We start from the raw sequence: 144,179 nt of genomic DNA, 5'->3' as shown, positions 1-144,179 counted from the left end.
GTGGCCGAGTGTTTAAGGCGATGGACTGCTAATCCATTGTGCTCTGCACGCGTGGGTTCGAATCCCATCCTCGTCGGTTGATGTCTTTAGCGTTCAAGAGAGCCAAGTGCGCCTGCCAAAGCACTTTGCAGCCAACTATAACGTCATCATACTAAAAATAGCTGTGGAAAAACCCCACCGGCAGGCGAGTGGCTGAGTGCCTAAGGCGATGGACTGCTAATCCTTTGTGCTCTGCGCGCTTATGGGTTCGAGTCCCATCCTTGGTGTTGAGTTTCACAGAGAGCCTAGTGAACAGGTCAAACGCAGGGGTGACGCTCATGGTGAGCTTTAGCTGAATTGCGTTTTAATTATAGCTGCAGAAAAAGCTCATGTTCATTTCTGAAAACATTGTTGAGGTCAGGATCAATACAAGAAGCCCCCTGGTGCATGGATATGACCATTAGAAATACAAAAACACGTTCTAAGGGAGGTCCAAATCCTGGATAAACCAGCCTTCTTCAAGCTCATGTTTTCGCCAGCACAGCAAAAGCAGCACGCAATAGAAACAAAAGCACAATTCTTTTTTCCAACAAGTCACGAAGCCTCCTAAGAGACCGACAAAAATTGCCAAGGCTGACTGTATTTCAAGTCATCCCAGCGGGGTATTGGGTAAAGTTTTCAACCAGCAAAGATCACGTCTCGGATGAGCCTCATAGACTACGATATTGCCTCTGCGAAAGAATGCCGGCGAAGGTAGCGACGTCTCCCGTGCTTTTATCTGGACATGGAACGACAGGGTGGTATCAAGCTTTAAACTGCCATGGAATCAGCCTTTTTTTAGCACTGACGGCTGCATGGTGAGTCTACGAAACAGGCGAGTGATATGCACAAAAAGGTTTATTCATTATTCTCTCTTCACTCAAAGAACAAAAATTGTGCTGCTTTCGTAATTTTGGGGGGAGAGACTTATGGGGATCCTGGTAGCAAGGGGGGGGGGGGGGGGAGTTATAATGCTCAATCTCCAAGAACATATTTGAGTTCGGGATCGATTTGACGAGCCCCCTACGAGGTTGGGTAGGATAATGAAGAGTGCAAGGACACTGCAAACATATTCTGAGGGAGGTCCAATGCAAGCTATGCTGCCATTTTCATGACCCAGGCGTTCTCTCTAGGTTCTTTCCAACAAAGAAGAAACATAAGCACATCTCCCTCTATCAACACGGTTGTGAGTCTCCTAACCCATAGAACCCAACGCTCCTTGCAGGTCAGTCGAAGGGTTACCTCTCTCATCAGCCCAACCTTTTACAACACATTGTGGTGAACTTTATCTCCGTCATGTTAATGAGAGCGGTTGAAAAGCACCAAAATACCGCTTCCGACAGCTGAAGCTGCGTGACGAGGTGGCCGAGTGGTTAAGGCGATGGACTGCTAATCCATTGTGCTCTGCACGCGTGGGTTCGAATCCCATCCTCGTCGTTTGATGTCTTTAGTGTTTCGAGAGAGCCAAGTGCGCATGGCAAAGCCGTTCAAAGTACCTCGCTGCCAACTTTTACGACATCATCCTTAAAATAGAAACACACCGCAGCCCAGCTTCGGGCAGACGTGCAGGCGAGTGATGAGGTGGCCGAGTGGTTAAGGCGATGGACTGCTAATCCATTGTGCTCCGCATGCGTGGGTTCGAATCCCATCCTCGTCGGTTGATGTCTTTAGCGTTCAAGAGAGCCAAGTGCGCCTGCCAAAGCACTTTGCAGCCAACTATAACGTCATCATACTAAAAATAGCTGTGGAAAAACCCCACCGGCAGGCGAGTGGCTGAGTGCCTAAGGCGATGGACTGCTAATCTGTTGTGCTCTGCGCGCTTATGGGTTCTAGTCCCATACTTGGTGTTGAGTTTCACAGACAGCCTAGTGAACAGGTCAACCGCAGGGGTGACGCTCATGGTGAGCTTTAGCTGAATTGCGTTTTAATTATAGCTGCAGAAAAAGCTCATGTTCATTTCTGAAAACATTGTTGAGGTCAGGATCAATACAAGAAGGCCCCTGGTGCATGGATATGACCATTAGAAATACAAAAACACGTTCTAAGGGAGGTCCAAATCCTGGATAAACCAGCCTTCTTCAAGCTCATGTTTTCGCCAGCACAGCAAAAGCAGCACGCAATAGAAACAAAAGCACAATTCTTTTTTCCAACAAGTCACGAAGCCTCCTAAGAGACCGACAAAAATTGCCAAGGCTGACTGTATTTCAAGTCATCCCAGCGGGGTATTGGGTAAAGTTTTCAACCAGCAAAGATCACGTCTCGGATGAGCCTCATAGACTACGATATTGCCTCTGCGAAAGAATGCCGGCGAAGGTAGCGACGTCTCCCGTGCTTTTATCTGGACATGGAACGACAGGGTGGTATCAAGCTTTAAACTGCCATGGAATCAGCCTTCTTTTTAGCACTGACGGCTGCATGGTGAGTCTACGAAACAGGCGAGTAATATGCACAAAAAGGTTTATTCATTATTCTCTCTTCACTCAAAGAACAAAAATTGCGCTGCTTTCGTAATTTTGGGGGGAGAGACTTATGGGGATCCTGGTAGCAAGGGGGGGGGGGAGTTATAATGCTCAATCTCCAAGAACATATTTGAGTTCGGGATCGATTCGACGAGCCCCCTACGAGGTTGGGTAGGATAATGAAGAGTGCAAGGACACTGCAAACATATTCTGAGGGAGGTCCAATGCAAGCTATGCTGCCATTTTCATGACCCAGGCGTTCTCTCTAGGTTCTTTCCAACAAAGAAGAAACATAAGCACATCTCCCTCTATCAACACGGTTGTGAGTCTCCTAACCCATAGAACCCAACGCTCCTTGCAGGTCAGTCGAAGGGTTACCTCTCTCATCAGCCCAACCTTTTACAACACACTGTGGTGAACTTTATCTCCGTCATGTTAATGAGAGCGGTTGAAAAGCACCAAAATACCGCTTCCGACAGCTGAAGCTGCGTGACGAGGTGGCCGAGTGGTTAAGGCGATGGACTGCTAATCCATTGTGCTCTGCACGCGTGGGTTCGAATCCCATCCTCGTCGTTTGATGTCTTTAGTGTTTCGAGAGAGCCAAGTGCGCATGGCAAAGCCGTTCAAAGTACCTCGCTGCCAACTTTTACGACATCATCCTTAAAATAGAAACACACCGCAGCCCAGCTTCGGGCAGACGTGCAGGCGAGTGACGAGGTGGCCGAGTGGTTAAGGCGATGGACTGCTAATCCATTGTGCTCCGCATGCGTGGGTTCGAATCCCATCCTCGTCGGTTGATGTCTTTAGCGTTCAAGAGAGCCAAGTGCGCCTGCCAAAGCACTTTGCAGCCAACTATAACGTCATCATACTAAAAATAGCTGTGGAAAAACCCCACCGGCAGGCGAGTGGCTGAGTGCCTAAGGCGATGGACTGCTAATCCGTTGTGCTCTGCGCGCTTATGGGTTCGAGTCCCATCCTTGGTGTTGAGTTTCACAGAGAGCCTAGTGAACAGGTCAACCGCAGGGGTGACGCTCATGGTGAGCTTTAGCTGAATTGCGTTTTAATTATAGCTGCAGAAAAAGCTCATGTTCATTTCTGAAAACATTGTTGAGGTCAGGATCAATACAAGAAGGCCCCTGGTGCATGGATATGACCATTAGAAATACAAAAACACGTTCTAAGGGAGGTCCAAATCCTGGATAAACCAGCCTTCTTCAAGCTCATGTTTTCGCCAGCACAGCAAAAGCAGCACGCAATAGAAACAAAAGCACAATTCTTTTTTCCAACAAGTCACGAAGCCTCCTAAGAGACCGACAAAAATTGCCAAGGCTGACTGTATTTCAAGTCATCCCAGCGGGATATTGGGTAAAGTTTTCAACCAGCAAAGATCACGTCTCGGATGAGCCTCATAGACTACGATATTGCCTCTGCGAAAGAATGCCGGCGAAGGTAGCGACGTCTCCCGTGCTTTTATCTGGACATGGAACGACAGGGTGGTATCAAGCTTTAAACTGCCATGTAATCAGCCTTTTTTTAGCACTGACGGCTGCATGGTGAGTCTACGAAACAGGCGAGTGATATGCACAAAAAGGTTTATTCATTATTCTCTCTTCACTCAAAGAACAAAAATTGCGCTGCTTTCGTAATTTTGGGGGGAGAGACTTATGGGGATCCTGGTAGCAAGGGGGGGGGGGAGTTATAATGCTCAATCTCCAAGAACATATTTGAGTTCGGGATCGATTCGACGAGCCCCCTACGAGGTTGGGTAGGATAATGAAGAGTGCAAGGACACTGCAAACATATTCTGAGGGAGGTCCAATGCAAGCTATGCTGCCATTTTCATGACCCAGGCGTTCTCTCTAGGTTCTTTCCAACAAAGAAGAAACATAAGCACATCTCCCTCTATCAACACGGTTGTGAGTCTCCTAACCCATAGAACCCAACACTCCTTGCAGGTCAGTCGAAGGGTTACCTCTCTCATCAGCCCAACCTTTTACAACACATTGTGGTGAACTTTATCTCCGTCATGTTAATGAGAGCGGTTGAAAAGCACAAAAATACCGCTTCCGACAGCTGAAGCTGCGTGACGAGGTGGCCGAGTGTTTAAGGCGATGGACTGCTAATCCATTGTGCTCTGCACGCGTGGGTTCGAATCCCATCCTCGTCGGTTGATGTCTTTAGCGTTCAAGAGAGCCAAGTGCGCCTGCCAAAGCACTTTGCAGCCAACTATAACGTCATCATACTAAAAATAGCTGTGGAAAAACCCCACCGGCAGGCGAGTGGCTGAGTGCCTAAGGCGATGGACTGCTAATCCTTTGTGCTCTGCGCGCTTATGGGTTCGAGTCCCATCCTTGGTGTTGAGTTTCACAGAGAGCCTAGTGAACAGGTCAAACGCAGGGGTGACGCTCATGGTGAGCTTTAGCTGAATTGCGTTTTAATTATAGCTGCAGAAAAAGCTCATGTTCATTTCTGAAAACATTGTTGAGGTCAGGATCAATACAAGAAGCCCCCTGGTGCATGGATATGACCATTAGAAATACAAAAACACGTTCTAAGGGAGGTCCAAATCCTGGATAAACCAGCCTTCTTCAAGCTCATGTTTTCGCCAGCACAGCAAAAGCAGCACGCAATAGAAACAAAAGCACAATTCTTTTTTCCAACAAGTCACGAAGCCTCCTAAGAGACCGACAAAAATTGCCAAGGCTGACTGTATTTCAAGTCATCCCAGCGGGATATTGGGTAAAGTTTTCAACCAGCAAAGATCACGTCTCGGATGAGCCTCATAGACTACGATATTGCCTCTGCGAAAGAATGCCGGCGAAGGTAGCGACGTCTCCCGTGCTTTTATCTGGACATGGAACGACAGGGTGGTATCAAGCTTTAAACTGCCATGTAATCAGCCTTTTTTTAGCACTGACGGCTGCATGGTGAGTCTACGAAACAGGCGAGTGATATGCACAAAAAGGTTTATTCATTATTCTCTCTTCACTCAAAGAACAAAAATTGCGCTGCTTTCGTAATTTTGGGGGGAGAGACTTATGGGGATCCTGGTAGCAAGGGGGGGGGGGAGTTATAATGCTCAATCTCCAAGAACATATTTGAGTTCGGGATCGATTCGACGAGCCCCCTACGAGGTTGGGTAGGATAATGAAGAGTGCAAGGACACTGCAAACATATTCTGAGGGAGGTCCAATGCAAGCTATGCTGCCATTTTCATGACCCAGGCGTTCTCTCTAGGTTCTTTCCAACAAAGAAGAAACATAAGCACATCTCCCTCTATCAACACGGTTGTGAGTCTCCTAACCCATAGAACCCAACACTCCTTGCAGGTCAGTCGAAGGGTTACCTCTCTCATCAGCCCAACCTTTTACAACACATTGTGGTGAACTTTATCTCCGTCATGTTAATGAGAGCGGTTGAAAAGCACCAAAATACCGCTTCCGACAGCTGAAGCTGCGTGACGAGGTGGCCGAGTGTTTAAGGCGATGGACTGCTAATCCATTGTGCTCTGCACGCGTGGGTTCGAATCCCATCCTCGTTGGTTGATGTCTTTAGCGTTCAAGAGAGCCAAGTGCGCCTGCCAAAGCACTTTGCAGCCAACTATAACGTCATCATACTAAAAATAGCTGTGGAAAAACCCCACCGGCAGGCGAGTGGCTGAGTGCCTAAGGCGATGGACTGCTAATCCTTTGTGCTCTGCGCGCTTATGGGTTCGAGTCCCATCCTTGGTGTTGAGTTTCACAGAGAGCCTAGTGAACAGGTCAAACGCAGGGGTGACGCTCATGGTGAGCTTTAGCTGAATTGCGTTTTAATTATAGCTGCAGAAAAAGCTCATGTTCATTTCTGAAAACATTGTTGAGGTCAGGATCAATACAAGAAGCCCCCTAGTGCATGGATATGACCATTAGAAATACAAAAACACGTTCTAAGGGAGGTCCAAATCCTGGATAAACCAGCCTTCTTCAAGCTCATGTTTTCGCCAGCACAGCAAAAGCAGCACGCAGTAGAAACAAAAGCACAATTCTTTTTTCCAACAAGTCACGAAGCCTCCTAAGAGACCGACAAAAATTGCCAAGGCTGACTGTATTTCAAGTCATCCCAGCGGGGTATTGGGTAAAGTTTTCAACCAGCAAAGATCACGTCTCGGATGAGCCTCATAGACTACGATATTGCCTCTGCGAAAGAATGCCGGCGAAGGTAGCGACGTCTCCCGTGCTTTTATCTGGACATGGAACGACAGGGTGGTATCAAGCTTTAAACTGCCATGGAATCAGCCTTTTTTTAGCACTGACGGCTGCATGGTGAGTCTACGAAACAGGCGAGTGATATGCACAAAAAGGTTTATTCATTATTCTCTCTTCACTCAAAGAACAAAAATTGTGCTGCTTTCGTAATTTTGGGGGGAGAGACTTATGGGGATCCTGGTAGCAAGGGGGGGGGGGGAGTTATAATGCTCAATCTCCAAGAACATATTTGAGTTCGGGATCGATTCGACGAGCCCCCTACGAGGTTGGGTAGGATAATGAAGAGTGCAAGGACACTGCAAACATATTCTGAGGGAGGTCCAATGCAAGCTATGCTGCCATTTTCATGACCCAGGCGTTCTCTCTAGGTTCTTTCCAACAAAGAAGAAACATAAGCACATCTCCCTCTATCAACACGGTTGTGAGTCTCCTAACCCATAGAACCCAACGCTCCTTGCAGGTCAGTCGAAGGGTTACCTCTCTCATCAGCCCAACCTTTTACAACACACTGTGGTGAACTTTATCTCCGTCATGTTAATGAGAGCGGTTGAAAAGCACCAAAATACCGCTTCCGACAGCTGAAGCTGCGTGACGAGGTGGCCGAGTGGTTAAGGCGATGGACTGCTAATCCATTGTGCTCTGCACGCGTGGGTTCGAATCCCATCCTCGTCGTTTGATGTCTTTAGTGTTTCGAGAGAGCCAAGTGCGCATGGCAAAGCCGTTCAAAGTACCTCGCTGCCAACTTTTACGACATCATCCTTAAAATAGAAACACACCGCAGCCCAGCTTCGGGCAGACGTGCAGGCGAGTGATGAGGTGGCCGAGTGGTTAAGGCGATGGACTGCTAATCCATTGTGCTCCGCATGCGTGGGTTCGAATCCCATCCTCGTCGGTTGATGTCTTTAGCGTTCAAGAGAGCCAAGTGCGCCTGCCAAAGCACTTTGCAGCCAACTATAACGTCATCATACTAAAAATAGCTGTGGAAAAACCCCACCGGCAGGCGAGTGGCTGAGTGCCTAAGGCGATGGACTGCTAATCCGTTGTGCTCTGCGCGCTTATGGGTTCGAGTCCCATCCTTGGTGTTGAGTTTCACAGAGAGCCTAGTGAACAGGTCAACCGCAGGGGTGACGCTCATGGTGAGCTTTAGCTGAATTGCGTTTTAATTATAGCTGCAGAAAAAGCTCATGTTCATTTCTGAAAACATTGTTGAGGTCAGGATCAATACAAGAAGGCCCCTGGTGCATGGATATGACCATTAGAAATACAAAAACACGTTCTAAGGGAGGTCCAAATCCTGGATAAACCAGCCTTCTTCAAGCTCATGTTTTCGCCAGCACAGCAAAAGCAGCACGCAATAGAAACAAAAGCACAATTCTTTTTTCCAACAAGTCACGAAGCCTCCTAAGAGACCGACAAAAATTGCCAAGGCTGACTGTATTTCAAGTCATCCCAGCGGGATATTGGGTAAAGTTTTCAACCAGCAAAGATCACGTCTCGGATGAGCCTCATAGACTACGATATTGCCTCTGCGAAAGAATGCCGGCGAAGGTAGCGACGTCTCCCGTGCTTTTATCTGGACATGGAACGACAGGGTGGTATCAAGCTTTAAACTGCCATGTAATCAGCCTTTTTTTAGCACTGACGGCTGCATGGTGAGTCTACGAAACAGGCGAGTGATATGCACAAAAAGGTTTATTCATTATTCTCTCTTCACTCAAAGAACAAAAATTGCGCTGCTTTCGTAATTTTGGGGGGAGAGACTTATGGGGATCCTGGTAGCAAGGGGGGGGGGAGTTATAATGCTCAATCTCCAAGAACATGTTTGAGTTCGGGATCGATTCGACGAGCCCCCTACGAGGTTGGGTAGGATAATGAAGAGTGCAAGGACACTGCAAACATATTCTGAGGGAGGTCCAATGCAAGCTATGCTGCCATTTTCATGACCCAGGCGTTCTCTCTAGGTTCTTTCCAACAAAGAAGAAACATAAGCACATCTCCCTCTATCAACACGGTTGTGAGTCTCCTAACCCATAGAACCCAACACTCCTTGCAGGTCAGTCGAAGGGTTACCTCTCTCATCAGCCCAACCTTTTACAACACATTGTGGTGAACTTTATCTCCGTCATGTTAATGAGAGCGGTTGAAAAGCACCAAAATACCGCTTCCGACAGCTGAAGCTGCGTGACGAGGTGGCCGAGTGTTTAAGGCGATGGACTGCTAATCCATTGTGCTCTGCACGCGTGGGTTCGAATCCCATCCTCGTCGTTTGATGTCTTTAGTGTTTCGAGAGAGCCAAGTGCGCATGGCAAAGCCGTTCAAAGTACCTCGCTGCCAACTTTTACGACATCATCCTTAAAATAGAAACACACCGCAGCCCAGCTTCGGGGAGACGTGCAGGCGAGTGACGAGGTGGCCGAGTGGTTAAGGCGATGGACTGCTAATCCATTGTGCTCCGCATGCGTGGGTTCGAATCCCATCCTCGTCGGTTGATGTCTTTAGCGTTCAAGAGAGCCAAGTGCGCCTGCCAAAGCACTTTGCAGCCAACTATAACGTCATCATACTAAAAATAGCTGTGGAAAAACCCCACCGGCAGGCGAGTGGCTGAGTGCCTAAGGCGATGGACTGCTAATCCTTTGTGCTCTGCGCGCTTATGGGTTCGAGTCCCATCCTTGGTGTTGAGTTTCACAGAGAGCCTAGTGAGCAGGTCAACCGCAGGGGTGACGCTCATGGTGAGCTTTAGCTGAATTGCGTTTTAATTATAGCTGCAGAAAAAGCTCATGTTCATTTCTGAAAACATTGTTGAGGTCAGGATCAATACAAGAAGCCCCCTGGTGCATGGATATGACCATTAGAAATACAAAAACACGTTCTAAGGGAGGTCCAAATCCTGGATAAACCAGCCTTCTTCAAGCTCATGTTTTCGCCAGCACAGCAAAAGCAGCACGCAATAGAAACAAAAGCACAATTCTTTTTTCCAACAAGTCACGAAGCCTCCTAAGAGACCGACAAAAATTGCCAAGGCTGACTGTATTTCAAGTCATCCCAGCGGGGTATTGGGTAAAGTTTTCAACCAGCAAAGATCACGTCTCGGATGAGCCTCATAGACTACGATATTGCCTCTGCGAAAGAATGCCGGCGAAGGTAGCGACGTCTCCCGTGCTTTTATCTGGACATGGAACGACAGGGTGGTATCAAGCTTTAAACTGCCATGGAATCAGCCTTTTTTTAGCACTGACGGCTGCATGGTGAGTCTACGAAACAGGCGAGTGATATGCACAAAAAGGTTTATTCATTATTCTCTCTTCACTCAAAGAACAAAAATTGCGCTGCTTTCGTAATTTTGGGGGGAGAGACTTATGGGGATCCTGGTAGCAAGGGGGGGGGGGAGTTATAATGCTCAATCTCCAAGAACATATTTGAGTTCGGGATCGATTCGACGAGCCCCCTACGAGGTTGGGTAGGATAATGAAGAGTGCAAGGACACTGCAAACATATTCTGAGGGAGGTCCAATGCAAGCTATGCTGCCATTTTCATGACCCAGGCGTTCTCTCTAGGTTCTTTCCAACAAAGAAGAAACATAAGCACATCTCCCTCTATCAACACGGTTGTGAGTCTCCTAACCCATAGAACCCAACGCTCCTTGCAGGTCAGTCGAAGGGTTACCTCTCTCATCAGCCCAACCTTTTACAACACACTGTGGTGAACTTTATCTCCGTCATGTTAATGAGAGCGGTTGAAAAGCACCAAAATACCGCTTCCGACAGCTGAAGCTGCGTGACGAGGTGGCCGAGTGGTTAAGGCGATGGACTGCTAATCCATTGTGCTCTGCACGCGTGGGTTCGAATCCCATCCTCGTCGTTTGATGTCTTTAGTGTTTCGAGAGAGCCAAGTGCGCATGGCAAAGCCGTTCAAAGTACCTCGCTGCCAACTTTTACGACATCATCCTTAAAATAGAAACACACCGCAGCCCAGCTTCGTGCAGGCGAGTGGCGACTGGGCCGAGTGGTTAAGGCGATGGACTGCTAATCCATTGTGCTCCGCACGCGTGGGTTCGAATCCCATCCTCGCCGCTTGATGTCTTTAGCGTTCAAGAGAGCCAAGTGCGCCTGCCAAAGCACTTTGCAGCCAACTATAACGTCATCATACTAAAAATAGCTGCGGAAAAACCCCACCGGCAGGCGAGTGGCTGAGTGCCTAAGGCGATGGACTGCTAATCCGTTGTGCTCTGCGTGCTTATGGGTTCTAGTCCCATCCTTGGTGTTGAGTTTCACAGACAGCCTAGTGAACAGGTCAACCGCAGGGGTGACGCTCATGGTGAGCTTTAGCTGAATTGCGTTTTAATTATAGCTGCAGAAAAAGCTCATGTTCATTTCTGAAAACATTGTTGAGGTCAGGATCAATACAAGAAGCCCCCTGGTGCATGGATATGACCATTAGAAATACAAAAACACGTTCTAAGAGAGGTCCAAATCCTGGATAAACCAGCCTTCTTCAAGCTCATGTTTTCGCCAGCACAGCAAAAGCAGCACGCAATAGAAACAAAAGCACAATTCTTTTTTCCAACAAGTCGCGAAGCCTCCTAAGAGACTGACAAAAATTGCCAAGGCTGACTGTATTTCAAGTCATCCCAGCGGGGTATTGGGTAAAGTTTTCAACCAGCAAAGATCACGTCTCGGATGAGCCTCATAGACTACGATATTGCATCTGCGAAAGAATGCCGGCGAAGGTAGCGACGTCTCCCGTGCTTTTATCTGGACATGGAACGACAGGGTGGTATCAAGCTTTAAACTGCCATGTAATCAGCCTTTTTTTAGCACTGACGGCTGCATGGTGAGTCTACGAAACAGGCGAGTGATATGCACAAAAAGGTTTATTCATTGTTCTCTCTTCACTCAAAGAACAAAAATTGCGCTGCTATCGTAATTTTGGGGGGAGAGACTTATGGGGATCCTGGTAGCAAGGGGGGGGGGGGGGGAGTTATAATGCTCAATCTCCAAGAACATATTTGATTTCGGGATCGATTCGACGAGCCCCCTACGAGGTTGGGTAGGATAATGAAGAGTGCAAGGACACTGCAAACATATTCTGAGGGAGGTCCAATGCAAGCTATGCTGCCATTTTCATGACCCAGGCGTTCTCTCTAGGTTCTTTCCAACAAAGAAGAAACATAAGCACATCTCCCTCTATCAACACGGTTGTGAGTCTCCTAACCCATAGAACCCAACGCTCCTTGCAGGTCAGTCGAAGGGTTACCTCTCTCATCAGCCCAACCTTTTACAACACATTGGGGTGAACTTTATCTCCGTCATGTTAATGAGAGCGGTTGAAAAGCACCAAAATACCGCTTCCGACAGCTGAAGCTGCGTGACGAGGTGGCCGAGTGGTTAAGGCGATGGACTGCTAATCCATTGTGCTCTGCACGCGTGGGTTAGAATCCCATCCTCGTCGTTTGATGTCTTTAGTGTTTCGAGAGAGCCAAGTGCGCATGGCAAAGCCGTTCAAAGTACCTCGCTGCCAACTTTAACGACATCATCCTTAAAATAGAAACACACCGCAGCCCAGCTTCGGGCAGACGTGCAGGCGAGTGACAAGGTGGCCGTACCCTCCACTAAATGGACTGCTCTCGAAGTCCTAACAAGTCCAAACAATGTCCTAACAAGTCCAAACAATGTCCTAACAAGTCCTAACAAGTCCAAACAATGTCCTAACAGTTCCTCACAACTCCTAACAGAATCCAAACAGAGTCCTAACAACGGGGCAAAAGAGCCAATCATATGCTTCCAACAGTTGCCGCTCCAAGGGGGGCAAAAGAGCCAATCCTATGCGTCGAAACGGGCCCCGTGCGCACAGTGTTCTCATTGGTTGACTGACGGACTCGGAGACAGTTCATCCTGAGGTAACTTTATTTACCGGCGGCGAATATCTCTTGACACTAAAAGTAAGTAGAACTTACTAAAATTATGTAAATCACCGAAGTGAAATCGTTAAAGTATGTTGTGTGTTTGTAAATACTTCTGCTGTGACAAACGTTGGATGTTTTTCGGTAAGTTTGATAAGACGGTCACAAACCTTAAGGGATAATGTAACGCTGATCGCTAGCAGCTAAGTTAAGTTATGTTAATTATTTTCTTTACTGAACGTTTTTAAGTGTCTTTTGCGTGTCTGTCTTGTGATGTGAAAACCGTAAACGCCTGAGGTGTTTTTGTGTGCTTTTTTAATAATCTAGTGACGTCAGCACGAAGACCCTATTTGAAGAGTACCGTTAGACCTATGAATTAACTTTCTGAGTAAAATAAATTGTGAAATTAATTACTGTTACCAATCAACACATTTGTCATATGATAGGGTAGGCTTTACTGTTCATTTGATATACATATATTGCTGAAATATTGAGAAATAAAGCCTTGCTTGTGGTGATCAGTAACGTTAGTTGAGTAGTATTTCCATCTGTTACGGTTTAATTTTGTTATTTTCCATATATTGTGCCTAATATCTGCAGAAATGACAAAAACTGGGAAACTGGATGCCTACTGGGCAGGTGTGATGTCCCTGTATGCCCAGGGAAAATACACATTTACAACTGGCAAAAGGCCAGGATCCAGGCGATGGAGGGCGGTAATGCTGCGGATTGCTGATTGTCCTCTGACCCCCCTGAAAGGTCAAACTACTGTCCACAAACTAGACATATTTGGGAAAAGGATCCCCTGCAAGTGTGGATACCACGAGGTAAACGATGCCATTGAATCATTAAACCTGTGATGTGATGAAAATATACTGGAAAATGTAATGGAAAATGTTTTCTCCTCAGTTCTACTGTTTGTTTCCAGTGTTTAACAGTGTGAGTATGTAATTATTAGTGGAAATGTACTTTAAATGTAAACCCACTTTTATTTTTCCCAGTCAGCAGAGAAGGCAGGGACAGCAGCATCCAGTGATAGTCAGCTGAGGGCTCCACAGGCCAGTGCTGCAACCCAGTTTGGGTTTTCCCAGTCAGCAGGGAAAGCAGCATCCAGTGCAGGTCAGCTGTGAGTTTACAGGCCAGTGCAGGTGCAACAGCTACAGGTTCTCAGGCCAGTGCAGGTGCAACAGCAACAGCTACAGGTTCTCAGGCCAGTGCAGGTGCAACAGCAACAGCTACAGGTTCTCATGCCAGTGCAGCAGCTGGGAAAGCAGGACCACAGACAGGTAAGGCTGGGAATCGATTCAGATGTTACAATTCGATTCAATTTCGATTCGCAAGCTCTCAATTCGATTCTTGATTAGTTTTTTTGATTTCGATTCTATTTTTGATTTCGATTCGACTCAATGAATATATATTTAACACAAATCCTATATTTATTTAAAAAAAAGAAAAGTGAACATTAGTTTACAAGTGGTTAATTAATAAAAAGAAATTAAAGGGATAGTTCACCCAAAAATGAAAATTCTGTCATCATTTACTCACCCTCAAGTTGTTCCAAACCTGTATGCGTTTCTTTGTTCTGCTGAACATAAAGGAAGATGTTTGTAATCAAACAGATCTCGGTCCCCATTGACTACCATAGTATATTTTTTTTTCCTACTATGGAAGTCAATGGGGACTGAGATCTGTTTAATTACAAACATTCTTCCAAATATCTTCCTTTTTGTTCAGCAGAACAAAGAAACTCATACAGGTTTGGAACAACTTGAGGGTGAGTAAATGATGACAGAATTTTCATTTTTGGGTGAACTATCCCTTTAAGAGCTACAAACCTGTATATTAAACTCTTTTTATTTTAGGTACACTTGGGTACATTAAAACCATTAAGAATCATATTTACCTGTGCACTTCCTGTCTAACAGGTAGGACATATGCAGAAATTGAATAAAGTTATCAAACAGTCTGTGCTGTATTAATTATAAATTATATATAGACTAATCCTTATTAAAGTTACAAAAGTTCTTTAGTCAAGAGCAGTGAGTGTTTTTTCTCTGTTCCCTTTGTTCTTTGATTAATTTTAATGAAAGATATAAATAGTGGCTACTGTGTACTGTCCATTTAATACCAGCCGCTGCTGTCAGAGACGCGGATCTCACACGCGCCTCATTCTCTCACGAGTCACAACTCTTCATGTTCATCATAAGACTACTCTTATGTTATGAAGATACTCGACAAAAAGACATTTTGTCATAATTTTGGAGGAATTGTGTGCTATTGTTCGCTCAAGCACAAAAGATAACTATTCTGGCCTGTTTTGTGCGCACGCACGATATCAGCGCGAGTCTTTCTGTGTGTCAGTCAGGACATTCACAGGGAGCAAGCTCTTTTTTGTCGTGTCGTGCATGAATGGTTTAAAAACGTTTGCATGAATAAGAGCAGGATGACAAAAATCAACAGATGCTGCATTAATTGCGTTAACAGCCCAAATTTGTTAATTTCATAAAAAATCGCAGGATTTTGCATCATATAATTGCTTATAGGCTTGACATCGGGATTGCGATATGATTAATCGTGCAGCACTAGTTGAGGTTATTTTATGATTAAGATAAAACAAACATAAAATCTCACATCATTAGCTATAAAATGGAGTTTGCAAGCCTATGAACAGTGGAGGAAACCTAATACTGGCTTTTGGGTAATGGATAAATAAATATGGAAAAAAAATCGATTTGTGGTGTTTGAGAATCGATTTTGAATCGACTACATTTTAAAAAACGATTAATTGAAAAATAATTTTTTTTGCTCAGCCCTACAGACAGGTGTAGGTCAGAAAACTCCAGCTCTGTGCAGGATGAGCGAGGGGAAGTCTATCACATGCTCGCTGTGTAGTCAGGAGGTGATGTGCGAGGACTTCACACAGCACCTGTCAGACTACCACACCCAGGAGCAGTGTGAGCAGTGTGGTGCAAAGGCCTGGGGGTCTTTTGGATTGTTACAGCACATAGAGGAATGTCACCTTTTGACCTGTCCAACAGACCTCCCAGATGTTGCTGCTCCTACCACTCCCATAGCCCAAGAAACGACACTGCAACCCAGTGACCCACCCGATGTTCCTGCCCCTGTTCCTGCTCCTCCCACAGCCCATGAGACGTCACTAGCACCACCACGACACCCACTCACTCTGCAGCCTCCTGAGGTAAACTGGGTGAATTTTCTACCCAAGCAGTTCACCAGAGTCATCCAGACAGCTGACCAGGAGTGGATCGCCCACATTTTATATGACAGTACTGGACAGCTGAAACAAAACCTTTCTCAGAACTGGTTTCATCCCCCTAGCCCCACCAAATCCATCTCACCTCCTGATCCACATAATTATTTCCGCCAGCGGATGTTCCTGTGGGCTCCGATGCGGATGTGGGGCATCCCTCTGAAATGCACCCAGTGCAATAGAAAGATGCACCATTCTGGCATTTACACTAAAGTCAGGGAGGTAATTGACATTGATTCAAAATATTACCTGGTGGGTGGAGACTATCCAAGGTGCAGCAAATGCATGATTCCCGTCTGCCCTTGGAGCATTGACATTTTAAAACAGCTCGATCCCTCCCACCGTTACAAATTCCCAGCTGTCCTCACAACCCATTTGGTGCTGGACAGGAGGTGTGTTGCGATGTTGCGCCCAAGAACATTAGGGAACAGCTCCAGCTATTTACAGCAAGCCTTGCAGGAGATACACAGTGAGGAGTGGGCTAGGCGGACCATCGACTACCTCACTGATTGTGAGGTCCACAAAAAGTCCTGTGTCCTCACCCAGTCTGAAGCTGTGTATCAGCCGCCACCACCCTTCAGTCCCCTGCCCCTGGCCCAGTGGTTTGAGACGGTTCATGCCAATGACATTCTAAATCACCTTGACGAGTTGAAGGGTGTGATCACTTCAACGCTTGGTAGAATCTTGAAACTGGACTCTACTAAGAAGGTAAATGTAAACATACTGTATGTAAACTTGATTTCATTCAGTTTGTTAGCATAGCTGATGATTTCTGAGACGTGTTTTTTTTTTTTATGTAGATCACAAAAAAACTTGCTGGTGGCATTGAGGGCACAGCCACATGGATGTCTAATATCGGCAATGAATTCGGGCAAGTGCTGAATTCTGTGCTGACCACTGGTGAGGGGGCTGGCCTTGATGAACTTTGTCAAGGCTTCGTCCAAAGGTACAGCGATGCTGATGAGCCACAGCCAGATGCCATATATGTGGACAGAGACTGCTGCAGTGAGACAGGTGCGTTGCCTTTTAATATGTGTTGTTATGTGTCTATTACATGTGCCTCTGGGGGCTGTTGCACAAAAGTAGAATGAATAAATTCAGGATGAGTGGAAAAGCGCAGCTTGACCTAGTGTGATCTGCTCATCGCGGCTTAATCGTTTGCACCTTTGCCGAGCCAGGATGAGAAGGTGAAGCTATGTCAAGCCAGGTGTAGATAGTTGGGATAAGTGCACGTTCACGGCTTTCTTAAATAGACCACGGCATCGATCCCAAATTTACTGATGCTAAAATGGAGAATACGCATTGTGTATTCTTTACACAGAGTGAGCAGCAGCTTCATATGGAATTATGACACATGTAAAAAAGAAACACGGCCGCTGTAATAAAACAGTGAGAGAAAGGTCGATCACGGACCGACTGAATGCATAATCCTAAAAATCTACATTTACTGACCACTGCTCTGAATTGAAACTGCCATACAATTCAAGAAGTTAGGCTAATTATTTGCACAAATGAGCTGTTGTACTGTATTTACTGTCTGTTTCTTATTGTTATAGGAGTGGGTCCAGTTCTCACTTGGTTTCGACCATGGACGTCACTGGTGAGACTGGATATTTTCCATTTTATGAGGCGGTTCACAAAGGGTCTTACGACGGAGCACCACCCACTGTTTGGCACGTTCTGCTCAAAGTTGTCCACTTGTATCTTTGAGTGGGACAAAGAGGACATTCACCGACTCAAAGAGGCCAAGAGGGCAGAGTTAAAAAAAAGCACCAGGGTCACATACCCACTGACTCTCAGGTTTTATCGAGCATCAAATCCAGTGAGCTGGTCAAGCACTGCCGCAGGAGAACCCGAGGGGTTGAGGAGACCCGCGTGCTAATCAAACAACTGCTGGACTCCATGTGGGACCTCACAGATACAAGTGGCTTGCATCTTATAAATCATGACAGCATGTCTGATGTGTGGGAGATACAGCAGAAGCACTTGCCCTGTATCCAAGATCCACCTGGTGTCCAGTTGTATACTAACACAGGATCAGGCCTGGAGAAGGGAGACAAAACGCTTGACGTCCTAAGATGTGGCAGAGGATCCTCCTCGCTCGAGAGCTTTCATCTGCACCAGTGTGGTTTCATCCCAGGCAAGCTGAAACACTCAATATTTGAAACATTTAGTTAATGAATGCTGTGTATTAAGTTGTCATAATATTCTTTTTTGTTGTTGTTGTCACCAATGCTTTTGTCTTGCCAGGGTGCAGATGTAATGCTCTACATACACAGATGTACTTGCTTGAGGGGTTATCCAGATGGAACCATAATAGGTCTCAGCAAGCTCTGAGTATGAGTGGTACATCACGTACAAAGATTTATGATGTACGTTTGATGTCCAGTGTGCACGTCCTGAGCAGCAGAGTCCTAGGAAGTGGACTTCTTCCAGAGTTTATACCCCCGGGGAAACCTACCGGTAAGATTCTATGGCAAAAAAAAAAAAAAGAAAACATGCTAGACAATATTCGATATTACCTGAAGGTTACACCTTTGTTCACTCACTCACTCACTCTACTTTAATCTTTTTTTGTTTTTTTCTTGTCTTTCTGTTGATTACTTATGGCAGGAGAGCGTATTGCTGTGGAATATTTGCTGGCGCAGTCTAACCGGGGAGATCTGCTGAGTGCACAGAAGGAAATTGGTGCCATTCCACCAGAGATGCTGGATGAAGCTCAGGAGGATGAATGTCCTGATGTGACAGTACCCCAGGTCACCGATATATATCTTCAGTCTTCATCTCAGGTAATGATGTGTTAACAATTTGATGATAAATCAAAACATTTTTACTGTAAACCTAGTTTGCAGAGGTTCATTTTTCTTGATTAGTGCTGTGTGATTGACTCGTTAAATCAACAATTCATTTGTGTAACATGAGCACAACAAACTTTATCAACCTCATTGTACCCCTCTCACTGTTTACACATAATTACTTAAGGAATCTACACTTGAAAGTGGTGTGTTCAGCAGTACCTCCAGCTCCCCGTTTGAGGACAGTGGGCCCATCACTTCAAGTCTGGTAAAGTGACTAATGTATTGACCATCAGAAATCATTGTTCCTTCACCTTTTCTTTTAAATTAGCTGTACAAGAATGGGTTTTGTTTTCATTTCATGTGACAGGATAGTCGGTGTGATCCTAGAGGAATTCCCGGATGGGAGACAGTCGATGCCTTGGCAGGGTATCTTGTCAGCCTCAATCGGACAATAACCGCTCTCTCAAACTCTGAGATAGTAGAGATATTAAGACTGTACTCCAGCCTGGATCCCATTGACAAGTCCCCAACCAAATACTCCATGAAAAGTAAGAAAAAGACCTTGTCAGGACCATGGAGAGCTTCTCGGAAACACAGTGGCTCTGCTCCAGGCCAGCAAGCAGCTGAGAGGTATCTGCCTCTGATATACAGTATATTTGTAATATTTGTGTGTGTGTGTGTGTGTGTGCGTATATATCTATCTACATAGACACAACATTCACGTGTATGTGTTTACAGTACATACACATAATGTGGCTTATGTCATCTTGTCACCTATTTTGCAGATTGTTCATGGTTCATGGCCAGGCTGCCCAAAGACCTGATCTTAACAGGATTTCTGAGTGTGTTGCACTCAGACTCTACAAAGAGTTCCGGGAAGCCAGAAATAGGCCAAAGGACAACAAAGGGAAAACATTTGCAATACCTCAGTCAATTGTCATGACTTACAGTCATATCAAACAGTTAATAGAGGACTGCAAAGACATACTGGACAACACCAACCTTTTACTTTTACTTTAACAACACCACAGTGTCTTCCTGGTTAGTTCATATTTACAGCTTCTTACATTAACTTCAATATGAAAACCTACTTGTTCATACAAGATAAATTCCACACAAATAACAACAAAAAAGTTCTATTCTGATTTTTATTTTTTCTAGGCTGCAGGATCGGCAGAAAAGAACCGACCGCGATTCGTTACTGCAAGGGGTGCAGCTTCCTCAGCAGGTCCATTTGGCAGAGGAATCGCTCCTGGAGGCCCGGGACCTACCATCCGAGCCTGTTCAACGCGCTAATACAGTTATGGAGTTCCAGGAACCAGAAAACCGTGAGGGTGAGGCAGTGATCCGTAAACGTCGCTGTGCCAGAGTGGTGTTTCCCACTGTGCACACAGACACTGGAGCTGGTGCCAGCTCAACCAATGCAGATCAGGACTGGCCGAGAGCACAGCACTGGCCTGGGGATGCTGTCTTCCCTGCTTCGTCGGACGTTGCCTACTGCCAGCAGGGTCAACACTCAGCTCCAGCATCTCACTCTCAGGGCTGGTCCCCTTACCTGCCGTCACCGTCACCTGCTCCAGCATCTCACTCTCAGGGCTGGAACACTTACCTGCCATCACCCGCTCCAGCGTCTCATTCTCAGGGCTGGTCCCCTTACCTGCCGTCACCGTCACCCGCTCCAGCGTCTCACTCTCAGGGCTGGTCCCCTTACCTGCCATCACCTGCTCCAGCGTCTCACTCTCAGGGCTGGAACACTTACCTGCCATCACCTGCTCCAGCGTCTCACTCTCAGGGCTGGAACACTTACCAGTTGCCACCAGCTTCTCACTCCCAGGGTGGCCATCATGATCAACCGCCACCAGCTCCAACACCTCAACCTCAAGGTGGGCTTCCTTACCAGCCAGCCCCAGCACCACTAGCTTCTCTTAATCGGTTCCGAGAATGGAGATTGCGAAAGGCAACCCTGGAGGATAAGGAGCGAGAGATAAGAGGTGATCCCCCCAAGAAGCGGAAAACCAAAGAAAGCTACCACTATCAGTGTAAAATATGTGGTCAGTCAAAGAGCAAACTTACTGGTCATACACAGTTACGGGGGAAATGGTATTGTCCTACATCTGGACAGACCATCACAGAGTGGAAGAGCTCATTATAAATACATATGTAGTGTATATAGTTGTTTTATAGTTGTTTTTATAATTGTGCTGCACTTTGATGTTCCATAACAAGCCCATACATTGTGTTATTTCTATTCAAAGTATTTGTGTTATCTTGTTATGTATATCTATGTTTACGTTAACACAGTTAACGGTTTATCAGAGTCGTTTGTGTTCTTTTAAAAAACAAACACACACATACATCTATTTATTGGAGATGTTTGTGTTATTTAAAAAAAAAAAAAAAAAAAAAAACACATACACCTTTTGGTGTTTGTGTTATTAAAAACAAAAACACAACTCTTGTGGTGTAACAGTAACACATTCATCCTTTGGGTGGAAGATCCAGGTGCAAATCCTGGCAGGAGTGTGCACCTTATTGGCCTAATCAGTATTTCATTAAAATTGAATTTAGAATATATTTTCCATTATAATAATTAATATTATTATTATTAATTATAAATACTAGTTTTATTGTTATTCATAATTTTATTATTATTCACATATAATGTATTATTCTATACATAGTATGTATATATAATGTCTAATATAATGCCATTTATAACTAAATGGTTACTTATTATTATTATTATTATTATTATTATTATTATTATTATTATTATTATTATTATTATTATTATTATATCTAGCTATTGAATTGTGTGAGTATGTATATATATAATGGCTAATATAATGGCATTTATAACTACATGGTTACTTATTATTATTATTATTATTAATTATAAATACTAGTTTTATTATTATTTATAATTTATCAAACTATTTGTAATGGTAGTAGGTGTTTATTATTAGCATTACATGTAGCTATTTAAATTTGTTTTTATTATAAAGTCATATAGATTTGAGTTTTTATTTGTGAAAGTGTTTAATTATTATTATTATTATTATTGCATGTAATGTGTATTATTATTATTATATTTAGCCATTGAATTGTGTATGTATATATATATATATATATATATATATATATATATATATATATATATATATATATATGTATACGTATATATAATGTATATTAAGATTAAACCATATGTGTGGTAGTAAGTGTATAATAAATAATTGTAGTTACATATATTTGTACGTGTATATTTGTTTTTAATTATTACATATAATATGTTACATTTGAGCTTTTGGAATAAACTATATTTGTGGAAAGTATGTGTTGTACACTTTTATTCTTTATTCTTTCACATTGTTTGTTATAGGGTAGGTAGGTAAAATAGGTCTAAATATTGACTTGTAAGTCATTTAAATATTTTTACATTTACGCATTTGGCAGACGCTTTATTATCCAAGGCGACTAATATTGCATTTAAGATACACATTTTACATTCGTATCAGTTATTGCTTTCCCTGGGAATCGAACCCATGATTTTGGCGTTCTTTCCTCTTCTTTCCCCCTCCTTTTCCTTCTTCCCTCCCCCCCCTTAGCAGTCCCTTTTGCCCCGTCTTTGGCCGAGTGGTTAAGGCGATGGACTGCTAATCCATTGTGCTCCGCACGCGTGGGTTCGAATCCCATCCTCGTCGCTTGATGTCTTTAGCGTTCAAGAGAGCCAAGTGCGCCTGCCAAAGCACTTTGCAGCCAACTATAACGTCATCATACTAAAAATAGCTGCGGAAAAACCCCACCGGCAGGCGAGTGGCTGAGTGCCTAAGGCGATGGACTGCTAATCCGTTGTGCTCTGCGCGCTTATGGGTTCGAGTCTCATCCTTGGAGTTGAGTTTCACAGAGAGCCTAGTGAACAGGTCAACCGCGGGGGTGCCGCTTATGGTGAGCTTTAGCTGAATTGCGTTTTAATTATAGCTACAGAAAAAGCTCATGTTCATTTCTGAAAACATTGTTGAGGTCAGGATCAATACAAGAAGCCCCCTGGTGCATGAATATGACCATTAGAAATACAAAAACACGTTCTAAGGGAGGTCCAAATCCTGGATAAACCAGCCTTCTTCAAGCTCATGTTTTTGCCAGCACAGCGAAAGCAGCACGCAATAGAAGCAAAAGCACAATTCTTTTTTCCAACAAGTCACGAAGCCTCCTAAGAGACTGACAAAAATTGCCAAAGATTTGAGGAATTCAAGAGGCACGGAACCTAGGAATAGCAAAACAATGGCAGAGAAAGAGCAATCAAAATTCACATTACCGGTATATGCAGTTAGCGAAGGCAAACAAGGCAAAAAAAGGAAGACAGTACTAGAAAAGGTAATGAAAAAAAAGTCTTTGGATAAACAAAGAAATAAAACGCGTGTCAATATCCTCGGACCCTAGTTGCACGGCCTCTTGCACGACCTCCTCTGCTTCGCCCTCGACCCCAAACCTGTCCTCGAGCTGACGATGCGGTACTTGTCTTTGGAGTGTAGTCCTCATCAGAGTCAACAATGCTTTCATCATGGAAACTCTTACATGCAGAACACCATATATGATATGAATCTTACACGAAATTCATCTTCATCACAGTGTAACTGATGGTAATGGAAAAACGTGTATCAATGCAACCTGTTTTTAGCTTTGCCTTATAGATATAACTAGCTCGTTAGCGAATCAAAAAAAATATATATTTTAAACTTTACCAATATCAATATGCTAGCTTGATAGTGAGTACTAAAATACATCTTATTTGTTTATATTCATAATGATAAAGTTAGATTTTTTTATTACATGTGATTCTGACATAATGTCACTACATGCACTGTGCTCCTTCCTCTCCGCTCGTCTCAGGTAAATAATGCGTGATGAGCTCAGCGGTCGGAGTCACGCGTTCATGTGTTTTGGGGGCGTGGCTTTGGAAGGAACCCAGAAGGGAGGGGGTGGAGTGAATGGAAATAATGAGCTGTCTTTAAAACAGTTGTGAGAGGTCGACAGACACTCAATTTTTATACTTTCTTTTTCAGAGTACTTACATTTTAATTATGTATTGATATATAAATAAAGTTTAAACAAATTTGGAAAATAAGTTTTTTTAGACAATTCCTACCTACCCTACCTTTAATCTTTTAATTAAAAGAAAGTTTAATTATGAAGCAACTCATTCATTGCTCCTAAAAACTAACATTCCTATGCAATTTTTATTAAAAATGATCAAGAAAAATTCACATTACCAGAGGTGAGATCAATGAATCACCATGACTGCTGGAACTTCCAAGGGTGTGTGTGCCTAAATTGATGTCTGCTGCATCACATATTGTGACATCCAGACACTCATCCTCCTGAACTTCAACCTGCATCTCTGGCATGGCGATTTCACGTTTCTCCAGTGGAGAAAGCAGGTCTCCTCTGTCAGACTGTGCCAGCAAGTACTCCACAGCTATACGCTCATCTGCCATAAAGATGCAATAAACATTTTGTAATAAGATCTATATATCAAGCTAAAGCAGTACAGTGCATGTGATGAATGTAGTGTTACTAACGAATAATCAATTTTGCGATTAACGCATGAAAAATGTAATTAAATTAAAAGCAAAAAAAATAAAATAAAAAAAAAATCACAAAGAAAAACTAAAACAAATACATTTCAACTTTACAAACTGACAAATCTTATAACTAGGAATGTGCACATTACAGCAACGATCAGTCATGAAAACGATGGTCTGATTGGTTAGCATTCAGGCAGCATGCAAAGCCTTTGAAAACACACAGTGATGCCTGGAATCACTATCGTAATAGAGTGTACAATGTTGAATCTTACCAGTGGGTTTCCCGGGAGGTTTGAATTCTGGCAGGAGTGCACATCCAAGGACTCTGTTGCTGAGGACATTCATGTGGGACATTAAATGTACATCATACATTTTAGTTAGTGATGTACCACTCATGTCCACAGCTGGATGAGCTCGGTTGATGTTCCATCTAGATGCACCCTCAAGCATGTACATCTGAGTATGTAGTGCATTACACCTCCACCCTGAAAGACAATTTCACATGATTAAAATACTATTATATAAACCCCCACGAAGAACTACCAAGTCTAAGAAAAAAAAAGTTTCTGTTCCAATTTTATGTCTTTAATCTTGTGGCAATGTTTCCCTTTGGAAAGGTTTGCCATTGAAAACCGCAATTAATGTTTTTCAAAGTGTTGTTTCGAAGTTAGAAATTCCAGTACTGTGGCAACACAATTTAAATATACGCATGATATTGTCTTATAATTTCAATTTACCTGGAATAAAAGTGCACTGGTGGCGATGGAACACCTCAGTACATCCAGAACCTTGTCACCCTTCTGTAAACCGGAGCCCAGTTTTGTGTGCAGTTGAACACCGGGTGGATCTTGGATGCAAGGTAAGTGTTTCTGCTGTACCTCCCACACACGTGTCATGCTCTCTGGATTGATGAGACTCAAACCAGTGGTGTCGTTCAGTTCCCACATATGGCTCGTTTCCACTGAGCAGTACGGTACGGTACGGGACAGTACGGTACGGTTCGGGTCTATTAACCATGATCTGGCTAGCGTTTCCACTGCCAACAGTACCCTTACTTGATAGGCGTGGTGTTTCGATCGACGTCATTTTCGTGCAAAGAAGAACATAGTAAACTACAATGGATGACATACAGCAGATCTTGTTCTTGCTCCTCGACATGTTTGTCACAAGAAGACAAGCGCCGACATTAGGCTTTTCTCAATATCAAGTACGCAAAGTTTGTACTTGCCATGTGCGACTCCTACATGCAAATGGTAGGCCTACAGCACATTCTTAAAAGCGTCACTCAGCTCGCTCTGCTACTCCGGTTATCTCTGTTACTCTGTATGTACATTTTAAGCAACAATAAAACGAAATATGTTATAAAACACCACTCTGCCTCTTTTCGTTTTCATTTAAATAAATTAAACATTATAGGGACACAAATGTGGTTCATGCGCAACGCATATTGATTATTCACTGCACGTTATTCATTATTCTATTTATAACAAAACAAAATTTAAAACACAACCCTAACGTTACCTCTTTTCGTAAAAAAAAAAAAAAAAAAAAAACATATTTCAGGCAATATGCATTTGTACAAATGTTGCAATAAACATCAGTGATAATCTTGTAATAAAAACCATATTTCTTTTTGTAAAATTTCAGTTTTATCAATAATAGCCAATATAAAAGTTTAAGTAAAAGGTACAAGAAGCTATACAATAAGAAATAAAGCAAACAATTCAGTCAAATATCCAAATGCAGCGCTCTAGTCTAACATTACAACAGTAAAGTTAAATACAAATAGCCTATAACGTTAATATGAAACTAAACTTAGCCCTCAGCCAAAACGATTGACAGGGAACGAATTATATATTCACGAGACCAAAGATCGCCCGTTAGGTCTACACAAGACAAATTATATCTCATGTTTAACCACTACCGTCAGCGGCGAATTAGCCGAGGAAAGGCTCATCCAGCCGGGAAACATGAGCGCCGAGCGCCCGCTGACCGCATGGATCTCACAACCGGGGGAAAAAAAAATCATCTTTATAAATAAACCACAGATTTGAGCTTTAAACAACTACATTCTCGCCTGAAAAACTCTTAAAATTACATTTCGTGATACAGTAACAGTAGTATTATATTAAACTGTATATTAAAAAATGGCGCTTCTTATGTTGTCATTCCCCTTGTAGCACGCGCAAGTGACGATTCCCTGTCACCCAATCAACGTCCCACAGTAAGTCTAGCTCCACCTTTTAGTACCGTTCCACTGTGCTAGGTACCCCAATGGAAGGGTACCTAAAAAGTGGTACGGTACGGTTCGGCATTTTGGTACCATTCACAACTTTTGATAGTGGAAACGCAAATAAATGCGTACCGTTCCGTACCGTACCGCTCAGTGGAAACGAGCCAATAGAGTCCAGCAGTCCTTGTATCAAGACACGAGTTTCTTCAACTCCGCGTGTCCTCCTCCTGCAGTGCTTGGCCAGCTCACTGGAGGTGATGCTTGACATGATTTGGGCCTCTGTTGAAATATGGCCCCCATGTCTTTTTTGCCTCTTTAAGACGAGAGATGTCCTCCTTGTCCCATTCAAATATACAGCTGGACAACTTGGAGCAGAAAGTGCCATACAGTGGATGGTGCTCCGTTGTAAGGCCAGCAGTGAACCGCCGCATGAAGTGGAAAACATCAAGTCGCACTGTGATCTTTCATGGTCGAAACCAGGTAAGAACTGGAGTCACGTCTACACCAATGAGAAACAAGGAGTGAATTTACACATTTTCTCAGATTTACATTTGCATCATTAAACAAATATAATAAATAATATAATATAATTGTATTTTTCACTCATTTTAATTTTAGAACCAACCTGTCTCGCTGCAGCAGTCCCGGTCAACATAAATGATGTTTTATTAACAAAGTTCGGGAGGAGCACGTTCAAATAATCAAGCAATCAATCAATCAACTCATCAAACAATTACAATGTCTACCCTATCAGCATGAGAGGAAGCATATATATATATTCACTCTGTCATCTCACCTAACTTCCTTGACAGTTTTCAGCATCCCTCCACCACCCCGACTCCTCACTCTTGGCTTGTTCTTTCACAGCCAGGAATACGGGGGGAGTACTCTGGGTTCGGGCCAAATACCGAGCCCAGAGCCCTCTCCTCGGACAGCACGCCAAATACGCATTTATTCTATCTGACTTATTTGTAAGTGTGAACTCGTGAAATCACAGCTGGCTCTGGCTCCCCAGCATCCTTGTATCGCTTTACGATGCCCTGACACAAGTCATCTATGCCAGCTCCCTCCCCAGTGGTTAGGACACAGTTCAGGACTTGGCCAAACTCATTTCCAACATTAGTCATCCATGTAGCAATGTCCGCAATGCAACCAGCAAGCTTTTTAGTTATCTATATAAATACACAAACATTACAATCGGGTAAAATCACTGAACATCAAGTTGAAGTTAAAATGCATTTGCCTCTTTTTATATACATTTACCTTTTTGGTAGAATCAAGCTTCAGGATGCTACCATATGTTGAGGTTACGACACCCTTCAGCTCATCAAGGTGACTCAGGATCTCATTGGCATGAACCGGATCTCCGAACTCCAAGGGCAGACAGGAATCATACACTTGCTGCAGCGAGGGTAGTCTGCTCCAACCAGGTAATATCTAGAGTCAACATCAATGACTTCCCTCACTTTAGTGTATATTCCTAAATGGTGCATCACTGTGTGCATTTCAGAGGAATACCTCAATACAATTCTCATTGGGGCCCACAGAAACATCCGCTGTCTGAAGTAGCTGTAAGGATCAGGAGGTAAAGTAGTAGGCTTGCTGGGACTTGGTGGATGAAACCAATTTTGAGAAAACTGCTGTTTTAGTCGTCCTGTGCTGTCAAACACTGCGCTATCCACTTCTGGTCTGCTGGCTTAATAACCCGACAAAACTGATTGGGGAGAAAACTCACCCAATTCACTTCTGGAGGCCTCAGGTTAACGTCCAGGGATGGTGTTTGAGGTGGATCCACAGATTCTCTGGCTCCAATACTAGTCAAATGATGATGACTTTCAATGTGGTGAAGAAGTGGGTTAGAAGCAGTGCAGGCACAGGACCAGCGAGCAGTGCAGTCTCAAGACCAGTGAGCAGTGCAGGCACAGGACCAGCGAGCAGTGCAGGACCAGCGAGAAGATAATTGATAGATATATGTCCTAGATTGGCAGTTTTATGCTTTTATATTCAATTGACGATTTATATACAAAAAGTACTTTAATTTAGTATCATTTGGAATAGATTTTTATGCAATTTGGGATATTTTTTTAATATATTTCAGACAGTTTATGTTTACTCTTTGTACAATATAAGAAATTACATAGTAATTATGCATTTATTAGTAATGTTTTTATTATTGCCTATTTATTTATTTATTTATTTAAAACTAGTTTAATCTATTTTACCAGATGCCACTGCCAAGTGAAAAAATTCTGACCCTGCAGCAAGAGCAGAGTACCTTGATAGGAGAAGAGTGAAACATTATTACAGTTTAAAATATCTGTTTTCTATGTGAATATATAGTAAACTGTAATTTATTCCTGTGATCAAAGCTGAATTTTCAGCATCTTTAATCCAGTTATGTGACCCTGGAACACAAAACCAGCCACATGGTTCAATTTTTTTAAAATTGAGATTTATACATATTATGCAAGCTGAATAAATAATCTTTCCATTGATGTATGATTTGTTAAGATAGAACAATATTTGGCCGATACAACAGAAAATCTGGAATCTGAGGGTGCAAAAAAATCGAAACATTGAGAAAATCATCTTTAAAGTTGTCCATTTATGTTCACGATATTGCTATATTCACTCACAAAAATAAATGTTTTATATATTTATGGTAGGACATTTACAAAATATGAAACATGATCTTTATTTAATATCCTAATGATTTTTGGAATATTCGATTAAAAATCAATAATTTTGACCCATACAATGTATTGTTGGCTATTGCCACAAATATACACTGTGCTACTTGTGACTGGTTTTGTGATCCAGTGATTTGCTGCTCAAGAAACATTTCTGATTATTATCAATGTTCATATTTTTTGTGGAAACTGTGATACATTTTATATGTCAGGATTATTTTATGAATAGAAAGTTTAAAAGAAAAGCATTTATTTGAAATAGAATCTTTCATAACATTATAGCCTAAATATCTTTACCATCATTTTTTATCAATTGAATGTGTCCTTGATTAATAAAAGTATTAATTACTTTAAAAAAAACTATTGACCTCAAATGTTACCTGTATACAATATTTTATAAAATAATTTATATCTATAACATCATTATTTGTTAGAAAAAAATTCTGTCAAGTTAAATGAAATGATGCACCACATGACATTCTTAAGGCTACGGACAATTCATCTAGATGAAGAATTTAAATTACTTAAATATTTTTTTTTATATATATAAATTTATGTGTACACAACATCCTTAATGTTTGAACAATTGCAACAGGTATTTTTTTTTTTTTTGTATTTTAAAATTGGCCTGTCGAAAATCCTTATACGTCATTAACCCTTATACAGTCTATGGTTAATACAAAACAAGTCACTACTCTGTATTTTAACATTAATCATCATAGTAATTATCATCATCATAGTAATTATCATCATTATTTATATTCCATATACTGTTAACTCAGGGTTCTCAAGTTTTATCAGGTTTTATCAAAAGGGAGTCCGGCTACGCTTTTGCAATGTGAATGGCCACCGCGATTTATATCACTATATCCAAACATTGCCTCTTAACTCTAAATAAGTGTTAAAAAAATGAATTAATAATAAAGATAGCTGCATTAAACATGTGCAACCAAATGGAGATACGTCACATAACGTTACTGCTTCTCTTTCATGTTATACAGTATGTTAATTAAACTGTACTCACATGCATAAAAATACAAAATCGTCTCGAAACTGCTTCCCTTTCACGTTATATTTTGATTAAACTGTATAAGTCTGCATCAAAATACAAAAACCGCCTCACGTTGCGTAGTGACGGGGTGGGTGACGAGTCGTTCGCGCGCTCGGTAGTCACGTGGCTATGTTTCGGCCAATGATTGTTTTGCCCCGTCCAGCCAATTGCTGTTTTGCCCGTTGAGTGCTGTTCGGAAATGTTAGGACGTAATTTAGAATTGTTAGGACTGCGTTAGGAATTGTTAGGACTTATTTTGATTGTGTTAGGACTTGTAACAAATGGTTAGGAATAGTTAGGCTGTCTGATCGCTGGAGGATACGGCCACCTCGTCACTCGCCTGCACGTCTGCCCGAAGCTGGGCTGCGGTGTGTTTCTATTTTAAGGATGATGTCGTTAAAGTTGGCAGCGAGGTACTTTGAACGGCTTTGCCATGCGCACTTGGCTCTCTCGAAACACTAAAGACATCAAACGACAAGGATGGGATTCCAACCCACGCGTGCAGAGCACAATGGAATAGCAGTCCATCACCTTAACCACTCGGCCACCTCGTCACGCAGCTTCAGCTGTCGGAAGTGGTATTTTGGTGCTTTTCAACCGCTCTCATTAACATGACGGAGATAAAGTTCACCACAATGTGTTGTAAAAGGTTGGGCTGATGAGAGAGGTAACCCTTCGACTGACCTGCAAGGAGCGTTGGGTTCTATGGGTTAGGAGACTCACAACCGTGTTGATAGAGGGAGATGTGCTTATGTTTCTTCTTTGTTGGAAAGAACCTAGAGAGAACGCCTGGGTCATGAAAATGGCAGCATAGCTTGCATTGGACCTCCCTCAGAATATGTTTGCAGTGTCCTTGCACTCTTCATTATCCTACCCAACCTCGTAGGGGGCTCGTCGAATCGATCCCGAACTCAAATATGTTCTTGGAGATTGAGCATTATAACCCCCCCCCCCCCCTGCTACCAGGATCCCCATAAGTCTCTCCCCCCAAAATTACGAAAGCAGCGCAATTTTTGTTCTTTGAGTGAAGAGAGAACAATGAATAAACCTTTTTGTGGTTTAAAAAAAAGGCTGATTACATGGCAGTTTAAAGCTTGATACCACCCTGTCGTTCCATGTCCAGATAAAAGCACGGGAGACGTCGCTACCTTCGCCGGCATTCTTTCGCAGAGGCAATATCGTAGTCTATGAGGCTCATCCGAGACGTGATCTTTGCTGGTTGAAAACTTTACCCAATACCCCGCTGGGATGACTTGAAATACAGTCAGCCTTGGCAATTTTTGTCGGTCTCTTAGGAGGCTTCGTGACTTGTTGGAAAAAAGAATTGTGCTTTTGTTTCTATTGCGTGCTGCTTTTGCTGTGCTGGCGAAAGCATGAGCTTGAAGAAGGCTGGTTTATCCAGGATTTGGACCTCCCTTAGAACGTGTTTTTGTATTTCTAATGGTCATATCCATGCACCAGGGGGCTTCTTGTATTGATCCTGACCTCAACAATGTTTTCAGAAATGAACATGAGCTTTTTCTGCAGCTATAATTAAAACGCAATTCAGCTAAAGCTCACCATGAGCTGCACCCCCACTGTTGACCTGTTCACTAGGCTCTCTGTGAAACTCAACACCAAGGATGGGACTCGAACCCATAAGCGCGCAGAGCACAACGGATTAGCAGTCCATCGCCTTAAGCACTCAGCCACTCGCCTGCCAGTTGGGTTTTTCCGCAGCTATTTTTAGTATGATGACGTTATAGTTGGCTGCAAAGTGCTTTGGCAGGCGCACTTGGCTCTCTTGAACGCTAAAGACATCAAGCGACGAGGAAGGGATTCGAACCCACGCGTGCGGAGCACAATGGATTAGCAGTCCATCGCCTTTACCACTAGGCCACCTCGTCACTCGCCTGCACGTCTGCCCGAAGCTGGGCTGCGGTGTGTTTCTATTTTAAGGATGATGTCGTTAAAGTTGGCAGCGAGGTAGTTTGAACGGCTTTGCCATGCGCACTTGGCTCTCTCGAAACACTAAAGACATCAAACGACAAGGATGGGATTCGAACCCACGCGTGCAGAGCACAATGGATTAGCAGTCCATCGCCTTAACCACTCGGCCACCTCGTCACGTATTTTGGTGCTTTTCAATCGCTCTCATTAACATGACGGAGATAAAGTTCACCACAATGTGTTGTAAAAGGTTGGGCTGATGAGAGAGGTAACCCTAAATATCGTAGTCTATGAGGCTCATCCGAGACGTGATCTTTGCTGGTTGAAAACTTTACCCAATACCCCGCTGGGATGACTTGAAATACAGTCAGCCTTGGCAATTTTTGTCGGTCTCTTAGGAGGCTTCGTGACTTGTTGGAAAAAAGAATTGTGCTTTTGTTTCTATTGCGTGCTGCTTTTGCTGTGCTGGCGAAAGCATGAGCTTGAAGAAGGCTGGTTTCACGAGTTCACATCTACATATAATTAATACAATAAGTTTATGCGTATTTGGCGTGTTGTCCGGGAGGAGGGCTCCGAGCTCGGAGTTAGGCCCAAACCCAAAGTACTCCCCCCAGTTGGTAAGCTTGTAGATGGAACTGATGGAACTGTAGATGGAAGTGTAGATGGAACTGGAAGTGAGGAGATGGGGTGGAGGAGGGATGCTGACAAACTTTCAATGAACAGAGATAGGTCTGCTGTGAATTTATACTCTGTCATTGAGTTGATTACTGATTAATCTCCAGCTGTGCATAATTTGGTTAATTATCTGAACCTGCTCCTCCCAAACTTTGTTAAATAAAACCTTATTTCACGAGTTCACATCTACATATAATTAATACAATAAGTTTATGCGTATTTGGCGTGCTGTCCGGGGGGAGGGCTCCGAGCTCGGAGTTAGGCCCGAACCCAAAGTACTCCCCCCATAAAAGCCAGGTGAGCGCAGGACAGCAATCGTAAAATGATGTGCAATTAATTCCCCCAAAAAGTGCAGGGCATGAGAAGGTATTTACTAAAACAACCTTGACTGTTCGACCGGGAGGGCTCTCGCGACATCCGACGGGAACTTGGATGCTCACGGCATCGGACGGATAAGCCCAATCGGCAGTTGAACTGTCAACTCGATGACGCAAGATTTTTACGAGCGTGATTTGAGAAAGAGTTTAGCCATTCAACTGGGAGGGCCCTCGCAGCGTCCGACGGGAACTTGGATGCTCACGGCATCGGATGGGTAGGCCTCGCCAGCGGAAGGGAGGGCGCCCGCTGGACTCTGTCGGGGGGCTCGACCGGCGCTTCGAAGGGGGCTGGGACACGGGAACAGAACCCTTGCGGCCCGACGAATGGGGAGCCCACACAGCGACATGAGCGCGGCCGTCCCACAACGACTAAGATGGGCAGACTCTCACTGCGATTCGAACGGGAGGGCTCGATCAGCGCTTCGGAAGGGGGACAGAGCCCGGCCCTTGAACGAGGAGCCGTTACGTGTGCGAACGGGGGAGCCTGCCATTGTTTGTAAAAAAAACACTGAATTGTAGATGTTTATTGTATCGAGCTTGAACGCAACGAACCAAGTGATACTGGAAGTGGGTTGGAACTTGGTACTGGTACTGAGAGTGACAATGGATGGAGTGATGGAAATGAATGATTTAATTAAGGCTTGGTGAGCTTTTTGATGTGGAAGCGGTTGGATCTGATGTAGGTTTTGAACGCTTCTGATGTGGGCCGAGTAGGGATTTGAACATTGAACGTTTAAACTGCAGTAAATCAAACGAGAGTGGTACGGTTGGATGGGGGTTGGCGGACTGAAAATATAAACGAAGTGACCTTTTTGCTCGATCAGTTTACTACTTGTTTGATGAAGAAAATATGGTTTCGATATCTACGATCTGTAAATCTGGGATTGAAGGACGGGTATTTGAGTCGACGTTAGATGTGATAGTCAATTTGGAGCGGTGGAGAAAAACCGAAGACAGCTAGGACAGACGTGCTTCCAGTGTGCAGATGGAGTTGGTGGAATGGCATGCGAGACAGAGTGTTGGAATACATTTGGTGAGTATGTCAATTGCAATAGATTGACTGGTATCCGGACGAGTGGGATAAGTTCTTGAACCTTTAATGAGCAGGGATGTTTGAGATTTATTTATGTGGAGGCGGGCTTACCGTAGACTAATTTATTGAAAACTGAATGCTGGTTAGATAGCTCTAGTAAGCTTTTTATGCTTCTGGCACCAATGTCCTGAATTTCTGGAAAGAGTAATGGGAGAGAGTCAGCAATTTGATTTTGTGCTCCTGGAACGTGTTTGGCAGTTATTACAAATTGATCAAGCGGAGTTCCAGATGAGGCATCTGAGGAGTGGCAATTAGCGCGGGTGAGTAAGAACGACCTTTGTTGATGCAGTGCATAGTTTAATTTGTCGCGATGGACCAGGATTCTGTTAGTTGACCACTTTCCCCCCTGGGAAAGCCGTGATGATGATTGGAAGGAGCTGTCAACGGCTTAAATCGAGGGGGAGAGAGAGATGTAATCGTAGAAAAAGGTTAAGCCATTCCACTGATTGGAGTAAGTGATCCATAAACTTAGGGCGAGGAGGTGCGTGATGAAAGGGCGGCCTTGCGGAATTATGTGTATAGCATGGTTTAGGTGGCCGAGCGGCGAGAATAATTCGCGTTTGGAATTATTTGGGCAGTCTATGGTGTTGGACGGAAGGACTGCCTCCATTGTTAGACTGATGCTTGCAGAGAAGAGAAAACATAGATGCATGCAGTGTCCACTGGGAGACCAATGCTCGCTGGACAGAGAAGAGAGAAAAATGGATGCATGCAGTGTCCGCTGGGAGACCAATGCTCGCTGGACAGAAGAGAAAACTTAGATGCATGTTACGGTACATCCTCTGGGAGACCGAAGCTCACTGGACGGAGAAAGGCTGTAGCAGAAGACGAGATTAGCCGGAGAAACAGTTCTCCTACTGGAGACACATCCCTGCTAGCAGTAGAGAAAATGAACTAGAGTAACGAATCCTATGGGAGCAAAGGAAACTTCACTGGTGTGGCAGTAGAGAATTAGCCAGAGAAACAGAGCTTGCGGGAGCATAGGAGAAATCACTACTGCGGCAGGGGAGAAAGTAGCTAGAGTAACAGAAATCCTGAGGGAGCAAAGGAACCTCATTGCTGTGGCAGTAGAGAATTAGCCGGAGAAACAGTTCCTGCAGGAGCAGAGGAGACATTGCTGCTGCGGCAGGGGAGAAAATAGCCAGTAACAGAAAAAACATGAGAGCGAAGGAAAACCTTACTGCTGTGGCAGTAGAGAATTAGCCGGAGAAACAAAGCTCTCTTGCGGGAGCAGGAGACAGCCTTGTTACAGTAGTAAAGAAAATTAGTCAGAGAAATAGAGTTCCTGCGGGAGCAGAGGAGACATCATTGCAGTGGCAGTAAACAAGATTAGCTAAAGAAACAGGGCTCCTGCGGGAGCAGAGGAGCCAGCCTTGTTACAGCAGTATAGAAAATTAGCCAGAAAAATAGAGTTCCTGCGGGAGCAGAGGAGACATCAGTGCTGTGGCAGTGGAGAGAAAATAGCCGGAGTAACAGAAACCTGTGGGAGCAGAGGAAACATCACTGCTGTGGCAGTGGAGAATTAGCCGGAGTAACAGAAACCTACGGGAGCAGAGGAAACATCACTGCTGTGGCAGTGGAGAATTAGCCGGAGTAACAGAAACCTACGGGAGCAGAGGAGACATCACTGCTGTGGGAGTGGAGAAAATAGCCGGAGTAACAGAAAACCTGTGGGAGCAGAGGAGGCATCACTGCTGTGGCAGTGGAGAAAATAGCCGGAGTAACAGAAAACCGGCGGGAGCAGAGGAGACATCACTGCTGTGGCAGTGGAGAAAATAGCCGGAGTAACAGAAAACTTGTGGGAGCAGAGGATACATCACTGCTGTAATGGTGGAGAAAATAGCCGGAGTAACAAAACCTGCGGGAGCAGAGGAGACATCACTGCTGAAGCAGTGGAGAATTAGCTGGAGAAACAGTTCCTGCAGGAGCAGAGGAGACATCACAGCTGTGGCAGGGGAGAAAAATAGCGAGAGAAACGGAAATCCTGTGGGAGCAGAGGAGACACTGCAGTGGCAGTAAACAAGATTAGCTAAGGGAACAGAGCTCCTGCGGGAGCAGAGGAGACATCACTGTTGCGGCAATGGAGAAAAAGCCGGAGTAAGATAAAACCTGTGGTAGCAGAAGAAAACATCACTGCTGCGGCAATGGAGCAAATAGCCAGAGTTACAGAGAACCTGTGGGAGCAGAGGAAACATCACTGCTGTGGCAGAGGAAAAAATAGCCAGACTCACATGAACCAGGAAATGAGCTCCTGCAGTGTGTGGATGAGCAAAGGGAGGAGGAGAGTGGGGCTTGGAGAGCCGATGGTCATCTTTTTGTGCGTTAATCTAAGACGCGATGAAGAGGAGGGTAGAGATGAAATCATTGCAGGATTATGCATTTCTGTTGTTTAAGTGACCGAGCACAGATATCAGTTTGCTTAGAACGATATTGACTGTCTGAGAGGTGGACGAGATCCGAAAGTCTTATTTATTTATTTATATACTGGAGATCAACTGTGTTCAAATTAATGGCCAGGATTCGATGAGGCTGAACCCATGGTTTTAACTTGCGTTTGGAATCCAGAGCTTAGCCAAACTGTGCAGGGCTGAAAGATCAATTATTGAACGTTTGATGATTAACAACGTCAAAGTACACTCTGATTTAGATAACGATTGTTCGTTTATCTGTTGCTGGTTTTTACGGCGACAGCTTACGTAAAAGACGAAGCTTTGCATAAATTTAGTTTAGGCACTTTGTGTTTGTTTAATTTTGTTTCATTTAAGGATCACTAAACTATTGGTGTGAAGCACATTGCTTGTAACCATGTATAAAAACATTTATGCTATAACTAAGTTGCTACGCGATTTATGCAGATGAATTGCAGGACATAGTTAACGATATAAGTTAGGTTAAAGATTCTGAGCGCATGCGTTCAGCACGTAATGCACGAGGCCGCGAGCTACTGTACTTGTGAGTTTTAGCCACAAGAAAGCAGCGCGTTAATGACAGAAAATAATTTGGACCGACACCATTTAAAACGTGTTCCCCTCGTTATAACTGAACAACTGAATGCAATGCGAAATTTAACCACGGAGCGGAGCGCTCGCTGAGTTCAGCCAACGGGGTTGAGAGCGTAGGCTGGCCGACCGGTACTGAATCTGCGACGCTGCTCTTTGGCCTAGAATCTGCGGTGCTGCGGCTTCGGCCTAGAGCTGCTGGAGAAGCCCGTTCTTTCGCATGAAGAGGGCGGCATTGCCCGAAACGCGAGCGTGGTGCTTTGCAAGCCTTATGACCATTCTCCATGGCAGGAAAAAACATTGCTTAATTGATCTGGTTTAGAAAAAATGCGGAAGAAGATCGCTGGTATCTCGCCTGTGGTGGCAAGGACCCGTTTATTTGGCTTGACGCCCGCAATATAACACCCGAGGATTCTGGCAAATATTCCAAAAGGACGGAAAATTCCTTCATCGGATGGGAGAGCTTGGTTCGGGAAGATAGGGCGCAGCCAAATGCTGACAAACTTTCAATGAACAGAGACAGGTCTGCTGTGAATTTATACTCTGTCATTGAGTTGATTACTGATTAATCTCCAGCTGTGCATAATTTGGTTAATTATCTGAACCTGCTCCTCCCGAACTTTGTTAAATAAAACCTCATTTATCCAGGATTTGGATCTCCCTTAGAACGTGTTTTTGTATTTCTAATGGTCATATCCATGCACCAGGGGGCTTCTTGTATTGATCCTGACCTCAACAATGTTTTCAGAAATGAACATGAGCTTTTTCTGCAGCTATAATTAAAACGCAATTCAGCTAAAGCTCGCCATGAGCGGCACCCCCGCAGTTGACCTGTTCACTAGGCTCTCTGTGAAACTCAACACCAAGGATGGGACTCGAACCCATAAGCGCACAGAGCACAACGGATTAGCAGTCCATCGCCTTAAGCACTCAGCCACTCGCCTGCCGGTGGGGTTTTTCCGCAGCTATTTTTAGTATGATGACGTTATAGTTGGCTGCAAAGTGCTTTGGCAGGCGCACTTGGCTCTCTTGAACGCTAAAGACATCAAGCGACGAGGATGGGATTCGAACCACTTGGCCACCTCGTCACTCGCCTGCACGTCTGCCCGAAGCTGGGCTGCGGTGTGTTTCTATTTTAAGGATGATGTCGTTAAAGTTGGCAGCGAGGTACTTTGAACGGCTTTGCCATGCGCACTTGGCTCTCTCGAAACACTAAAGACATCAAACGACGAGGATGGGATTCGAACCCACGTGTGCAGAGCACAATGGATTAGCAGTCCATCACCTTAACCACTCGGCCACCTCGTCACGCAGCTTCAGCTGTCGTAGGGGGCTCGTCGAATCGATCCCGAACTCAAATATGTTCTTGGAGATTGAGCGTTATAACCCCCCCCCCCCCCCTTGCTACCAGGATTTCCATAAGTCTCGCTACCATCGCCGGCATTCTTTCGCAGAGGCAATATCGTAGTCTATGAGAGTCATCCGAGACGTGAACATTTTGTATTAAAAACGCAGATATCTGAAGCCTTCTCCGTATCTGATAGAAGCTGATTCGAAAAGTTACCGTTAAATACGTGACGTGCATATGCGCGCCACACTTTGTGGCTCGCGCAGTAGTTGCCCATGGATACGCACATTCAGGTTTTTTTTTTCAAGTGAATAAAAGCTTCACCAATGTAAGTGACAAAAACAATCTGTTACTCTTATATTCCTCCCAAATTTTTCTAATTGTATTTAATGAACTTTTATAATATTTTTTGACAGAATTTGGTTGACCATTAGATGGCGCGCAGCTATTTCTGACAGATACTAGAGGTCCACAAAGGCTATGATTCTCACTATTTACAGAGACTCATGTTGGTGAGTGAAAAGTCTACTAGCTATTCTGTTTAATATTGTAGGATAATCAAATAAATAAAAATAACAATTTGTTCGGCACAAATATGGTAGGCCTATGTCTCGTTGCAACCTTAACGTTACATTGTTTAACAAAGTTTAAGAACCAGACAACAACAGAAGGACTAAAATGAAGAGGTATAAGCAGTACCTGGAGCCAGATACTACTTATCTGTTGCCAAGGACAACACAATTTAGATCAAACACTTATAGCTCCAACAATGACGCACCTGGACCATCTAACAATGAGCACCCTGAACTAGAGGACAGAAATAGTGTAAATGGCACTGAAGTACATAATGAAGAAGAAAGTGAGACAAACGAAGCAAGCGACGGAGAAGCAATGGAATTAGAGGAAGGAAACTGTGTAGATGGTGACAGTGAAACGGCAAGCGATGGGGAAGTCACTGAAGCCGATGAAAGTGATGAAGGCATTGATGTTGAGGAACATGATGGAGAAGAAAGCCAGTCATTTGCACATGATACTGGTCCAAAATTTGATGAAAATCTAAATGTCCTAGTATGCAGATTTCTCTCAATTACAAAGGCTGAACTCCTCCTGCTGCTCAAAACATTCACACTAAGGCACAATTTATCATTTGCTGCACTGCTTGACCTTTTGAAACTGATTAATTTTGTTTTCTCTAAAACAGTACTGCCAGCCAGTAAGCACATGCTTAGTAAGGTGTTCACACACTTCAGTCAGAGAACAGAACTTCATTTCCTTTTTACATTCTGTCAGTCATATCTTGCAAGTCATAAAAACAATAATCAGAGGAAACACTATGTGTGTTCACACTGTAACAAGACAAACAGTACCCAAGATCTGAAAAGCCAGAGTTACTTTGTAACTTTACCAGTTGATTTACAGGTTAAGTCATTCCTTGAAAATGACAACTTCAGAAATTCACTCAATTTGAGATTTACAAGAGCAACATCAGAGAACGTACTCGGGGACATTTATGATGGCGATATGTACAAAGAGCTCTCGCGCCCAGGTGGAATTCTGCACAATAAGGATAACCTTTCATATGTGTTCAATTCAGACGGAAGTCCCTTGTACAAAGCCTCAGGTACATCAATCTGGCCAATACAGCTGGCTATTAATGAAATTCCACCTGCCGAACGTAGAAAAAAACATGATACTTGCTGGTTTGTGGCATGGGAAAGGGGAACCAAGGATGGATATATTTCTTGACAAATTTGTAGAGCACGCAAAAAAAATGGTTGTAGATGGGGTAATGTGGTGGAACAAAATCACAAATTCATGGATAAAAAGTAAACTGGTAGGGTTATGCTGTTGTGTGGACTCTGTTGCTAGACCCTTGATGCAAAACCTCACTCAGTTTAATGGCTACTATGGTTGTGGGTTCTGTTACCATCCAGGAAAATATATCTGCGGAGCAGTCAGGTACCCTGTTGGTGAAGAGCAGCATGCTGACAGAAATGCATCAGAAATGATCCATGACATGGAGGAGGCTGTTAGAGGTGGACATTCTATCAGAGGGGTTAAGGGTCTATCACCATTGGTCAGTTTACCATATTTTGATGTGGTTAATGGATTTGTGCCAGATTATATGCATTGTGTTTTACTTGGTGTGACTAAACAATTGTCAAAGTTGTGGCTGGAGGAATATGGTAGCGAGTTCTACATTGGCTCTCCGGACAATCAACGTGTTATAAATGGACGCTTGTCTAAAATAAAACCCCCTCAGTATATTCGCAGACTCCCCAGGGATCTCAGTGAAAGAAAGTACTGGAAGGCTGCTGAGTGGAGAGCTTGGCTTGTTTTTTTATGCATTGCCTTGCTTGAAAAATATTCTCCCATCAAAATATCTTTGCCATTTTGCGCTATTAGTGCAAGCTGTATACCTGCTTCTGAGTGACAGCATTTCAAAAGATGATGTAAATTCAGCAGACCTACTACTCCTTGAGTTTGCATTTCGCTTTCAGATGCTGTATGGAGAAAAGTCTATGACATTTAATGTCCACTTACTACATTTGTCAGTGAGTGTAAAAAATTGGGGACCTCTTTGGGCGCATTCAGCCTTTAATTTTGAAAATGGCAATGGAAAGCTTGTAAGACTTGTTAAAAATGCCAGGGGAGCACCACTTCAAATTGTTAACAAGTTTATGAGTAAAACTCTTCCCATGTTAGCTAGCACAGACACAATCAGCGAGAGCGTACTCGAGTTTTGTAAAGATGTGACTGAAACAAGCATTCTGACTCAGTTGGTGATGTTTGTTTACTTGGCTCTGCTGCAGTTTTGACACTCAGTTTTGAGGAGGAAGTTGCTGTGAGGCAAATTGTTCAAAACATGCCTATCGGTATAGAGTGTAACGTTTACTGCCGACTAATAGTGAACACTGAGGTCATTCACTCCACAGATTACCTAAAACCAGTCAGGTCAAATGACAATGTAGTAGTCTTGAAGGATGGAACATTTGGCATTGTCAGCAAGATCTTAACTTTGAGAATTGAAGAGTCAGAGAGATGCATTGTGCTGATAAAATAAATATGTCCTGTTGATGTGCCCCTTTTGCAGAATGGAAGATCAAGGGTTTTTCTTCCTCACATTTTAGTATGCTCTTCTAATTTTGGTCAGTTACAGGCAGTTTCACCAACCGAAATAGTGAACAAATGCTTGCACATTAACTTCACCAAGGAAAAATACATCTGCATGTTTCCAAACACTATTGAAAGGGACATTTAATTTAATTGAAAATATAAATAAGATGCTCTATAACAGCACCACAAAATTACTGTAAAATGTTAGCTTACACATATGATAATGTGTCACATGTGTTATGATATTTTTTAAACAGTAAAACTTTACTAAACAGTAGCTAGGTGCAAAAACAATTATTTTACATAATTATAGTATGTTAGCATTTTATTTCAACTACAGTATTTTATTGCATTTTACCTATGGTATTTAGCATTTAAAGGTGCATATGTACTCTGTATTTTTTGTCTTAACTATGTATGAATTATATTTTTTAAATATCTGTTTATCTATTTAACTTAATATTTAAAATGGCATATTTACGCTGTATTGCTTTGCTCTGTATTTTTACCTAGTATGAATTATAATTATTTTTTACATTTGTTTCATTTTATGTTTAATTTTTTTAATATCTGTTTACATATTTAACTTAGTATTAAAAATGGCATATTCACTAGGCATTTGATCTGTATTTATTTTCATCTTACTTGTGTATGAATTATGATCATTTTTCATCATTCAACTGTTTCATTGTCTTTAATATAGCAATTTCACAAATTATTCAAAGCATATTTTACATTAAATGTACGGTGGCGAGAGCTCAACGCGCTGCAACTGAAGAAAACACATGCAAATTAGAAAAACACCAGAAAATTAAGAAAACTTCTTCATCAGTTTGACAACACACTGCAAATACTCACATTTCATAGACGTATTGCAGATGAGCAAACACTAACTAAAAATTACTCCCAGATGTAACACGCACATCAAATAGACATCACAGAGATGTACGTGTGCTATCAGAAATGGTTCCACCTGCTCATCCAGGTCCCTTTCCCTGCTGGTCCAAGCTGGTCCACCAGCTCATCCAGGTCCCCACCAGCTGGTCCACCAGCTCATCCAGGTCCCCACCAGCTTAGCCAAACTGGTCCACCAGCTCATCTGGTCCCTACCAGCTGGTCCAAGCTGGTCCACCAGCTCATCTAGGTCCCCAACAGCTGGTCCAAGCTGGTCCACCAGCTCATCCAGGTCCCCACCAGCTCATCCAGGTCCCCACCAGCTTAGCCAAACTGGTCCACCAGCTCATCTGGTCCCTACCAGCTGGTCCAAGCTGGTCCACCAGCTCATCTAGGTCCCCCACCAGCATGGACCAGCTAATGACCAGCTTGGACCAGCTAATGACCAGCTTGGACCAGCTAATGACCAGCTTGGACCAGCTAATGACCAGCTTGGACCAGCTAATGACCAGCATGGACCAGCTAATGACCAGCTTAGACCAGCTAATGACCAGCATGGACCAGCTAATGACCAGCTTGGACCAGCTAATAACCAGCTTGGACCAGCTACCAGCTTGAGCTGGTATTAGCTAGATTCTCCAGTAGGGGAGAGAAAAAGAAATGGAGAAAAAAGGAGGAAAACATACACTATATAAATTTTTATAAACTTATCTTCTCAATATTGTTTACACACATTTCTGCACTTATTGCAAGGTTTATTATCACTTTAATTTTCATGTCTCTTGCGGGGTTCGAACCTGTGCTGTGGCAATTTCGCTTGTATCTTCGCTTGTTCTCTAGTCTCGTAGTGGATTCTGGAAGTACACATGCAATGCATTTTGAGTAACGTAGTCATTTTTAACACAGGAACTCTTTTCCATATAAATCACCACAGTAATAACCCTGTGATTATGCAATTATGGACATAAATGCATTTAAAGCAAAGAGTGTTGGGTTTTGTGAATAAATGTAAAATGATTCTGCAAGTAATTCTGGCTTTAGTTTTAACAATCACATTCAATGGTCCTGGTATTCAAGAGGAAAATAAATAAAAACGTGAAGGCTGTTATTGGCTCAAATAAAATTATTAAACTTTATTGTAACAGACCGACAAACGACATAGAGACAGACAGAGAGACAGAGACAAACAACAGAGAGATAGACAGACAAATGACAGAGAGAGAGACAAGTAATGGTGACAGCAATTATACACTCTTCCTCCAGTCATCCAGGGTCAGTCCTGAGGCTGGACAGTACCACCGCCCCTTCAGCTGGGTGTGTCCAGTCCTTTTATTTTTGTCCTGGCCACACCCCTTGCAGGTGTAGTGGTACTTTTCCTTTGTCAGCCTCTTCCGTGGCGGTTCCCCCCTTGACACTAGCTCCTCATCCTCGTGGGCAGCTTTATTCAGCCTCCAGGCACGTTGCCTTGGCTGGGATGGAAGGCACTCTGGAGGAGCTTGCTGCAATGGAGGAGCATGGGTAAATGGAGGAGCATTTATTTACTTTTATCCCTCCTAAGCAGCCTACAAGACAAACATTCATTATTTTATACCTATCCTCCCTCTCTAAGGTTATTACATACTTTCTAACAAGCATCCAGGTGGAGGTTTTTCTTGAGGTTAAACCTTTATATACTGTCTTGACTGTATGGGAAAGGTAAATGAAATAGCACATACCATGAAGAGACTGTGGTGTTGTTAACCGGCACCAGAACCAGGTTCGTCTGGTCCAGGACAACCCTGCTGTCCTCCAGCAGCTGTTTGATGTGGCTGTAGACGCTGAAAATGGACTGAGGGATGGGCATGGTTTTCCCCTTTGTGTCCTTTGGCCTGTTGCGTGACTGCTCAAACTCTTTGGCAAGTCTGAGGCAAACACACTCACTGACCCTGTGTACTTCGGGGTCCTGGGCTGCTTGGCCGTGAGTCATGTATAGTCTGTGGGAGAGAAGGATGATATGATCTGGACTGTGAACAAGGATGTAAAGTGATGAAGAACCAAGTTACAATGTCAATAGGGATTGCAATAAAATAATTTACACTTAAAGCTCCAATATGTAATATTTTTTCACCACAAGAGGGCGCAGTTTCCAACAATTACAAAGGCGAAGCTTGATGACGCTATGAAGGAGGTGACGATGGGAGATTTTTAATGCGTTTTCACCATCTAGCGATGTATCTAAATGGAATTAATGAATCATGATCACGGATGAGGTAATTTATTAGTTTTTGTATTACATGTATGTCTGATCGTATTATTTTATGTCATCATAATTAATGAACTGCAAGGAACGTAGTGTGACAGAACATTCAGTGACAGAATGTACACTACAGGCATGTGGTATAATTCATATATATTAAAATCATCTTTACTGTAACTATTACGTTACTTGTACAATAAAAAAAAAATGATTTGCTTATCTGTCTATCAATACACTCGCGAAAGCAGAGTCTCTGAGAGGTGACATTTCTTTTCCGGGACGGACAGTTATTTAAAATCGGAATTTCTCTGAAATAAGAAATCTTTGGAGACTTTTGAGATATTGTAAGTACACAACTGGAGGAAATATATCACACTGTGCAAGTTATTTTCGGAAATTTTATTACAAAATTGTTACATATTGGAGCTTTAATAAATACTTTTCACAGTGACACGTGCTGTCTCTTAATCAATGATTTGTATTGGACCAAAATGATAGCAAATTGTGGTCAAGCACCTCTCTGCCGCCTGCTGTCCAGGAGCAGAGCCACTCGGCTTCCTGGGTGCTCTCCACGGTCCTCCTGACGCACATGCTTTTTTCTTAGCCTTCTGGGTGTACCTAAACGGTGAAAGAGACATCCATATGCTTCATTCATTCCATGGAATGTATGTTTAATTTTGGTGTACAAAATAATTACTATTTTGTACTTTGAAGGTTTCTTGTCCATGGCATGGAGAGCTGTGTACAGGTGGACTATGTCCGCCTCCTCCTTGGCTGACAAGGTGGTGATGGTACGATTCAAGCCAACTAGGTAGGCTGCAAGGGCATCAACTGCCTCCTACCCCACAACGCCCCTCGAGTCACATTGGCTGGTCTGAAAAGTGATAAGTGAGAAAAAGAAAAATCAAGCAAATAAATGTACACTCTTGTTTCTAATATGTGAGTAATGCTGATTTTACATTAATTTATCTTATTAAAATGTAACCACATTTACTTCAGTTAAATATTGTGTTTTTGAGTAAGGTGTTACAGAAAGTGTTATTGACCTCTGTGATGAGGGGTCCGGGTTCAGTGTCACCCGCCACAGCACTTGGGGGATCACCAGCCCCTATCTCAGCTGACTGGCAGACAATGTCAAGTATGTTGATGGTGTCATCTGGCTCATCCTCCTCCTCAAGCACCTGCGAGGGGATTTGCATGTCCTCTGCAAATGCATGTCCTCTGAGTAGGGGGGTGCCTAAGAAAAAGAGGAGGAGGGGATGTAATACTCTGGTCAACCAGTGTTGCTCTGAGATCTCTCTTACCAATAGGTTTTCCGGGTGGGGTGATCTCTGGCACCAGAGCACAACCATGGACGCGCTGGCTTAAGTTATTAAGGTGGGACATCAAGCGAACATCAAAGCTTCTTAGGGTTGAGGCCCCCTCCACATCTACTGCCTCCTTGGCCCGGCCCATGTTCCATCTTGATGCCCCCTCCAGCATGTACATTTGCATGTGTACAGCATTGCACCGCCAGCCTAAGAAACAAAATACTCTGCTTTTTATTGTTCATTATTATCAACCATTATTGTAAAGTGAATACATATGAATACCCGACAGTGGTAATTGTGTTATTTTGAATAATTACAAAACATAACAGAAAATAACATTTAAAAAAGACATACAATACAGTATGTCTTGATGCAAATGTACCTGGAATAAAAGCACACTGATGTCGGTGAAAACTCTCCAGGGAGGAGGACCCCCTACCACACCTAAGGATGTCCAGCTCTTTGCCGCCCTTCTGGAGTGTCCCCACCTTTGTGTACAGTGCAACACCTGCAGGGTCTTGGAGGCACTCCAGGTGCTTCTGCTGCACTTCCCACACGTGGCGCATGCTGTCATGGCTCACCAGACGCAGCCTTGTGGTGTCTGTCAGCTCCCACACTGATTCCAGCAGCCCTGAAATCATGCTCCGTATCTCCTCCACTCCACGCGTCCTCCTCCTGCAGTGTCTCTTCAGATCCCCTGGGCTGATGGTGGCCACGAGCTGTTCTTCAGTGGGAGCATGTCCGCTGTGGCTGCTCTTCCACTCCGCTCTCTTGGCCTCCTTCAGGCGTTGCACATCCTCCTGGTCCCATTCAAAAATGCAGGAGGAAAGCTTGGCACAAAAGGTGGCATAGAGAGGGTGGTGTTCTGTAGTGAGGCCGCAGTTAAAGCGTCTCATGAAATGGAAGCTGTCTAAGCACACTGCAGACTTCCATGGGTGAAAGAGCTTAGCCATTGAAGACACACCTGTGAAAAACAACCATTCATAATAACATAGACCACAACACCTGTACACCATGATTAAGTAAACTCCCAATTCCCTGTACCACTTCTCCCCCAAGTGGCATTTGTATTACATACATACATTTAATACGTGTGTGTGTGTGTGTGTGTGTGTGAGTGAGAGAGAGAGAGAGAGAGAGAGAGAGAGAGAGAGAGAGAGAGAGCAATTTTCACCCACCTGACTGGCTGCAGCAATCCCGGTTGACATAGATGACCTCAGGTTCAGCTTGGCCCACATTCTTGTACCGAGTGACGATGCCTTGGCACAACTCTTCCAACCCTGCACCTTCACCCGTCGTCAGAACAGAGTTCAACACCTGGCCAAACTCATTGCCGATGTTTGACATCCATGCAGCACTGTCCCCGATCCCGCCAGCCAGCTTTTTGGTGATCTGTAAAACAAACACAAGCATTAAGAAGTAAACCAATTTCCTGTTTTGTTGTAATTATACATGTTCTTTTTTATATACTTTTTTACTGTTGAAACCCTAACCTTCTTTGTTGAATCCATTTTAAGAATTCTACCTTAGGTAGAAGTGATCACACCCTTCATCTCATCCACATGGCTGAGGATGTCGTTGGAGTGGACCGTCTCGAACCATTGAGCAAGTGGAAGGGGCCTGAAGGGTGGTGGAGGAAGATATACAGCTGCAGAGGGGACGAAGGTAGCCATCTTCATGTGACGCTCACAGTCTGAGAGGTAGCGGATAGTCTGCCATGCCCACTCCTCGCTGTGCGCTTCCTCTATTGCAGACTGGAGGTAGGAACAACTGTTACCACTGGTCCTTGGCTTCAGGAAAGTCATATATTTCCTGTCCAGAGCCAGCTGTGTTGTGAGGACAGCGGGGAACAGGCTCCTGTGTGCCACATCCACCTGGGAGAGTATATCCTGGCTCCATGGGCAGACCGGCTGAGAGCACTTGCTGCAACGTGGATAGTCCCCTCCCACTAGGTAGTAGCGGCTATCTACATCAATCACCTCCCTGACCTTTCTGTAGATCCTGGAGCTGTTCATTTTACGGGAACATTATGGGCATTTTAAAGGAATCCCCCAAATCCTCATTGGTGCCTTGATGAACATCCTCTGCCGGTAGTACCACCCAGGCTCAGGAGGAGATGGTTTGGGCTCCAGTACAAAAAGAGGGCCATGCTACATGCAACTAAGAATCCTACACTACTAGTTTTCTCCAGAATTGTACAGATACATATTGTTCAATAAATAAATCCACATGCTACAGTGACTCATCATGACTTAAAATAGAATAATGAATAGAATAATGTTTATTCAGACATGTTAAAAGAAAACTAGAAAAAAGACAAAAAAAGCAAACATCTTTGAAAACATCAGGCATTACTGCAAAATCACTGAAGCCCACCAGAGGAAAAAACAAACAAACAAACAAACAAACCAGCAAACAATCAATTAGTAAATAATAGTAAATTTCACCTACCTTGTGGAACCCACAAGAGCACAGAAGGCTTCTCCCGAACAGATCCTTAGTAGAATGGCTCTGCAGGGGGCAAGCATAAATTTTCTCCAATGCCTTTTTAGCCACTCTCATTAACATGACATGATAAAGTTTACCATAATGTGTTGTAAAAGGTTGGGCTGATGAGAGAGGTAACCCTTCGACTGACCTGCAAGGAGCATTGGGCTCTGAGACTCACAATTATGTTGATAGCGGGAGATGTGCTTATCTTTCTTTTGTGTGCTGCTTCTGCTTTGGAAGGAACTTAGAGAATGCCGGAGTCAAGAAAAACGAAGGAAGGACCTGCTTTCTCAGGGATGTGTGGTCTCTGGATGTGACGCAGATGACTTAAGTGGCCTATCACCCTTGAGTGGTAGATACTATTACTTAAGCTAAAGCCCCCTCTACCAGGTACGCTTATGTTTTGAAGTGGAGTCTGTTCCTTGAGTGGTGTTTTTCCCAGCAGGAAGACCCCTGGAAATGCCGACTGGTATCTGTGCTTTCCTTCCTGCAGAAGAGGTTGGAGCAAAGTCTATCCCCTCCACCTTGAAAGTGTATATTGCCACCATTGCAGCACATCACAATGCTGTTGATGGTAGGTCACTGGGAATGCACAACCTTGTCATCAGGTTCCAGAGAGGCGCCAGGAGTTTAAATCTTCCTCATCCCCTCCTGGGACCTCTCTGTGGTCCTTTCTGGTCTTCAGAGAGCTCCCTTTGAGCAACTGGAGTCAGTTGAGCTTAAGATCCTGTCTCTAATGACAGTGTCAATGGATAGTGGACGCCATCGCCTTGGTGTACCAAAGCGAGCCGTGCCCCCTTGGAGTGAGGGCTCACTCCACTTTTACATTTTATAAGATTTTCAAAATGTGATAGACCACAAACATGAGGACAAAAAAATCCTAGATTTAACCGTTTTGCTCCTATAGTGTGTGGTGTGCCATGATGTGACAAAGATAGCACACCACACACAAACAGATTTTCAACCAGAGTCTCGACTGTGAACACAGGAAATCTCGCAAAATCTTGCGAGACCTCAGAATAAGCATGGCGGACGAAATGCAGGAAGAAATTGTGATGATAGTGTTTGGAAAGGTTTTACATGACATGTTGTATTAACATTCGTGCTGTTGCCAAATCAACAAGCTGATCCTCCATCTCTGCTGTCCACATCAATTTCACTTTGTGCTGTGCCATGACTGCGTTTGTTATGCTTCCGTCTTCCATCATCTCGCTTTCTGATTGGATATTGTTTAGTTTCACGTGATAATCTCCAGAGCGTGCACGCATCTGTCCTCGGGGTTCCCCCCACACATCAGGATTTCTGATGAATGAACGAATATTTACGATTCGCAATCAGGGCGGCTCCGACGTTCTTCCGATCAGGTTCGGACACTCTTAACACACCTCACACCAAGGGAAAATCTGATAAGATAATCTGTAGAACCATCAAGATAATCGGGACATAGCTAGGATTGTCGGAAGGGGGGAAATCGGCCCAAAATCAGCCCGATTATCTTTTGGTGTGTACCCACGATAACACCTTCACGAGATTCTACAATCTCTAGGTATAGCCGGTTTCTTCTCGTCTGTTGTGTACAGACAGGTAATCTGCGGAAAGGCCGGTTCTGTGTCTTGCTTGCAGTGCCATTCCTAGCGGGGTGATACGAGTGCCTACTTTGCTCTTCAGGTGAGTTCCCCACTCTTTCTGTCTTCCCCGCCGGTCAACCCTCATACTGGACAAGATGCTCCATATGTTGTGATTCCCTCTTTGTAATCCCAAATGTGTACTTTCCATTGCATGGTTTTCATGTCTGTAAACCAGTGTCTGATGTTACATTCTCCTTTGATTTCCAAAAAGTGTCATTAGAGACTGTTGTTATAGTATTTCCTTTGTTGTGCATATCTTTATACCAGCCACGCCTGACATCGATAGCCTGTACACTGCTTGGCGGCAGTAGCAAAATGGTTTAAAAAAATACCTAGACAGGGAGAGGCCAGAGGGGGTGATTTTGAGACTACAGGAGTTAAGCCTCACAAAGAACGATTTTGAATTTAACGTACAATATTACTTACATGTATAAGACGGCGGTGGGCAAAGGGTTTACTCCCACATATATATATATATATGCAAGGTACATAGGGAATTCGGAGACTGCTCTCTTGGCTGTGACAGTACAGGTAAGCAACACATGGAACTCAGAGATGGCCCTCATGGCCGTAACAGAACAGGCAGGGAGAACCTCCATGGCCATAATAGAGGCATGCACAGCCTCCGTGGCCATGAGAAACAAGCAGGGATGACCTCCGTGGCCATAACAGGGGACTTGGGGGCACAAGAGACTGCACTCCTGGGCGTGACTATACAGACTGAGAACTCAGGGGCGGCTTCTGTGGCCATGACAGAACAGGCAGCAACGGGCACCATGGCTGTGACAGAACAGGCGGGGGCTTTCTGTATGGCCGTGAAAAAATGGCAGGGACAACCTTCATGTCTGTGACAGAACAGTTCTGTCCCTCAGTTTTTGTTGTTGCAATTAGAGATGCACCGATACTAAATTTCTACGCCAATACCGATAGCCGATTATTCAGAATAACGGCCAATGCCGATAGTTTGATTTTTCTTAAGGAAAAAAAAACTCCCAAATAATACTGCATACTATACAGGGAACTCTCTCATTTGGTGCACTATAATATTAGAGGTTAAAATTAACAACTGAGCTATTTTATTCAACTGCTATTTATTTCCAGATATAATATTTACACTCAAATAAAAGCTGAAATGTATGTATACAACTCAGTTACACATAAGGTAGTTTTCATAAACCCTTCTTCATGGCAAATTTATTCAAACATACATATACAATTAACAGTAGATAACCTCTTCTCTGGTGTTTTTATAGTTAACTAAAGAACTGTGAACCAGGGATGTTCACAAGTCTTTCATCTGGAGTCCGTCAAGTCTGAAGTCTTTAAGCTGGAGTCCGAGTCAAGTCTAGAGTCTATTGTCACAACTCCGAGACGAGTCTCGAGTAATTTCATGCCTTACAAAAAAAAAAAAAAAAAACTAATAATAATAATAATCTCATACTCAAAAATCCTATTATTTGTATTATATAGACAAAATATATGATATTTCTTTTATCTGTTTTGTTTGTAATAAAGGTCCTAAGATTTAAGGGATAATGTAAATCCAGCTTGTTACTTTATAATCCATAACAATGTATAAAATAATCGTCCTGGCAACAAGACAAGTAGTTATTTTCGTTACAATCGCTAAATGGAGGCAAGATGGCGCCAGTCATAGTTTGTTGTACAGTAGTTTGTAATACAGTGGCATTGTTATTGACGACAGTCATTATCTGAAAATATCAAACCTCGGAATGTTTAATTCTTAATCCTTCTATCCCCTCTCTCTCATAGCCTTTAAACCGATATAGGTTTAAAGGCTAGATTTTATTTGTTAATGTTTTAACAGGCTTGCAAACCAAAGGAGCCATGCAGATACACCTCAGTATAATAATGTGACTAACCTTTGTGGATGCGATGTTTAATAAAATGTCATGTTGTCGTTCCGGTGTCATTAATTGTTTCCCACATTCTCTAACTCCTGTCTCTAACTCGAGTGCCCATCTCTGCTGTGAACACTGGTTAACTTTCCTGAGGTAAATGCAACATTAAGTGATATTGTTCTCAGGCAGTTTTATTTACGTCTTTCCGCGGTTGAAACACAGTTGGAGTGATTTACATGAGCCAAGATACAGATTTCAGTAAGTTGTACCGTATCTTTCAACATACCTTTTGATATTCATGCATGTTTTTCAAGATATCATTTGTATTAAAGTTCAAGAAAAGACTTGTGCTCCGCACTGCTTGAACTGAGGCGCTACAGCGATCTGTCACGTCACATTTAAGAGCGTCAAAATGCCATTTATTGTTTGAATTTCATGATAAAATATGCAATTTGAAAGCTGAGACTTTGGCCACATTTACACATAGCCGGGTATTTAGAGAAACGAATATTTCTCCCCCTCCGTTTTCAAAAATAACATCGTGCACACAACATCGTTTTCAAAAAAAGTTGTCGTTTACATCAACCCGCATAAATACAATGGGCGGCAGTGTAGGGAGAAGGATAAAGCCATGCAAGCCAATCAGAATCCTCAAAATCGACAACAACGAATAGCACGAGCGACTTCCTGTTCCTTTCAAAACAACAGACATGGCGCGAGGTTCGTTCGTGTGGACAGACAGCGAAGCAAATGCAAACAGGCCAAAAGCGTTTGCACAAAAGTAAAAATGAGTACCACTTTAACAGCATCCATGATCAAATAGTAGCCAAACAAACTCTAAACATAGGGCGCTCACATGACGTAAGCATTTTCTGCCGCATAATGTGACGTTTGAGAACCTAAAACCCCGTTTCTCCCAGTTGACACGGCAACACATAACCGGCGTTTTCAGAAATCTCCACTTTGGCCGGAGTTTTTAGAAATAATCGTTTTCTGGGATAAAAACGGCGTTTTCGTGTAAATGACAGGCCAAAACGCAGGGAAATATCTGCGTTTTCCCATCGTGTAAACGGGGCCTTTGTTTCTTATCAGAAGTAACAGAGCACAAAGCTCTTTGCGATTATTGGATGTTTTTAACTTTTAAAGCAATATTGTCACGTTAACTTGCCCTAAATTCAACACAAGAGATTTCCTTCACTCTATGAGTTGCAGTCTGACACGTTTTTTCCGCACCTTTTTGATTGACCGGATATAATCGCCACCGATCATCGGCTGTTTTTAAACAATCTACCGACCCCTCATAAAAAGTAGTGTGTGTTTGTTGTATTAATTCGGAATATAAAAGGACACAAACTGCCAGACCTATTCTAACCATGCTCCACAATGGACATAAACAGAGGAATCCCAACAGAGGAATTTTCTCACTTGGAAATTCCACCTTTCTCATCGGTCAAGCCAACCCTTAGAGGTGTGACTTTTCCCAGGCTTTATAGAGCATCCACACAAGTTCCTCCATCTCTTCTGCCGGTTGCTGTGCGTGTGTGGGACCGGATACCCGGTCTTTCCGCGCGGTCGCAGGCTCGCAGGCCCAACAAATCAAGCCATGTGCAACTTCCTCGACCATGAAGGAGTCTAACTAACCGTGCAAGTTTATCATATCTTCTTCATTCAATGCAGAAGAAATCGATTGCAACTTTCACGCCATCGACTCATGGAACCATCAAATCTGGAACTTTACGAAACTGCTTCAAATGCAACGCAAGTTTTGTACAATTAACTGACTAAACAGAGGTTTAGTAATAAGCTGTAAACCCTTCTACAAGGCTTTGAAAATCATAAGCTGATGGTTCTTTTCAATGTTAAATGAATCTTTTCCATAGCTTAATTCCCTGTTTCCATTTCTAGTTTTATTCTGTCACTTACCATTTTACCCATGTATGTGTGATTGTGTGTATGTGTTTGTTTGTTTAACAAAATAAAACTTGTCCACAATACATATTTGGTTCTGATTCTCTGCTTGCAGCAAAGTCTATTTAACGATTTCTGGTCTTGTTACACACTCTAAGCGCTGTACATGCTAAGAAAGAAAAAAAATTATGTGGCCATGAAAAATACCCTTTTCTTAGAACTACTGAATAATCAAAAATGGCGATGAAAGCAATATTTTTGAAAGGGGGGTGTTGAGGTCTTCTTTGGGGGTGTTTGTTTAAGTCAAAGTTACGCCAAAGATTTAGCACGAGACGCAAGTACAACATAAAAACGTACTTCTAGCACGTTTACATCGTAAAAAAAAATTATAAGTAGCGCAGCAGAATGGAAAAACATGTTCTGTGTGAATTGTCCCTTACAAGTTTCAAATCCATTCGTCCTTTTATCTGTAGCACAAGCGTGTTTAATGCATCAGAAATAGAACGTCGGCAACTTAGTGCGCATCCAGTGTTCTGCTTTTGACGCGATTTATAGGCTTTTTAAATTATCTATAGGGGAATAATAATAATAAACACCAAAACAAATATTATATGCCATATAAGTGTCATATGCTGGCTGCAGTAGTAAAGAAAAGTTGGCAGGATCTAGATGAAGCAGCTACTTTTATTCAAAACAAACTCAAAGAAACAAAACATTCATAGCACTAGAACTAGAAGGACCAAGAACGTCTCGGTTACATATGGTAACGTACGTCATGACCGACTGATAGGAATTTCACTAGAGAGGCCAATCTACTTTGAGTGAAACTAAAACGAGCCAATACACATTGGCATGCAATCATTTGCATCAGCTGTTCAGCCTCGCAGCACAGGTATATAATGAGCAGAAGGGGCGATTGCATTTCAGTTTTTTGCTGAGGAGCCAAGCCTGATATAAGCTGGCCGCCCCGGCGGGCAGCAGCAGATATGGCGATGGGACGTATGTCTCTGTTCCCTCCCTCAGGGAACGAGGGTTACCATATGTAACCGAGACATTCCCTTATCGGTCTGTCACTCTCGACATATGTCGTGACCGACTGATAGGAATCCCTACCCAAGTGCCACAGCTGCTGCACCCCATCCAGCGCCCGGTGTAAGGCTGTACCCCTTCTTGCCTGGAAGAATGATAGAAGAGGGCTTACACAGAGTGTATCTGTCACTGTTGTTCCATGATAACCCATACAGTGAGATTATTGGATAACACTGTGTTACGTCAAAGTGCGTATAGTGAATGCTTGTCTTTCTATTGTTTCTGTTCTGCCATAGGATAAGTAGCAGCACATGTGGTTAATCAGCACTCCTGAGTAGCTCTCTATGCTGATTCGCTTCTGCGGGCGTATGCTCTGCCATAAAAGCAGACCAGTTTTGCAGCGCTGCAGAGGCGGGAGGTTTTCCCCTTCGTCTCTCCTCTGAAGAGACCCTTTCTCCTGTTCCAGTCCTGTGTTTTAGTTTTCCCCATTTGTGTTTGTGTACCAAGTAAGACTTATTACTGAGGTGAGAGATCAGTGCAATGTTGAGTTGATTGTTACAGGATTTCTTTTTTTATTTTGTTTTCCCCCTGAGTGCAGGGTGAGATGTTTCCTTTAAGTGTTGTTTATATTATTTCTGTATTACTTTGTTTTAATTTAAGGAAGCTGTAGGGAGGGTGGCGCCATTTAATTTGAATGACTTATTTTTCCTCCTGTTTATATTTAGAGAGGAAGTTAGGTTTAGTATTGTCTTTTGTTTACATCATTATTTTGGTATTTAGGTTATTTAGTTTATTAAAACAGTTAGACTTGTTTTGTTTGTTATTTTGGCATTAGCCTCCTCCTGAAGCAAATTGCTTCCTTGTAAAGTTCTTGAGTTTTCTTGGTCACTGTTATTATATGTTTCCTAAATAAATTCCATCTTTTGATTTGGAAAATGGTTCTAGTGTTTAATCAGTACTGGGACGAGAGACAGGGGCTCTGAAGACGTTTATTTCTGTTCGTTCTCCCTTACCCTAGACTGGGGAAATCGTAACAACTGGGAAAGCGTGCCCTTTCTATGGAAGGGGAACGCTGCGGAAGCCACATTCTTCGAGGGAGTTATGTGGAAAAATACATATGGACTAACCCGAAGGTTGTACTGCATATGAATATTGGGTAACTTAGCCCAAGGGAAAGACACAGGGCTTCGATTAGGAGCAGCCAAGGCAATGGCATCCACTATCCAGTGGGCCATCCTCTTCTTGGAGACAGCCTTTCCCTTCTGCTGGCCTTCATAACAGACAAAGAGCTGGTCTGAGGTCCTGAGACTTTGAGTTCTGTCCACGTACAGACGCAGAGTGCGAACGGGACAGAGCAAAGCCAGGGCTGGGTCTGCCTCCTCCAGGGGCAGCGCTTGCAGGTTCACAACCTGATCTCTGAAGGGAGTGGTAGGAACCTTGGGCACATAGCCAGGCCAGGTTCTTAGTACAACATGATTGTCACACGGCCCAAACTCTAGGCACGATTCATCGACCGAAAATGCTTGCAGGTCCCCTACCATCTTGATAGAGGCCAGTGCAATCAGTAGCAAAGTCTTCAAAGAGAGAAGCTTTAAGTCCGCTGACTGCAAAGGCTCAAAGGGAGCATCCTGAAGTGCTCGAAGCACCAGGTAAAGGTCCCAAGATGGTATGGAGGGGGGACGAGGAGGGTTTAACCGTCTCGCCCCCCTAAGGAACCTGACGACCAGGTCGTGCTTTCCAACTGATTTGCCATCTATGTGTTCGTGATAAGCTGAAATAGCAGCAGCATGTACTTTGGAGGAGGGAGACAGCCTTCGCTCCAACCCTTGCTGCAAGAAGGAAAGCACGGACCCTATCAAACATCTTTGAGGGTCTTCTCCGTGAGAAGAACACCACTCGACGAACAGGTTCCACTTCAAGGCGTACACACGTCTCCTAGACGGCGCTCGCGCAGAAGTGATGGTGTTAAGTACCTCTGGGGGTAAGTCACCTAGAACCTCCATGTCCCATCCAGGGACCAGACATGGAGTTTTCAGAGGTCCGGACACGGGTGACATGTCTCTGAGTCAGAAGGTCCTTCCTCAGAGGAATAGGCCAGGGAGGGACTGTCACGAGGAGCATGAGTTCTGGGAACCAGGTCCGGGTGGGCCAATAGGGGGCTACCAGAAGGACCTGCTCCTCGTCCTCCCTGACTTTGCACAGGGTCTGTGCAAGTAGGCTCACTGGGGGGAATGCATATTTGCAGAGGCCCCGGGGCCAGCTGTGTGCCAGCTCAACAGCTGGCAGTGGGAGGTCTCTGAGGAGGCAAACAGGTCTACGTGAGCCTCCCCAAACTCTCTTCAGATCAGCTGAACCGCCTGGGGGTGGAGTCGCCATTCTCCCGGGAGCACAGCTCGTCGACAACACATACATGGTTCGAAGCGACCTCAGATGCTTCTGACTCCAGAGGAGGAGATGGCGGGCGAGTTGTGACATGTGACGGGAGCGTAGACCACCTTGTCAGTTGATGTACGCAACGGTCGCAGTGTTGTGCGTATAGACCAGCACGTCTCTGCTCTGTAGCCAGTGGCAGAGGCATCTGTGAACACCACAGCATGCCTGGACACCTGTTCCAAGGGGACTCCTGCCCACAGGAATGAGAGGTCTGAACACGGGCTGAAGGTCTGGTGGCACGCCGGTGTGACTGTCACCCGGTGAGTGCCGTGATGCCACGCCACTCTCGGGACTCGGCCGTGAAGCCAGTGCTGAAGCGGTCTTATATGGAGCAGACCGAGCGGAGTTACCGCTGCTGCCGCTGCCATATGCCCCAGGAGCCTCTGAAAGAATTTCAGTGGGACAGCCGTCCTGCCTTTGAAGGTGCTCAAGCAGTTCAGCACCGACTGAGCGTGTTGCTCTGTGAGGCGCGCTGTGTGACCGAATCCAACTCCATACCGAGAGAAGAGATCCTCTGCACTGGGGCAAGTTTGCTCTTCTCCCAGTTGACCTGAAGACCCAACTGACTGGGGTGCCTGAGTATGAGGTCCCTGTGTTCGCATAACTGATCTCGAGATTGTGTTAATATGAGCCAGTCGTCAAGATAGTTGAGGATGCGCACGCTCTGTTCTCTCATGGGATCAAGGACCCCCTCCGTGACTTTCGTGAAGACACGGGGAGAGAGGGACAGCCTGAAGTGCAGGACCTTGTACTGATATGCTCGACCCTCAAACGCAAAGCGCAGAAATGGCCTGTGTTGAGGGAGAATCGAGACATTAAAGTACGCGCCCTTCAGGTCGATTGCTGCAACCCAATCTTGGAGACGGATGTATTCGAAAATGCGTTTCTGCGTGAGCATTTTGAACGGTAGCTTGCGGAGGCTCCGATTCAAAATTTGCAGGTCCAAGATTGGTCGTAACCCACAAAAGTGACATAAAAATACTTTTTTTTTTTTACTAAATGCCCAAATGGATGTTGTTTAGTAATGATCAGCAATAAACTGGAGTAGACACGGTTGCATATATTTGAATTTTAATACATGATTGATTTTGCATGTTAATTTTGCACTCCTGACATTTCTAGGGATTGAAAAGACCCAATACTGATTTGCATTCATCATGAACGTAACATGGTCTACTTAAAAGTAAACGTAAAACACAGTCAGTCACAATATCAAGTATTGAATGAGATTAGCTACTATCCAGCCAACTGACTAAAAATGTTAAATTATAATGTACTAATTAATGTAAACAAGGTACAGAATGCCAATAAAATAATATAAGTCATGATTAACTTTATTGTCATTCAGCAATCAAGAGACAAGAGACACACACACACACACACACACACACACACATACAGTGAGGAAAATAAGTATTTGAACACCCTGCTATTTCTCCCACTTGGAAATCATGGAGGGGTCTGAAATTGTCATCGTAGGTGCATGTCCACTGTGAGAGACATAATCTAAAAAAAATCCAGAAATCACAATATATGATTTTTTAACTATTTATTTGTATGATACAGCTGCAAATAAGTATTTGAACACCTGTCTATCAGCTAAAATTCTGACCCTCAAAGACCTGTTAGTCTGCCTTTAAAATGTCCACCTCCACTCCATTTATTATCCTAAATTATATGCACCTGTTTGAGGTCGTTAACTGCATAAAGACACCTGTCCACCCCATACAATCAGTAAGAATCCAACTACTAACATGGCCAAGACCAAAGAGCTGTCCAAAGACACTAGAGACAAAAATGTACACCTCCACAAGGCTGGAAAGGGCTACGGGGAAATTGCCAAGCAGCTTGGTGAAAAAAGGTCCACTGTTGGAGCAATCATTACAAAATGGAAGAAGCTAAACATGACTGTCAATCTCCCTCGGACTGGGGCTCCATGCAAGATCTCACCTCGTGGGGTCTCAATGATCCTAAGAAAGGTGAGAAATCAGCCCAGAACTACATGGGAGGAGCTGGTCAATGACCTGAAAAGAGCTGGGACCACCGTTTCCAAGGTTACTGTTGGTAATACACTAAGACGTCATGGTTTGAAATCATGCATGGCACGAAAGGTTCCCCTGCTTAAACTAGCACATGTCAAGGCCTGTCTTAAGTTTGCCAATGACCATTTGGATGATCCAGAGGAGTCATGGGAGAAAGTCATGTGGTCAGATGAGACCAAAATAGAACTTTTTGATCATAATTCCACTAAACGTGTTTGGAGGAAGAAGAATGATGAGTACCATCCCAAGAACACCATCCCTACTGTGAAGCATGGGGGTGGTAGCATCATGCTTTGGGGGTGTTTTTCTGCACATGGGACAGGGCGACTGCACTGTATTAAGGAGAGGATGACCGGGGCCATGTATTGCGAGATTTTGGGGAACAACCTCCTTCCCTCAGTTAGAGCATTGAAGATGGGTCGAGGCTGGGTCTTCCAACATGACAATGACCCGAAGCACACAGCCAGGATAACCAAGGAGTGGCTCTGTAAGAAGCATATCAAGGTTCTGGCGTGGCCTAGCCAGTCTCCAGACCTAAACCTGATAGAGAATCTTTGGAGGGAGCTCAAACTCTGTGTTTCTCAGCGACAGCCCAGAAACCTGACTGATCTAGAGAAGATCTGTGTGGAGGAGTGGGCCAAAATCCCTCCTGCAGTGTGTGCAAACCTGGTGAAAAACTACAGGAAACGTTTGACCTCTGTAATTGCAAACAAAGGCTACTGTACCAAATATTAACATTGATTTTCTCAGGTGTTCAAATACTTATTTGCAGCTGTATCATACAAATAAATAGTTAAAAAATCATACATTGTGATTTCTGGATTTTTTTTTTAGATTATGTCTCTCACAGTGGACATGCACTTACGATGACAATTTCAGACCCCTCCATGATTTCCAAGTGGGAGAACTTGCAAAATAGCAGGGCGTTCAAATACTTATTTTCCTCACTGTACATACACACACACACACACACACACACACACACACACATATATATATATATATATATATATATATATATATATATATATATATATATATATATATACACTAAAGGAGTAAGACATGCAATACAAAATATTTTACAAAGGAGGGAATAGCCTGCATTTAGACTGTATTAATGTGAATACAAAGAGAACTGGGCTTATGTATATATACACAGAGGTATAAAGTCAGTAAAGAGGTGTAAAAGGTTCAGAAAGTAAAAGTCCTCCTCAGTATTTTGTTCCAGTCACCTGGCTGAGTTCATGGGTGGAATAAACGTATGGCAGGACTTTTACTTTCTGACCCCCTTTGAGGGGTCAGAGTTGAGTTTTTTATATATATAGCCTATAGTATGAGCACTCTTAACTCAATTACAAGCACTCTTAATGAGTAGCATGCTTTTTCAGTTTGTAGCAAAACATTAAATTCAGGCAAAAAAAAAAAAAAAACGATTTTTGTACTTTAAACTTTTATCGAAGCAGCAACAATATGGAATGTTAAATATTTAACATAGGTGAAAATCACAATGGGCCTCATTTACTAAAAGAAAGTACAACAGAAAATTGGGCATATGGTCGTTTCCATGCAAAACTTGGCATTTATCAACATGGACGTGAGTGGTGGCTATGATCAAATCTCACGTCAGGTCTCAGCTCGTGTACGCAAGTTTTTAAGTTATCGTGAACTTGCGTGCAGCATAGTAAATCTGGTGGAGATTTGTAATGAGAGCATTTTGTTCATTTAGATTATTTCCTGACCGCCAACCGAAGCTCATTAGTTGATCATTAACTTTTAAGATTAGAATGTCATATTAAAATTAAATTAGAATGGATGGGATTTTTTGACCCATTTAAAATACCACAAATGTTTTTAGGGCTTTAGCTTTATATGCGCAAATAGCAGCATAAACAACAGAACATGACAATTCACACAGTCACATCATGTGCTTCTGTGAACTGATAAAAACAGAAATTAAGTATATAAAAGTAATAAAATAAATAAACAAATTAACAAAACTGTGACAGGTAGTATAGGCTACGCAAATTTTTTGTGACATTTTAACACATTGTATTTGTTTTCTTTAGCCTATATCTTTATTAAATCCAACTGATCACACAGGCGCCTCACACACACACACACACATCAGTTCTAGCATTGCTAACTTGACATTTCAGCCATTCATCATCAAACTAAAATACAGTCAACCAAACATAAAAGTTACACTGCTCAATTTAAAAGGCCCACTGTAAAATCACCAGCACCCAACCAAACAAATTTTTGCGCATGTGAAAGATGCTGTTTTACGTGGATATTGGAAAAACGTGTGAAGCACAAAGCCTTATTTACATAATATAGTTTAGCAACCCAAATGTAACATCTCAAATATGGAAACTTTTGTATTTGAAACTTTAAAGGGGCTGTTTGGACTTTAAAGGGGTCATGAAATGAGAAATCAAAATTCCCTTGATCTTTTTACATATAAGAGGTCATTGTACTATAAAAACATCCTGTAAGTTTCAGAACTCAAAATTATCTTGCTGTTAGTCCAAAAACAGCTTATATTGAAGCCAATTCATTTCGAACGACTGATTGTGGAATGTGCTACTTTATTACTTAATAGGGTAGCTAAACAACTCCTCTGCAGAAGATGATCAACGGCTACTTCTACATTGCTGCTTATTTAGCCCCGTCCACTGATTCGTGCATGCCATGTAGTAGGTAAATAATGAGAGAAGTAAATGCAGATCAATGCAGAAACCAAATGGTAAAGATGTCTCTAAAGACAACAAGACGCTGTGCAGTTCAAAATTGTGAGACAACACAGCATTTGCATTACTTTCCTCCTGATCCCAACATTAGGAAGGAGTGGATTAACTTTGTTTTTAATGAAGTTCCAGACTGCGTGAGAACAGTCGACAGAACTGTAAGAACAGTAATTTGTTTACTTCATTTCACAGCAGATTTATTTACAAACAAGGCACAATTCGACAATTCAAAACAGGACAGAAAATAGCCTTACAAAGCTCTAAGTCCACTCCAAAGGGAGATATTTTATTTAACAATCCCCTTTTCAAGGACTACAATGAACGGCTCATTTGGACTACAACATGATTTTTCCGGATCTTATGAAGTCACAATGGTACTCATTTAAATAATCCCCACCCACGGAATACGCAGAAAAGGGGACGAGGCCTGGATGAACTGCATTAAAGAAGACAGTGTTGTCGCTATGTCAAAAAAGATGCTGTTTTTTTTTCCTCATTTCCAAAACTCATTTGTTTGACCTGCCTAAGTCTAATGAACTTACGAGTGGTTAAAAGTTATTTTCAACACTGTTCCTGAACATTATAACCCCAAATGTTTTCATCAGCATGAAAACATAATATTGTAGTACACCCCAAAAACAAAATCAAGACTTCGTAAAAGGGCATAATAGGACCCCCTTTAATATATAATTTTATATCTACTTATTTTTCATTCTTGTTCTGAATACCGTTAAATTTAAAGCTATAATAATGTTTGTAAATGTTTTGTTTTATTTACAGGTATTTAATATTCATATCAATTAATGTAATTGTTTGCAATTATGAGATTAACAGGTGTTTTTGTGTTCTTTCATGAGATTACTTCCTCTTCTTGGCCGGGTTACATTTCTCCATGTCGTAAACTCCAGGGTCAAGGCTTCTAAACCATGAATTTTTAGGGATGTGATATTCAAATGACGATTGTTTTCATCCGCCACATTTATCAACGGATGATGGGACTGGCGGAATGCACTTTTTTTCCATGAATCACACGTAAACCCTGCCGTAAGATGATTTCTGTGCTCGTTTCTACGTTACGATTGATAAATTCACATTTATTTGTATAGCGCTTTTCACAATACATATAGTTTCAAAGCAGCTTTACAGGAAATGCATGTGTCTACATGAGGCCCAATAGGATTTTTCTTCAGTTCCCTTTTTTTCTTTTTCTTTGTTGGAATAGCACAAACATCACCATTAGGTCATTTAACCCTCTTAGATAAAATCCCCCTTTTGAAGAAATTCTTTTTGCTCTATTTGAATATCACACTATTTGCTAATTACCGAAGACAAATTTTGCTCTCTGTGACTACTCTGGACAATGTTTTTGTCTGGGGTCTCTCCAGTGTGAGTCCGTTGGTGCCGCTTTAAGTAGCTTGCTCTGGTAAAAGCTTTACCACACTCAGGGCACACATGAGATTTCTCACTGGCATGTATTTTCTGGTGTGATTTTAAACTGCCGAGCAGTTTAAAACTCTCTCCACACAAAGAACATAAATAGGGTCTCTCATCTGTATGAAGCTTCAGATGTGCCTTTAAGCGCGCTGCCAAAATAAACTTTTTGCCACACTGATCGCAACTAAATGGTCTTTCTTCAGAGTGAATGAGCAGATGTGTTTTGAAAGTGTTGCTCTCTGCAAACCTCTTGCCACACTCAGAACACTCATGTAATTTCTCTCCAGAATGATATTTCATGTGCATGTGTAGGCTTCTTTGAACTGTGAAGCTCTTCCCACACTCATGGCATGTGAAGGGCTTCTCTCCGGTGTGAGTTCTTATGTGCGTCTTAAGGTGTCCTTTACATTTGAAACTCTTTCCACACTGAGGGCATGTGTAAGGCTTCTCTCCGGTGTGAATTCTCATGTGATCTTTAAGCTGTCCTTTATGTGTGAAACTCTTTCCACACTGAGGACACTTGGAAGGCTTCTCTCCGGTGTGAACTCTTATGTGAATTTTAAGGTTTCCTTTGTGTGTAAAACTCTTTCCACACTGAGGACATATGAAAGGCTTCTCTCCAGTGTGACTTCTCATGTGACGCTTTATGTATCCTTTATCGGTGAAACTCTTTCCACACTGATGGCATGTGTAAGGCTTTTCTCCAGAGTGTGTTTTTATGTGATTCTGAAGGATTACTTTACGAGCGAAACTCTTTCCACACTGATGGCACGTGAAAGGCCTCTCTCCAGAGTGAACTCTCATGTGACACTTAAGGTTTTCTTTATGTGTGAAACACTTTCCACACTGAAGGCAAGTTAAAGGGCTCTCTTCAGTGTGAATTCTTGCATGAATCTTTAGGTTTCCTTTATTGGTGAAACACTTTCCACACTGAAGGCACGTGAACGGCTTCTCGCCAGTGTGAATTCTCATGTGACACTTCAGGCTTCCTTTACATGTTAAACCTTTTCCGCACAGATGGCATGTGAAAGGCTTTCCTGCAGTGTGAATTCGTATATGATTTTTAAGGTATTCTTTCTGTGTGAAACTCTTTCCACACTGATGGCATGTGAAAGGCCCCTCTTCGATGTGAATTCTCATGTGACACTTAAGGCTTCCTTTATGTGAGAAACTCTTATCACACTGAGGACATGTGAATGGCTTCTCTCCAGTGTGAACTCTTACATGACATGTAAGAGTGCCTTTACATGTAAAACTCTTTCCACACAGGTGGCACGTGAAAGGCCGCTCTCCAGTGTGAATTCTCATGTGACCATTAAGGCTTCCTTTACACGTGAAGCTCTTTCCACACAGACGGCATACATAAGGCTTCTCTCCAGTATGAATTCTTATGTGATCATTAAGGTGTCCTTTGTGAATAAAACTCTTCCCACACAGATGGCATGCGTAAGGCTTCTCTCTAATGTGAATTTTTATGTGATCCCTAAGGTTTCCTTTATGTGTGAACGTCTTCTCACATTGAGGGCAGGAGAAAGAATTTTTGTCAGTTAGCGAGGAACTTAAAGATTTTTCTCCAACCACAAAATCTTCAGGTTTCTCAAAATAGTGGTTCTCCTTGACATCACACGGTTCTTGATTTTCCTCTTTCACTTCCATCTGGCCTAAAATGAACATATTACATGGTCAAAAAATCAGATCAAGAAAGGTGATACAAGAAACAAGTGAAGTCCTACTTAAAGGGATAGTTCACCCATAATTTAGGCTACTCACCCTCAAGCCATCCTAAGTGTATATGACTTTCTTCTTTCAGCCAAACACAGTCGTTATATTAATAAATGTCCAGGCTCCTCCAAGCTTTATAATGGCAGTGAATGGTAACTGAGATTTTGAAGCCCAAAAAAGCGCATCCATCCATCATAAAAGTAATACATACGGCTCCAGGGGCTTAATAAAGGCCTTCTGAAGCAAAGCGTATTTGTAAATAAAAATATCCATATTTATAACTTAAAAGATATAATCACTGGCTTCCGGAAGCGGCCACACGTGAGTCTAATTCCTGCGAAAGATTGACAAATAGGGCTGGGCAACAAACTCAAGCTCCTCCGACACTTCTCTTTAAAAATTCTCATTTTAGACTTCTAATTTGTGACCGGGGTTTTCTCTTGCTTTATCCTCTGCGCTTCCACATTCGTCAATACGTTATGAGTCGGGTCAGAGGTAGTGGTCGACCGATATTGTTTTTTTGATGGCCGATGCCGATATCTTAGAGAGCAGGGTGGCCGATGGCCGATATAAAGCCGATATTTTTATATATATTTATTTTAATCAATATTTAATAAATTAGAAAACAAATCTTTAAAATAAACACGCTTTTATACTTTAGATGGCAACTTCTTGAATCTGCAATCCTATTACAGTATTTTTCACAAAGTAATTGTTTAGAAATATAAATATATGTGAATAAAAAGAAAGTAAACACTGTAACAGGGCACTCAGTAATCTGGTAATTTTGTGCTGGTTAGGGCTGCACGATTATGACAAAAATCATAATTGTCGATTATTCCCCTGAAATTGTAATTGCGATTATTAATTACGATTATCACAATTTACTGTACATTGAATGATGTTTTGAATAGTTTGGCCATGGGACCCACATTTCTCCATGGTCATCAAGCTGCGACCCACCTTTTTAGGAATTATATAGGCCTATTATAATACATTTGTTTACACATTGTGTTAAAAATTTTGTTAAAAATCAACAATGTGTTAAAAATTGTTGACACACACACAAGTACTGTCCCCCTTTACTTAACATACAAATAAATTGTAAGAATATGACTAATACTGATAAATAAACAGGCCTACGAGCAGTCTTAAACTAGTTTTTGTTAATACAATCTTGGTGTGAGCCACCAGTCATATAAAAATATACAAAATAACCAATAAGTGGCATTTTGGGATTATGGAAACAACAGTTAGGCTATCATGGTGATACACATACTTGCAAGAACTGTTAAAGAAACATGGAAGCTACTCCTGATAAACAGAATGAACATCACCTGTGTTGCAAAACACATGACGTACCAATAACGTGATTTATTGGTATTTTACTTTTATTTCGTTACTTACTAATTTACTACGTTGCATGCTCGTATTTCTTTTGCGCTTTAGTGAAGTGATACAGCGCGCACCGGCACATTGCAATTAAAGAGTGCACGCTACGAGCACAGTATAACGATGACAGGACATGAAATTTCGTTTTTATGAGGTGAGAGTTTTTTGTAGTAACAAGTTATGAAAATAACGATAGAATGACACTGGCTATATCTCATCTGACCGCAAATACTGAATCTGGACAACGCGTTTTTTTTTTCTAATTTAAAACGTAACGACGTTGCATGCTTTATTTTGCGCTTTATTTAGTGAAGCGATATACAGCGCGCTTCGCCGCATTTGCGCGTGCAGTTGAAGAGTGCGCGCTACTGCAGTATAGCGGCTGACAGGACAGGAAAGTCCGTTTGAGACTTGTAGTTCCTATTGTGCCGGGTAGTCTGAAGTAGTCTGATTCGCCTCTCACAGCATAACATGCTCTAAACACACCACGCAAAATAATGTAAGCGGCTTTTTTTTCTTTTTTTTTTCTTTTTTTTTTTGTAATCGCGGCTTTGAACGATTACGTAATCGTGGCATCCGTAATCGTAATCGCGATTAGAAATTCGATTAATTGTGCAGCCCTAGTGCTGGTAATCATATTTTTTTCAATAAAGACAAGGTAACGCTAATTTTACATACAGCACAGTGAAAACGATATGAATATGACACAGTGGGCAACTGGTCATATATCAGCATATTTTAAAATGAAGGATTTCAAGTTTTTCGATCGCGTCTCCTGAAGCTGATCTTCTGTTCGCATTCACTCACTTCGCACGGACCGACCGTCACTCGCAGTCACACGTTTATCAGGCTACAAATGCACACTTCACAAGATATCACAGCTGGATTCGATTAAATCTGCAAGGTTTGTGAAATTAAATGTTTATTAGATATTCAAAGATTTGTTTAAATGACGTAGTAGATGCGCATTTGCTAAATGTTGACGGCAAATTAGAAAGTATTTTAGCCTGATTGCTTGCCTTAGGGCTGAGCAACAAACTCAAGCTCCTCCGACACTTCTCTTTAAAAATTCTCATTTTAAACTTCTAATTTGTGACCGGGGTTTTCTCTTGCTTTATCCTCTGCGCTTCCACATTCGTCAATACGTTATGAGTCGGGTCAGAGGTCACTCTTCAGCCGGAACTAGACTTGCGTACGGCTGATACCGGAAGCCAGTGATTATAGTTTATAGTTATAAATATGTGACCCGTGCTGGCAAAGTGAGTCGGAATGCGCACGGGATAATTTCGAGCTACGAGTGAAAGATCGTCTAACGATCCCAATGCTACAAATAGCAATTAAACATCTATAAGTATCTTTACTTGTGTGTTTTCTGAGAGGAGTACCTTTCGTTTGTCCACGGAAAAAGCGCTTCTCGCGCTTCCCCTCAGCACAAGTTTGGTATCGTTGTAAAGCGCTGTATTCCAACTGTTAATATTCATAGCGAATTCTCAATGGAATGAGTCTAAACCAATGAAATGTGATTTTCAAACTCATGTTGATGTAAACTAGGGATGGGCATTTTTCAAAAATATTGCATTCGAATATTCAGGCTCATAAAAATTTTATATTCGTTTATTTAAATGACGTTTAATTAGGCAATTAGGCAATATGCACAACAAGCTCACAATATATGTTACATTTTTCTTTAAGTTTAAAACATTACAGTAGGCCTATGTGTAAACAAAAAATTATGGGAAGGAAGTATATGTCTCAAAATCCTTTTGCTATTAGATAAGTTATCATCTCGGATCACGCGGGGTCCAGCTACGCTTACCTGCACTCGTGAATGCAGTGATGGACAGCTGCCTTTCCTCATTCGACTGCTGTTTGGATTTCATGTGATTTCTTATTGTGGTGATATTATAATTCAGATTAATGAATTAATTTGATCAAAAGTAATTCCATTTTTTAAGATCATTTAGTAAGATTATTTTTAAGTAATTCCAAACTTCGCGAGACAGACGACAACATTATGTGATCAAATACAAACAACTTGTTAACACGCTCCACAGCACCACCCAGTGGATTTAATTATAACTGCGAGTTAGTGCTTGGGATTTATCATGGATGCACTGCATTTACGGCCAGCAAAGCAACGTAGTAAAATTCGAATAGCATTTTATTTTTCGAATAAAAATTACAGATCGAATATTCGTGCACACCCCCAATGCAAACAAAAGGATCTTACTCGCGCTGACTGACAGAGCCGAAGCATGCGCATAAAGACGCCTCAGACAGCGCGCAATCCCGATACACACAGAGAATTACAGTATTTCAAAGTATCTGTCTTGGCGAGTATTCACGCAAACATTATCTGTTATGTCTTAAATAAACATTTGGTTAACTGTTGGAAAAAAACATCTGATGTGTAACATTACATCCGTGCGGTACAGTAGGTCTGAACATATAGGCTGTCTGTTAAATAAAATGTTAAAATAAATAAAATGTTAATCAAACAATTGTGCTATCATGGGGGGAAAAAGTTGAATATATTTTTCCTATAGGATTTTTGGTTTTGGCTTGGTGTGTGCCAAATTTTGTGTTATTACCACTGGTTATTACCAGGGATTTTAAGGTATGGTTGCTAGGTGATTTTGAAACCTTCAGAAAAATCGACTTTTCTGACTTCAATCAGGTGCAGCTCAGTCATTTTTTGTTCGATTCTAACAAATCATACATCATAATTTTGAGGGTTTTTAATAGAGAATGTGAAAATAACCATAAATCATTTTTGAAAATTTGCTCATTCCGACTCCTTTCGCCAGCATGTCACATATGGATATTTTTCTTACAAAAACGCATGGCTTCGCTTCAGAAGGCCATTATTAACCCACTGGAGTCATATGGATTACTTTTATGATGGATGAATCCACTTTTTTGGCCTTTAAACTCCAAGTTACCATTCACTCCCGTTATAGCTAAAGCTTTTAAGAGCCAGGATATTTTGTAATATAACTCTGATTGTGTTTGGCTGAAAGAAAAAAGTCACTTACACCTAGGGTGGCTTGACAATTAGTAAGTTATGGGATCTTTTTTTATTTTTTTTTATGTGATATATTTAGTGTGCTAAAAGTTAATTCTGACATTCTCATGTTAACAAGATGAAATCTGCAAGATTAGCCTACCACTAATATAATTTGTATTGAATGATATGCAGTTTTACTATACTATGTCAGAATCAGAATGTGTTTTAATTTTTATTTTAGCTCTTTTTATAAAATTCAATTCTGATGAATTTTCTAAAGCTTTATTACTTGTATTACGTTCTGTACACTGAATGCCGCTTATGTCGCTTTGGATATGAGCATCTCCCAAATGCATAAATGCCACAAGTGTACTTTTATGTTCCTCAGCAGTCCTTAATCTGGAATCAAGAACGGACACCAACCTCTTTGTTCCTCAGTATCATCTTCATCTTTCACTCTGCAGGGTTCAGGATCATGAATGTCCACAACCTCCACTTTAATCAACTCCATCTCAGCTGTCTAATCTGGAGATGCTGCTTGCCTGGAAACTTTTCTTTGTCACGTTTAAGTGGGAACAATCAATAGAGAAAGGGCACACGTTAAACACTCTGTTCCTCAAGTGTGGATGCGCTTTACATAGAAAAATAAGTCATACATTTAGGCGCTATTTACGAGACTCATCTAGGACTACAATAATAGGTTCAACATTTCCAACGCAAAATGCTTTCAGTAATAGTAACATGCTGTTGGAACACATTTGATAAAACCAACTTTAAAACACGTATAAACCTTATACACCTTCAACGCTTAAGGGGTTTAAGACACAAACCTTTCTTCAGTCAAAAAACACCAACCGCCGCGGCGCAGACCTAATGATGTCATCGGTGGCAAAATAAAAGACAGCTTAAACGGTCCAAAATAAAACTAGACAAATACACAAAAAACAGAGATTTAAAATATATACAATTAAACGCCAATTATGTAATATACATGTCGTCAAGTTATTTGAATGCAAATCCTACGAATGAAAGTGTAACGTATAGATTGATCCAATTCATTACATAAAAATGCCTAAAAGAAACGATTTTATTCAATTCAATTATTATTAAAGTTGTTTAGGTGTAAAATATAGATCAGTGCCACCGCTTGCTGTACATCCACTCTCGGAACTGCATGTTTAAGTGATAAAAAGGGGGCAGTAAATATCAGACGGACCTGCTTCCTGTTTTGAAACTGGTTGCTTGTTGCTCATGAAGATGGTGATGATGGTGATGATGAAGATGTCAATGTCAATGTCAGTGTCAGTGTCAGTGTGTGCTGTATAGATCCCCCTGCCTCAGACACGATGGCCGTGAGCTCGGGCTGCAGTAGCACGGTGTTGATGTCGGTGCGGGTGTCGGTTCGGCCGCTCAGTGTGGGCTCGGATTCACTGCGGCTGCAGCTCAGCATGAACGCGAACCGTGCGGGACACTTCACGCTCACGCTCAGACACACCGACCGCGGAGGACGCAGCGTGGTACACACACACACACACACACACACACACACACACACACACACAGAGCTGTCATCTACTATCCTCACTTTCATACCATCTGATTAGTGCTGTCTTGTCCACCTGTCAGCTGTCAAGTCTGTCATTCAACCTTGTTTGAACACTGTTTACCCTCGTGTAGCTAGTCCTTTGAATGCATGCTGGGTTATACGTAGTTTATTTGTCATTCAATAGTTTATCATTAAAAAATAACTATGAGCAATTTTATGTTCATATCATCTGCGACGCAAACTTCTCTGTATTGTAAAAACAACCTGTAATCTTGAAGTCAAAATTATTCAACCCCACAGAGACTGTAAATTAAAAATGTATGCTTTAAGCCTAAATTTCAATCTGTTCATCGTACAAAGCGATCGAGTCTCTTCAGAAAATTTTGACTAAATCGCTCAATTCATATGGATTAGTTTTACGGATCTCTTTATGAACTTTTTGAAGCGTCAAAAAAATGGTAGTTGCGCATACTGTCAATGGAGGGACAGAAAGCTCTCAGATTTCATCAAAGATATCTTCATTTGTGTTTCAAAGATGAATGAAAGGTCTTATGGGTTTGTAACGACATAAGGGTGCATAAATGATGACAGAATTTGTTTACACGAAACCGTTTTCAACTAAAAAGGGAAAACTTTATGCATTTTGGCCGTTCATTTACACGTCAACAACGTTTTGGGGGCCTGACAACACTATCCTTTGAAAACGTGTTTCAAACTGCAAGTCTTTAAAAACGATACTATTATCGTCTCCGTGTAAACTACAAAAACATGAATCTGTGAAAACAGTACCATGAAGTTTGCATTACGTGTTCACTAAACTGCCTTGTGGCATATTGACAATTCTGTGAGACTGATTACTCCTCACAAAGTAAAGGCTGGATTGTCTTGCTTCACTAAAGGAGCATCTGTTATACATGTATCATAACATGTACGCCATTACTAAAGGGTTTCTGATGAGCTGTTCTCTCTCTCTCTCTCAGTCTCTAGCAGAGTTTGATCTACGCTCAGTAAAGTACGAGATCACATCGGCTCGATGTCACGAACTGCGTCTCACCAAGCCGCCCCACGACTGTCTCACGTTTACCTTCCGCAGCGAACAGGAGGCCCAGGAATGGGCAACTGTCATGATGTCATCACTGAGAGAGACACACAGAGGTCAGAGGTCACAGCAACATTTAACACTATAAAGCTACTCTATCATTCTGGATGCATGATTTTCTAAGGCCTCTAAAATATTAACATGATCAAAACTTTGTTAAAGAAAACCTGTTGCACGCAGTCTGCTACATGCCATCTGCCCCCTTATTGATAGCTCATTTTTTTTTAGCAAGTAAAAGGCCTTTTAGGAATTAAATTAATTAATTTATAAAAGAGCCCCTTCAGGTTGTGATACACGTGTCTTTTTGCTGTGAAATCTTAAGTAAACGTAAGAATCACTTTGATGCTGTTACTGTAGTTATATTTCAAGATCAACACTTACTGGACCGAAGCAACTTAGCCTCACTTATCCATATCCATATAAGTTTTTAGAAAAATCATGGTCAAATGTGAGTCTCCAATATGATCATCAGGCTTTTGAGGAATGTTTATTTGTTCATCTCTCAGTCATCACTGTACTGCAGTGCATTATAAGTTTTAAAACGGCAGAGCTTTGATCATAAAACTAAGCATTTAAATATCATCTCACTAAGACATATTATTGGCAGATATAGAGTGAGTCAGTTAGTTATATTTCAAAAACACGTTTAGTAATTAAATTCATTCATTTAAAAAAGACCCCTTTCAGGTTGTGATACAAGTGTGTTTTTGCTGTGAAATTTTAAGTAAATGTAATTGATGTTGTTAGTTATATTTAATGCAATTCAATACAATGATGATTGAAAGATGAACAAATAAACCTTCCTCAAAAGCCTCAAATCATGATGATCATATCTGAGACTCATGATTTTAACATGATTTTTTTTCCACCTTGAATTTGAGCTGCAAATTCTCACTATATCATACTATATGAGCAATAAAAGCCTTTATTTTTTATTTTTCTAAAGGTTCAATAAACTGTTCTGTGACCCGATCACTTTAAATGATGAACAAACAGATTTAATTTACGCCTTTATTCATATAAAAGTATTGATCAAGCGCTAGGGCTGGGCGATATGACGTTATTATTGCATATCGGCGATGTATCGCAATGTTGATTATAACAGTCAGTTACCAGACAATATCGGGGAAAAAAATACAAATATATTTAACATAGTCCCATGGTTATCATACACATATATATTCACATGCAATAGTATGAATTAAATATTTTCTATAGGCTATTAATTAGTAGGGTTAGGAAGAAATCGATTCCAATTCTTGATGACATTCTTTAAGCTCAAGAAGGTGAGAAAGAGAATTTTCTGTGCTGCGCACACAGATATAGTCTCATAAACACAGTCGGTTTTGTCTCAACTGAACGTAAACAGTTGAGATAGAAAACAGTATAGCCCTATTGGATCCGTGCATTGCAGCCTAATAGCTATACCCACTATAGCTATTCAAAACAAAGGCATGGCTTGATGATGCCGTTAATGAGCGTGGATTCATGGGAGTTGTCGTCTTCACCCTCACAGCTGATGGGAAGGAATCCGACGGACTCGGGCAGAAATCAGAATGTATTAAATTTGAACGAGTCCGCTGGAGCGAATGCTAATGAGAGAGATGCGCATGTGGTGTAACGCATCCGTTTTACATGGTTAAAATAAAAATAATCATACTAAATACATTTGACTGTTGAAAGTTATGTTTTAACGTTACTCTTTGCGTTCGCTAGGACTAGGTGGCTGGTAAGAGAGACTTGTTGCACTTTGCAGTAATCTAGATCGATATTAGAATGTCATATGATTTGTGTTGCTAAATGACCTGCAATTAATTTTAAAATATGCTGTATGATGGAGAAAGCTCTCTCTGATTACGCCATGTTAGCCACTTGACAAAATTGTATCTGAGGTAAAAACATGGCACTTGTTGTAAATCAAGAAGCGATTTAAACCGTGTTTAAAATTATTAGTTTTATGTTGATAAATGAAGCCAAACAGTTGCTTACCTGTCTAATAAAACATAATAAATCAAAGCGTCTTTGGTGTTTCCATGGTTTCTACAAAAGTAAAACTGGAAATCGAGGGTTATATGGATATGACATCATTGACAGGCGACGCAAGGATACGATCCGCGCCCTGGTTTAAATTGCTGATTTGAACATTGTTGGAAACGTTTGGGATGGTGCAAGTACACAAGTCAACAAAATATATCGCATTGTTTAGTGATTTTTGGATATTTTAATCCTAAAAATCATACATATTGTGCCTTTAACCATTAATGTTAATCAAAGAACAAAAGAAAAAGAAAATCACTCACCGAATTTGACAGAAAAACTTTTGTAACTTTATTAGCCTAATCTGTATTTTATTTGTTTCGGCGCTGACTGCTCTAACGACAACGTGCGTCTGTGTGTGCGACTATGCTTTAGAGATGCGTTCCCTATCAAACATCAATTTTACTTACTTTCCTAATTTAATTTCCTAATAATTTTTTTTTTTTGATTACACATCTTGATTTGATTTATGCTATTTATTTTGTTCTGCAGGCGAAAAAGTTAAACTAATCCTATAAATTGGAAATAGCAGTTATATTTCCTATTTTAAAATTAATATATTGTAAAAAATAATATTACAATATAAAATAATAGTAATATTAAGTTTTTTTTTTTTTTTGGTCTGCAATAAAATGTAATCAGAATTTTTTTATAAAATGGTAGCAGTAACTGCACCCGGCCCACATAATAAACAAATCACAAACATGTCCATTGAAATTAAAATGATTTTATATATACAATTGAGTTATATTACAAATGGATGAAGAAATTGTACTGAATATCTCATGTTTACAATGTTGGCAGCGTTATAGCATATTGCGAGCGTAATACTTTGCTGTTTATTAAAAAAATAAGAAAATATAATACACAGATATCATTTTTAACTATTTCTAAATTAATAAAGCAGTCATTTATTTGTGATAAGCAGCTCAAGGAGACCCTTGAACTCTAACCAGAAAGAAACAAATAGCCTTACCGTTTTTGCTCACGCAGAACAAACCAATTCGCTTTTAATTCCTGATATTAGACAGATAACAAATACAACATAACTTGAATACAAGTTTAAAAACAGCACTACACGTTATAATTAAGGAAATTAAACTTATCATCATTAAATGTCTACTCATGGCATAATGCCCAAAAGAAAGAGAGACATCGGACTCATTGCTATGTGACATCATCATGCATTTATCATTCTTACAATCACCACCCGAATGATCACCTTTACCATGAACTTAAGTTCTCTTGTTTAATTGTATTAAACTGTTCTCCTCAGTCCTCACAAAACGAAATTCATTGCAAACACAAAAATGATTTAAGAACAGTGTGGAAATGATTAGCAACACTAACATAACAGCAAAGCTAATGTCAAACTAACCAAAGTAAAACTTTAACGTTTCAGTCTTAAATAAAACTCACTGAATCGCAGGATATCATTAGATGAAGTGCAGTCAAGCTCAACATGATGCGTGTGTACGGTGTATGTCGGGGACGGGGCTCGAAGAGACGATATAATCGAACATCGTGATACTTTTCAAGGCGATTATCGATCAAATATTTTTACATATCGCCCAGCACATACATAGAGCTCATCAAATATAGGAAATGGAGAAGCTCAAGTGTGCTTGCCTGACGTGTGAGACATGATCTCTGCAGATTGATTACCCCATTATTATTCATATATCTCAAAACAAGATCAGAGAGCTCATCAAATCAACCCTTCAGACTTCAAGCCCTTTTAAACTCCTATATCTTAAATATATGGCAAGCGAAATGGGAATAATGTGAACACACACACACACACAAAACATGTCAGATGTGCTTAACCTTTCTGCTTGTTGAATCCTTTTCTAAATCTTATTCCTAAAGATGGACTCTGCTCTTACTGTGGCTCATTGATCATTCACTCTTTTTCCTGTCTCAGTTGCCAAAATGTCGCATGCCTCACATGATGGACTGCAGTATATGAAGTGTGAAGAGAAAAAATCTGTCTTGTCGCTGTCAATGAAAGGTTTGTTTTCTTAAGGGGGAGTTGACTGGGTGTAAGCTTGGTTTTCCTCGATCATTTCTTTAGTTCCGCCATTGTTGTAGACACAAAATAAACTCATTAATATTCATTAATGTTTGAGTGAGTACCATTTGTGTATCTGCATCAGAGTGAAAAGTGCACTGTAAATGGGAAATGGACTGCTGGCAGTGATATTAAACTGGCCTCAACCTTTCAAACCACTTGACAAATCAGATTTCAAATTCAGGAACAATAGATCTCATTTACTATAGATCAATAACAATACTATATACTATAATAACAATAGATCTATCAGGGTTTCTGCAGGTCTTAAAAAGGTCATAAAACGTCTTATTTCATCCTTCCCCAAATTAATCTTAAATCAGAGCAAAAAGTCTTAAATTCATAAAGTTATGGCATTAAATGTTGCATGCACTGCAAACAATCTTCCTCAGTATTTTTGTCTTGTTTTTCAAAACATGTTATTTCATTATTAAATCAAGATATAAAACTTTATTAAATCAAGATATATATGCAAAATGAAGATACAAGATCTTGTTTTCTGAGTTTACACTTGAAACAAAAGCAAATCTGTCAATGAGCAATGAAAACTCAAAACATTTCATCATAAACTCGCTTCATTTTAATCAGTTTCACAGAAAACTAGACTTCTTATCTTATATGATTGTGCTTCTCTTATGAATGTAACTTGATTTAAGAATCTTTATTTGCGTCACTTTTTTGCAGTGTGATCAGAAGATACAGTAAAAGTTATGTCCGTATTCTAGTGGTTCGGAGCAGAGGTATTCAAGCCTTAAGAATTATTTTTATTTTTTTCGTAAAAAGAATTAAAAAGTAATGGAGATCAGTAGGAAGTTGTATTTTGAAACGTTAACGTGTTTCTAATACAACCCGTTGTGTTTCTCCCTAGACATTTTCATTTTCCTATTCTGTTCCCTTAACTTTATTCCTTAAATTTTCTTTACTTGGTCTTGAAAAGGTCTTTAAATAATCTTAAATCTACCTTCAGAAACCCTGAATAAGTAGGTTAGTGGTTTTAAAACGATTGGTTTTTATTTACCTTTTCAGTCGTTTAAAAAAAAAAAAAGAATTGTAATTATTTTAATTATAAATAATGTTTTTTAATGTGCCTAACAGCACCCCTTAGCTGTCCCAAAATCACTGTAAACCACATCTTCACGGGGCTCATTGCTTTATTAAACTGTAGTTTAAGATGAATTATTACATTTATGCAGAATTGATAGACCCCTTCAGCTTATTTTGCCTATTATTATAATATTGTCACTGTTGCTGCTTCTGTTGTTGTAAAAACATGCTTTTAATATGTTTTTTTTTAATCGTGATATGAAGATAAAAATCTACAAAAACAGAAGTGAAACATTAAATAATGGTTCTGCATGGACACTTAAATCTACAGATAATCAGTATTGGTTATAAAAATCAATATCAGTCAATGTTTCTAATAGAAATCGTATTGCTCCCATTTAATGGTGTTCAATTGCATTTAATCTCATGAGCGCTGTGTCACTGTGCTTCTCTTCTGCCTGCTGTAGAGGAGCTGTGTATAGAGCTTTCTCGAGCAATAGAGACCGGAGATACTCACGCAGCTGTGCACTACGCCTCAGATCTGGCCCGGCAGCAGATCGCACTGACTATTCAACCAGCGCTGCGGGATGCTGAGGACCGAGAGATAAGGTGTGTGTGTGCCCTCATCACGCTTCAGTTATAGTAGATCTGTCTCTTGCCTCATGCTTGTTATGGTTATGGGTATTTAACACAGACGCTTATCTGTGTTGCCACATCTAAAAGTATGTTTAATCGCTTAATTATTGTGAGGGCTATCAGTTTAATGTGTTCATTTAAACAGTTCATAATAATTATTATTATTATGGCTGTCGATTTAACGCGTTAACTTTAATTAATTAATTATGAGGAAAAAATAATGCATTTAAATTATTAACATATTTTTTAACGCACCCGCCCCGCCCCCAGACCTACATAGTTCATCTAAAATTGATTGGTGACAAACATGAAGCAGGGCAACAGCTCACTGAATGATCGAGCCTATAGTATGCAGTTAGAATGACACTAAAATTCAAGATATTAGAAATGCTTCTGTCTTAGTTTTTGTCTCATATTTAGATCATATGATGTAGTTAAGCAATATCTCAAGAATAACGAAAATTTTTATAGCTTGAAGTTTACTAGCAAAGATGCACAACTATTTCATTTGCACGAATGTGCTAATGACTTTCCTGTTGAAATCTGGAATAGAAAGCAACACAAATCAACATACATACAGATACATTTGTAAATTATAGCTTAAAATCCTGATAGTGACATAAGGCTCATGGATATGCTTTTATTTTCAGCTTAGCTGTGGTAGTAGAAGATGCATCATCTTCCTGTTGTGTCACAGTAAAAGTCCACCCGCAGGTGACTGTCGCTTCTCTGAAGCAGCAGGTAGGAAAGATCAAAATATATCTTGACTAAATGAAGGCAAATCTTTCTCAAGTATCTCTGATTTGCTGAATTTTCAGAGGATTATCTAATAATTTTCTGTCGTGTCTCTTCCAGATGTTTGTTGAGTATGGTTTTCACCCCAGGGTGCAGCGCTGGGTGATCGCTCAGTGTCTGTGCTCCGATGGCCGTTCTTTAGCGTCATACGGCATCTACAGGGACGGTGACACAGCATTTCTCTACCTCTTGTCTGCCCGTCACGCCTGCCTCGATCACCAGCAGGACCAGGAGAACGGCCTCCCGATGCCGACTGTAGCGCCGCCACTAAACGCCGCGCTGGCCCACACGCCGGCCATCAGCCACGACTGGAGAGGCTACAGCACGTTACCGCCCCGCTTCAGCCACAGCAGCACAGGTGAGCGCACTTCACACACATGTGTTTGTTTAGCAGTATCGTATGCTTGGTGTGAGGAAAATTCCAAGTGTCACATGGAGTGTAGGAGGAAAAAAGTATCCTTTATTCGTAATGAAAATCAGTTCTTAAGTAGATGGTTTGTGTTATAATTTCCAAAGAATCACCACAAATAAGGAGAGAACGAATGCATTTACATTGCTGAAATCTGCACTTTATTTCACATTATTCTTCGAATTAAGCCGAAGTTCGGCCAGTTACAACTATCTGTATCGACGCGAAACATCAGGCACTGCCACGCTGAACCAGAGCAGGAGAACACGCCAACAAGAACCAGACAGCTTTTGTAGGGAACCAAGAACCTACGCACCGGTGCTCCCAATTACGCCGCAATCAGCCAGACACCTGCAGACAATACAGACACAACACACATACACACACACAAGACAAGGAAGGACAGACAGGGACGTCACAGTTTGTATGTCTTACATCAGCGATGGTCAGACTGGGGACAAAAGGACAGGCTTCTTTTTATACTACCGTACAAACTTTTGGGGTTGGTAAGATTTGTTATTTTTTTAGAAAAAATTATCTTATGCTAACCAAGGCTTCCAGGGCCTCCAGACTGCGACCCTTTTTTCCTGCCGGTGCAACTAAATTTTGTTAGAGGTCGCACTGGTGCCATCACCACATTGCCCAACTGATAAGAGCTGCCATTTCTTTTGCATACTTACTTAGGCCCATCGCTCCTCCTGGAGCATAGGCCATCAACAACAATTCTCCAGCGGGCGCGTTCTTGGGCTGTCTTCTCTATTTGAGTCCAGGTGATACCACTCTTCTTCAGCTCTGTCTCAGTGTCTCACCTCCAGTTGTTCTTGGGCCGTCCCCTCTTTCATCTTCCTTAAGGGTTCCAAGTGAGGGACTGTCTGATTGTCCACTACACTCCCAAGGTAGACAAAGGAGTCCACTTCCTCAAGAGGCTGTCCATCTAGCATGACATGACTGTTGTTTGCTGTGTTGATCTTCATCACCTGTGTCTTCTTCCTGCTGATCTTGAGGCCCACCTTTGCTGAGACTTCTGCCAGTCGTGATGTCTTCTCCTGCATCTGGGCATGTCTGTGGGAGAGAAGTGCAAGGTCATCAGCAAAGTCCAGGTCTTCCAGCTGCGTCCAAGGGGTCCACTGTATCCCGTTTCTTGTTCCCTCAGTGGTGGACTTCATTATCCAGTCGATGGAAAGTAAGAACAAGAAAGGTGACAGCAGACAACCTTGTCAAACTCCTGTCTTTACTGTGAAGCTCTCTGACTGCTGGCCGCCATGTATCACTCTGCATGACATGTCTTGGTACGTGTTTCGAATCAGGGTGGTCAGCTTCTCTGGCACCCTGTAGTGTCTGAGCACCTTCCACAGCGTCCCTCGGTCCAAGCTGTCATAGGCTTTCTCATAGTCTATGAAGTTGACGTAGAGGGCCGAGTGCCACTCCAGCGACTGCTCATCAATAATACGTAGGGTGGCGATGTGATTTGTACAGGATCTGACCTTTCGGAAACCTGCTTGTTGGTCTTGGAGCTGAGCATCCACTGCAGTCTTCATTCTCTCTATCAGGATTCTGTTCAACACTTTTCCTGGTACTGACAGCAGCATAATCCCTCTGTAGTTGCCACAATCTCTCAGGTCTCCTTTCGTGGGCAGTTTCACTATAAGGCCTTCTCTCCACTCTTCTGGAATCTCCTACTTCTCCCAGATCTTCGCAAACAGGCTGTGGAGCATGATAGTGGCTGCCTTGATGGCCTCTGTTGGTATTCCATCTGGTCCGGCCACTTTTCCACTCTTTATTATCTTGATGGCTTTTCTGATCTTCTCTTTGCTGGGCTTGTCGCAGTTGACTGGAAGTATAGCCTCTGCGGGTGGAATGTCTGCAGGCTCTTCCGGTGCTGGTCTATTCAGTAGTTCACTGAAATGCTCTGCCCATCTCTTTCTTTGGTCATCTGAGGTGGTGAGGTGATGACTTTGTTTGTCCTTGACTGGCCTGTCTGTCTGTTGGAACTTTCCAGACAGCTTCTTGGTGATGTTATACAAGTCCTTCAGATTATTTTGTGCGGCTGCTGCTTCTGCTTGGTTGGCTAAGCCATCCACAAACTCTCTTGTCTGTCTTGATGCTCTTCCTGACCTCCCTGTGGGCATATGTGTACTGTAGTTGTGCCTCTGCCTTTGCAGCTCTTGTCCGGCTGTTATTGAGCGCTGCTTTCTTCGTTTTCCTCTCCTCAATCTTCTTCAAAGTCACCTTCCTCATCCAGTCCTTGTCCTGTGTCTTCTTCTTACCCAGGTCCTCTTCACAGATGTCAGCCCACAGTCATTTTGCATGCTGCCAGGTAGTCTCAATGTCCGCGTCTGAATCCTCATACAGTAGGATGTAGGATGAAGTATAACAATGAATTATTATTTTTTACGAAGTGTTAGCAACTTCGTGTTAACCAATAATTGTTGCAAACTGGTACTACCAACATAATATTAGTGTATTTCTGGAACTGGGCGTCGTTACACTACATCCTTATGCATCGCATTCTGCCAACGTCCGGGTTAGCAGTAGCATGAGCCGTCAGGCAAGTGTTATTTAAATAAACTCCTAATGTACTTACAAACTTTCCAATGGCTCGCTTTATGAGTACAGAACCTATTTGTACTACTGTATAAGTTTGGTACCATTCTGGGCATTATTAGTGGGATAATTTACGAGATACATCCTTGGATCCATTAGCGCCTGCACTAAGCCATCCGGCTGATATCTCTAAATAAGCTCAAACTTTAATAGTGTTCAGCCAAGGGAAAAAAATCTTCTAGGGGGGTGTTTGGCTCGAGGTCATGGTGCAAAGGACCCTAGGTTGATTTTACTCCAAACCATCCCTTTAAACGATTCTCAATTGGTACTAAGGGATCCAACGTGTGCCAAGAAAATATCCCTCAAACCATTACACCAGCAGCCTGAACCGCTGAGACAAGGCAGGATGGATCCATGCTTTTATCTGAATGTTGCAGCAGAAATCAAGACTCATCGGATCAGGCAACATTTTTACAATCTTCTATTGTTTGATTTTGGTGAGCCCGTGTGAATTGTTGCCTCAGTTTCTTATTCTCAGCTGACAGGAGCGGCACAGGTGTGTCTTCTGCTGCTGTAGCTCTTTTGCTTCAAGGTTTGACGTGTTGTCTGATCAGAGATGCTCTTCTGCAGACCTCGGTTGTAACAAGTGGTTATTTGAGTTACTGTTGCCTTTCTATCAGCTGAACCAGTCTGGTCATTCTCTGACCTTTGACATCAACAAGGCATTTTCTCCCACAGAACTACCGCTCACTGGATATTTTCTGTTTTTCAGACAGTTCTCTGTAAACCCTAGAGATGGTTGTGCATGAAAATCCCAGTAGATCAGCAGTTTCTGAAACACTCAGACCAGCCCGTCTGGCATCAACAATGTTTTCTCAATCTCTTCTTATTATCAGTGTTGAAAACTGTTGTGCTGCTTCATATTTTTGTGGAAACCATGATGCTCTTTTTCATTTGATGAATAGAAAGTTCAAAAGAGCAGCATTTATTTGAAAAATAAATCTTTTGTAAGAATATAAATGCTTTTAATGTCACTTTTAAACAATTAAATGCATCCTTGCTGAATAAAAGTATTTATTCCTTACTAACTCCAATCTTCTGAACAGTAGTGTATATAGGTTTCAGGGATCTGAAGTTTGCTCTTGCATTATCACTGCTTGCATCAGTGTGTTTTTCTCATTGTTGAATAGGCAGCAGTGGGTGTGGCCCAGAGAAACATAGCGTCAGTGACATCATTAACCTTGAGATGTTGCAACTTGGACGGTCCAAACTGAAATCAAGTAACACGCAGGTAATAATTACATGCATTCACATTTACCATTTCTTGAAACTAACGAATGCAGCCAGATTGTAAATAAGTAGTCTACGTCCACATAATCATGAACCATGAAAACACACTCCCACAGACAGTGCCGTTGTAGCAAGGACAGCCTAAAATGTTATGAAACCTTCAAAGGAAGAGATCACAAATGGAAATGATTCCATGAAAAACATCATTGCAAAGTATATTTGTATACATTTGTATCCCCTGGTTGATGTGGATCAGTCTCCCAGCTTCATGTACATAACAAATGCAAATATTTGGATATAAATAACGAACAGTTGTATTTTCATATCTCTCTCTCTCTCTCTCTTTAGCCAGGCTGGCCCTGCCCTTCCTGTACATTCATAAATAAGTCTACGAGACCCGGCTGTGAAATCTGCAGCACAGATCGGCCAAACCCTCCCAATCCCAGTAGCGTTCAACAGGTGACTTCCCCCAGCAAATACACCTGCTCATAACATTGACTGTGCTGGAACAGTGTGCAGGCTAAAATGTGTTTGTTTTTCTCTATTACAGGAAAAAGCAAGAAGATCTAACCAGTGAAACTGTGTTGTAAATACACACAGGTACCGAGACTAAAACCCTCAAATAAACTCCCATTCATTCACTTTCGATCGACCACAAACTCCAGCTCTCGCCCTTGACATGCTAGTCCTCCACTTGTAGTTTTAATAAGAGTTGACTTGCAACAAAGCTTCAAACTCCCATTGTGGTTATGCAGTGGGGAATGTCAGTTGGTTTCCCTGGTCGTGTCACAGTGCAGTTGTCAGTAACTAGTTACTGCCCAATCGATTTGTTGCCTGGTTTCTCTTAATTGAATACTGTTGAACAGTATAAGTGGATAGGCATCAGAGGTTATTTCGGTTTATTTTATTAGCTAACAAAAAACTAAACGGAAGCTTTATCATCTGTGCCATTTGATGGTACAAACTCAGTCTATTTTGGACAATAGCACACAAGTTCTTGTTTCAAATGGGCCAAAATAAGAATCTTTTAGCTTTGGTTGCAGATTCAGATATGTAATCTGAATTAAAAAAAACAACAACAAAACTTCAGTGTAAAATTCAGTGTTCAAGCTTTGTTTTTAATGTCCTTGCTAGAAAGGAGATTATGCACGAGTCAGAATTGCATCTTACCCAGATGCAACTCTGCTTCTTTTGCTCTTAAATCTCAAACTCAATTGCTTTGTATTGTAATTTCTGCTTGTGCAACAGTTTAGGAATCTTCTTCACTCACTACACGGTAGAGCTGCACGATTCTGGATAAATTGAGAATTACGAAAAAAAACATTAGACAACTGACAAAATGTTCATTCCTTTAGTCTATTTAAAACATTAATTTGAACGAAAAAAATAAAAAAAATAATATTTGAATAGACTCAATGTCTCATTTAGAACGACTTGTTTAGTTATTGGATAAATCAGCATTTGTGAATAATCTTTTAAATGAATGATTCAATGACAAACACTCACTTACGATAATCAATTCAATACGTACAAGAGTCAAAATACTGACAACTGACAAAATACGTACAAAAATACCCCCCCCCCCAGTTATTTAAATATTTGTAACAAATAAATAACAACAATGTGTGGTTGAAACGAGTGTTTGTGAAGCTGCTTCATACTGTACATTTACATGGCAGCTGTTTTCTCCGAATCAGCGGCAGCGCGAACACAGATTTCAATGTTGAAAGGTTGACCAAAGTCCCTAAAGGCTCTGGTTTAAACAGTTTCACATCGCAAGCGTTAATCGTGCAGCTTTACCACACGGCCTGCAAGTCAGTGTTCATGTCTGTTCCACAGCTGTACTGGAACTGGACAAATATCAGTTTACTCTTCATGTTCGCCAAGCTCTATTTTAGGGGCTTAAGTTTTAAATGTGACTTTGTCATTATGTGACGAGGCCAGTAAACAGTGAGAAAAACAACCGTTTTATCAGCTGAATAAAACTTTCATAAATGCATGTTATGTAAATGTTATGTACATTTTAAGTATTCCTTATCTAACTGACTGGGAATTCCCATGAAAGAGTTTGTTCCTGTTTGGAACAAACAAACTACATTCAGACAGGGTTATTAAGTGCATTTATTTTATTTTTATACATATCATATTATTTAATGAAAAGTCTATTGTTTTGAATTGGGTTGATTTGAATTGTAATTGCATTGATTATATGTGTATTGTAAATGATTGTTATAAATTCTTGCCAAAAGAAAGTCTACCTGCATTTCACCATGACTTTGCTGTGAATAAACATGATGGTTTGAGAGTGATCTTTAGTCTCGTGCAATATTTCACTGTTTAGTAATGGAATGTAGTCTGACTTGTGCTGCATATTGACACTTTTTTTTTACTTTACCTAACATGTTTAATAGCTGACATGAATTGAAACTACTGAATCTTAACTTCTCTCGTCACTGCATCTCAATTGTTGAACTTTCTGTAAATGTTTGAAGAATTCTAGAAGTAGAAACATGGTTTTAGTTTCATTCATTTTAGGTAGATGAAAAATCGTGCCGATGCATAATTTTTATTTTATTTATTTATACTTTGAATAGATAGTGATACATATAGACAAAACAGCTCCACCGCAATTATGATTATGATATACTTTTGTGAAGTATCAAAGTGATTTGGTGTTGGAAGCCACCAACCACATGGGAGCAGAGGTATTTAAAATGATTTCACTTACTACTATTAAACTTGCTTTATATTATGGCTATAATTTAAAAAACATGAAATGCTGATTTCAGTCACACTTTACAAGACACGATTCCATATGAGATGTGAATACTGTAGATGATTCACATTCCTCCTGTAGGGAGAAGTTGAGCAGGGAATAATCAGCTATTTATATCGCAATGTCTTTGTTAATGTCTCAAGAAGCCCGACCCACTCTTGGGAACTTTGCTCCTATGTATAAGCAAAATCCCCATAGGATGAAAGATTTGGGTTTAATAACTGAAACTCATGAAAAGGAGTGGTTTTGAACATTTGACTGACTGTTAAGATTTTGCTGAATTCAACTGGTCCAGGAATAGAAGCCATCAAAAGAAGGGAGTTTCTAACCAAGTAGTTTAGACAACAAAGAAAATCTTCACACTGGGAAACAACAATGTCTTTCCTGAGAGAGATCAGCCCATTGGTGAAGAACACGTTTCTCTCAGAGAGGGATGTTTTATCCATATGTGCGGCACAGATTGCAGCTGAAATAGAACAGGTGTGGTATTACTTTGACAATACTATCATCTTCTATTCTTGTATAATATTAATATCATATTTTGGTGCAAATGTATCTGTTGTGAAGTAGAAATTAGGCAGATGATTACATGGATAGGTTGTTTGAGAAAAAAAAAAAACTTTTTAGTGTTTGACTTTGACAGTTTTTTGTATCATATTAGAGCTTGATAATCGATTCAAAATCTGGATCCTGAATTAAAACCAGTTTCACTGATTTAATGAACTGACTTCTATCCTGGATCCCATTTATATGGTTACACAGGGCAACATATGGTTCCTTTTATGACACAAATTATTATTTTTTTTTTTACTTGAACTGATTTTAGGGTGAGAGAAAAAACTATAACGAGGTGCTTGATTTGTCTTCTGGAGATCTCCACAGAGGGGGAATAAAACCCATCACCTTTGTTCGTCAAGTAGGTAGCAGCTTTCTACCAGTCACTCAGTTGTATGGAGAACAGAAAAAACATTTTGGGGAAAATATTATTTCTTAACCCATGCCTTTATGAGAAATTGGAACAGTTAATGCTCAGTTTTTCTGTGTGCTATTTTTCAGGTCCTTGCTGCTTGCTTCTATCCAGCACTTTTGGAGGATGACAGTCTGCCATTAGATGTTAAACAAAGGGCAGATGTTCTTCTTAGACAATGTGATGGTGGAAGCGTAGGTGAGCTTTTGTCCGTGCACAGTAACATACCTTGCTGTTTTCATACATTAAAGTAACTTGATAAAAAAAATGCAATTGTCACTACACCACTTCAAATGTTTATTGTCAAATGTTACAACTTCAAGAGAGCAGCTAAATTTAAGCTTTCCATTTCAGTGAGTTGATTATTTTTTTACAGTGTGGACAAACAGGTCTGATCAAATGTTAATTGAAGTAAATGAATCGCAGGTGTGTAGTGTGATTTTTCATGTGTACGTGATTATCATGTGTTGCCAATCTCTTCAGGCTCATATACAGATTCGTGTGGAATTGCCAAAATCAAACAGTGCGTGTCTCAGTTCATTACCAGGAGAGACGGAGGAGTTCCTTCCTCACCCGACAACATCTTCATCACATCTGGGTCACAGATGGCTCTCATGGTTTAGTCAACAAAAATCATTTATCGCTTTTTCTTCCTTTTAAAGGGGACCTATTATGCAAAATTCACTTTTATAAGGTGTTTGAACACAAATGCGTGTCCATAGTGTGTTTAAACAACCAGCCTATAATGGTAAAAATCCACCCACTCCTTTTTTAAATCCCCATGAATCATAATCAGTCTCTTCAAACGACGTAAGAGTAGAGGAAGCCCCACCAATGACTAGTGACGATCTGCCCTATTAGCATAAAGGGAGCCGCAGCAGTCTGCCATTTCTGTTCCTCATTGTAGCAGCTGAAAATATATGTCTGTGCCAAAAAACATTACAAATGTTCTGTTATTGGATGTACCAACAAACATAAGTGTCTCCATAGACTCCTGGCAACTGAGGACTCCAGTGGACAAATTTCATTTATGAAGGAAATGTGCCAAAGAAAGTCGTTAAAGTTTTATATATTTGGACAAATTATTTTAAGCCGGACTGTTACAAACGAGGGTCAGTTCAACTCTGGATTTGCTCAAAAGTTGTTTCTGAAAGATTTTTTGATTAACATGACGGTACATGCTAGTCGATGAGTTGAATCAACTTAACTCCACATCAACTACATCAATTTATCTGACATTTTGGCTGCGTGACATTCTCTGGTTTTGTTGTTAACGTGTGTAGGGCATAATAGGTCCCCTTTTAATATTTTTTAAAAGCAAATGCAATATAAGCACTTTTCTTTGAAAATGTAAGATTGAATGGTATAAGTTTAACTTCAAGTAAATATTTTTTTTGTAGTTTATGCTGAAGCTGCTGGTTCAGAGCGAGGGCTCGTGTCGGACTGGTGTGCTCATACCTGTGCCCACCTACGCTACATTTACCCAGGCTCTGGAGGACCAGGGCGCTGCCATCATACCTTACCATTTGTGTGAGGAGCAGGGCTGGACACTGCAGGTGGAGGAGCTTCGCAGAGCGCTCCATGCAGGTAGAAGGACATGCAATCCAGTAGCGCTTTATATCTGCAACCCAGGGAATCCTACAGGTACAGCAATAGATTACCCTTATTATTATGAAAAATATGTGCCATCTTGTAACCAAAAATTGAGAAAAGGAAAATGGCTTCTTGTAATTATGAATGGATGAATGTTGCTTTGATTATCAGGTCACATACAGAGTAGGAAATCCATAGAAGAAGTGATTCGGTTCGCTGCAGAAGAAAGGCTCTTCCTACTGGCTGATGAGGTGAGTTTTTCTCAAGTAATGTAAGAGCTCTCTGTCATTAAAACCGAAGTCCCTTTCAAGGAAAGTCTGTTCATTCTGCGGCCATGTGTGCAACGCCTCCAGGCAGCTATTTCGGGCATCCAAGACTATGTCCTATCTACTTGAATGGGGGAATCCTGAAATCTCAAAACTGCTTGGCAAACTCACAATTAAATAACATATTTCAAATCAGTTACAAAATCTGCAATTATTTTTCAGGCTAGATGCATGTGCAGTCTTCAAAACACTTTGTTTCTATAGTAACTGGAGCTTCTAATGGCAGCTGCAGTGATGCGATGACTGTACCAATCAGCAATTGGCTCTTTTATTTAGAGACGTTTCTTGTTCCGCAATATTGCTCGTTGCACTTTCTCCCAGTCATAAGTAATATGAGTGCACCGTCTTTGGTAAAACACAATCCTGTTCCTGGAGGGACACCTTCCATCAGAACTTCTAAAAAGTTCTAAATTCGTCAAAGATCTAGTGGTGGCAAAAGCTGACTGTGTTATCGCGTTAGCTGCGCAAAAGCCTTGCGTTAGCTGCGTCTCGGGCAAAAAGCTGCAACACACTAAAGGCAAATGTCAACTAGCATGTGTGTTCTGCGCCTGCGTGTAAGTAAATATCTGTCTATATCAGCAGGTATCAATAGTCTTATTTTTGTCATTCAAAAGGGGAAATCAAAACTAGGACTGCAAATATACAAACTGTAAACAAAGCAGCACTTGCTTACCATTTTGAATATTAATCACGCAGATAACTTTCTTCATTCCAGTCAGCTCATGTTATTTTGAAATATTTGTGTATTCGAATGCTCAGGTAAGATGACGTAAAATTGTAACAGCCTTCTGTCTGAACCGTCTTGACTCACTTTCATCACTTTTGCTTTAATTCTCGTGCACTGACTCATTCGCTAAGCTGAACAGCCAATCAGAGTTCTCTCTCACCGATGGCCTGATGCCGATACAACATGGTGAATAGGCCCAAAAAACCCTGATGGCGTCCGACTAGAGCCAACGGTGCGGAACATACCGACATAATTAAGCTGACTGAAGCTCAAAAACAGCCTGAAATCGCCCAATGGCCGACCGTTGGCTTGGTGTATCTCGAACTTTACAGCTAAATTCTGCATAAAAGTGGCCCTGCAGGAACAATATTGCACACTTATGTTCTTGAACCCTCCATTGACATGACTGTGAGCTGTATCTTTCTCTTCAGGTGTATCAGAGCTGTGTGTATGGAGAAGATACTGAGTTTGAATCATATAAGAAGGTGTTATCAGAAATGGGCTCTACTATTTCCAGCACAGTGGAACTGGCCTCCTTCAATTCTGCTTCCAAGGGCTTCATGGGAGAGTGAGTAGTGTGTTATGCTCTTGAGTATTATTCTTCCTTAATTTCTCTCTATATATAATTACAGTGTATCGATTCTTATATTAATATTACTCTGGATACAAATAATAATAATAATGGGAGTGGGCCAGTGAGTCTGACAGACAATTATTTAATCAACAAATGGAATAAATAGCAAATCTATGTTAGTCTACTTCTCTGACCATTCTTTGTTTTCAGGTGTGGGCTTCGTGGTGGCTACGTGGAGCTGGTGAATCTTGACCCTGCCGTGAAGAAATACACTCGTACACTTTTTTCCACTAGGTCCAGCCCACCTGTTGGTGGACAAATTGCACTTGACCTCATGACAGATCCTCCAAAACCTGGAGATCCCTCATTCCTCACCTTCTCTGAGGTTGGTATGCTCCATATGAGTGCTTAACATATACAGAAAAATGCACAATTGTTTTACTTAAAGGTCCCATGACATGAAATTTTCACTTTCTGAGGTTTTTTAACATTAATATGAGTTCCCCTAGCCTGTATATGGTCCCCAAGTTTCTAGAAATTTCAATCGGTGTAAATCGAGCTTTTGCTATCTTTCTCTGCCTTTGAGAAAATGGAAGCTCAATCGCGCTGATCTTGAATCTCCTCTTTATGACGTTACAAGGAGGAATGTTACCTCCCCTTTCTCTGCTTTACCCGCCCAGAGAATATTTCTCGCCCATGAGAAAATGCGCTAGGAAGTAGAACGCGCGCGCGCGATTTTAGTTTGTCCACGAGAGATATCATGGCTTTTGAGCGAGCGAAGCATAACAATTGCTCAATAATTGGATGTACAAATGAACACCGAAGGGTTAATACAGAGCTGGGCTTGCTGAACGTCTGAAACTAAAGTCTGGATCACTCTCTTTGGCTCAGCTACACACCTCGGAACAGTAAGTCAACTAATGATATATAAGTGTGTTGCTTTACTGTTTATGGTTGCCTAGACTGTTACACGTAGAATGTGGATGTCACATTAGCTATGCAGCTATGCAGTTTATGTGTGTGAATACACACACTGTAACGCGAGTGTTGTACACTTCTTTTTTATTTGGATAACCGTTTTCCTGTTGGTTATACGGCGCGCGATATCCGCATTTCAAGATCGCAGAGCTTGATGATGTAATTGTAATAAGATAAATTACAGATGTTACAGATCTCTCATGAAAAGGCAACAGTAGGTTAGCGTTAGCTACATCTCTTTTTTTTTTTTTTTTTCATTCGGAAACGTCCTGCTGGAACCGCTGAGTTGTTGCTTCTCCATCCGGATCAGATTCTGGGTCAAACTGAAATGCTTGAACGACTGCGTGTCTTCGTGCCATTGCTATATCCAACGTAAACATGCACGGACCGGTCCCGTTGCGCAAGATGGTCAAGGCCACACCCACCCTCCACCTTGCGCCGCCTTTCTCCTCCTTTCTCCTCCTCATTATCATTTAAGGCTACAGACACCGAAACGGCCTGTCTGAAGGAAGCTCATTCTGGGACTGGCTTGTAGTGGCTATAATTCTGCACCGAGGCTGAATTTTTGAAAAGAGATTTCAGATACAGTACTAGGGACCACTAAGGCCTATATTAAAGCCTACAAAAAGTAGCATGTCATGGGACCTTTAAGAAAAAAAATCCCCAAATCACCAATGCGCTGTCATACCTGGCAAACATGGCTGAGCACATTTCTCAGCCTTGAACCATAACAAAATCTGTAGGGTATTAGCCAGAGTGGAGTCATGAGCCCACCCGACAGAGGTGCCACCGGGAGATGTAGAGACCCAGGCGGAGTCCAATGTCCGAAGAGACCAGGTGAGACCGGAGGACCAAGAGACCCAGGCGGAGCTGCGGCGATGAGTGGCCAAGGTGGAGCTAGGGTACCTGAGGACTGAGGCAAAGCAGGTGGGAGTGAGGACTGAGGAGGAGCTGGAGGGAAGGAGGAGCCCAACAGAACCAAAGGGGTGGAGGAACGAGGTCCAGCCTAAGGCCCAAAAGTCTGTGACGGAATTAGAGTGACGACTGACTTAGGTGAAGCCGGAGGGATAAGGGGGCCCAGTGGAGCTGGAAGGACGATGGTCCCCGGTCGAGCCAAGGTGGAGTAATGGGCTCGGAGGCCCGTGGTGGAGCCAGTGATCATCACACCAAGGCGGAGCAGGGGACCAGGAGGCCCGAGGCATTGCAGCAAAGCTAGGCTGAACTGGTGGAGGCTAAGGAGAAGACGAAGAAAACTTGTGGCCGGGTAGAACCAGCAGAGACGAGGAGACTTGGATGCTGGACGGAACTAGCGAGGAGGAAGGGCTTGGGCACAGGAAGTCATCAGGTAATTTATCACTCCAGACTGAGGTGGACTGAATTCAGATTCTGGAGGATGGGATGACCAGCCTCTACTTCATCCAGCTCCACTAATGCTCCCACTGGGACGGATGTACAAGCTGGCACACACACCTGGTCAGACTGGGCAGCAGAGTCGAGCTCCTGGACGGGTGTAGCCTCTGGCTGGGGGTCTTTTTGCGGGCATAGGCTCTTGCTCTGTGTCTGCAGTGGGCTTGGGTTTAAGTTCTGGCTTTATGAAATCCACTGAAGGATTTTGGGCCGGAATGGTGATGGAAATTGTGGAGCAGGCTTTCTCTCTTGCTGCTTCCACTGTGAGGGGAGAACCAGTAATCCATGAAGCATACTTGATGTACTGGTGCAGGGAGCATCTGGACTCCCCCATGGGCATGAGGTCAGGTGGTCATATGGTCATAAATAAGCCAGACTGGAATTTGCTATTCAGTTCAGTGTTGATTCAGTTCAATAACTGTATAAAGCTGATAAATTATGAAATGAGTTCAATTCAGCTATAAAGCAGGTCTGCAGAAAACAGTGATGTAATCATCCAGCTTAGTTCAGTTCTCGTCCGACTGTGTCAGTACAGTCAAATCAATAATATTGCAGAATATTAAGTGTGAAATAAGCAAGCCAGAGGAAACAGTGGCAATGAACCCAAACTTCATCAGGCGACAGAAACAGAGAAAAGAAAAACTTGGGAAAAACCAGACTCAGTCGGGGATGAAGTTATCCTCTGGCTAAACGAATGAACATGGTGTGAATATGATTCCAGGCTGCATCACAAGTTAGATTGTGGATTGATATCATTCAGAATATTTTATCCATTTGCTTCTGCTTGAAGATTAGGATACATCACATTGGCATATGGAGGAAGGGTGATTTGTAACTGGTCATAGGGGTCTGAGCAGAGGTTTTGTCTGGTTCCCATGGTCTTTGCCGAGGATCTATGCAGAAGGCTGTCTAGTCGACAAGATCTAACTGGGGTTCTGTCTCTAGGGCTCATCTAATTGTTGTGGTCTCCGCTGAAATCCAGGTCCACCATCTGGTCTCAATACTATCAAGGCATTCTAGAGTGCAGTGTACTGTGCTGAGCATCAGAAAGTGTCTCAGTCGCAGATCATGGGTCCTCCAACAGGATAATGACCCAAAACGTACCTGTTGACAATTGCAGAAGTCTCATTGGGAGCTACAGAAAAAGCCTCTAAAGGTAGTGCAACAAAATATTAGGTTAAGGTTACCATAATTTTTGTCCATGCCATTGTCATTTGTTTCATTATTTAAATATTCTGTTGAATCAAAAATCCAAAGTCTGTTTTTTTTATTTATTAAATATGGAATTTTTTTTGTCAGTTTGTCAGTAAATTTTGGGTTCTTTACTTTTTCATGGAAGGGTACAAACAAATTTGTTCACAAATCACGGCCCAGTCAGGGCTTTTTGGCGACATGGTTTATGCTGCTCGAGAGCTCATGGCTTTTGCAAGCGGTTCTCACTCTAACTCTCTCCGACATCCTCGACGGGATCAAGGAAGTGGTAATGTGGTCTGTCACCCCCTCACAGCTGGGGTGCAAGATCATGGAAGCTGCTGCCGAAAATTACTGATGTGACAGATGTGTTGGAGCAGGGTTGGAACTGAACTCTGCAAGATGGTAGCTCTCCAAGAGAAGGGCTGGTTTTTCTTGTTTTAGAGACTCACCAAATGGTCTCATGTATTGGTAGACCTGATACAAAAGAACTGATAAAGTTAAAAAGTGTCAAAATCAAAAAAAAAAAAAAAAAAAAAAAAAAAAGGTCAAACCAATTATCTGTCTATCACAACTTCTTGATTTTGTATTGAACTTAATTTATCTTTTCTGTCAGGAGGTCCAGTCCATTAAAAATATGATAAGTAAAAATGCTTGTCGGATTCAGGAGGTCTTTGGTGAGATACCGGGGATCAGCTGCCAGCCACTGAAGGCAGGATTTTTTGTCTTCCCCTGTCTACACTTACCTCTAAGAGCAATAAAATGGGCCAAGGTGAGAATCTGTGTACCGTATTACAACAATTTGTGAATGACACTCAATTGAAAGTACTACTGTTGTTGAATAATAGTAACTAAGGAGGACATACAATATAATAGCTATTTCAAATCCTGGAAACAACTGCCATTTAGCCTATTTCATCATTCAGTCTAAAAGTCAGTAGCATCCCTACATGACAGGAAAAAAAAAGCCATTTGACTGAACTATTAACACAAATAGTTTAGTACTTTTCAATAAGAAAATAAAAACAATGAGTAATATGGAAGTAAAATAATGACAAATGTATTTGAAACAAAAAAGCTTGTTGAAATGAACAAACCGAGAAAAAAAAATGCATTGCATTTAACCGTGCTTGCATTTTAATGCATTGTATTTTTAGGGCTTGCATATTTTGGGGCTGAAATTCAACATGGTCGTATATTTAAGCTGTGAATATTTCAATTCAAAATATTTTATACACATTTGCATTATTAAAAATTCAATAATCCACATTCACCTTTCATATTTCACTTCCAAAATAGTCAGTCTCTTTAAAAATACAGCCTATAATATTCGATGGGCAATTTTCGGTCCATTTTATTTCGCTTTACAAATTTGCTTCCACATTCAGTGGTTCAAATTCAACAGAAAATTCAACATTGCACATCCGGGAACTGCAGGAATAGCAGTAGAGTACCGATGCAAAATCATCAGCTGCTGTTAGACATCCTTACCAGTAGGTGGTGCAAGCGTGTGTTGAAGAAGACCAAAGCAACAGGTAGAGATTCATTCACAAAAACGGATTTGCAGAAATGGAGCAAGCCATTCATATTCTGAGTGCATCTGTTTGCGTGTAGCCAATATAGTATAACCTACATCACCAGTAAGGTATGAGTTTGGTCTTTTTATATCACTGTATCAGTCCAATAAAGGGCACATAACACACGCAGTTTCTGCCAATCTCATGTTATTATTGAGTACCTATAGAGTAGTATTGCATCCTTCATATCTCCGAAGAGTCTTTAGTTTTATCAGTTTTATAAAAGACAGATACGCTGTACCTAGTCTTTCCGAAAACAGCTGAGCTCCTGGAGGTGTGCCGTGCAGCGCTGCCGACCGCTTCCGTAACCCGTAATTGCACGTTGATGGGCGCGCTATTGCTCTCGCTCTGGTTTATGTTGTGCACCCTCTTCCGGGAGGAGTGCCCAAGGAATTCCTCCCTTTATGACATCCACAGGGCCAACTCTTTAACAGTGTAAATAAGTCAGAATGCATGAAATAGCATTAGACATCATCTTTAAGCAACGTTAAGTGTTTTATATGTCCCAACGGCAGGGTAATCCTGGAGTATGACATATGAGGGGAAACCCTAGTACTGCAGCACAGCACCACAATATAAAGTTAAGGAGAGTAAAACCCAACCGTTGGTTTAAAATTAAAAATATCATTTTTAAACTCAACGGTTGGATTTGTACATATTGGACCCAAACATGCAGGATACAGGAAACATTTAGTTGAGGTTGTTGCTGCTAAAAAGAGGATCTAGTACACACTCTCAGAATTGTTTTTGCAAAAATTGTACCTTGAGGGGTACAACAGATGGTCACTGGGGCAGTACCCTTAAATGGTCATCTTTGTACCTTATTTCCCCATTAAAGTTCACAAACCTTAAGGTTACATATTACTACTCCAAAGTACTAAAATGCACCTTTTAGGGGTAGATGAAGTATAAAGTTGTCCTTTATGGGTACTGCCCCTGAGACATGCTGCTGTACCCCTAAAGGTACAATTTTTGCAATTTTTTCCCCTGACATTTAGCTGTCCTGTTCCTTGAGATCTACCTTCTTGCAGAGTTCAGTTCCAACCCTGCTCGAACACACCTGTTTTTAAATAACAAATGTTCATGAAAATCTTAAGTAGCTTGTTCAGGTGTTGGAGCTAAACTTTACAGGAAGGCAGAACTTCAGGAACAGGATTGACATCCCCTGATCTACAAGATAATAATTTCAAGGGTTACTCATTCCAGCTTGCACTGTAAATGATTGCTCAATGACTTTGCTAAAAATTTGAGAAGCACAACTGTTTGTGTGGTATTAGTTTAATCATCATAAGATCATACCCATCTATAGGAATAATCGACACAGAAAATCAAAATGCAAGGACCTTCAGATTTCTAATCAAGTCTCTTTACATATGGCTGAATGAAATACTGATACTTAAGCGTTGCAGTGTCTCGATACACATTATGCGAGTCGTGGCCCATGATCAATTGCAGTGTCTTCAATCAAGGCATAAACTCTGAATAACTAATTAACCAGAATCACAGCAGTGAAGAAATCTCTTTAGGCAATACTAAAATGCAGTAACCTGACTGTAGTTCTCATATTTTCTACAATTAAAGTTGTTTTCTCCTTGTAGAAAAAACAGATGGAACCAGACATGCTGTATTGTTTGCATTTGCTAGAAGAAACAGGTCTGCATGTGAGGCCGGGCTGTGAATATGGACAAAGAAAGGACAGCTATCACTTCAGGTGTTTGCACTGCCACTGTTGCATGAGTGATGTGAATGGATAACTTAAACAAAACATTCGTAACTAAATCATGCTGGAAAATGTGAATTTGTCATTACTTTTTATCTGTGTGATTTCATTGTTTTCAATTGCCAAATTGTATATGAATTCTGACTAAATTACAGACAGTTATGCTTACCATAGTAGACATTCAAATAAACTGTAAATGTTAGCCCATTTTAATTGAAAGCATATTCTGTGTATCCTATAGATTCTCTGTGAAAACTAAATTCTCAATTGTTTCTCAGGCTTTTTGTGGCAACTCATGAGGACACCATGGAAGATGCTCTACAAAGACTGAAGACATTCCACAAGCGATTCATGAAGGAGTTTTCTTAGTGTCATCTTACCTGCTTTTGTTAGCTGCTTATGTCAGACTATGAGATTTGTTTGAAAGTTAATAGAATTTTTTTTAAAGACCATTGCTTATATTCCTGAAGAGCTGAGATAGATGGAACACCTTTTGATTTTATTTAAATTTCTCTGTTTTAAGGATCATCCATTGACCCAACAATGGCGTCCAATTGTATTGCTACGCGTTCTGTCTTTTTGGTGCACAATGTAATTTAGTTCCAATTTAACTCTTTATCTGCCTCAAATTTAGGTTGAGAGGTTACAAGAATTTTGGTCAATGTCTAATAAATTATTACATTAATACATTTGATTATTATAATTGTATACTTTAGATTGTACTCATTCATTTGGATTCCAATGTCACTCCGATTATCGCACCAGCTGTGCATACGGATCTCACGGTCACACACTCGCCAGTCATGGTCATTAGGTGCAGGTAATTGACTAATACTACAGTAGTCAACATTTGAAGTGGATCAAAAAAGTTCATCAAAGTTGTCCTACAAGAACGGGTATTGTTCAAAATTCATGTACAAGTATGACGAAGGTTTTTGATCCACTTCAAATGTTGACAACTGTATATAGATTATCTGTCCTTTATAGATACTGTATATAGATGTGCTTTCTTTTATAAAAGTACTTAATTTACTACCCACAGATTAAGTCCAGCCAGGAATCATGACCATTATTATAGAAATAAGCAGACCAGTAGAAAAATCTAGTTGAAAAAGACAAAAAAAAAAAAAAATGTGCAGAGTGATGGGTTTCCATGACCAGGATTGAAAACCTCTGAACTAAGTGAAGAGAGAAACTATGAACAGGTGTCAGAAAACAATGAAAAAAATAGAAACCATGGAAACATACAAAGAACTAAACTAAGCAGACTAAACCATGATAAATATTTTTTTGTACATTTTTTGCAGTTTACATACTTTTACTTTTGATACTACTAAGTGCATTAAGTCTTTATCTACCAGTATTTTTAATTTTAAAAAGTGGCCAGCCACCTCCAGCATTTTTTTCATAATTTTCTCAAAAATGTCAAGTCCCCCAGAATATTTTGCTGTATGAATATCTGATGGAATAAGAACATCAAAAGAAAAGAGATTCAGCACTCTATAATAAATCTAAAATAAACGGTCCTCTGAACTGATGTGTGATGGGAAAATGGAGAAAAAGAGTTTGGAAAACGGTGGATTCGAACTTGGGTCATCGCGTTAAAAGTTACTCTCCACGCCACTGATCTTTTTATCAGTGGTTTTTCTTTGGTAATTTTGTCTGCCTCAATCACACAATGGTGGGCGGAGTTAGTGTAATTAGTATTCTGAGGAGTAACAGGTGAGCGTTTTGTCTTCTGTCTTAAGTGTCCCTGCAGACTTTTCCAGCAAAACGTGAATGCAAATAAAAAATTAACTCAGCACACTGCTATCTTGTTTGCCATTATACATTAAAACAAGTGTGTAGATTTGTTGTGATATACAAATACATTTTAATTATTGTAGTACAATTAAAATATAAATAACAATTATTCAATTTTAAACAACATATTTTCTTTATAACACTATTGTTTCTCACATAGCATCCTATAAATAAGTTCTAAGACATAAAGTGCCACCTTTATTTCAGGAAAGGGGTCCTTTGTAAGGGGATCATCATATTTGGCTGTGCTTGGCATCAAAAAGTTTGAAATTATTTGCTTTCTTGAGACTTCAGACAGACATCTCGAGAAGTTGTGGATTGCGAGCAAAGAAAGCATTGTATCTGTGTGTATTCCGGTGCATGAATTTGTTGGTCGCATTTGTTTCAAAGAAACAGTTGGAAGCCCCTCATGAAAAAAAAACTAAAACAAAAAAAAACTTTATGCACTGCAACTGCAATTTAACTAATTTGTATTAATGAATTTTTAGATCAGATTTCACTGGACAATTTAATTAGATTCCATTTCATTTAATTCTATTTTACCATTAAGCTTTATTAATGATGGTTCTTTAACCAGAACTATTGTTAAAAAAAGATTGAAGAACGAAAACAAAACCAGCATTCAATCATCACTGATTGGGTCACAGGGGTAAGATTTTATAGGAATTACAAATATAATATGAATACGGAAATGTTTTGGGTCCGTGTAGAATTTTGTAATTTGTCTGTGCATTGTCATTGGAGAAAAACAAAAGCTTTAGTTATTAATAAATTGAACATTATGTTTGATCACAAGCACTGTGAAACTTCCTATCTGTGATATAAAAACTGCTTATTTACATAATTATTACATAAAAAAAAATCTAAATTATGACATTAAAAAGTCATAATTGTGACATAAAAAAAAAAAAGATTAGCTTGTTGCAGGTGAATTCAGGAAATAGGTGAAAGCGCATGCAAACGTCAATATGCATTTCTTTGAGTTGAGATCATATTTACCCTCCAATATTGAGTGCGCATGGTTTCAGAAATGCTCATGACCGCAATACTCTTTTACATTTGTTCTTTTCAAGATCCCTGAAAATACATGAGTGAGTGCATATCGGACAGAAACTGAACCACTGCCCTTCATGTGGGAAGAGGTTCACCCGATCAAGTCTCGCACAAACCAGTGCGTAAAAGACAAAAAGAGGCATTTCACATCAGTTTAAGGGCGTTTTTAGACCTGTAGATTGTTTGCTTTGTTCTGAAACAGGGACTTCATTTGTTATAATGTTGCATTTTCTTATTGGTACGGTTCGCTTTCACAAGGCAACCTTTCAAAGCGTACCAAAATGTGTTTATGCAAGTCACATGCGAGTACAACTGTCCTCTTATTGCTCAGACTCTGATAGCACACCGACATCACAGAAATGTCTATTTGATGTCTGCATTTACATCTGCTAAATGTATTTTCAAGAGTGTTTGCTTATCTGCAATACATATCTGAGACGTCTCCTGTCACGTCATATAGACATCTAATAGAGGTCTATAAGATGTTTATCGTTTAAAATGTATGTAAAACTACATGTAAAACTCTTTCTAAAGCCAGGGACACACTTAACGACTATAAGGCCGATTATAAATGTAATTTGATATCGTTGGAAACCATCTGTAAGTGTGTTTAGTTCAGTCTTAGAATGTTTCAGCTAGTCGTTAAGTTTGTCCCCGGCTTAATATGTTTATCAGATGTATTTACACAGCAGATTTTTTCCAGATCTCTAGCAGACATCTTACAGATGTACCTGTGCTATCTGGGGAGTTTCCTCTGCGTCATCCATCAGTATGATTGACAAGTTCGCTCCACAAGCTTATTGTGGTTTATTTTTTTAACCCTCGATAGACTACTATACGAATGTAGCCTTCAATCCTGCATTATAATATAGCCTATACAATGCCGTTAAAGCGTTTGCAGTTGCTTCGTCGGGACAGCATTCTTGCAATGCAACGAAGAGCAATTACATAAAGAGGCGCTTTTTAGTTTTCAACAGCGTTAACTAATGTGCTCACTCACAGAATCAGACACTGCTGCTTTTTATAAAACACATTTGCCGTTATGAATTGATACCGCTTGGTTCAATGGTCCAGATTGCTTTCTCACCTCAACCGAACCGCTCCAGAGTTCTCTTGCAATCGGGCCGAGACCAGCTCGCTCAGGTTGTCTCAGAGCGATTGTTTTGGTGCGGATTCAAGCACGACTGACATGTTCACAAATGCCTAAACAAACTGAACTAAGCGAGAAATGTACCAGGTTCCGAAACAAACGCTCCAAACGAACCAGGTGTGAAAGCACCCTAAAATAATGTATTTCATAGCAATGAAGTTTGGGCTTGTTCCACAAAGACATACAGAAACCTTGTTTGTTACTGTAAAAAAAAAAAATTGTACAGGTTCTTTTTAATTTGGTAAGGTGCAATCTTACAGCATCATACATTTCTAAATAGTTACAACATTGCAATGGTAGAAACAAAGTGGCCATGACGCAAATCTGGTCCTGATTTTGCAATACAAGATGCTCTGTTGAGTTCAGTGCTGCAGGGTGGTCTCTGTACATCTTTCATTGCTTTAACTGACAAGAAATTAAGCAAAGTATTTTAGTATTATAGCGGCTTGATCGTATTTCCGTCTCTCAAACATTCAGCTTTTATTCTTCATGAAAAGACCTTTGTGCAAAAATGTTTTACATAGTATACTAGTGAGAAACGTCACAGTTCTTTTAACTTAAATAAATTATTTAAATTAGTGCTATTCAAGCAGTTTGAGTCAACATGCCCCGACGTGACCCGTATGATTGTGTTCTGACAGGAGAGAGTTTGATTCGTACTACACAATCTTTACCCAGACCGTCTTCATATGTACAGCTGTTTGGCTGGAATGGAAAAACATCTTTCTCAATTTATTTACAGTACCAAGTGTCCATTAAAAACTGTCAGCCTTAATATCGTCTGTGGAGTTCTGGAGACTGTTGTTGAAGTCATCCTGATCACTGCTAGCTTCTGAGTCAGTGTTATTCAGAAGGTCCACTAATAAGCCAATAAGCTCACTGTCCTTCCGGCTGTCTGAGCTGGATTCACATTCAGACGGTCGAAGATTGCGGTGGATCATGGCCTGTAGGGAAGTGCGCAAGTCCCACAGCAACTCCCAGACTTGAGGGGAAAACTCCCATCGTATGAGTGTATGACCTGGTAATGCCACCTCTACCCGATCTCCCAGAACTAAAAAATAAATACAAATAATTATATATATATTACCACTGTATACACACAACTGTTCAGAGCAAACATGAATTGATAAATGAGCTTACATTATATTTCAGTATGAAGTGAATAATATGGAAGATTGTTTCTGCCACGGAATAAAGAAATATAGGTATTGAAACATCACTTAACTTACTTAAGCTGGACTGTGACGCTATTTTCTTCTGGTAACAAACTTTGTTGCATTATTTTCCTGTTATCTCTGTAAAGCTGCTTTGAAACAATCTGTATTGTAAAAAGCGCTAAAGAAATAAATGTGACGACTTGACTATCTCAAAATTATTTTCTCAGAATTGCGAGTTCAGAGAAAAAAAAAACCTCAGAATTGTGGGATATGAACACGCAATTGTTAAATATATACTTGGAAATGTGAGTTCTAAAGTTAAAATAGTGCGATATAAACTTGCAATTGCAAGAAAAAAGGTTAGAAAGAAAAGCAATTACTGTTTTTTTTTTAATTTTTTTTATTTTTTTTATCCGTGACGGAAACAATCTTCCATGGAATAATGATCCGAATCCTAGATCATTACCTCTCTCGCTGAGGTCACAGTCTGTGAGGAGCAACAACGCTAGTGGATGAACCACTGAAGAGTCCCTGATGAAGACTTGATCATTTGATTTCATAGCAGAGAAGAATGTGAGCCAGCGACTCGGGAGATTCTGATTTCCCCTAAAAGACACACAACACATGACTTCTACTGAACAGAACACGATTCATGTTTCTTAAACTCGGGCAAATTAATCTGCAATGAAGATTGCGATGCACATTTTCATCAGCACAGGCAAGGTGGTGACGTAATGAGGAAAGATAACTACATTAGCATTAACTACACTATATCGTTCTGTTTACTCTAAGCGCGCGCTGCAGTCGTGTCGCGTGCCGCCTTAAATGCCCGAGATATTTAAAGCAGGATGGATTCTGATTGGCTGCCGTCGTTTTTTCTTATATAACTGTAAAACATTTTTTTGAAAAAGATTCCAAAGATGATGTTTCTCTGTGTTTTTATCTTTATAGTTGTGGTGTGGACTCTGTAGATTCTTTTACATTTGGAACGATTTTTGAAACTAAATATTTATCGTTACAGTTATCCTTGGTGTGAACAGGCCTTTACTAATTTCTCACGTGAAGAGGTAAATGAATCGTAAAAGAACATTACACAGATACAGTAGCAAAAAAGATAGGGGGTGAGAAATGGTCAGAATTCGGAATAGGACATTAATTACAGAATAAATCTCTGCTGTAATGCCCAATGTCTTCAAAAAGAAATTTCCTGTAGAAATTCATCTTACAACAATACAAAGAATAAATCATCAAAGTCAATCCATCCATTTAGCTATTTTATTTAATCTCTATCTAAACGTTATATTCACCTGTTGACAGAGGAGCGGTGCAGCACCACAGGGGTGCTTTCCGTACGGTAGGAAAGACTTTCTGGACGAAATCTTCCACCTTTGGTCACTGTGCCTCTTTTCACCTTGGTAAAGTTCAGATATTTTATTAATAGATATGCACCTATGCAGATATTGTGCCAGATGCAGAAAGCCAGGGGTTATTTTTTTGTGCTGGGAACAGTAATTACAAATATATAATTCTTTGTCTGTTTTATAAGGAAATACAATTCACACAGTGAAACCATAAGCTTAGGGCTTGTCCACATAAAACCGGCCATCAAAACAAAATGCAGTACTTTTCACACAATACTCTTCATCGTTTTTTTTTTTAAGTTTTGAAATTATCTTCTTAGAAAATAAATGTCACATTTAAATGTCCTGCACATATAGAGTATCTGGAAGTGTATATGTGAACGGTGTACCTGTATGAGGTTAGGATAAAGGCCAGCAACCAGCACGGCTTTAAGGAGCTGCTCCTGCTGACTGTGCTGGTTCAGATGAGACGAGAGACGCAGACATTCAGCAGAATGATCCAACAGTCCAGCATCTGCCAAATTTTCACTGAACTGTTGCATCAGGCCTGATTAAGAGACAAAGGAAAGGTTTTTTTTTTAACTATGGCTCCAAAATGACTAAAAGCAGCATCAAACTGACTGAGCATTTTACACTTTATGGCCACGGCACAATTTATAAAGGCAGTGAAGAAAGGTAACAACGCAAATTTACTTTAAAGACGCATGTCTGTGAAGGTTTTTACTCATCTAGGACACTTCTGGTAAAATTTGGCTGAAAGCAAAACATGTTTTCGTTCTGCCCCAGGTTCATGATTGTGTTTTATTATTTTCTAATTAATTTTACGTTATGGTTTGTTTTCAACAACAGTTTTTAAGGTTGTGTTTTGTTTTGTGGACCCATTTCTATTTTGCAATTATGTACTGTAGTTTCAGTAACTATAGCCAAAGAGTTGGTTGAAGGATCAGCAGTAAACTGACAGAGTTTAGATTTATATCTAAAATGTTATTTAAATCTCATTTATTCACTCAGCAGCCGCTTTTATCCACAGTGACTTACGACAAAGCGATTCATCGTAAGGAGGCAATAAGGAAGCCACATCTGTACAAATCATCTCACTCGTGGACAACAACGTATCATATCTACATATCTGTTGCTTTCTGATGTTTGCAGAAAACAAGACATGCCCTGATTCACAGAACAACAGCTAAGTTTAAGATGACGCTTGTGTATGTTCTGGTTTTGCGTCACATTAAAGTACGAGGAAACATGTTCCCTTACATGGACTCAGCACGCTCATAATGACAAATAAATTGACCAAAGCAAGTCCACAACGTTACTCTGTTGACACTTCTGTCTGGTTTGCTTGTTGGACAAAATTGTAGATTCTTTGTTTTGATTGGTCAGGTCGCCTGTTAATCAAACTCCAATTCCAATTCCCAAAAAGGGTGAATTGAGGGTCTCATACACAACTATTGCGAAAGCTGCAAATATTCACTGATGCTCAAGAAGGAAGATGATGCATTAAGAGCCAGGGGTGTAAACTTTTGAACAAGATCTCTACATTTTTCTTATTTTGTCAAAAGATAACTTTTTTTTCATTTAGTACTGCCCTTTAGTACAATTTACCCTGATCATCTAATTAAAAAAAATTATTAACATTTCGCAGATTCTGTGAGGGGACTGTAAACTTTTGAGCACTGTAGAGGAATTATGTCTCACCGTGTATAAACCGCAGACTGGCTCCAGACAGAGTATATTTGTCCAGAAACTCCTGTTTATTCTCCTTGCCTTGTTGCTCTTTCCACCTCTGAACAACACGACTGAAGACCAGATAATCACTGCAGCTGGACCCACTCAGAGCGGCCTTGGCCTACAGAGAGGAACACTGTATATTAGCACAGAAAAGAGAACTCGTACATGTGTGAATGCTACGACAGACAAACAGACTCTCTGACCTTGGAGACGAGGGCCCGGTTCTGCATGCTGTTATAGAAGGGATCTCGAGTCAAACAGGCTGCCACAGACAAAATAGGAAGAACGCAAGAAAACAGAGCCGAGAGAACCAAGACTTTCCCCAAGCGCGGGTCACAGGACATGCAGGCCACGCGCTGTCCCAGCGGAGTCAGATTCTCTGAGCCGTCCAGCACACCTGACAGACGCAGAGAGTGTGTGAGAGAGAGTCAGCTTAGCAAAGTCAAAGAGATTCAAATGTTCATTTGTACCATGTGCTATAACTTTGCTTATTTTAAATAGAAAAAGGATCCGTAATCCTTTAAGGTAGTGATTTTTTTAATGTACCATAGATGTTGTGTATTTGTCTATCTTGTATGTGATGGTAATCTCCATGCAGCAGAACAAATTGCCCCCAAGGGGGACAATAAAATTCTTTAGTCAAAAAATAAAATTACGGCTAACGACATCTGTTCAGATCAACAATTATGCAAATGTGATGAGGTGTTGAATATTGTGTGTGTGTGTATCATTTATAGCATTGGGATTCATGGTTTTAACATGCACTTCAGCATTTCAAGCAAGGTTATTATCAATAAAACAAAAAATGAAAACAAAAATTATCATTAGTAAGACATACATACAATCCAAAAAGTAATATTTAAGAAATAAAATATATTAAGAAATAAACAAGAAAACTTATTTTTAATCTTTTTAAATAAAATAAAAAATACTAATTTATAAAAAAAATATTTCTACTAGGGAAACACTGTTACATTATCCTTAAAAATTCGATGTGGTCCGCAGGAAATCTTTTTCGGGTGTCTATTTACACCATTGTTGGCTGAAGATATTCGCTCTAACTCCGCCCACCATTGTGTGTTTGAGGCAGACATTAACAAAAGAAACCTGATAACAGGAGCAGTGGAGAGCAAGGCAAGTGACTACTATTTACACTCACTGCAAAGAAAATACTTTTTGTTGCCATTTACACCGTGCAACTGCAAACAGCCGCTGCCGATCTTTTTTATTGCCTGTATGAGCTGTGAACTAAAGTGTTTAAATCGGTTTAAATCTGCATGTCAATGTAACACTGTCACACTGTAAAAGGCCAAATGCAAACACATAAATCTAGAAACACCTCAGTATATATGTCTATTGAGAGATGAAATATGATCATGCTGTAACTAACATGAATTTTATTATTCCATATTATCTCCATATTTTGTGTATGAATCAAGTGTGTGTATGTGAATTAGACAGTCACACTGTTGTTGCTCTTGAAAAAATTGCATTCGTTTGGACCAGTCTTCTACAAATGGCGTTCAACAACTGCATGATTTAACAGATTCACTTTGACAGCTCTACTTTCAGCAACATTTAAAACCATTACCAATTTCCATTAGGTTCTTCACAGCAGCTTTCACTGCCTGCCTGTCTGGGGAGTCGAGCACTTGTGACAGGAAGTCCACAGCCTGCATGAGGAAGAATGACAACGTTTTCAATCCAATCCAATCATCTGATCTTGACTATGTCGAGAACTGACAAAATTAAGAGAACTTTACTGAATTTTAAAGCAAGTAGAATGTTAAAACAGTGACAAGAAAGCAGATTTTAACATGGGTTTGCTCCCTCACTTTGCTGTCTGGACAGTGGATCTTGGCTTGTATGACCACGCTCTCCAGAGGGGTGCGCAGGATTTCAGGGATGGGAAACGTGTCCATGCTGTCGAGCTGTTTTCGTGGGTAGAGGTGGTAGGCATGTCCAGGCTGGCAGCGGCCTGCCCTCCCTCTTCGCTGAGTAACGTTTGCTTGTGAAATCCAGACTGTGTTCAGACCAGAAACCTGAGAGCACAAAGCAACAATCAGCTTTCAACGGCTTTACTTTTACTGCTCTCATAACTTTAAAGTCACATTGAAATGAAAATTGACAAATCTTTTTTTTTTTTATGGAATATTGCAGTTTATTATAAATGATTTATCCATGCACATCATTATCGTTTAAAATCTCTGTGCTTCAATCTTTAAAGGGTAACTAAACCCTAAACCAACTTTTTTTAGTTAATGATCTGTAAGAATGGGGCTTTATTAGAGCTGTTCATTGATTCGAGTAACTTTTTTGACATTTAGGTATAAAGTGTTTTAATTCTACAATATATGGTGTAAAAACGTCTGAGTGCTGCCCTCTTCAGGTTGAACGGTGGCTACTGCAGTTGAATTTTCCTATTGGATGTTGCGGTACTGCGTGACGTAAGCGGTACTGCGTGACGTAGGCTGGTTCCAGCTCACCACGCCCTCCCTTGGTACGAGCTCACCACGCCCTTGGATGAGCTAGCGTATATTTATCTGTATTTACTTAGTACAGTGGTAGGTGTAGTGTTGCTGGGTGCAACAACACTGCTGGACTGCATAGCTTTCCAGCAGACTTGGAAATTAGGCGCCAGTGTTTGCATGCACTTGGTCTGGAAGACCGTGAGTGTAAAACCTGCATTTTACGCGGAATTGCTTTTCCAACGCAATAGAGGTGGAAATTGGCTTTTCCACACAGCTCGCGCTGAACAGCGACGCAGTGACAAACGCTGCTCCTCGATCCTGCATGGACTCCACCACCGCAGCGGCGTCTTGATGTGAGTGATCATATTTTAATCACAATTTATGGTTAGGCTAAAGTTAATCCTCTGGGGTCGACAAACGCGTCGGCGCATTTTGCTGGATTTTTTCACATAGCGGCAAAATATGAATATGCCTATAGAGAGCGCGCGCTATTGCATCAACTCGATAAAACTCATCAGATGCATATTTACGTCGTCTTGCGACCCTGTGAGCAAACTCTCCATTTTAGACAGTCTGACAGCAGGACTCTCAGGTGCACGCCCTTCCGCTCACGGTTCGTCCCCTCTAACTCCGCTGGGGTCTGCCCACTTTTCTAGCATTTTTCAAATATTGCCAGTGGGTGGAGTCAGGCTCTGACCAGGGGTTTAGTTACCCTTTAATCAAAATAACTTGCAGCTTCTCTGATAATGAGGGCGGAGCAACCTGTCACTCACATGAGATCAGCCAATAGCAAACCACAACCATCCAATCAATTCCCCACAGACAATATCGAGCCCCGCCCTACATTTGTTCTCGTTTGAGAAGCAGTTTCACTCGGATATATGGCACAACAGGGAAGTAAAGAAGACTTCCGCTTCATGCCGACTTTAAAGCTGTGGGAAGGACCTTTGTTCTGGGGTCGTAGTTCTGCTCTTTCTGAGAGCCGGCGTCCACCACGTGCACGATGTCGTCTATGGTGATGGACGTCTCAGCGATGTTGGTGGCCAGGACGATCTTTCGCAGGCCATTCGGAGGGCGCTGGAACACAGCTTGCTGATCCGCTACAGCCATGCTGGAGTGCACTGCAGGAGAAACAGTCAAAGCGAGTCCTCAAAATGACTGCCATGCATTTCATTCACAGAAGATAAATCAAATCAAATCAAATCAAATCAAAGACAAATATTAAGTAATGATTTGATTTAGTGATCAATCAATATACCAGCTACGGCAAATAACCAGACGATTATGGCTGTGTTCAGACTGCAGGCAAAACAGATTTTTTCTCAAATCAGATCTTTTCAGGCAGTGTCCGCACTATTAATTGCAAGTGATCAAATAAGATGTGTGTGTCCAGACATGTAAATTTAAACAATTTAAGACCATTTGAGATCATCCAAATGTGGTTTGAATCAGATTTGAAAAAAAAAAAAACTGATTTCATGTGTTTTTTTTGCTGTCCAGACTTTCAAAAACACACTGATGATTGATTGAACATGACTGATTGATATCATAGCCATAGAGTGCTGTAGAGATTACGTCTTTAGCCACTTTCCGACCAGAGGAACCTTTTCACAGTTCCTAGAACTATTGGCTAAAGTACCCGGATGTCAGCGTGTTCGCACCGCAGGAACTAGGAACGACTTTAGTTCTAGGAACTCCATTTGGAGGAACTAATTTAGGTCCTACTTCAGAGTAGGGTCTAAACCAGCACTATAGGAACTACCCGTGACGTTAGTGTACGCTGATTGGCCGAACGCACGCGAAACACCAGCACCCGCCATTTTTAAAACAGCTATATGTAAACACACAGATTATAGCCTATATATTTACTCCATGAACTACTAAAACAGTGATAGATGGGTCTCTAAACCTTTATGCTGAAGAGAAAATCCAACGCAACTTTGAGGGGACCAAGCCAAACATGATTATGTTTATCTGCCCAGCTAGCAAGACTGGACATCAACCACACGGCATAGGCTAATAACCTTTTTTTCATATACGGTCTACTTTCTATAACAGTTCTATCTAATAACATGTTAAACAGTAGACAGATCGCTAACTAATAAACAGAGAATGCGAGCATTGTTTGCTCTGGCGTTCTCAGCGCCGCCAAAATAAAGGTCCGTCGCCCCGTCAAAATAAAAGTCACCGTGCTTGCGTCACTCCCTTACCCCTCCTACCAGTTCCTATGGCCACTTGGCCAGTGCGAACGCAAACAGCAAAACCGAGTTTGGGGGAGAGTAGTTCTTCGAACTGTTTAGAAGTGGACAGTTCCTATAACTAAGTTCCTGTAACTACTTGATCGGAAAGCGGCTATTGGTAACACCATTTTACAGTGTCTGTTACGTTGCATGTACCTACTGTAATAATAACCGTAAATTATGCTAACCCTAACCCTAACATGCAACTACCCCTTAACCAAACCCTAACCGCATGTTGTTAATATCACTCAGTATATAAATACATAATTACACTGTAGCTAAGACCTTAAAATAAAGTGAAATCACATATTTTTGTAGGCTGAAACCTAGAAACAAATTCACATTTTAACATTTCCGGTTCCATCATTCTGAAGTCAATGGTTTTTTTTTTTATGGGTTAAATGTCTGAAATAAGGTCTGTGGTGAACACAAGCTCAAGATATTTTAATGTTTTATTCATCAGTAATACTCCCTGGTGATATTTTTAAAAATTTTACTTGTCTTGAAAAAGGTGGTTGCTAACAAGAGGCTAAGAGGCTATGGGCCTTATCATAAACCCGGCGCAATGCAGCGTCAATTAGGCAGGTTGGCTATTATAAAACTTTCTGCATTGACCAATAAATGGTAGCCTGGTTAAAACCAGACCATTCTCAGTAGTAACTGAGTTATGGTCTGGCAAAGCTCCTTTAATAACTCATTTCCAAAGGGGCGTCACCAACGGACGTCGCTCAAATGCCTCTGGGCACAACTGGATAAAGTTGCCAATTCGCCTATGTTACACTACGCCATATGTACTCTTTTTGTGAAGAAAATGTATTTACTTTTGAATGTGTAGCAAAAAAGTAGGCAAGCTTTGGGACATACTACTTAGTCATCTTTATCGGACGGATCTGTCGCGTGCATCCCGTCATATAAACTGCCCTGTCAATCATCTTGTCACAGTTAAAATCCTCTATTAAATCTAATTTAATTTCCTACCGTTTCGGAGAGAAATGTAGTAGCACGTTCATCTGCCAGTGGGTCTTTCATGGAGACTGTCCTCATGTGTTTGCAATTTGAATATAATAATGTATTTAAAAGTTGGTGTGCTTCACCAACGGACGTCGCTCAAATGCCTCTGGATAGGCTAGACCTAAAACCAATCAGAGCGATCGTCATGTGTAAAGCCCGCCTCAACGTTTCTGATTGGTGCCTTGATTTCTCGGCATGGGGAAATGGACTTGAATGAGCTCTTTGCCAGACTTACTTGCAGAGCAAATCTAAATTTGCCGGAAGTTGTCTGGGTTTTCCCAGGCTAAATAAATGGTGTCCACTTGGCTGATTAAAAGAAATGTTAGCACCTATGCTAAAGTTTAAAATTATATAATAGTATATTCTTTTTGAGTTTATCACTGTATTTGCCATTATTCAATATTTTATAAAATGAAGCCATTGTATCAGTCATCATCCAGCCTGCTCTATCAGCAGGATCTTCTATCAGATAAAACTGCAGCTGGTGTGCTTACACGGTAAAATCATCTGTGAGCCTGATCTGTAAGCCGCTCTCTCTTCCAGTTTCTGCTGTACGACTTTAATGTCTTGCCATCCTGAGAGGAAACACAACACAGCACCTGGAACAGAGCAAACACTGTTAGTCAGAATACAAGAGACCAGACAGAAGAGCAGGACACATTTAGACATTTAACGTCTGCTATGGAAGAATGTGTATTCTTAGTGGGGGGAAAAAGGTTCTATATAGAAGTCTAGGGTTCTTGACTCAATTTTAAAGAACTCTATGGCAAAAAGTTTCAATATAAGGAGAAATGTCATTAATGATTGCACAATACTTTTTTAATTAGGTAATTAACCATTTTTAATTGGTAATTTCTGAATTCAATTAATAAAAACAACATTAATCAGTTACAACTAAATACATAAAATGGTCCTATGATAAAAGGTTCTATATATGAAGTGCCTGACAGAAAGAACCCTTTAAGGTTCCATATATAACCTTTTTATTTCTAATGGTGTGGTTTGTTTTCAGGAAACTCTGCCATTTATGTCCCTTTTAATTAATATTGATATAATTAATTAATATATAAATATATATATATATATATATATATATATATATATATATATATATATATATATATATATATATATATATATATATATATATATATATATCAAGCGTTTAATAATCATAATTTATTAAAATACATATTATAATAAAACGTATTATAAAAAAGTATTAATAAACGTATTATTTTTAAAAATTAGTATTATCTTTATTATTATTTCATTTAAATTTACAGAACAGTAAAATTAAAAAACTAACATTTCTTGTCCTAATTTCTTTGCTTTCAAACTTTAAACCATTGAGCTTTTAATTTGGCAGAAAACCACGGGGAGACCTTAACGCTTTGTTGACAACAACAGATTTATAAAGATTCTCATTACGAATTTGGGAAGATGGTTGGCACATGTTGCGCTCCCAAATGCAAATTATAAACGACAAAGCACTTGCAGAGTAGCATTTACTGTGAATCGAAACTGAAAATGAACACGTTTCTTTACTCTGAAACATGCAGCGTGTCGGACTATATATTTATATAATTACATCACAACCGTTGCAATTTGATAATCGCACTAAGCCATATCACACTCTCAGAACACCCACGCACTGTCAAAATTAATAAAAATATACCGGGCAACTAGCGAGTAACAGTTTCAACGCTGATCTTTACTCTCATTTGGCGCTTTGAACCCTGGCCAACATGCTAACAGTGTTAGACACAGATGTTGCAGCAATCCGTGCATAAAATAAATGTATTCAAAAACATAATATTTTGCAGTTTATTTAGTAATTGTTTAAGGCCATTCAGTGATTTCAATCAGCATAACCTGTCAAATAAAATTGTATTAATTCCAAATTTTATTGTGGCAAATTTAAAACAATGCAGCAAGTCAGAAGACAAATAAAAGCCCTGATATATTCCAAGCGAAATCAAAGAACGAACTGGTATGACGTCATTTCGAACAAAATCAGGCCAAAACAAAGTTTGTTTCAGGAGTTCAAAACAGCTTGACAAAGTGAACGTTGTGGAAAAGTTTGCTCTGGCTGATAAACACCTTTAAACTACCATTGGTCCGTGGTGATAATAAATAGGTAGGCGTGTCTTTGAGGCTCCGCCTACTTTGAATTGCGAGTAGAGTTTACCTTCCTACTTTTCAGCACAATGGTAACCATGAAAACTTCAACAAACTCTTAATTGTTTGATTGTTAAAACAACAGTTATTTTAAAATAACACTTAATTTCAACATTAATTCTCCTTATCCAGTCCTATGCAAAGCATGCTGGGAACTAGAAACCCACCGCCCAACTTCAAAAGTTAAAGACAATTCTATTAAGTTACTACAACTTAATTTTTTTGGCCCCTAACATCTATACTGATTATGGCCCTGGTACTTGAGCTTGAAGTGGCAAAATATGGTTTCATAAGAATTTCAACAATAACCTATTTAAGTAAAATGGTTTTCCTTAGAACTGCTGGTGTGTGTGTGTGTGTGTGTGTGTGTGTGTGTGTGTGTGTGTGTGTGTGTGTGTGTGTGTGTGTGTGTGTGTGTGTGTGTGTGTGTGTGTTATGGCTGTCAACAGATTCAAACTAAATGTTTAACACTGGTAAATGCATTTAACAAAGTGTTAATATACAGGACCTATTTACACTTAACACTTCATGCGTCTTCTCTGATCAAATAGCCATTCAATTTGTTAATTGTTCCATTTTCAATTGGCCACATAAATGTGTTGAGTCTCAACAATACGATTATGAATCCGATCTTCAATTCCCACACTACTTCAAGAGTTCATGTCACTAAAAGCAGCAGATATGAACTGCCTTTTTCTATCAGACAAAACACATGAAGGGGCCGAGAGTAAATACTGTAGGCCCAAAGATTATCACATTATCTGCTTTGTGCACCCTTGAAATCATCGTTACCTGGCTCTCCAGATGTGTGAATATGGCCTATCACATCAGCCACCAGATCAAGATCAGGAGCGACGTCTTTTTCTTCCTAGAGACGAAGAATAAAAGCAAACCTTTTTAACTGTGGTTAAAAATCCTTACAGCATGAACCACACAACCAAACCAGATGATATATCTCAGCCTTCATCTGAACGTACCGCCTCGTTCCTCTTCTCCCTGCTCTTCTCTGGTAGCGGCCGACCCATCTCGGTCATGACCTCTTCCAGGTACCTCGCCTGCACCGGGTGCATGAATCCAGGCACACGCACCACTGGGCATCCGCCGAAATACTGAGCCAGCCGGCGAGTGTCTCCGGTCGCGCTCATCAGAACCACTCGCAGCTCTGGGTTCTCCTTCAGGACTGAGAGCAGCAGGGCCAGGAGCAGGTCGGTGTTGACGTCCCTCTCGTGGACCTCGTCCACTACGACGTGGCTGATGCCCTGGAGACCGGGGTTGGACTGCAGTTTCCGCAGGAGGACGCCGACAGTGAGGAAGAGCAGAGCGCCACCACTGCGCTCAGGAGGACGAGATTCAAGACGCACCTGGAAGAGCCAGAGACACGCGTTTAAGTCTCAAGAAAATGCTGCATTTCAGGTAACTTTTTATATCCCAAACATAAACATTAATGTGATGGGCTGATAAAATAATAAGCTCTGAGGCAGAGTTATCATAGTTAACTAAAAAAAAAATTAAATAAAGATACCAACGAAACATTTTTATTTTCATTTAGCTTGTGTACTAAAACAACTAAAACAAATTAAAAACTATAGACATAAAAAAAAACAATTGAATAAAAACAAAATGACTAAATCTTTAAGAAACATTTAAATCAAAACAGAAAAATACCAATTAAATACGGTAAAATAATACAAACTATAATAGGATCTCAATGATATAGTCCTATTCCTGTGTCAAATGTACTTTTTAGTTTTTATCATATTTAGTACACCTTGTCCTGTTTTTGTTTAGTCAAGTTTTAGCCTGAGCATTTTAGTCTAATAAAAGCTGTCACATTTTCGTCATGCTGCATAATGGTTAGATTGATGATCACTATTTTGCTCAAAATGACAATCAATTTTAATAAATAGAAATGTTTTTAGCTTTCACCTATAAGCACATTTCAAGAGAATGTGAACCCATATGGTTTATTTTCTTATTTATTATAGGCTATTTATCATGCTCTACTGGTAAAACAAGAAACTTATCTAAAAAAATTAAAGCGAAAATCCTAGTAATCCAATCATTCCAAATTACATTAATTTTTTTCTATTAAAACAACAGCAAAAAGACTTTGTATCTTCACACAGAGTCATTGCAGTTATTCAGCAAACACAATCGCAAATATAGTCGAGATCCATGTTTGGATTTATTGCAGTTCATCACTGAAGGTTTGACCGCAGATTTAGTTGCAGCAAACAGAGCAAGCGGCTCGAGACAGAACACAGACCGACTGAATAACACTTTAATTTTAGTTGCCAGATTGCAAATATTGAGTAGAACACGGTAGAAAACGAGTTCTTTTAACAGAAAAGCTCTGATTGGAGGACTTAAATTCTCGAAATCCGGCGACTAGAAGCATGAAAGCTCGTAGCGGCTTGTTAAAAACAGTCTGCAATGTTTCGCCTCCTCTTTTATTTAACAAAAACAAAGAGAGATTTTGTTTTTATTTTATTTTTAAACTACATTTTAGTCTCGTCTTAGCTGTCAATGATATTGCATGTTGATATAATCAGTTATCATTTAAAGATGTTGGTGAGGTTTCGTTTAGTCTTGGAGGGTCATAGGTCATAGATTTCTTTAACGAAATGAACACTTCTTCTGAAAAAAGAAAAAGAAAGTATGGGCAGGGACTTGATTCTATCCTTAAATTGTTGATTGGATGTTGAGATGAGACTTCAAAATGGAGGTGTCGATAGTGAGAAAGGGGCGGGGTTTAAGCAGACTAAATGATTGGAGAAGACCTACATATGTCACCAGAGAGGTCTTCCGTTACACCGTAAGATCCAGTTATGACACTGATTAAAAATTCATGGTCAACAAATTACAACTCATGCAGTAATATCATTTGTATCACATAATAAAACCAATAACACGCTTTTAAAAAATAGATCATTTGACTTAAAGCAAAAAAAGCCCAATTTCTGAACAGACTGAAAGGGCAGAAATGTTTTGGATGTTCTTGCCTGGTATCCCACACAGTGGCGGAGGGCAGGTCCCATCTCCTGCACCACACGCTGCGCCACAGATACGGCACTGATCCGACGAGGCTGTGTGACCAGGATGTTGCATTTGGCCCCGTCTCCGCTCCTAACGCGCCCCTCCAACAGGAACCGCGGGATCCGTGTGGTCTTCCCGCAGCCCGTCTCTCCAGCAATCACGACCACCTGTGATGATTTCACGGCTGCGAGCAGGCTCTCTTTATAGGCGTCCACCGGAAGCTCCACCCCTCGCCCAGGCCCCGCCCCCATCCACAGGCCAAGCAGGCGGTCGCTGAGACTGTCCTCCTCCTCGGGGCGCAGAGGGCGGTATGGCTTATTAGTAATAGCATCTTTAATGAAGTCGTCTTCATCATCTGAACTGATGGAAGACGACTGAACTGATAGCTGCTCCTCTTCATCCCACAATTTCTGAACTTCAGCCTCCACTGGATGCTAAAACAGATATCAAAAAGTTATGACGCTACTCAATTATTTAAATAATTGAATAAAAACTGATTTTGTTTTACCGCACTGGTAGATTTTTCACGATTATCAGCTAGATCCCCTGTTCTTGTCCATTTCTGGAACATTTTACTTTAACTTTTTACATTTATTCTTTGTTATTCAAGTTCAAAATGAATACTTTTTTGTTTTGTTTTTTACTTAAATGTCAAGTAAGTTTCCCCACCCGTTTTTTTTTTTTAAAGTTGTTTTTGATCAGCATTTTTAGCGCAATTTTCCACCGGACAAAATTGCGCTTGTTAACTCATGATTTCTGTTCTGTCTGTGCGCACCAATCTTGCACTTCTATCTACTCCTCAACCAGACCACCTAGAGACTTCGGGTTTTCGGCATTATGTTAAGGAAGGTCTAATCTCGGGAACGCACAAAAGAAATGCAGGAAAAGATTTACTATCTCTTAGTGTTGTGATCCCATGAGGTGAGAAAATTGCGCTAAAACACTCACCGAGTTTTTTATTACTTTTTTTTAATAATTTTCACAAAGATTTCATGGCCCCCGGAATATTTTGCTGTATGAATATCTGAACATACAATATCAAAAAAAAAAAGACCCTCTAAAATAAAATAAATAAATAATAATAATAATAAAAAAAATGTTTTATTCTAGCTTCATGCATTCCCTTTATATCAACACTTGAATTTGGGCAAGTTTCATAAACAAAATAACATTGAGCAAAAAGCTGAGAAATTTACATTTTTGTCAAAGACTTCATCCAGATCGGATTCAGAATGATGATCAAAACACAGATGGAGTAACCATCCAATCAAGTTCATATCAAATGAATTCAAATAAAAAACTATTCGTAACACTTTATTTTAAGGTTACAGTTACATGTTACTATATGTACTTATGTACTAGTAATAACAGTAAATTATGCAAGTAACTAACCCTAAACCAAATCCTAAACGTAACTATAGTAAGTACATGTAGTTAGTTCATATTAATCAGTACCGTATTGTTCAGAATATAAGACGACCCCCTTTTGGAAAAAGTTAAGAAAATGCCTTTATTTAAAAATAACTTTCATAATGCATATATTTCATATTATATTTTTTGTATTGAAAGTATGGTAAATACTTGTAAAATGTACCAACCATCACATTAAAAAATAAACACTTTTTGGTATACCGTAAAAAATAAGCTGTGAAGATACGACACAGTGGTGCCACGGTTCGGTATGTTTTCGATACAGCAAAAAGAAAAGAAAAAAGCCAGAGAAATTTCCTTGATTAAAAAAAATAAATAAATGATTGAAAGAAAAATAATTTTTAAATAAGTGTGAGTTTTCCTACATCTTGAAACTTTTAGTTTTATAAATGGGGGTAATATTTGAAGGATGAACAAATAATGTTTTGGTTATCACATTAAAAATAACATTTAAATATGATAATATTTGAGTTTTGAAGTGCTGGAAAAAGATGTGTGACGTAATTGAAAGCATTTTACTATTCCTGCCAAACTTCCATGGTTGCAGTTAGTGTTACTACATTAAATCTATGGTGAATGTTGCAGATCAGTGGACTTAAAGCCTATAACTAGTTCATTCATGGCACAATATTTCTCCTGGTTTCCAAGTCAGCGCTGTTTGATGCTAGCCTGGGAAAACCCAGACAACTTCTGGCAAATTTAGATTTGCTCTGCAAGTAAGTCTGGCAAAGAGCTCATTCAAGTCCATTTCCCCATGCTGAGAAATCAAGGCACCAATCAAAAACGTTGAGGCGGGCTTTACACATGACGATCGCTCTGATTGGTTTTAGGTCTAGCCTATCCAGAGGCATTTGAGCGAAGTCCACTCCGACGTCCGTTGGTGAAGCGCACCAACTTTTAAATGCATTATTATATTCAAATTGCAAACACATGAGGACAGTCTCCATGAAAGACCCACTGGCAGATGAACGTGCTACTACATTTCTCTCCGAAACGGTAGGAAATTAAATTAGATTGATTAGAGGATTTTAACTGTGACAAGATGATTGACAGGGCAGTTTACATGACGGGATGCACGTGACAGATCCGTCCGATAAAGATGACTAAGTAGTATGTCCCAAAGCTTGCCTACTTTTTTGCTACACATTCAAAAGTAAATACAGCATATGGACGCAGCATATGGCTTTACACATGATGATCTCTGATTGGTTTTAGGAGTTTTAGGTCTATCCAATTGTGCCCAGAGGCATTTGAGCGACGTCCGTTGGTGACGCCCCTTTGGAAATTAGTAATTAAAGGAGCTTTGCCAGACCATATCTCAGTTACTACTGAGAATGGTCTGGTTTTAACCAGGCTAGTTTGATGCGTTAATAACAGAGACATTTGAATGCTTCTCACTAGATCTCTTAGCCATGTTATTACTTCTGTGGAGAATTCTAATGCTTTCTTTACTGGATCTCTTAGCGATGTGTAGTAACGGTGTAGCTTGATCAAGATCGGCTCGCACTGCACTGACATTGATGGTCCAAACTGATAAACGGGCCGTGAAGAACATAATAATAGCGCAGTTTGGTTCCGCTTTCATTAGGCTTGCCATTTGATGTTGGGCAACGTTGTGGTGGTCGCGCCAGCGCGCGTGCATTTGAATGAAAATATATATCGTTACAGACAACGGTGTACCGTCGATAAATACTGATACTGTTTAATCGCCCAGCCCTAAACTAGGTCACCTTAAAATAGTGTAACCAAATTAGTTGTGCTCATCTATATTCGAACATCCATAATTCTGAAATGTTTATCCATTATGTACCTAGTGCTAAGTGAAACACCGACTGGCCAAAGCCTCAGTCCAGAGTGAGTTCTCAAGCATGTCACCTGTGAGAGGTACTGTTGAATCCTCTGTTCTAGATCCTTGGGTATTTCAACACGGCAGGGTCGTCTGTGCCTCTCGCCTGCTTCACGCACCTCCTGCTGATGGTACCTGGCGTGAGTCAGAGGGTTGTTCTGCTCATCCAGAAGCTTCAGTTCCTGTGGGCATAAACAAACCAGTCAGGTGGTGAATATCAGCGCTGGTGCTAGATGACAAGCACACTACTAGAGTGCGGATCGGGCCGAATTTTTCTGTCCGAGCCCGGCCCGCGTCCGACAGAGCAGTAACTGAACGCGACCCGAACCCGACCCGAGCCCAACACGAGATATTTATGCCCGAGCCCAACACGAGACCGACAGTTAAAATCCCATTTTTTTCTGATACTAATGACACATGTACGTTTGTTTGTGTGGAAAGCCCGCTTTTATTAAGCGACTGTAGGAAGGCATTCGGAAATTCAAACAGGATGAGTGCATCAGCGCGCACGGAGCAACAAGCGCACTTAACACAGGTGCGAATGCACGTGTTTCGTTGTCTCGGCTACATAAACAAATTTCCACACACAGGAAGACAGATGTTATGGTAATATTTTACATGTATTTTAATCACAAAACGAACGTTTGCATCAAGTGAAAGCATCAGGCACATTGGCTACCTACATAATAAGCTGTTTTAAATTTAAAATGTTCAATGCCTTATCGCGCTGATGTGACCGAACCCGACCCGAACCCGAACATCATTTCTAAATATCTGTCCGAACCCGGCCCGGCCCGTCAGATACCGGCGGGTCCCGTCGATCTCGGGTCGGGTATCCATCCTCTACACACTACTTCCTATTGAAACGGGAAGTAAGGGTTACCAATAGTTACTTCACAACTATGGAAATTGATTTGCTTTTTGAAGCTGCTTTAACTTCTGCAATAATCTGCTGAGTGTCTGTCCTACACAAACCAACCTTAAACCGGAGACAAGCCAGTGCTGCTGCTTTAGACTCCGCTTCCAGTCTACGCCGGCCGTGGGCAGTAAAGGTCATCTCCTCCGGCCAGCGCAAGGTCAACTCGCATGTCTTCACCGTCCCACCAGTCGTTCTGTACTGAAGCAGCTCCTTCACGCGGGAGAGCGGAGAAACAGAAACACAGAGGAAAGAAACCAAACAGGAGAGAAAGAAACATCAATGAGTGCCTTTACATGCACGTTCTCAACACGATTATGCTTAAGCTGACAATGCATATGGTCATGTAAATGCATTAACATTTTGTCTTTTATCGGAATAAACAGCTTAAGCGTAAACCAAACTCCGCAACATTTTCTGCACCGATTTCCACAGCATAAAAATAACCGCGCTTCTTTGGCTTATTGAAGTGCACATGTGTGACAGGAAAGCATCCTTACTGTGGATTTAAGCGCAGACAGAGCGAGCATTTCGCGGGAGGGGAGGAAGAAATATATCGCAAACTCTTGACCCAAGAAATAAAAAAATGGGTCATCTCATGCTGCCAAAGTAGTGGTTCAGTCTAAATACTGTTTAGAGCTTACTCATTTAACATCACATCTCACATAACAAATGGAATCATTCAGGTAAACAAATTATTAAGTTTTAACATCACTACCAGGGAACGACTTGATTTAAACACGGTTATTGGTTTGCATATAAACCACAACCACTGGTTAATTCAATAAACTGATTTTTGGGACTTATCAGCGTATATCGGTCTATATTGTAAAATGCTTGTTTTGTCTTTTTGTCAGATGTGTGTGCTGGTCAATAACAGTTTCTAACTCACTCTGACTCTACAGGATGATGTGGCGACCTGAATGACACTACCCAGAAGTGCCCTCGGCTTTGGAAACATGGAGAGTGCCTCAGTCACCGTCGGATCCTCTTCTATTGGCCTATAACATATCAAATATCAGATACAGACGGAGATCAGACCAAATGCACAGACATGTCCAACAATGATGCATTAAAAAATGTGTCAAATCTATGTGAGAGTAATATATTGAATCATAGCATATGGAAAACTGGACTCATGTGAAAAAGGATTTCTGATCTCCAAAGCATTTTTTCTGCCAGTGTTAACCAAGACCAAAAGCCAATTCAGACAGTAATTGTTTCTCATGAAGACGTCTGTAAAAATAAATTTGCAGGGTTACAAAAGATAAACATTTTACCTGGCTACCCTAATTTATATAAACGTACATGATAAATATTGTAAAATGTTATTTTTGTGGTGGTGGGAGAAAAACACTGACATTCTGGAATCAGCTTTTGCTTACTACATCACTAACAAGTGCCAATCCTTGCAAGAATATTCTGTCAGTGATGTATTCCAATGTAAATTGCTTTAGACTGCACTACATGTTTATCGTCATTTAATTCTTGGCACATTGTGATTACACTTTCTGTGCCATGTTTGTACTTCCAAAGTGGACCTGTAAGTATTTTATGATTTGGTGACTACAATCTCATTTGCATGTTGTTGTTTTTTACACATTTCATGCATCCATATACTTGAATATGACTGGAATGATGAACATGAAATGATAAACTCAGGTGGAGTATTCGGGAAGAGTATTAGACTACCCTTGGGCTCTTTCCTTCCGTGTTTTCTTCTGGAAAGGCAGAGACTCATCAGCTTGTTCTTCATCGTCCCAGACAGATGTCGGCCTCCCTTTCGCTCTCGTCTTTCCTGTTGGTTGGTTTCCTTGACCAAGGACTCCCAGCTCCTAAAGACACAATGCACAATATTCAGGATTACTAAACCTACAAATAGTGTTGTAAATCATCCATCTTTGTAAACAGCACAGAAAGCAAACCAAGTTTGAATGGGAAATAATGCTAAATGATATAACCAGAGTTGCAGCAAGCAACTCTTCATCATGGGCTATACTACATATAGAAAAAGAAGCTATATGAGACCATGCTGTATTTAAAAACAATTCAAATCAGTGCTTCCCAAACCTGTTCCTAGAGGCACACCAACTGTACACATTTTCAAGCTACTGTTTTCCATACTCTTTTCATGAAATTACAATGAATAGGGTCCAAAGCTTTTGAGCTTTAAACATGAAGCAAAAGCACAATAAAAGAGGAGTCCATACAACTCTTGCACTATATTATCCCATTCTTAAAGTCCCCCTGTGGTGAAAATCCAGCTTTTAATGTTGTTTATATGTCAATGTGGTGTTTTTAATAATGCTTTAAGACTAACCATGTGCAAATTCATAAGTCGACAGCATTGCTGAGTATTTCCTCCTTAAAACTGCAGTGAATCAAAGACAGTCTCAAAAAACACGGTTTGAAATCACTGGTGTTTCTGACGTCACAAACTACCTTGTAACCAATCAGATCAACGTGTGATCGTCAACGAGTGGATCTCTGAGCTGAGTGAGTGAGTGGAGGCAGGGCTCATTTACATATTCATAGAAACGAGCATACTAAATGAGGCAAGGGTGTAGAGTTACATTCAAGATATTTTAAGGCATGAAGAGATTTTTTTTCCAAGAAAAAACTTTAAATGTGTAATTTTGGTGATCAAAGGAGAGTTTTTAGGGATAAAATGATTGACAACAGGGAGACTTAAAGTCGTGAACTGGGAAAGATTATCAGTAAATAAAAACATGGCTTTAATAACTTGGAATATAGCGCACAAGTAGTATGGACTAGTTTAATGAAACTTTTATGGTGCTTTTGAATCTCTTTTCATGGTCGTTACATGGAAAATATTGACTGGCGCAGTCTCCAGAATTTCTCCTTTAAGGCCCGAATATAATTCAAGTTAAACTGAAGATCAAACTGGGGTGACGTAATTTCAAACAAAATCAGGCTGAAACCAAGTTCATTTGGAGGTCATTACGGGAGGTCAAAACAGCTTGCCAAGGCTCCCTATTCTATGAGTATTTGCTCTGGTGGAGGTGATGAAGTGACTCTACAGCTCACACTTACTCTGAGCTTACAGAGAGCTGCAGCTGCTGCTCGACGCTCGGCCTCCAGCTTACGAGACCCAAAGCCCTCCGCCTCCATCCTCAAGGGCCACTGAAGGGTGACTGTTGCTCTCTGAAAGACATTGGGATAAAGTGTACAACAAATACAATGGTATTACCATATTAATCACACAGTGACATTTCATCAAGCTATTGAACATGCTTCTTTATATGAATGAGCTGTCCAGGCCAGGGATTTTTTAGGGTGTGTTTACACTTGGTATGTTTGGTTGGATTAAAATGAATCCTGGTGAGATTGCTCTGTTAGTGTAGCCTGGACATCCAGACCTAAATCTGAAAGATTAATGGTCTGGCGTCGACTAATGAAAATCACCCAGTTCGAGGGGCGGCACCAAGCATGCATTTGAAAATCTCACTCTCACTCACAAACACTACGACCAATAACAAAAAGCTCCATGCGCTTAGCTGCCAGCGGAGCTAACTGGTAGATTAGACTCTTGCCGTATCCGGTCGGCAAAACAGCAAAAACGCCCTTCTTGCAAAGGAACGATTCGAGCGCCGTCTTCTGTTCCTCTTTTAGATAAAAAGCCAAGTCTAACTCGTTCATTGTAGCGGCCAAAGCCGTTTCAAACAACTGGTGTTCAGCCATCTTGCAATGTTTACTAACGACGTCACAGCACTGTCGTCATCTGTTTAGCTCGCCTCTGGCCCGCCTATATCAGATAACCCGATGTGATTGGTGCAGCTCGGAAACAAGGGCATATTTAATGAGCATCATTACTCGACGCCAGAGTAAACTCACTGAGCAAATTCAACTAGTGCTCTCGCGAGAACTCTAGATTACCAGGGTACTGTTAGTGCGGTTCATCTGAATAAGTGTGAACGCTGCCATCCGAACCCTGGTGCACCAAACAAACGGACAGAGAATGCAGAAAAGATGGGTCTTGGTCCGCTTCCAAGCGAACTCTGGTGTGGTTCGACTGAAATATGAACACAACACTGACCAAAGACATCAAAATGAACGAGCGCATTTAGCCCAGAACACAGCATTGTCTTGGATGTTCGGTAAGTTCCGTCTCGAAAGTCATAAAAGCCGACCGATTAGGTTGTGAACATCCCTATGCCTTTAGGTTCGGTCTTAAAATGCCAGTCTGAACGCTAAGGGCTAAATGTTGTTTTGTTTTTTTTGGTCCGGACCAAAAACAAACCAAGCGAACCGAACTACAAGTGTGAACACAGCCTAATATGCCACAGATCCCCCATATATGATCATTCCATTGGTGAGGGACCCCATCCTAAAATTTAAAATGCAGAATATACATATAAATTAGGCCTATGTATTTTTACCCAATTTATACTGTGAAAAATAATGTGTAATATATTATGTGGAAAATATTTAGTTTACAATTTTACTCACTATAGCACTGTATTGTGTATTATTTTTTTATTTATTTTTAAATCTAATTTTAGTTTATTTTAATATTTTTTTATTTTTATAATTCATTGTAATGTTTATTTTATTTATTTTATACATTTACTAATATCAAACTTATTTTAAACAAATAATTATCTTATTCATTTATTTATATCAAATTTACATTTTAATCTATTTTTTATTTATTTAAAAAAAAAATATTTACATTTTTAGAAACTGTTTTTCTTAAAACATTTCCCCAAACCCCCGTTTTTTCTTTTTTTCTTTAAGACGGTTCATAACTTTCAGAACTGAATTATTTATACAGAGCAATTTTTTTCGTCTACTTCAATGTACATCACAACTAAAGCAACATAAAAATCCTCATATTTTAAACATGAATGTGCATATAAAATATAAAAAGTTTGGTAACCCATGCCTGAAGCTCAATCAGATTTGGCTAGGGGGCGGTATCTTCATTGTGATTGGTTGATCAGAACCCAATCAGTGAGCAGGCATTACGCATATTATAAAACATAAAAATGTTTTGGTTTACGCCAAAAACCATGTGATGTCCATTCCAATGGCCGCAGGGTCCGAAGGGGTTAAGTCAGTTACATAAAAATGTAGATTGGTCTAATTTGAAACCGAAAAGTGAGAATGGTTAGCCCTAACTAACTGCTATAGTAATGTCGTACTAGCTCTTTAGACACAGTCTGATCATGACTGCAGTGTTACAGCAACTGTCCCAGTCAGAGAGGGTCTAACCTTGACCTCCCCATCGCTGCAGCTGTACTGGATGTACTGGGACAGATCGGACAGACCCAGAGATTTGGACAGTGTGGTGTACAGGAGGCTCTTAGGTTGAGGAAACTCTCGGAGAAGATCAGGACCACCTGTACGCAAATGACACTGTCAGAAACATAAAAGCGCGTGCGTTGAGAATCATTAGTCTTTCGCATGATGATCTCTCGCATCTTACCTTTGTGAACAGTTTCCGGCGGAGAGTGACGATGTTTATGGATGACACCGGTTTTAGTCCTATACTGACTCACAAACGTCCAGTTTGACCAGATGTCTTTATTAATTTCAAGAGTTTTTCTCCTTAAAGCGACGAGTGCCCGAACCGGCATGAGTGCAGTGCAGGACATCGCCATGTCTAATGTCTTCTTCGCCGCTTTTGACGCGTAACCTACTGGCGACAGCGCCACCTATACTGCAATGAGCGAAGACGTTGGAAAATAATGCTCATAATATGGAATTATATTGTTCATATTTACAAATATATAATCCATAATTAACAAAAATAATAATAATAGAGCCACAAATAAATGTAATTCATTTTTATTTTTTTGTATACTGTCAAACATAAGTGGCCCATCGCTCCAGTAAGTGTACTCAAATATCTATAGGCCTAATGGGCTCAATTGTCGTGACAAAGTATACACTGCTTTGTTGCATGTACCTTAGTACAGTAGCATAGTAAACACATGTAGACCCTGAATGTGAACAAAATCTGAACAAGGTTCAAATAGAAAAAAAAAATCATGACAGAGAAAATGACCTTGACTAAAATGATGACCTTGTAACCTCACGTAAATCAAGTCTGTTTATTCCACAGATTCTAATCTTCTTGCTTTCATTTTCTAAATCAGATGATGACTGAAATGTGTTCAAATACAGATTCATTATTGATCGGATTAATCTCAGCTATGCAAGAGAGCAGTGATTTATCAAAAAATAACACAGAACAGAATTTCATTGACTGACACTGAATTATGAAGACAAAGTTCAAAGTTGGCCAGTGTAAAGTTATGCTACTTTGGTGAATCCAAACGCTGAGGTCAAAATGAAGCACACTTACAAGTAGGTCACAGTATCATTTAATCAAATGACAAAACTGAAAATGTTTTTTTAATTAAAAAAAATTATAATTTATTTAAAACAAATCCAAGCTTACAATGGAAACAGACTACTGAGAATTATACATTAACATACAAACAAATACGTTTTCCTTCAGGACAAAAAAAGCAGAAATACAGTAGCTACTGAAACTGCCAGAATCTTAATAAAATATTTTTAAAAATGAATGAGCATTTAAATGAGGATTAAATCATCAAGTTTCTCATCACAAAATTGAAAAAAAAACAAATCACACTGCTATAATTCTTCAATGAGTGGCATTGAAAGGACATTTCTAAAAATCAACTGAAGGATTTTTAAAAACAGTCAGTCGGCATCAGACCACCATTTTCATCATGTCTGGACGGACATTCTGAGTGATGGTGACAAAACACACATGAACGGACATCATTTTAAATATTTACATAATCACACTAACCAGAGAGCTTCAGTGTGTGCAATAATATAGTCTCTCCATCTCATCTTTCCACACATTCTGCATTTCATCCTCACAGTTCTCTTCAGCAAGTTTCATCAGCTGATATAAAAAAAAAAAGAGAGCATTTTTTCAACATTTTTGCCAATATATATATATATATATATATATATATATATATATATATATATATATATATATATATATATATATATATATATATATATATATGATCACAGGAATAAATTACATAAAATATTCAAATAGAAAAAAAGTTATTTAAAATCATAATATTTCACAATATTGCTTTTAGGGCTGTAACAATATATTGTGTCGCAATACAAAAATGCAACAATATGTATCGTAGATAGTGACAATATGTATTGTGTATAGTTCACCCAAAATGAAAATGACTGCGCGAGATAAAATTCAAGTTTACAGAGTTTTAGTGTCAGTACTACATTAAACTATTATATACAGTATAATGTTATAATGTATAATAATGCAATGGGAGACTATTTGTGGGTCCTGATAATGCCAAATGTTACATTCTTTTAAATATACCTTTTTTTGCGTTTTAACCAACAGTAAAAATATTTTTGTCTTGGAGTATCGCAATTATATCTTATTGTGAGTTCAGTATCGCAATATGTAACGAATCGCGACATGAGGGTATCCTTACACCCCCATTTCTTACTGTATTTTGGTCAAATAACTGGTGAGAGACTTCTTTCTTGTATGAAATGGCTGCATGAGAAATACTTACTCTCTTGTTCTGCTTTCCTACAGACACACAATAACACAACAGTCACCGTGAGAACTACAGGAATCAGCAGCAGGAGCATCAAACAGTAGAGCAACGAGTTGATGTCTGAAACGATAAAAAGCGGGGGGTGTTATTCGCTATAACAACCGCCTCGCTATACATTATCCCTTACTTAATTTATTATCATATTCATAAAAACACTGGTTTGTAGCGCACAGTTTTAATGTTTTTTGCACTTATTCTTAATGTGACAGCAGGTGCTATTGTGCTGCTTGATATTGCAAAGTGTAATCTGTTGTTTTCAGAACTTAATTTATGAACGCAATCATAAACACACTGGTTTGTAGTGCAAATTATTTTACCATTTACTGCATTTTGTTATCCTTCCAGTTATTTACTAATGAATCAGAAAACAGCTTACTTCTGTGTTGCTACATAAGGTTAATAATGGCTAATGAATTGGACAAAAACACCTGAATCATTCTTCAAATATCTTTATTTGTGTTGTTTCGCAGAGGGGGAAACATATGGGTAAAGAACAGCATGAGGAAATGAATTACACTCTTAAAAATAAAGCTTTCAAAAAGGGGGTTTTGTAGCGATGCTATAGAAGAAAGATTGTTGGTTCTGCATAGAACAGTTCTTAAAGTCCCCCTGTGGTGAAAATCAAGCTTTTAATGTTGTTTAAATGTCTATGTGGTGTTTTTAATGTGCTTTAAGACAAACCATGTGTAAATTCATAAGTCGACACCTTTGCTGAGTATTTTCTCCTTAAAACTGCAGTGAATCTCAAAAACACGGTTTGAAATCACTGGTGTTTCTGACGTCACAAACTACCTTGTAACCAATCAGATCAACGTGTGATCGTCAACGAGTGGATCTCTGAGCTGAGTGTGTGAGTGGAGGCGGGGCTCATTTGCATATTCATAGAACCTTATACACTCACCTAAAGGATTATTAGGAACACCATACTAATACTGTGTTTGACCCCCTTTCGCCTTCAGAACTGCCTTAATTCTATGTGGCATTGATTTAACAAGGTGCTGAAAGCATTCTTTAGAAATGTTGGCCCATATTGATAGGATCGAGGGCACGAAGCTCCCGTTCCACCACATCCCAAAGATGCTCTATTGGGATGAGATCTGGTGACTGTGGGGGCCATTTTAGTACAGTGAACTCATTGTCATGTTCAAGAAACCAATTTGAAATGATTCGAGCTTTGTGACATGGTGCATTATCCTGCTGGAAGTAGCCATCAGAGGATGGGTACATGGTGGTCATAAAGGGATGGACATGGTCAGAAACAATGCTCAGGTAGGCCGTGGCATTTAAACGATGCCCAATTGGCACTAAGGGGCCTAAAGTGTGCCAAGAAAACATCCCCCACACCATTACACCACCACCACCAGCCTGCACAGTGGTAACAAGGCATGATGGATCCATGTTCTCATTCTGTTTACGCCAAATTCTGACTCTACCATCTGAATGTCAAAACAGAAATCGAGACTCATCAGACCAGGCAACATTTTTCCAGTCTTCAACTGTCCAATTTTGGTGAGCTTGTGCAAATTGTAGCCTCTTTTTCCTATTTGTAGTGGAGATGAGTGGTACCCGGTGGGGTCTTCTGCTGTCGCCTCAAGGTTGTGCATGTTGTGGCTTCACAAATGCTTTGCTGCATACCTCGGTTGTAACGAGTGGTTATTTCAGTCAAAGTTGCTCTTCTATCAGCTTGAATCAGTCGGCCCATTCTCCTCTGACCTCTAGCATCAACAAGGCATTTTCGCCCACAGGACTGCCGCATACTGGATGATTTTCCCTTTTCACACCATTCTTTGTAAAGCCTAGAAATGGTTGTGCGTGAAAATCCCAGTAACTGAGCAGATTGTGAAATACTCAGACTGGCCCATCTGGCACCAACAACCATGCCACGCTCAAAATTGCTTAAATCACCTTTCTTTCCCATTCTGACATTCAGTTTGGAGTTCAGGAGATTGTCTTGACCAGGACCACACCCCTAAATGCATTGAAGCAACTGCCATGTGATTGGTTGATTAGATAATTGCATTAATGAGAAATTGAACAGGTGTTCCTAATAATCCTTTAGGTGAGTGTATACCAGTGACGTGCGGTGATGTCTTAACGAGGCTAGGCACTGAGTTATGAAAGCCAGATTACCTGATTTATTGTTTAGGCTAATAGTATGTAATAACAGTAAACGTTACGCACAAGCACGGCATATCAAGAAATGTACAAATCAGGATGTATATCGTCTCTCTCTCTCTCTCTCTCTCTCTGTCTCTCTCTCTCTCTGTCTCTCTCTCTCTGTCTCTCTCTCTCTCTGTCTCTGTCTCTCTCTCTCTCTCTCCCCCTCTCTCTCTCTCACACACACACACACACACACACACACACACACACACACAGGTAGTTAATGTCCACTCCAGCATCAGAATGCAACCATTTTTAATCCTTAATTGTTGCACAGCGGCCAATTATGTTTATCAGTCAGCAAAAGTAAAATCACACACTGCTCAATTGAATATGAAGGCAAATGGCTTGCATTAATTCAACCACATTTATCAATTCAATATTAAGCCTAATAGTTTTTGACTCACCAGTCGGTAGATTATTTGTACATAAAATCCATCCGCCGCTCTTTCCTCGTGAATACGTCGATCACAGCTTTGTAAAACTCGTCTTTACGGGCCTTCAGTTTGAAAAGTCTCAAATTTTGAATTAAAATCAAGCTTGAAACTCTGTGATCACGGCCGGTGCTGTCATTTTGACTTTGAGTTTGGCGGGTATCAGGTAGGCTATGTAAGCTAGCTGTGGTGTAACGTTAATGACGTTAGCTAGTCTGATATGTTACGGAGATGTTTACGGGCATAGCATATTTACGTCCAAAGGCACAGCAGATTTGTGCTTTTTGCCGTACATGTTAAAGAATACAGGATCGAAGTGCGCATGCGCAACATGGGTTTTTCGCTTGTCGTCTGCAATGAATGGACAGTAAAAGCACTGCTTATTCTACCAATTCTACCATTTGTTTTTTATTTGATTATGCATAACCGCTACATTTGTCATCATAACGTCTAAACAATTGGAATAACACACATATTGCATAAATAACAAGAATAAACAGTAAAAATACAAATACAAGTTTATTATTTAATAAAACATTTTTATTTTTGAATTTTGGCAGGGTAGGCAGTGCCTAGCTTGCCTACCCAGACCGCACGTCACTGGTGTATACTATATGAGGCAAGTGTGTAGAGTTACATTCAAGCTATTTAAGGCATAAAGAAATATTTTTTTAAATGGAAAAAAAGTTTTAATATGTAATTTTGGTGATCAAAGAGTTTTAAGAGATAAAATTATCGACAACAGGGGGACTTTAAAAGAACCATTTTTTTCTTATTATGAATAACTAATACTAGGGCTGAACGATATTCTGTTTTAACATCGACATCGCGATGTGCGTATGAGCGATAGTCACATCGCCGGAACATGTGATGTGAAGGGTAGTAGCACTGATGGTGTATTAAGAGAACGGTAGCACACAGTAAACACGAGTTTGTTGTATGGCTTGTTGCTGGGGTGACGAAATGATGATTTCTACCAAAAAGAAAGTCAAAATATCTTGGCTATAGTCGGCTATTTGGGACTATTTCGGCTACAAAAAGGAGGATGTTGACCAAAAAGAGGTAGCCTACTTTTACCTTTGAGTGTTATAAAGTTGTGGATGGTTGTCTTTTCTAAAAAGTCTTTTGTCTTTTATTTTTCGTGTTCGCATTTATGAGGAAAAAACAATGTTACGTGACAGTTCTCCATTACGGATGCGAGCGCTCTGAAAGTGGCACTAAAAGACTGCTTTAAAACTTTCACAGAGACCTCAAACAGAAAGCACAAAGCCTTTCTTTAAAGCGATTTTCATTTTGTATTAATTGTATCTTAATTTTTATCAGTGTTTCATTATCCAATTTCCTAGGTTTAATAAATAAAAAGTAAATATAGCAGAGATATGCTATACGGAGACGCCAGCGCCTGACTGGAGCTTAAGCTATCATCCATGAACCGAAACTCAGTGTATAAGGTAGCCTACTCGCCTCACACACCTAAAAAAAATATAGAAATATATATATTATCTACAGAAATCTCTACTTTATCTCTACTTTATCTCTAAACATAACCATTCAAAACAAAATAAAACTATGTAATCAGAAATGTGCATTTCTCTCCGGCTCGTTCACTGCGAAGATCGCGAGTTAGTAGCCTATCGTCAACTTCATCTTTGCAGCCGACACAGAAAACACTTGTTTATTAATAAACAATTAAAATGTTTCATTGAAATATTTTACATATTCTTAATCATTACTTTTGCTGGTTCTTAGTGACAGCTTTTATGTGCCGTTTACATGAACGCGTCACTGCATCAGCACCCGAAAACAGAGAGAGAGAGAGAGAGAGAGAGAGAGAGAGAGAGAGAGAGAGAGAATAAGACTCTTTGACTTATTTTGAAGAATTATAGCCTAATGAACAAACAAACATCTGTTAAGAGCACCGCCACGTTGGATTGCGTAGAACGTTCACCGAATTGTTACAGAAATATGTTCTAATTTTGGAATAAAATATTAAGTGACCTTTTTGTCACTTGTAATGAAGCTTGCTTATTAGTGAAATTATTAATATCATGGAATGGTAATAATTGACTTTAGCCTGGATTGATGGTTCGCAATATATATCGTTGGGAAAAAAATATCGCGATGTAATTTTTTTTTTCAATATCGTGCATCCCTAACTAATACTCTAATAATCGAAAGAACATTTTTTTCCACTATAAAGAACCATTTTTGGAATGGAAAGGTTAAAAATGATTCTTGTTAAATATTCTTCATGGAACCATCAATGCCAATAAAGAACCTTTATTTTTAAGAGTGTAACCTTTCAAACGATGTGCACAACAGTACAAATGTCTCTTCATAGCTTTCAGTTACAATAAAGTACAGCTGAGTCTAGACTGAGAAGAGTCATGCAAAAGAAAAGAGAAGTTGCTAACTTACATGAAGGTGGCTGGCAGAGATCTGAAACGTTAAGCAGTGTTGACGTCTGATTGCCGAAGGAGTTGTTTACCACACAGCTGTAGGTGTTTTCATCGAGATACTCCATTTCCAGAGGTATAGACAGTGTGTTATTGAGATCAGAGCCACTGACGCTGGAGACTAAATCATTGCCTCTGTACAGGGAAAGAGTCGCCCATGTCACATTCTCCACAGAACACATCAATACACACGCTGGACCTAAAGATCTTTCTGATGCCGTGGAGTTCTGAGAGGCCCTGCTGATCATGGGAATGGGCAGAGGAGCTGGAAGTAAAAATCAGACCCTATTAGTTACATGTTGACATTAACATATGCCTTAGACGTTTTTTTTTTCATTGTTATGTATTTAGCTGACTAATGTATTTAGCTGATTAATGTTAATAAATGGAACCTTACTGTTACCAATAAACAATTATCATTTTAGAAAAAGAGACTTAGAGATCCAACGAGTTACAAGAAGATTAAAACGTATTATTTATTTCTGAGCGTAGACTTTAACACTGAAATTCCTGATGGAAGTCTTTCTGCCGTTGACGATAGTTAATTTATAAAACCGCAGATGGAAAGATGGAAAACTGCATTTTTCCATATTAAAAATATATCTAAATTATGTCATATGCTCTCATTGACAAATGCGGAACAATTAGTTCATGCGTTCATGACATCAAGGCTAGATTATTGTAATGCTATTATGGGTGGTTGCCCTGCGCGCTTCATAAACAAACTACAATTGGTCCAAAACGCAGCAGCTCGAGTTCTTACCAGAACCAGGAAGTATGACCATATTAGCCCGGTTCTGTCAAAACTGCACTGGCTCCCTATTAAACATCGTATACATTTAAAAATATTGCTGATTACTTACAAAGCACTAAATGGATTAGCTCCGCAGTACTTGAGCGAGCTCTTAACGCATTATAGTCCTTCACGTCTATTGCGATCTCAAAATTCCGGCCAGTTGATACCTAGAATATCAAAATCGACTGCTGGCGGTAGATCCTTCTCCTATTTAGCACCAAAACTTTGGAACAGTCTTCCTAACATTGTCCGGGAAGCAGACACACTCTGTCAGTTCAAAGCTGGACTAAAAACACATCTCTTTGACCTAGCATACAAAACACATTATAGACTTCTATAATTCAATGTTAGGCTGCATAGATTAGGTCAGCCGGAACCGGGAACACTTCCCATAAATCCTGATGTACTCGTTACATCATAAGAAGAATGGCGTCTACGCTAATATTAGTCTCTCTGTTTATCCCGAGATTTACCGCAGTCCACCAGATCCAGGCTGTATCCAGATCTGATGAAGGACCAGCGCCTGGACGCGATGACAGCGCAGTCTTTAAGTGTAAACTAGTATCTCCCCTGTGAAGGCCTCCCTCCCCTCCCTTTACCTCTCTACAGATAAAGCATTGTCGGGATAATTCCGGTTCGCATGGCTATGCGAAAGCGATAAATATTCTCTATTATAAATTTTAAGGCCAGACAAGTAGTTTGTTGAGGGTTGATTTGTAGAGAAGGACTACACACCTGCGCACATATATTCAAACACGCATACCTATAGACTGAACTCGTAATACGCATATGCACGCCTCTGCGTTCTCACTGGTTCACGTTTTTGAAGTTTGCATAGAAAGAACTTAAGAGTTTTCTGTTAAAATGGTGTCGTCTTAGCGGTCCCCAAGTTAATAACTAATGATCATTGCGACGGAAGCGAATCAATCAAAACTAACTTTAGCTGGACAGTAATTTTATTCTCAAGCTGCTATAAAGCCAAAACAATCTCTGTTACTTTAATTTCCTATTATCAATGTAAAGCCGCTTTGGAACAATCTCCATTGTTAAAAGTGCTATATAAATGAAGATGACTTAACTTGACTATAAAGAACCATTTTTGGAATGGAAAGGTTCCTTGGATGTTAAATATTCTTCATGGAACCAATAAAGAATATTTATTTTTAAGAGTGTAACCTTTCAAATGACGTCCACAACAGTACAAATGTTACAATTACAGCTTTTAATTAAGTACAGCTGAGTCTAGACTGAGAAGAGTCTGTCATGCAAAAGAAAAGAGAAGTTGCTGACTTACCTGAAGGTGGCTGGCAAAAATCTGAAACGTTAAGCAGTGTCGTCTGGTTGCCGAAGGGGTTGTTTACCACACAGCTGTAGGTGTTTTCATCGAGATACTCCATTTCCAGAGGTATAGACAGTGTGTTATTGAGATCAGAGCCACTGACGCTGGAGACTAAATCATTGCCTCTGTACAGGGAAAGAGTCACCCATGTCACATTCTCCACAGAACACATCAATACACACGCTGGACCTAAAGATCTTTCTGATGCCGTGGAGTTCTGAGAGGCCCTGCTGATCATGGGAATGGGCAGAGGAGCTGGAAGTAAAAATCAGACCCTATTAGTTACATGTTGACATTAACATATGCTTTAGACTTTTTTTTCATTGTTAGTTCACCCTAACTAATGTATTTAGCTAACTAATGTTAATAAATGGAACCTTACTGTTATAAATAAACAATTATCTCAGAAAAAGAGACTTAGAGATCCAACAAGTTACAAGAAGATTAAAACGTATTATTTATTTCTCACCGTAGACTTTAACACTGAAATTCCTGATGGTGGAAGTCTTTCTGCCGTTGACGATAGTTAATTTATAAACTCCAGAGTGTTCATATCTAGTTTTCTTAATGGTCAGAGACCCGGTCTGATTATCCAGTTGCAGTCGGTCTCTAAATGGCACCTGTTGACTCACATATATGGAGAACATGTAGGACCATTTGATGATTTCAGCTATAAGGTTGTGTGGACTGTTAGGTCCAAACCTCCACAAAATGTCATCATTTCTCTTAATTTTTTCGATATTAGTGTGCAGAGTGACTGAATCTCCCACCATTACTGACACTGTTTCAGTGTTATCCCTCTCTGCACCAAACACACCTGCAGAAACACAAACAGTGTTATGAAATCATGTTGTCATCAATGATGACTTAATCCTAGCTGAGGAAACTTGCTTTATATCACTTTATCAACTTCTTAATATTAAGCTTCAACACAGCAATGAGTTGTTTAAGATAATTTGGTGGAATATGGCAACAGTTTTTTAACTGATGTTTGATGTCATTAAAAACGACAGAAATTGGGAACAGAGAGAAATATATTTAAATTAAGAAATTGTAAATATTACATTGCTCCAAATTCCGAAACACTCACAACACGGTTAGTGGGGGGAAAAAACTAGACCAGATCCCATTATTATTAAACTATTATTAAAAACTCTTCAACTTACCGGCTAGTAAACACAAGATAACGACAGTCTTGAAATGCATTGTCCTCTACAACTCCAAACAGTCTCTGAAAACTGAGCTCATGTGTGCGTTGAGAACCGCTCCACACTCACTGGAACTAGTAAGTAAATACTGTTTGTCGAAATGTGGTTCGTGGCTCGCGCCAGTGGCTCATAGACTGAGCCAAAAAAAAAAATAATAATGTTTTTTTTTTTTAGAGGATCGACTTCGATTGTAGCGCGTTTAGCTGAGATGAATCAATACACCCATCGTCGGCACGAGCACGCCCATAACTGCAAGTCTCGGAGAAAGAATGAGAGTAGCCTAGCAGGTGGCAAACGTTTCTAACTTTAGTGGTTTATAGTTGCTTTAAAGGCACAAACTTGGCTTCGCGTTAGGGTTACGATTTTCTAAACATGTCTGCTACTATTTCAAGAGGGTTTTAAATGGCTGCTTTTTTAGTGACTTTTGCCTTTGAATCCCATATTCAGATGTTCAGGAACTTCATTGGATCCTTCGAAAGATAAGAGATGCGGGTTTTTTTTTTTCTCTCGTTTTTTTCACAACTAGCAACGTCTTAAAGGGATAATTCACCCAAAAATGAAAAGCCATTCTAGGTGTATATGAAATTCTTTTTTCAGACTACTAAAATTACAGTTAGCCTATATAAAAAATGTCCTGGCTCTTCTAAGCTTTATAATGGGAGTCCATGGGTATATTTTTTTGTAAGTCCATCAAAGCACATCCATCCATGTTAAAAGTGCTGAATGATTCTGGCGGGTTAATAAAGGTCTTCTAAAGTGAAGCGATGCGTTTGTGTAAGAAAAATATCCATATTTAAAACTTTATAGACTAAAATAACTAGCTTCCGGCTGATGGCCATTCGCAAGTCGACTTACGCCAAAAGAGTAACTTGACACACAACGTAATGACGAACGCGGTTGACCAGCCCTTTTTGTTTGATCCACGAGAGGCGTCAAAGCTTACGCTACTCCTACATCCTACGTCATACATCGTCAAGTATTACTCTATCCCTATGAACTATCCCTTTAATATTTAGTCAACATCAATGCTGTCAATGGGGCAGAAATTACTCATATTTTATTACAAATATCTTCATTTGTGTTCCGAGGTCTTACAGATTTGGAATGACATGAGTAATTGATGACAGAATTTTCATTTTTGGGTGTACTAACCCTTTAAGAAAACTTCAGTGACTGCCTCATTTGCAGTGATCAGGGGCGGATCTACCAGAGTGGCAACTGCCACCCTAAAGAAAAAGCTTTGCCACCCCAGAATTATCACAGAATAAAATATAAAATATAATTGTAAGCAATTGTAAGTAATTGTTTTAAGTACTGCTTTTCAGCAGTGGTGCTTCAATGTGATGACATAAAAAAAATCACTATTTTATGTACAGTAAACTGTACCACATGTTGTACACCCTCAAACTTGTGATTGTCAACTTTATTTGTAGCCTTTTTTGGTGTGTGTACTGTATTTTTGCAGAACTGAGAAATGACTGCCTAGTCCTAGTCGTGTCAGAATACCAAGAAATTGCTATAGCTGTATACTGTAATAAAATTGGGACAAATGTGCAGAGGATGCTTAATATACTTTTTTTTACTGTACTGTTATTGGCAGTATACTGTATTGTGGAGCATACCAGTCTGTGCTTTGATATCATTGTATTTCTTTCTAATTTTCGGAAATTCAAAAGTTTTGCTGTTTAACTTGCCCCAAAACATGTGATTTATTCCTTCCAAGCAGCCTATGTGTCACATCTATAAGAAGGCAGACAAACAAACAAACAAACTATTAAGTGCAGAGTGAGCGATGCAGGATGAGATGAACGATGAAAGCAATGCTGATAAGGTGAACACTTAGCTGAACTTGAATAATGTCTTTGCAGGTGATAATGATGATGACACACAGGGCGAGTCGACTATGGACAGAGACGAAGGGAAACAACTGACTTCGGGTAAGTAGATCCACAGGTAGGTAATGCAGGTCAGAAGTCTAAATCGTGTAGAGATGAGACCAGACACTGAGGTGCAGGAAACAGTGACTGATAAAGGGAGTGCAATCATGACGTGCAGGTGATCAGAACTCAGGTGACTGTGATCTGGTGGGTGGAGTGCAGTGAACAGGTACATTGGGCGGAAGTGATGGCTCTGTTGACTCCGTGACAGTACACCCTCCTCCACGGCAGGCTCCAGACAGCCGGAAAATGTGACGACGGGGACGACCTCGACCTCTGGGTGCGGGACGAGTAGGATGATCTTGGTGAAACTGGGTAAGAAGGTAGGGGTCAAGTATGTCATCTCGAGCTACCCAGGAACATTCTTCTGGACCGTACCCCTCCCAGTCGACCAGATATTCCAGCCGGTTGCCCCATCGCCGCAAGTTGATGATGGATTGGAAATTGTAGATGAAGCTCATCTTCACCGGGTTCTGTGTGAGGAGGAGACAAAGGTTCAGAATAAGGTTTCAGGAGTGAAACGTGAAAGGATAGTGATATATGATACTGTGCAGGAAGGCTGAGCCGGTAGGTGACGTTGTTGAGCTGCCTCTGGATGGTAAAAGGACCTATGTATCTGGGACTCAGCTTACGGCAGGGTAGGCGAAGACGGATATCTCGGGTGGATAACCATACTTTTTGTCCAGGTTGATACTGTGGTGTCTCAGATCTTCGAGCGTTGGCTTGAACTGTGTGTCTTCGCACTGCCTGCTGTAGATGTACATGAGCTGAGTCCCACACCCTCTCGCTCTGCTCGAACCAGTGGTTAACAGCTGGAACCTCAGATGGCTAGCCAGGCCAGGGAAACAGGGGAGGTTGATATCCGAGGATACACTGGAACGGAGTAAGCCCGGTGGTAGACTGGCGAAGAGAGTTCTGGGCATACTCCGCCCAGGGAAGGAACCGGCTCCAGCTGTTCTGGTTCTGGTGGCAGTATGACCTCAAGTACCTCCCGATCTCTTGGATCTTACGCTCAGTCTGGCCGTTGGTCTGAGGATGATAACCGGAAGATAAACTGATGGAGACTCCGACGAGCTTGAAGAAGGCTTTCCAGACTAGTGTTGTATGTCTCGAGACCACTTTTAGGTGGTCTCAGTCTTGTCACGGCCTCGTCGGTCTTTGGTCTTGGTCTTGTCTTGGTCTCGGATCTCTCGTCTTGTCTAGGTCTCGCTCAACTGTGTCGGATACGGATACGGGTGCGGGTCGGACACGGGAGAAACACGGGTCTAAACACAGGTTTAAAACAATCACATGTGAACGTAAAAATATATGCATATTTTTTAAACACATCTACAAAAATATGCCTGTATTTCAAGTTGATAAAATAATTTAATATCCACATGTGTTCATTTGTGCCCACGCGCCACGCCCTCCCAGGATCTATAACATTACCAAGGCTACTCTAAGTTTAAAAAATTCATCATAACCACGCGCGTGATCTGCTTGCAGTCGTCGAGATGGATGCTGAGGAGTTGAAGAAAAGAATAGCCAGTGGAGATTGTAAAGTTGTCGACAATACTTCATCAAAAATCAAGTCCAGTGTGTGGGAGAAATTTGGAGTTATCTGAAGAAAATATTGTGAAAGGCTTTGCTGCATTTTCGTGTTGGATAGCCGCAAATGTGGAACTTCATCGCTGAGGAAGCACGCAGATAACTGTGGTAACAAAGCAGTTCTATCGAACAGTATTTTTCAAATTTAACACTGTTAAGTATGTGTGGTTTGCTGGGCATGTTTGAACCCAAAATTGTCAGATGTAAGCTAGACGAAATTGCTAGTTTATAATTGTGTATCTTTAATTTGATGTTACGATTTCATCTACACATTAAGAATAATTTCAATTGGTTACATATTTCTCATTCTTTAGACAGTTGACTTGAGACAGCAAGATGGTGTTGAAGGTGTTGATGTTTTGTCAGATGAACCAGTCATGTCAGTCCTCAACAGTACACAAAAGTTAAGGGAGTCTGAATCGTCTAATAGTGCAGTAACAGCTGTCATGCAATTGCTACACATATCACCCAGTCTGCAAAAACATTTATAGTGAGCTCACAGTCACACACATGACATGGTCTGTCTGTATTGTTAGTAATAAGTAATACCGTCTAATATGTATTGAATGTAAACTGCGGCTGAACCCTAGTAGTTACACTGAAAAAAATGATTTGTTGAATTTACTAAAAAAAATTTTGCTAAGTGGTTCCACACAATTGATTTTAGTTGAAGTTGAACTAAAATGTAATAAGTTCAACTCAATGAATATAAAATGAATATTTAAATACAATGAATATTTAAATACAGCTAAAATCAATTGTGTGGAACCACTTACCATAAAAAAATGAGTAAATTCAACTATCAATTTTTTTCAGTGTATGCTGCTGTTCTTGAATTCATACAAGTTATTGCGTAGCTTCAACACTAGTCTGTTTTTGTTTTCCTCCGGTCTCAACTTGGTCTTGTTCTTGACTTGGTCTGTCTTGGTCATGGTCTTGGTCTCGATACCCTCTGGTCTTTGTAGTGTCTTGGTCTCGGTTTAGTCGGTCTTGACTACAAGTCTATTCCAGACACGGGAGATAAACTGAGGACCTCGGTCGGATACAATATCTTCAGGAAGGCCGAAATGAAATGAAAAGAAGTCTCACGTCACCTGTGTCCATCTCTCTTTCTCTCTAATACTGTTTTTTATGTTATTAGTAAACACTTTCAAAGATGTCTGGGGAAAAATCATTGTTGTTAGCATTACACCCTGCACAGCAGGTAAAAAATGCCTTTAATCTCTGTATGATCTAATAAAGTAGCATAGCCATGGCACTGATTAAAGCTGCAGTCTGTAACTTTTTTGGGTTAAAAATTATCCACAAATATTTTTTGAGCAAGTAGCCTACATAACCAGCCAGTGTTCAAAACTATCTGCTTGCCTTAGCTCGATTCAAAACGGTAAGCTTGTAGTAATGTTTGCCATTTCAGTGGTACTGGTGGATTTCCACGGGAAATTTGAGCATGTCTTTGCGTCATTACGTCACATCTGTACACATAAAGATGGTGCCCCGACTTGTAGGCTATATTGCGTGTGAGGATGTTGGAGGTGGAGATTTATAGCATCTTTTTATGAATGAAGGCCAGTATTAAAGTAGAAGATCTTTTACTTATTTATGCAGAAAGTGGATGATGGGTGGGCCTCTAAAAGTGTGGGTGGGCCAGAATAATTCGCATCACCCGTGTTTTTCAATCAGCTTAATTTGGGAGAAAAAAAATTGACGGACCGTAACTCAGTGTCCTCAGTTCAATAAAAGTCAAGGTATGGCAACTTCAAATAACGTTATTTAATCAAACAATATTATATGACAATATCAATTCAAGTAAGTCTATAACGACAGATAAGAACAAGACAAAACTGCAGTTACAATATTAAAGGGATACACAGTTTCTGGTCTCATTGACTTCCATAGTATATATTTTTTCCTACTATGGGAGTCAATGAGACCAGAAACTGTCTAGTTAGTGACATTCTTCTAAATATCTTCCTTTCTGTTCAGCAGAAGAAAGAAATTCATACAGGTTTGAAACAACATGAGGGTGAGTATATGATGACAGAAATTTCATTTTAAAGTGGAGTATCCCTTTAACCAACAGCACCAACCGATTTAAAAATCCTAAATAATAATAATAAAAATTTGGAAATAACCTGGAAGATAACAGGCAGTTTATATGAAAAAATTACAAAAAAAAGTCAGCTCTTGATGCATTGAAACACTGCATACACTCAAAATAATAAGACTTTTTTAAGATCTTTACGTAATTTAATTGAATAAATTGTACAATCCTTAATCAATTATTCAATTCAATTCAACTATAAATTGAATTATATAAATTACATTTGAACCCGAAATAATAATAAATATTAAGAAAGAAAGAAAGAAAGAAAGAAAGAATATGAATAGAGACGTGACTGTCATCCATGTACGAATAAAAACAGTAGGTGGCGGTAAGTGCCTAAGGTGGAGAGCAGCGGAGGGCTACGTGGGCGGAAGCGGCGGAGTGTGGGAGCTGTGCGGCTCAGCGTGAGGTCCAGCGAGGTCCGATTGTGGCTTTTGAAGATTATTCTTGAAGATAAATAAACAAGTGGGGAGAAGGAGAGGCTGGTGTTGCTGTTGTGCAGTCATGGAGGAAGATTCTGAGGAATCGATAATGGAGGACAGGGAAGGATTTACGGAGATATATTCGGGGAAATGTAATAAAAAAAAGAATTCTAAACGTAAGAAATCTAAGGATCATGAGGATAGCGAAGATATGATAGAATCAATGCAGGATAAAACAAAAAAAAAGACAAAAGAAAACCAAGAAATAATAAGAGAACAAAATGGACACAAAGTTATGCTGACATTTGAAAAGAGTACAGGAACACATTTACATCCAATAGGACTATCCAAGGCGATTGATAAAATCACTGGGGCAGTTGTTTTGGCTAAGTGTTTGGGGCAAGGGAGAGTTTTGATCATAGTGAAAGATATTGGCCAGAAAAACTTCTCAAGATAAAAGAAATGAACGGAGAAAAGGTCACAACTAAAGAGGTTGGAGTAGAAAAGGGGGAAAAAGGTGTAATATATGGAATACCAACATATATATCCACTGACGAAATGCATGAGAATATAAGAGGAGGTAAGATTAGTAATGTGAGAAGACTGTATAAGACGATAGAAGGACAACGACAGGAAAGCTTGAGTGTCGTGTTGACATTTGAAGGGAAAATGCCTGAAAAGGTACAAATGGGATACATAAGTTACCCTGTAAGAGTGTATGTACCAATGCCATTGAGATGTTTTAAATGTCAGCGAATAGGACATGTGGCTGCAGTGTGTCGGGGGAAGGTAAGATGTGCAAAATGCGGAGGTGAGCATGATTATGATAAATGCACAGAGGTGAATGGATTAAAATGCTGCAACTGTGGAGGTGCTCACAGTGCAGCATATGGAGGATGTGAGGTACAAATAAAAGCAAGAGAAGACCAAAAATACAAGACTGAGCATAAAGTCACTTATGCCGAAGCAGTGAAGGTCTGTAAAGGTAAGGATGATAGGAGGGATGAGATGAGGGATAATCTCAACCAAGAAGCAAGGGACAAGAGAAAGGTTCAAACTAAAGAATCAGAACAACAGTGTGATATAAAAGAAAATACTTTAATAATGACTAAAGAGAACTTTCTAGCCTTTATTGTTAAGGTAATTAATGTTACTGCTATGCTGCCAAGCAGATCGGCAAAGATTAAAACAATTCTTGAAGCTGCATCAGAATTTCTAGGGATATCTGGGATTACAGTAAGCGCAATACATGAAATTCTATCTAGAGCAACAATAGTAGAAGGTTCACAGGGATCGGAGTAGACCAATGGTGATAAATGTAATGCAATGGAACGCAAGGAGCCTTGTGGCAAATGGTCAAGAATTTAAAAAATATGTACTCGATTTAGAATATAAACCAAGTGTAATTTGTGTTCAAGAGTCTTGGCTCAAGCCAAATCTGCAATTTGCGTTACCAGGATATAAATCTGTTCGAAAGGATAGGGTTGGGAAAC

General features: G+C 40.7%; 6 protein-coding genes across 8 annotated transcripts; 2 read left to right on the top strand and 4 right to left on the bottom strand.

The window, feature by feature from the left end:
* Positions 1–43,794: 43,794 nt before the first annotated feature.
* Positions 43,795–47,744, bottom strand: LOC308695379 (uncharacterized protein). 2 transcript variants are annotated; one of them, XR_014030703.1, is made up of 8 exons: positions 47,409–47,736; positions 46,613–47,194; positions 46,225–46,437; positions 45,967–46,157; positions 45,628–45,794; positions 45,437–45,538; positions 44,400–44,657; positions 43,795–44,183 (listed from the first exon to the last, which is right to left on the bottom strand). XR_014030703.1 is itself a non-coding variant. In XM_081373496.1 (6 exons), the coding sequence occupies exons 1-6, from the start codon at positions 47,739–47,741 to the stop codon at positions 45,759–45,761; spliced, it is 1,254 nt and encodes a 417-aa protein (XP_081229622.1). In that variant the 5' UTR covers positions 47,742–47,744; the 3' UTR covers positions 45,647–45,758. The 2 variants fall into 2 exon arrangements, 1 of the variants encoding a protein (XP_081229622.1); XM_081373496.1 differs by lacking the exons at positions 43,795–44,183; positions 44,400–44,657; positions 45,437–45,538 and having other exon boundaries at positions 45,647–45,794; positions 47,409–47,622; positions 47,724–47,744.
* Positions 47,745–62,556: 14,812 nt separating this feature from the next.
* Positions 62,557–71,521, bottom strand: LOC308695426 (uncharacterized protein). The gene is made up of 4 exons (XM_081373565.1): positions 71,144–71,521; positions 70,758–70,852; positions 70,351–70,481; positions 62,557–65,467 (listed from the first exon to the last, which is right to left on the bottom strand). Exons 3-4 carry the CDS (start codon positions 70,436–70,438, stop codon positions 63,681–63,683), a joined length of 1,875 nt encoding a protein of 624 aa, XP_081229691.1. The 5' UTR covers positions 70,439–70,481; positions 70,758–70,852; positions 71,144–71,521; the 3' UTR covers positions 62,557–63,680.
* Positions 71,144–85,707, top strand: sharpin (SHANK-associated RH domain interacting protein). The gene is made up of 9 exons (XM_081373567.1): positions 71,144–71,444; positions 72,454–72,628; positions 76,534–76,620; positions 78,192–78,333; positions 79,011–79,101; positions 79,216–79,513; positions 83,299–83,399; positions 83,747–83,857; positions 83,949–85,707. Exons 1-9 carry the CDS (start codon positions 71,274–71,276, stop codon positions 83,973–83,975), a joined length of 1,203 nt encoding a protein of 400 aa, XP_081229693.1. The 5' UTR covers positions 71,144–71,273; the 3' UTR covers positions 83,976–85,707.
* Positions 85,708–86,549: 842 nt separating this feature from the next.
* LOC308696672 (alanine aminotransferase 2) lies at positions 86,550–97,603 on the top strand (the record flags this gene model as incomplete). Its single annotated transcript, XM_081375568.1, has 11 exons — positions 86,550–86,654; positions 87,001–87,090; positions 87,231–87,339; positions 87,625–87,758; positions 88,542–88,785; positions 88,906–88,985; positions 90,219–90,355; positions 90,572–90,746; positions 94,554–94,709; positions 97,113–97,225; positions 97,513–97,603. 11 exons carry the CDS (start codon positions 86,550–86,552, stop codon positions 97,601–97,603), a joined length of 1,434 nt encoding a protein of 477 aa, XP_081231694.1.
* A 3,832-nt stretch (positions 97,604–101,435) lies between these two features.
* On the bottom strand, positions 101,436–126,282 carry dhx30 (DEAH (Asp-Glu-Ala-His) box helicase 30). Its single transcript, XM_081373673.1, has 20 exons — positions 126,074–126,282; positions 125,860–125,987; positions 123,679–123,789; positions 122,317–122,459; positions 121,517–121,625; positions 120,688–120,837; positions 119,738–119,890; positions 116,398–116,865; positions 114,373–114,756; positions 114,188–114,263; positions 111,709–111,813; positions 108,909–109,084; positions 107,328–107,534; positions 107,084–107,165; positions 105,696–105,889; positions 105,460–105,610; positions 104,148–104,305; positions 103,705–103,808; positions 102,864–103,003; positions 101,436–102,291 (listed from the first exon to the last, which is right to left on the bottom strand). Exons 1-20 carry the CDS (start codon positions 126,246–126,248, stop codon positions 101,996–101,998), a joined length of 3,510 nt encoding a protein of 1,169 aa, XP_081229799.1. The 5' UTR covers positions 126,249–126,282; the 3' UTR covers positions 101,436–101,995.
* A 677-nt stretch (positions 126,283–126,959) lies between these two features.
* Positions 126,960–137,107, bottom strand: LOC308695709 (SLAM family member 5). Of its 2 annotated transcripts, XM_081373889.1 has the most exons (7): positions 136,592–137,107; positions 136,196–136,242; positions 135,895–136,045; positions 135,381–135,680; positions 133,253–133,555; positions 128,196–128,300; positions 126,960–127,531 (listed from the first exon to the last, which is right to left on the bottom strand). In XM_081373889.1, exons 1-7 carry the CDS (start codon positions 136,629–136,631, stop codon positions 127,515–127,517), a joined length of 963 nt encoding a protein of 320 aa, XP_081230015.1. In that variant the 5' UTR covers positions 136,632–137,107; the 3' UTR covers positions 126,960–127,514. The 2 variants fall into 2 exon arrangements, with proteins under 2 accessions (XP_081230015.1, XP_081230014.1); XM_081373888.1 differs by having other exon boundaries at positions 135,895–136,242; positions 136,592–137,086.
* Between the last annotated feature and the right edge of the window lie 7,072 nt (positions 137,108–144,179).

The sequence above is a fragment of the Scardinius erythrophthalmus genome (genome assembly GCF_964197995.2).
Source record: "Scardinius erythrophthalmus genome assembly, chromosome: 9".
Taxonomy (NCBI): Eukaryota; Metazoa; Chordata; class Actinopteri; order Cypriniformes; family Leuciscidae; genus Scardinius; species Scardinius erythrophthalmus.
The sequence above is the reverse complement of the archived record's forward strand: the minus strand, read 5'-3'. Positions and strand labels throughout refer to the sequence as shown.

Bases quoted from the DNA above. Each gene is read 5' to 3' on its own strand.
- sharpin (XM_081373567.1), top strand. From the start codon at position 71,274: ATGGCCGTGAGCTCGGGCTGCAGTAGCACGGTGTTGATGTCGGTGCGG. The intron at 72,629-76,533 runs GTCAGAGGTCAC...TTCCTGTCTCAG, and splicing joins ACTGAGAGAGACACACAGAG to TTGCCAAAATGTCGCATGCC. The intron at 76,621-78,191 runs GTTTGTTTTCTT...TGCCTGCTGTAG, and splicing joins CTTGTCGCTGTCAATGAAAG to AGGAGCTGTGTATAGAGCTT.
- LOC308695379 (XM_081373496.1), bottom strand. The intron at 47,195-47,408 runs GTGGGTGAAAAT...TGTTTTTCACAG, and splicing joins GGATTGCTGCAGCCAGTCAG to GTGTGTCTTCAATGGCTAAG. The intron at 45,795-45,966 runs GTCAATAACACT...ATCACTTTTCAG, and splicing joins CCGGACCCCTCATCACAGAG to ACCAGCCAATGTGACTCGAG.
- LOC308695709 (XM_081373888.1), bottom strand. From the start codon at position 136,631: ATGCATTTCAAGACTGTCGTTATCTTGTGTTTACTAGCCG. The intron at 133,556-135,380 runs GTAAGTCAGCAA...TTTTACTTCCAG, and splicing joins TTTTTGCCAGCCACCTTCAG to CTCCTCTGCCCATTCCCATG. The intron at 128,301-133,252 runs GTAAGTTAGCAA...TTATCGTTTCAG, and splicing joins TCTCTGCCAGCCACCTTCAT to ACATCAACTCGTTGCTCTAC.
- dhx30 (XM_081373673.1), bottom strand. From the start codon at position 126,248: ATGGCGATGTCCTGCACTGCACTCATGCCGGTTCGGGCACTCGTCGCT. The intron at 122,460-123,678 runs GTAAGTGTGAGC...TTGTGTCTTTAG, and splicing joins CAGCTCTCTGTAAGCTCAGA to GAGCTGGGAGTCCTTGGTCA. The intron at 116,866-119,737 runs GTGACATGCTTG...TATCTGTTTTAG, and splicing joins TTCAACAGTACCTCTCACAG to CATCCAGTGGAGGCTGAAGT.
- LOC308695426 (XM_081373565.1), bottom strand. From the start codon at position 70,438: ATGGAGTTGATTAAAGTGGAGGTTGTGGACATTCATGATCCTGAACCC. The intron at 65,468-70,350 runs GTTGGTGTCCGT...TGTTCATTTTAG, and splicing joins TGATACTGAGGAACAAAGAG to GCCAGATGGAAGTGAAAGAG.